Source organism: Macrobrachium nipponense, chromosome 36 (genome assembly GCF_015104395.2).
Source record: "Macrobrachium nipponense isolate FS-2020 chromosome 36, ASM1510439v2, whole genome shotgun sequence".
NCBI classification, from domain to species: domain Eukaryota; kingdom Metazoa; phylum Arthropoda; class Malacostraca; order Decapoda; family Palaemonidae; genus Macrobrachium; species Macrobrachium nipponense.
Window position 1 is genome coordinate 57997502 of NC_087220.1, and position 144179 is coordinate 58141680.

The 144179-nt window shown below is 40.2% G+C and overlaps 4 protein-coding genes and 1 long non-coding RNA gene across 13 annotated transcripts; 3 read left to right on the forward strand and 2 right to left on the reverse strand.

Annotated features, from left to right (window-relative positions):
• Window positions 1-3895: 3895 nt before the first annotated feature.
• On the reverse strand, window positions 3896-9026 carry LOC135203716 (uncharacterized). 3 transcript variants are annotated; one of them, XM_064233620.1, is made up of 3 exons: window positions 8865-9026; window positions 8222-8338; window positions 3896-5398 (listed from the first exon to the last, which is right to left on the reverse strand). In XM_064233620.1, exon 3 carries the CDS (start codon window positions 5378-5380, stop codon window positions 4199-4201), a length of 1182 nt encoding a protein of 393 aa, XP_064089690.1. In that variant the 5' UTR covers window positions 5381-5398; window positions 8222-8338; window positions 8865-9026; the 3' UTR covers window positions 3896-4198. The 3 variants fall into 3 exon arrangements, 2 of the variants coding, with proteins under 2 accessions (XP_064089690.1, XP_064089691.1); XR_010311998.1 differs by lacking the exon at window positions 3896-5398 and adding an exon at window positions 5560-5582; XM_064233621.1 differs by lacking the exon at window positions 8222-8338 and having other exon boundaries at window positions 8865-8996.
• A 1053-nt stretch (window positions 9027-10079) lies between these two features.
• Window positions 10080-17631, reverse strand: LOC135203718 (uncharacterized). Its single transcript, XM_064233622.1, has 4 exons — window positions 14384-17631; window positions 12918-13090; window positions 11637-11739; window positions 10080-10584 (listed from the first exon to the last, which is right to left on the reverse strand). The coding sequence occupies exons 1-4, from the start codon at window positions 16367-16369 to the stop codon at window positions 10456-10458; spliced, it is 2391 nt and encodes a 796-aa protein (XP_064089692.1). The 5' UTR covers window positions 16370-17631; the 3' UTR covers window positions 10080-10455.
• Window positions 17632-22075: 4444 nt separating this feature from the next.
• Window positions 22076-110282, forward strand: LOC135203719 (coronin-1A-like). Of its 7 annotated transcripts, none has more exons than XM_064233626.1 (15): window positions 22076-22204; window positions 54555-54755; window positions 55530-55796; window positions 69935-70099; window positions 82076-82300; window positions 82435-82521; window positions 82701-82823; window positions 83029-83146; window positions 83616-83740; window positions 84594-84662; window positions 85797-85865; window positions 91957-92061; window positions 92661-92834; window positions 103379-103437; window positions 107343-110282. In XM_064233626.1, exons 1-14 carry the CDS (start codon window positions 22166-22168, stop codon window positions 103424-103426), a joined length of 1815 nt encoding a protein of 604 aa, XP_064089696.1. In that variant the 5' UTR covers window positions 22076-22165; the 3' UTR covers window positions 103427-103437; window positions 107343-110282. The 7 variants fall into 7 exon arrangements, 6 of the variants coding, with proteins under 6 accessions (XP_064089696.1, XP_064089697.1, XP_064089693.1 ...); XM_064233627.1 differs by having other exon boundaries at window positions 103379-103415; XM_064233624.1 differs by lacking the exon at window positions 103379-103437 and adding an exon at window positions 42827-42889 and having other exon boundaries at window positions 22085-22204.
• Window positions 110283-119967: 9685 nt separating this feature from the next.
• Window positions 119968-123481, forward strand: LOC135203720 (skin secretory protein xP2-like). The gene is made up of 2 exons (XM_064233629.1): window positions 119968-120096; window positions 121752-123481. Exons 1-2 carry the CDS (start codon window positions 120079-120081, stop codon window positions 122841-122843), a joined length of 1110 nt encoding a protein of 369 aa, XP_064089699.1. The 5' UTR covers window positions 119968-120078; the 3' UTR covers window positions 122844-123481.
• Window positions 123482-139212: 15731 nt separating this feature from the next.
• Window positions 139213-142321, forward strand: LOC135203721 (uncharacterized). Its single transcript, XR_010312000.1, has 3 exons — window positions 139213-139366; window positions 140788-141021; window positions 141482-142321. It is a non-coding gene; the product is annotated as an uncharacterized LOC135203721 (long non-coding RNA).
• Window positions 142322-144179: the final 1858 nt, after the last annotated feature.

Consider the following 144179-nt stretch of genomic DNA (forward strand, 5'->3'; position numbering starts at 1 on the left):
TTATTGATCATATGGGTCCATTTAAAATAAAGAATGATCAAGGAAATACTGTCAAGGTATGGTTGTTATGTATTACGTGTCTGTGGTCTCGGGCTGTTAACTTGAAAATTTGTATGGATTTAACTTCAGAGGAATTTATTAGAGCATTACAACTTCATAAATATGAATTTGGCATTCCCTCCTTATGTCTGTCTGATTTGGGATCACAATTCGTTGCTGGTGCAAATCAGATCTCTAGTTTCCTCAGCGATTACGAGACAAATGCATATTTACAGGAACATGGAATTAAATCCTTTAAATTTGAGCAATATTACAAGGATGTAATCAACTCGGCTCGTTAGTAGAGTCTTGTGTGAAACTAACCAAGCGCTTATTATTTGGAGCAATACGCAATAATGTTCTTCCCCTTCGGGATTTTGATTTTATTGTTCACAAAACTATACATTTGGTGAACAGAAGGCCAATTTCATTTAAAGAGTCTCTTAGGGGATCTTCAGGAGAGAGCATTCCTGAAATCATTACCCCGATGTTGATTCATGGCAGAGAATTGGTTTCCATCAATATAATCCCTCAACTACAAGGCCCAGCAGATCCCGATCCGGAATTCAATGCAGATCAGATTCCTTCATTACTGAAACTACAAAATGTACGACATAATCTCATTAAAATATACAATGAAGAATTTATTGGGAATCTGATATATCAAGCCGTGAATAAAAAAGACCGATACAAGCCAAGCCCGTTCAACATAAAGAACTTAAAGTTGGAGATATAGTACTTTTAAAGGAACCCTTAGCTAAACCTGTAATTATCCAATGGGACGCATTGAGGAAATTGTAACAAATATAAACAATGAAGTTACGGCTGTGAAAGTCTTTAACGGGAAAACTGGAGAAATATTAAAACGGCATTCTAGTTCTATAATTCCTCTTTTGTCAGTCCCAGGCGATGATGAGAAGCAAGGTGTACCAGACACTAATAATGTTCATATTGTATCATCACGTCCTAAAAGAAAAGCAGCTATACAGGGTGCTGCCAAAATTCACCAAATTTTGGCTGAATCTGATTAGGGATTTTTCATTACTGTTAATATTGTTTTATTTGGATTCTTTTGGTTGGTTTTTATTTTTGCGTAATTTTCATGTAAATACATTTACATTATATACTTTTGATTTCATACTAAATCAAAATCTCTCCCCTGGAGTGTAGAAAAATATGTATTTAATTCCTTTAATTTTACTAGTTATAAAAAAAAATATGCATTATCACTACGGCATCAGTATTAAAGTACTTTACCTATGTAATTACTTAATTAGTCAATTTTAAAATTAACGTAATTTTTATAAATAGCTTTTCTCGTCTAATCCTTTTAAATGGTTATTGCCGTAAACAAACCACCAATTTTAATGCGGAAAATGTTTTCTTGGTTTACTGAGTGACGGAGAACCTTCAGTAGAAGTTCCAGTCATACTTACCGTGGATTAAACTTTGAAGTGATTTAGTGACCTATGGATCTTATCATTTACATCACGGTCATGTGTTACGCAAATATGGAATAATTCTATCAAGTTACCATTGACCCCGGACCTGCCAAAGGGGAACCCGCTTACCTATCTCCTAAATCACACTAAAACAAGGTGAGAGAAAAGCTATTTTTTCTTTGTTTTTTAAACTGTCCAGATCTTGACTTTTATTCCTGCAGCTTTAATCGATGCTTATGTGATAAGTGTGTTATTACCTATACTTACCCAATTTATACGTACCTTACCTTAAATATACGTGAATTACATACTTATTCATACTTCTAGTTACTTTGTTTGATTATATTTCATAAGTCAATTTACTATTTAATTGTATTGAATTCTGTTTGTTTTTACACTCATTTTGATGTTTTGTTTACTGGGATAGAAATATGCTTTACATTTTACTTGTTTACTTTTGGGCTGTTATTTCATTGGGGTAGTTGCGTCCGATTCTGTTCATACATGAAATCTTAAGATTTCCTCTTGTCCACTATTTCAGATGTGTTTGTATACTTTCGGATTCATTTCATTGGCCTCCGGATGATGCAGCCCAAGTACTCACTTTCGATCCTTATGGTTCACGTCAAGTGTTTGTTTTTCATTCAGAAGTTTATTTTTGTGGTTTGATTATATACATTACAATTAAATTCATTGTAACTTATACTTTATTATTGAATATATCCTATATTAATTTATAAATTTAATAAGTTACCTTATCATTAAAATCTGTATAAACTTCATTTTTATACAATTCCATTGAGGTGTGAGAGATGTGTATTTCTGGTGATAGAAGTTCAACACTCTCGACGTGGTTCAGAAGTCACGTGAAGCTGTTGGTCCCGTCGCTGAATAACCACTGGTTCCATGCAACATAAAAACACCTTACAAACAAACAAACAAACAAACAACAGCACATATGTCAAGCATCATTCAGACTCTGGTGGGCAGATAGTGCCACTCAAGCCACACAGGGATAATCCTATATCGATCACGTCCACCCGGGTAGCATCTTTCACAATCCCCATGGCCAAAAAATGGTCCGTCGGTATAGTGGTTAGCGTTGTGGTGTGCCACTCAGATGCCGCAGTTCCACGTCTTCCCCAAGGCAATGAAAAATCACTGGGTCTGTATCATGATCAGTTACTGCTGCAGTGTTGGGGGTCTTTAGCGGTGGGAGGTTGAAACCAACATTCTCTGGAGGCTTGAATTTCAAGTCAGTGGCCCCTTTGGTGTTGGGCTTGTTCCATGTGAATAGGTTTCACCTACTGAAATAATAACAATAGCAATAATAAACACATGACAGCAATTATCGCATCCACGTTAAAAACAGGCTGAAGACAAGTTTTCAACTGTAAGTGGAGAGAGCATCTCTAGCATTGAATGTCTGGTCATCGTACAAAGCACTCACTACGGCAAGTCGCTGCTGGCTTGCGTTCGACGTGCTCGCGATGACTGACGCATGTTGCCAAAGGGTGTTTGTGACTTTCTTTTTTACTGCAGTGTGGACGCATGATGGATAAAGCTACAGAAGCCCAATCAATCAACAACAAGGGGCTTTCTCAGCGGATTGCTCGTCAAGATATTTTCTAAGATCTCCAGTCTCCCCGACAACATCAATGATATGAGCACTAAAGGATATTGCTAATAGACTATTGAGCAATTCTGGAGTTACTGATTGAATAACAAGCTGTTTCATAATTTCCATTACTCAAAGATGTTGTCCTATATGTAATATTATTTCTATATTTATTCAGGTCGAGGAGGCCAAACTTATCGAGTTGGCAAAAGCTTCCTTCCTCTATATAACAATATACATACATACTACTGCAGAGTTTACTTTTCCATTTAAGATCATGAGAGAGTGGTGAGATCAAATACATTACTGTATAATTTAACAGCACACCCAAGTCATGGATTTGACCGTCAATCTTTCTTTGTTTGGTCAGCAGGGAATTGTTAAGACCAACAGTAGCTGTCTATCATTTACAGCGTATGTGAATCTGAGTGTAAACATGAGGATGACCTTTATAGGGTTCATCCACACTGCAGTGAAAATCTTCATAAACAACCATTGGCATCCTATAGAACACGTAACACCATCAGGTTGAAATACAAATCAATGACCAATCAATTGACTAACTGGTAATCCTAAGTTTCTGTCCATTCCTCGAGAAAGTCATCAGTGGGTTTAGCTTCTGAAGCCAAGATGTCTGGCCTTTACCACTCAGAAAAGACATATTTCATAAGACTGGGCAACAGACATTGACAACCTGCTCAGCATGATTTCTTCGGCCAACTAGGCGCTTCTTCTCTTCAAATAATCAGGCTATTTACTTGGAACGCGCATTCGGACAAGGAAGGGAAAGTGAAACTTCTCTGTTGTCTATAATTTATTTAACGCCAGAATTCATTACATCTTACTGCTAAAATATATTTGTAAAGGGAGAAATGACAGTTCTGAAGAGAGGTATATGAGATAAAAATTTTGAGCATGCATTATTACAAATACAGGTAAAACCCAAAGTCACTCTATAAGCAAAGCAGTTTAAGATACACCAGGTTAACAGTGTAATTCAACAAAATTAGTTACTCATTAGAAAAGGCAGCATAGAAAGGACAGGTGAGCTGTAAGTAAGCATAGTTTAATAACTCACAGAAGAATTCAAAATGACACCCTACTCGGAAATTTTCTTGACAACACCACCTTTATCCCTTATTGCAAGTACCTGTCTATGGGCGCGATCATTTACGGTGTTATCCCTGTTCAGAGGAACCTCAACCGCAAAAACTTGCCAGTGATGTGATCGGACAGAACATTCTTGACCTGGTTGAATGTTGCAATACTCATAAAGACTGTTGGGCTGAATCGTTTGGCTCTTCTTTCGAGGTGTACTGGTTTCTTCTAATGATTTCCTAAAGTCTCTCAAAACCTCTTCATCCATTTTCTTTATGAGATTCTTATAAAGGAGTAGATCTTCGTCTTCTTTAGCCTGGGCTCTCTTGGGGGACATCAGACGCATTTTAGTAGATGTTGATGGTATAATCCAGTGTAGTCTCTCATAGAATTCCTTATTGACCCACTTTATCAAAAGGTCACGAAGGCAGTTGCCACCAGTACAAACAACATCCTCTGTGTGAATGGGGTATGCATGGCCAATGTAAACATTATGGTGGTCTTTGTACAAAAGAGGAGAAAATGGATCAGATTTTTCAAGCAATAGATGGGAGTTCAACCGAAGGTTTTCCACCAAGCCGTTCCCCCCCACAACTACAAGGACCCCAGTCAAGACGTTATTCTTAGCGTGGTAAATGTATTGGCTACCTAATACTTGATTAACTTTGAAATTGTGTTTTGTCATACCTTTTATATTTTCATTATAGGCACCAAAGAAACCCTTGAGGTAATTGTCAACTTTTGCTATTTCAGAAGTGTCCATGACTTCAAATGTCTCTGCTCCTCCTTCAATGTGAAACTCCAAAGCTCCTATAATCTGGAACATGCAGATCCACTTGTCTGTTATTCTTTTCCTCACTTGAACCTCCTTCTTGTTTGACTGAGTTGTAGCCAACTTATCTTCCGAGCTAATAACACTCATTATGTGTTGCGCCATTATGCTAACATTTTCTGAATATACATCCTCAGTTGTTAAGTCTATTTCCATTGGCGTCGTATAACCCCCGTTAGCGTCCTCCTGGTTGCTGTTAATGTTATTGTTTCTGTGGAGAGCATCGTCTTCAAAGTCTGAGTCCGAGTTAGCTGCAGGAGTATCCTCCCTTTGGGCAGGGAGGCCATCGCCATTTTGTCGCTCGAGGTCATCACCGGAGACACGGCCTGTGTGATGTTGTTGCCGGTTCATCTCGTGGGTTGTCAGTTCCTGGAAAGAAAACGCTCTGTGACAAGTCATGCCTGGAAGGGCGCTGATCTGCAATTGAGCTTAATTTTGTGATATCCAAATTAACTCTTTCTGGTAAAAAAAAAATCGAGAAATAAAGAATCTAGTGCTGCTTTGCCCTACTCAACAACCCTGAGAGCTTCACCACATTACCTTCTCTGGGTGTCTGAAATTAAAATGATGGACTAGTTTAATATAACGTGACCACTGAGGCCCACTGCTAGACTCACAGGGGTCTGCCGAGGTGGTTTTTCCTTGAACGAGGTGAAGACTAGAGCAAGGTAAAGTCTAGGAAGGTTGACAGTTTCAGACCGTAGGAAACGGGCGAGAAGCAGAAGGCGGAAAGCAACGCAGTTGGGATCTAAACCAGGAGGAATCTTTTGTCACGATCCGCAGCATCCCACGCGTTGGGACAACGCAAGTGTCTCAGCTGCCTTCCGTTTTAGGTCTTTCAGTCCCTTGGAATGGGGTTCGTACATAATCCCCCCACCCCAAAAAAACAAACCGTGACCTGGTGCGATCTTGGGGAAGGTCTAATGGCGGGGTCTCCGTGGAAGCCCCAAAAACCCCCAGATTTCACGAGAAGTATACATTCGTTCTATACCACTGTGAATCTAGCAGTGTGCCTCAGTGGTCACATTAGGTTAAAACTACATCATTTGAATTTCAGACACCCAGAGAAACTTTTGTAAACAGATCAAACGGGCATAAGCTGCGGCCTCGCATAGATCAGTTCAGTTGAGCCGTTCATTGTCAGTTTGGATCGATTCCCATAATGAAAAAAACAGGTGCACTTCGACAACAATTCTGCATCTTCTTTTTAACAAGCTTGTAGTACTTGTGAAGATTCATAAGTCATTCAGGCAATGTTTGTATAGAAATGGCAAAAAGTGGTGAATCACTTCACGTGGAAATGCAAAACTCTTGGAAAACCAAGCATGCGCTGATATTGGATAGTGGGACCACCCCTCTTGTTTTCTGTTTGTTGAATTGAAGGTTTAACTGTATATATATATATATATATATATATATATATATATATATATATATATATATATGTGTGTGTGTGTGTGTGTGTGTGTGTGTGTGTGTGTGTGTGTGTGCAGTTCTAGAGGAACTTCTTCCTCAGAAGTTCACGGGAGAATGCAGTGCATAATAGGCCTATACTGTTCTCCGTGCATCCTAGTACATTTTGATCTATTCATTAATTTAGTATATTCTTTCCGTTCGTAAAAAGTGGGATCTCTCTTCTTTTATGTATTTCCCCTTTATCTCATACTTCTTAATGAGCGCCATATCCTCTGTCTCTCTCTCAACGGGAAACATCAGGCTGTAAACTCACTTGTTTGTGATCATGATTTTAATCGTCTGTGTATATGTGTCCTCGCTTGCGTGTAGGTGTAACAGTAGGTACTACACAGTATGTGTAATAGTACACGACACAGTAGGTGTCACCCGACGTCTACAATGACAGAATCCTCTGTTAGGAAACAATAAGAGTCTGTCTAGAAATAGCTAGGGAAAACTTAGTTAGGAAAACCACTGGTAGAATATATATAGTGAAAGTAGAGTGATGAAGGATCTACCAGAAGTGAAGGTAGAAAAAAAAAGGAGTAGATGTGTACAGCATAAGTCTGCACGAATAGCAGTTTCGTAAAACCAGACCAAACATTGGCACTTGTTGGTCAAAACAGTAAGGTGCTAACCTCACCAGAAAAGTTGATCTATGACCCCTTCAGTGGGTGGTTACCGTCGAAGGACGAAACCAATCAGATGAATCTAGAGGTGGCACCGGAAGTAATGAAAGCCATTCATGTAGAAGTAGGAGGTGTCCTAAAGGACATTCGGGGAGGAGTCAGAAGAAGTAGTTAGGTCGAAACTTCATTTGAAGTGCCAGACAAGTTTAGTTCAGAACTAGACCTCATACGGGGAGGCTACGTTCCTTCTCACTCTGTTCCAAGTGTAGTGTAAAGTGTGTAACTGTGCTAATTAATTATAAGTAAGTTTTAAAAAGGTGGTGTTTTACTTGCCCAGAATCCCGGGTCGTTTTCATTGATAAAACTAATGAATCAAACTCCTGAGAGACATAGCCAAAACTAAATAAATATAGTGCCTGTTCCTATGAGAAAAGAAACTCAACCGTAACAAGTGATAAATGAAGGTTAGCCCATATAACAGATAACCTTTCAAACATTACCCGTAACAAGAAGTGAACCAAGAAGAAGAAGAATAAGAACTCGTAAGTACGCCACGCAACATAACGAAGAGAAATAAAAATAAGGACTAACCACAAAAGTAAGTGGGCACAACCAACATAAGTGGTCATAACACCTCCCCCACTGCGACAACCCCCACCCCAACTAACGGCAAAGTTGATCAGTTGCCATTTGCTTGCTGACGCCAAAATTTATTCGTTAGGGCCGTTTGCCACGACACAAGCAAGGAGAGAGAGAGTTAGGAGAAGAACGGAGGTTATCTGAAGCGTATATCAGTATTACGTGGTTTCAAATTCGGTTTACGTTATCGGGTGAGTCTAGCACTAGATAAATCTCTCTCTCTCTCTCTCTCTCTTCTGGTTACACCCACTGTGTACTATTACACTTACACACAAGCGAGAACGCTCATGCAAACAAACAGCACTGAATTTCATAAAGCCAGTACATATAGTGCTTGCACAAGCAGTGAGTCTACAACTTGGCGTGTCCAAGTTTGAATCTTCTGAGAGACAGAGAGAGAAAGAGAAAAATTGAGCCCCTTATGAAATAAGTTACTTAAAACTTAAACCAAACTCTGAAAAGTACGTACCTTTCCCGACCGTTTCCAACACGTAACGGACACGTACGCCCAAAATATCCTTAAGGGTTCCAACTCTTCCTTTTCAAGGTCACCGAAGGCGGTTGGCTGATTCGTGTCAATGTCGCCCTAGAAAAAAAAATAATAAATACGTTAATTCAAATTGTATGCGTTTTCAACGTACTTTAACATCTTGCAACGCATCTGCAATGTCTATTTCGAGTATTTTAATCACTTGAATGTTAAATTTCGACTTAAAAACTATAAATAAGCTTGGAAAAATGGCAGGATTATCCGACTAGCACTCGTTTAAATGTCAGTCTAGGAAGGAAAAAAAATTATAATAAAACTGAATTAATTCCAATCATAACGCTTTTCACCTTACGTTTACATCATGCAACGTATCTGCAATGTCCATTACACTTATTTACATCACTTTCACTCAACCTTCTGCCATGACGACAATCGAAAACAGACTGAAGAATGGCGCCATTATCAAAATTGCACTGCAAGTCCACCATCTTGTCGTCATACTTTAACGGACGAATAAACGCTTACTTCGCCATTTATTCTCCATTTTAAATGCAATTTCCTACCGCCATTGTTTCTAGATGAATCTAAAATCTAAATAAACAGTTTAAAAGCCAAAACTCACCTCGAAAAGTGTGTTTTAATGGAGGAATTCGCCTGGTTCTCGCGTAGGCTGACTGGTAAGTAGTGTTGCTGGCAGCTGGGGAGGTGATGTTGTTGTTGTTGGAGATTAAGCCAGCCTTGTGCTGGCACGGGCTCTTGCTCCTAGGCTCCGGAGCGCTTTTATACGTACCCGGGATGCTGATACGTTTTGCCTCGGGTAAGTGCATGTGTACGTACTTGGTACGTACCGGTTTGTTTCAGCATGTACAAACACGCACACGCGCGCACTATTACGTACCGTATGTATGTATAATAAGCTGGATAATACATACACGAACATATGTTCCTATAGGCCTATGTTAATACTTTTATTCATTAATATCTGCACATGTATGAATACATACACAACATAAATACGCAAGTACACACACGTTCAAGCACTGAATATGTATACAAATCATCACATTACACGCATGCACACAAACACACGCGTAGTGTTTACATAGGCCTATACGCAGTCATATTGCACCACTTTTTGTAACAGTTTGCAAATGTATAAACACACACGTGCACTATATACATCTATGTGTGTAATCAATACACACATGTACACACGTTATATATATATATACATATATAATTATTATATATATATATATATATATATATATATATATATTATATATATATAGATATTATAATATAATATATATATACAATAATATATATATATATATATATAATATATATACATATATATATATATTATATATATATATATATATATTTCTAAACATACATACGATGATATATAGGTCTACTACATACATACATATATGTATATTTAGAAATACACTCATTATATTATCATAATAATAACAGGCCTACGTACATAAACATACACTCATTTTATATTATTATAATGATAATAGGCCTACGTACATAATGCATTATGCAATACTCGCAGTATATTTAAAATAAATTTGCAAATTTATCAAATATAATATTTCACACGAAGGAATTGAATCAGACTAAATTGTTTCTATAATATTATATATTAATTTATTGATGTAATGGCCACAATATATAAGTATTTACAAAGAATTAATGCCCTTGTATTATATATATATATATATATATATATATATTATATATATATATTGTATATTTACTGGAAAATGCTAAATCCTGTTGAACATTGTATAGTGAATATTGATAATCATGGTTTTAGTTAAAAAAAAAAATAGGCCTATCCAGAGTATTCTAGAGGTTTCTAGCGAACGCCATGAAACCAAACTCATCTAGATTGCCACCAGAGGGTTTCTAGAAAACGAAATAGACCTAGAAGTGTTCACATTTCTATAAAGGGTTTCTAGAAAACGAAGATTTAGACTAATCCAAAGTAATCTGGGAGTTTCTAGTAGTACCATTGGGTGTTCTAGACAACTCCACGGAACCAAACTTATCTAGATTGCCACCAGATGGTTTCTAGAAAAAGAAATAGACCTAGAACTATAGAAATGTCTCTCTAGGGGTATCTAGAAAACACGATGATTTACACAAAATCTGCCTTTCCAGAAGTGACAGTGAAAATATTCGTCTTCTACTTTTTCTCACAGTTCTTGATGTTCGTATAATAGGTCCATTGTTGGGTCGTAGTCTTCTTCTTCTTCCTCATCTTCTTCCTCTTCTTCTCCTTCTTCTCCATCGTCCTCAGGATTGCAATCGCCAGGGAAGAATTCCTGCGGAGGCAGAAAAGGTGTTTTGGTAATAGGCCTATAAGTAATACTAATCTCTTTTCATATGAAGTATCTGTTGTATTTATTTAGAGGAAAGGTGTTTTGGTAATAGGCCTACTATACTCATCTCTTTTTTTTTCTCTCTCTCTTTTAAATGAAGTATCTGTTATATATTTATTTATTTATTTATTTATTTTTGACAGTTTAGAACTCTGTAGGTTGTATGATGATCATTTCGAAAAAAAAAAAACTTTGCAAACATATGAAGTAATTTTTAGCTTTATAGGTAACTATCATATTTATAGTTAGAATCTATGCAAATCCTTAGAAATATTGTTATAAAGTACATTTCAGAACTCTATAGGTTTTATATTATTTAAGAAAAAACGCGTGAAAAATGTAAACTAATATATAGGCCTATTCAAGAAAGTTATTTATTATATATAAGAATTTTCAAAAAATTTAAAGATAGGCCTACCTCTGTCGATTACAAGTTAATCTATAATAAATATATAGGTCTATGCAAGTTCTGACTAAAAAAACTGTTTTTATCTATTGTCTGTAAGAATAAAGATGAAAAAATGAAAAATATAGGCCTACCAAAATACATAGGCCTATACAAGCTTGTTAACCTAGACCTAAGCTAGTTTTGGAGATATTTCCGACTAAAATAAAGGTAAATTATTTCCAATAAAGAACTTTATTTTTATGTATTATCTATAAGAACAGAGATAAAAAAAAATGCAAAAAATGGGCCTACCGGACAATCTTTTCAGTTGACATAGGCCTATACAAACTTATTAGCCTAGATCTAAGAGAGTTTGGAGATAGTTCAACTAAAAAAGCTTTATTTTTATGTATTATCTATACGAACAGAGATATAAAAAAAAACTATGTTAAAAATAGGCCTACCGGAGAATCCTTGCGGATGACATAGGCCTATAAAAACTTATTAGCCTAGATCTAAGGTAGTTTGGAGATAGTTCAACTAAAGAAAACTGCATATATATCTATCTATAAGAATAGAGGTAAAAAATTAACATATGTAGGCCTACCGCACATCCATCCTTTCTGTCGATACCACCAATACTGTGCAATGTGTGTAGGAGTAGGTTCGAATCCGGTGTTGCCAAGACGGGCTCCGCCGAAAAGGCCACGCTGAAAATGAAAGAAAAAAATAAAAATTATATTTTGCATTGACGATCTGGCGTCACACGGATGTGTCACGTGATGCAAATGGGGCTGCTCGTTGTTGTTATAGGCATTTAAAGAATTTAGCAGCCTCTTCCCGGCTGTTATGTGGTTTTTGAAAATAGGAGAACAAATATTTTCTGCATATCTTGATGATTCGCTTGGTAATCATTTTGTCTTTTAAGGTTTGCGGAATTTTGTATTGATTCGTAAGTAGGTTTTTTCCCTTTAGTATTTAGAGTTTGTATCGTATTTTGTTTTATTTATATCTGTATAGTATAAATATGTGTGTGGTGTGTATATGTATATATATATACATACATACATACTCATGCGTGTCTCTGCAGATATACATGGTTGCACACACACAAGTCATGCCCCATATATCTGTGATGAGGAAACCCTTTCGCGCTATGAGACTCTTTCAAGGCCATATGCTTCCGGCAGAATCGCTGTCTGGAAACTTCAAGCCTTTTGAAGGTCAGCTTAAAGCCAAACACGCACTTTGAAAACGCGAAGAGGCGTAGATATATATATATATATCTATATATATATATATATATATATATATATATATATATATATATATATGATATATATATATATATATATATATATATATATATATATATATATATATATATATATATATATATATATGTATGATATGTATGTATATATATATATATATATATATATATATATATATATATATATATATATATATATAGGCCTACACACAGAGCATTCCAAACTGGCTGAGACTTAGGCCTTCTCCACACCTTTCTTGCTCTTAGTTCCACCTTCAGCGCTGAACAGCCTCATACGAATGGAATATAGAGTTTAGTCTGAAGGCCAAGCGGTGGGACCTATGAGTGTCGTTCAGCGCTGGAAGGGAAATTTGAGAGCAGGTAGGTTTGAAATGTGTAATGGGAGGAAAACCTCAAAGCGCTATGAAACAATTGTTAGGAGATGGTGGATATAGCAAGATGGAGGAAAGATAATATGAATGGACGTACAGTAAAATGAATGAAAGGCATTAAGGCACTGAGGACCCCTAGCACTTGGCCCTTGGCCTAGAATTTTAATTCTCTTCAGACATAGCCCTATTCCAAACCGGCTCAGATTCCAGCTGACCCACTAACCTCGCTATCCTGGCCACAGTCGCTGGAACTCCCTCCTCGTCATACTGGGAATTGACCTGGCATAACCTCTGGGGCAGGCAGTATGGGTCGCGCGTTGTCTGGACAGCCTCCACGACCTCCAACAGCGGTTCAGCCACTCCATGCTCCAGCAAGTCGAAGAGGACGTTCCCAACCTGGTTTGAAAGAAAAAGAAAGTTAAACAGGTTTTATCTCGGCCACAACTAAAATGTGGACTAGTTTGCCCAGTGCCACTGTGGAACCTTCCTCTGATCTCCAGGTGTTTCCACAAGGAGCAAATTCATTCCTACTCTTAACCGCTGCTAATGTCTCCTGAATTTCAGACATATTAGTTTTATTTTTCTGTTCATTCAAGTTTATTCATAAATCACTTTTTCCTATAACTTTCTCCCTCTCTTTCTCTCTCTGCAGGCTGACTTCACTTCAGAGCCCCTTGGGTTCATGTAAGTCTGTTGACTCTGTCTGTGAAGGTTTCCAGGTGAAGATTTAAAGAAATAAAGGCAGCTATGCCTAAAAGAAAGGTAGCTAAGTCTTCAAATAATTTATCTTTCAGGCTAGTAATTTCTTTGTCTGTCTGTCTTTCAGTAAGCTGCTTATCAACCGCCTATCAGACAGAACATAACAGCTAAAATACCTCGTAGATGGACCCAGTCAACAACCATCTTCAATAAAACAAGCCAATCTTCCCTGCTAACATAAAAATTCACTTAAATCCTTCACTTCCTGGTTTAATTTTCTGCACACTTCAAGAAAATTGAATGAATCATGCTCTCAGGTAACAGATGTTTAGTTCTGGAAAGTTCAGCGCCCTCTGTCCAACTGTTGAGTCATGATCTCAGTATTGAAATATGTAATTTTTAAATGTCGGAGCAGAGATGCTCCTATTTGCGGAAGCCACAGCTCGTACGGACCGCTAAGTCAATATTGTTTTTCTCCCTCCGTCTCTGGAATCTGTTTAAATGGTCTTCTGTCTGGCTGTCTGGTAATTGCTCTGTCTGTCTGTCTGTCTATATTGTATTTATGCAGGAAAGTGAATGATCACAAATTGCAGTAATGAAGGGATGTGTACATCTAACATTGACGGTATATATTCTTATCAGAACTTTGTAATTATAATGCTATTGGTTTCACTACTACTTCTCCTGATATATATTAATAATAATAATGATCTACATCACACTATCATAATGTTATATAACTCAAATGTATTGATGATTTGGACTTCTGAACTCTGCCCAACCAACAGTGAGTGACCTTGGTAACACAATTAAATATTTTTGTTATTCTACAATCCAAACATTGTCATAAGAATCAAAACTTGCAGAGTAGCCCCATTTGTGATCCCTTGAACAAGCCACCAAGTGTCACTGGAGTTTGCAACAGAGCTTAGGAGTCTGATACGAGTAGCAATAAGGAACAAGTAGCAGAGAGAGACAGAGAAGACACACCTGGCCAGCATCAGTTGGAATACTCTGGAGGTAAGAAAGGACTATAGACTTCAAGCTCTTCAAGTATACTTTCAGCGGGACCAGCAGTGTCGTAGGGTTGAATGGAAGGTTCCAGCTTTTCCCCAGGAGTCCTAAGAGAGGGGCTAATCTCTCTGGGAAGTTGTCCAAGGTGACCCCGACCAGGCCGTAACTTGCGAAGAAGTTCTGTATGCGAGGCACGACGTTGTTGTACATCTTCTCTTGGCTCTCCTTCTCCGCCAGGAGCACTAAGACTTCTGCAGCGCTCGGTGCAACGTTCCTGATCAGCATCTGTCGGAGGTCCTTGTTCTTGAGGCTTTCAAGAAAATCACTCCAGTCTGCTTTCATGAAGGCCTGAGTGAAGGACGCAGCTAAAGTTTCCAAATTGATGCCCTTAGACTTCAGGACCTCACTATCAGCAAAGTACGACTTCAGAAGTGGCATTATTTGGTTGATGTCTCCCAGCGATGAAGAGATCCAGCTGCCCAACATGACCTTGCCGAGATCGAGAGCCTCCTTGATTTTTGCATTGCATTTCTTGTCCTTCTTCATTGAGAGCAGAATTGGCTCAACCAGGTTCAAGAAGGTCTTTGATTTTGTGATTCTCAACTGAATTTGTGGCACCTCCTCAGTTTCTTGTTCCTGCTTGGACAGTCTGGCTTTCTTGGCTGGCCCACTTTGCGCAGAACCTGCCCTCTTCTTGTTCATCTCTGATTTCAGACTGCTGGAAGCAATGTCCAAAATGGTGTCAAGATTCATGTTGTTTCCTAAGAGCTGTCCTGCGACATTCATCAGGGACCCAAAGTCGAAATCATTGGCCTCTTTCCCCTTCTTGCTACCAGATTTGGATTTACTTTTACCCTTTGTTTTGGAAGGCTTACCCATAAACATGGATGCCATGCTGAGGAGAGAGGACATATCCATTTGGTTCTTGCCACCACCAGTAGCCATCAGCGCTCCTAGACCTCCGAGGAGACCTCCTAACTGTTGCTGATTGAACCCTTCCTGGCCCCCTCCACCCATGACATTTGCTAGCATGTTTCCTAAGCCCCCTTTACCACCCTGCCCGGCAAGCATAGCAATCCAAGGGGAAGCCTGAGTTAAGATGTCGCTCTTGAAGAGTGGGGAGAGCACCTCCAGAACAGCATCCGCGTCCAAATCAATCTCGTTCTCTTTCAGCAGAGAGGCCACGAGGGGACGGAAAAGACGCAGCGTCTTGTCTGCTTTCCCCTTTTTACGGGCATCTCCAGCCTGGGACTTTTGTCCAGAACTCGCACCAGCGTTTTCTGACGGCCGGAGGGCGCTCGTCGTTGCATTGATCACCTGGTTCATCAGCGCTCCAAAGTCTGTGTTGGCAACGGCCGAAGCGAGGAGGTCCCTGACATTGTTGTCACCCTGACCCATCATTGAACTCATCACCGCCCTGATGTCTATCCCGTATCTGGACGCTGTCGGCTGGAGCATGTCGACCAGTTGACCCAGGGGCAGGGAGGCTAAGCTATTCCCCAGTTCGTCCTTCTTGAAGAGCTGCTCCCATGCCATGGGCAGCGTGCTGATGTCCACTCCCCTGAGGAAGTCCCTGTAGTCATCGAAGGACTCGAGCAGAGTGGGGGACAGCCTCCCCTGGAGTTGCGTCCAGAAATCGGTCAAAAGCTGACCTGGATTCTTCTCCTGCATGCCCAGAGTGACCCCTTTCACCAGAAGGGCGCCCAGTTCTTTGCCCTGCTTCGAGTTCAGCATGCCCAGCACGTGGGTCAGGCTGTGGACGCGGGAGGAGGAGTTCCCCACGATGTCCAGGAATTTGTTCTGGACTTGGAGGAACTGACGGAGATTGTCGCCCTTGTCTGAAGGGTCAGTCGGACTGTTGTGACCGACCTGCATTTGAGGCTGTGACGCCAAAACTGTCACCGAAGTCCAAAGCAACATTGTGCAGAGAAAAGGTAACAATCTGAGGTGCTGGGACAACATTTTGGGCGTCTTGACAAACTGTTAGGTCACACGGTGCTGAAATAACTTAATTAAATGTCTTTGTTTCCTAACTAATTTAACAGGTATTCACTTACGTTCTTATATCTTCAATTCACAATTATAGCACACTCGTTCACCTGTTACGTCAATGTCACCATCGCAAACGAGACGAGGCAGTTATTTACAGAATAATTAGAGAAATTACGAACTCAGTTCAAACCGGCATCGCACTAAAAACACCTCGAGAGAAACTGTTATATTGTACACCTTCCGAATGCTCTCTCTCTCTCACACGCACTGACGTGGACTTCTTCCAGTGGCCTCAAAGGTGTTCCAGCCAGCTGATTTCCTATACCTGCCACCCCAAGGGAGCCCGCCCCCCCGAAGGAGGTAGGACCCCTCCCAAGAGAAGGATACCCGTCCCAATCCTTCAGGAACCAACAGTATCCAACCAGAGGTACCGTTACAGCTGAGCAAAGCCAGACTCGCGTAACTTTAGGCAGAATTTTTTTTTTTTAAATGGCTGATTCCAGTAACAAAATGCTATGGAAGTTTGCGTTAACGTAACCCATTTAATAGATAAGAAGTTGACATTTCGACTGAAACGATAGAAAACGCGGTATGGACGCCGAATGACGAAGGATGACGTCATAAAGTCGTTGACCCGTGGATAGCGGGAGATGGTTGGCTGTGGGATCGTCTTGTGGGATGTTCCCGCCCTCCCCCAGGTAGGGGCGGGCCACTCAGCAAGCGTAACGAAATTAATTTCCTTAAATAAATACTGAAAAAACAGTTTTTCAATGATTTACGAATACAATATTTGAAAAATGTGTTCTACCTTTGAAAATGTCCAAGGAGTTTGAGAATAGACGGTGAAACCAGACGGAAGGACATAAAACAAACTCGTTACGCTCTCCGTCGTTAGCCAACCCGCGTCTTCTGGCGTAAACACAATGTACCGTTAGGCCGAGACACAGAAAGAGCGAAGAAAGACCAATAAAAACGGTGAGAAAAAGGAAATAAATCGAATGAATTAGGAATACAAAAAAGAAGACAAGACAATAACGTCGGTGTATGAGACCGAACAAGAGAATTACGTGTGATAACACAGTGAGTTATGTAAAGGAAATCCCCCACGATTTGATAAGCAAAGCACGAATGATGAATAATTATTATTCACGACTTGGTCTTGTTGTGTGAGGTGAATTATACGTAACAGCTCTCTCTCTCTCTCTCTCTCTCTCTCTCTCTCTCTCTCTCTCTCTCTCTCTCTCTCTCTCCTGTAGCACTATCTAGAAAAGAAATGCGACGTATTGATTTCACAATCGTTACTAATAAAGATGATATTCACGTCTTGCAAATAGAATATGCACAACAGTCAGAATTCTCTCTCTCTCTCTCTCTCTCTCTCTCTCTCTCTCTCTCTCTCTCTCTCTCTCTCTCTCTCTCTCGAGTTCAAGGTCAACTCGCTACCTCTAGGGGTTGGGTAGGTCTTGCTATATATTCTAGATAATAATCTATGAGAACTGCTTAACTTTATTTATTTATATATGTATCTCAACACTTTTACGAGTAATCAGTTATATCATCTTAATATGTGGTCTGAAGGTGAACGAAAAAACTGAAGTATTTAATAACAGTAAATACATGAATACTGATTTACGTAAGTGCAAAAACCTATTTGATAAGTAATCTATATGAATAATGACTTACGTAAGTGAAAAGTGTGTGTATATGAGAATAGTAAATATGTAGTTAACTTTTTGAGTAAGTGAAAAAAAGGTATTTGATAGTAGCAAATATTTATAAGCAATGATTTGCGTAAGTGAAAAAATGTATATGAGAATAGTTAATATATAATTAACGTTTTGAGTATGTGAAAAAAAGGGTATTTGATTACAGTAAATATATATAAGCAATGATTTGTGTAAGTGAAAAAAAAACATTTGATCACAGTATACATATCTAAAAATTGACACTTCCTCTGTCATAGCAGGCCCCTGGTGAAATCATGGACTAGAGAGAGACACAAACGGAAATGCAATAATTACTCTCATCTTTCCATTATACGTACCGCCAAAGATAATGCCGCCCTCGTCACCGCAACGGGATTGAATGGGCGGTATTTAAGAAGCCCTTCATACAAACAGGAGCCATTATAATCGCCTCCAACTGAGACTTTCTACTCTCAAGTGAAATATCCTTCTCCTGGATACGTCTTGTTTACGATTTAATCAGCTGATTTCATCAGTTGGTTTACGATAAAGACCTCTTAATTTGGAAATGATTTAAAAAGGCATCTTCAAAGTATACCAACGTCAAAACGGGGGATTTAATGCGTTAGATTACTGAATCTATTCTGTCAGCATTCTTAGACCTTCCTACCCCCCCCCCATTGCTTCTCACGTCAGATTAAAATGTCTTATCTTCAAGCAACATTCCTGCCCCTCCCTCCTACCCATTGCTGCTTTGAAGCGTCTACAACTACGATAAAATTGACAAAAGAATTAGGGCAGGCATTTGCAAATAATACACCCTAATTCGACGCGTCAGCTCGAATGTATTTCCCTCAGAAGACAATCTTTTAAGACCCACCCTCCCTCTTCACCTAAATTGCCGCCAATATGCAGAGGAATTTGATATAATCTACAACGAAACCAAGACCCAGTGTATGTCACTGCTCCCGAGATCGCTTAAGCATATTGCAGAACCTCAAATTTTCCTCGGAAACCATCGGCTGGAATTTGTGCACGAATTTCCGTATTTGGGTCACATTATCACCGACGACCTAAAAGATACGGCAGACATTGAACAGAGGCGTCGTAAACTATGTGCAACTGGCAACATGATTGCAAGGAGGTTTGCCTTCTGTCACCGAGACGTGAAACTGCTTCTATTCCGCTCGTACTGCTACAGTATCTATGGGTGTTCCCTCTGGACGAACTATACCCAAGAGACCTTGAGACGCATCACTGTTGTGCACAATGACATTCTGAGACGCCTCACAAACACTCCCCGCTACCACTCCGCCACACAGATGTTCATTGAAAACCACCTGGACAATTTAAAAATCATTGTTAGGCGAACAATGTCCAGTCTGGTAACCCGAGTGAGAAACAGCAGCAACTCGCTCATACAAAGCATCCTAAGGAGTGAAGCAAGAAGAAGATCTAAATTGTGGGAAAGATGGGAAAATGAGGCCTTTGTCCCCTAAAGGACTTAATCTCTGTATTGGCAAGATGTCATCTGCAGTTTTTGTCATTATTACATTTATAGCTGATATTTTAATTTTTCATTATTACTGTGATTCCTATCAAGTTAAAGTTTTATTTACATTTAATTTATGTATTAAGCCCTCTGGACCTGACTACTGTAACCACCTAAGGTCTCTAGTTGAAATTTGAGTTATATAATATGTGCACCAACTGTTATTACTCGCAATGCATTTTTTTTTCTCACCAATATTATTACTGTTATTACCAGTATGATGATTACTAGCTTTTATGCTACCTCAGCCATATTATGGATAAGTGCGATTATTCATTTTCTTTTTCTATTTTATCATATCTCATGTATCTAGATTGTGTATGTTACTGTCTGTATCTTGTATACTCAATGTATATGGCCCCGAGCTGAAATAAAAACATATTATTATTATTATTAATAATAACAGCATTAAAGCGAGCAATCTACCGTGGCCAAGGAGGTTGTCTCAAAGTGTCCCAGTCTAAAGGTGTTTTAAGTCGCGGCGGGCGCCGCCCTCGCCCGCCTAGCTATAGTGGCCCCTCCCTAAAAGTGTCAGGGGAGCCAGAGGAATGTTTCGATCTGACGGAGCTTTTATCTCTAAAAACCGTGGAACCTTTGTACCCCTTTTGGGGAGGATGGGTCCAGCTACAACTGCGCTACTTTAATTGCGCTAAGTCCGTCTGTCTGAGACTTTTCAGTTCAGTTCTGTGCTTTCGACACACACACACGCACAACAGATAATAATATTATATATATATATATATATATATATATATATATAATATAATATATAATAGATATTATATTAATAGATAATATTATATATATTACATATATATATGTGTGTGTGTGTATATATATATATTATATATATATATATATATATATATATATATATATATATATATATATATATATAATTCGCAGCCTTCATAGGTCGTTGCTTTAAAGCATTGTATACCTTTGACAAAGCTTCAAAGGTCTGTAAAGTTCCGCAAAGGGGGCGATGAACTTTTGCATGACTGTGGTGCATTCCCCCCCAAAAGTATTTTTTCGATAAATCTATATGCGTCAGACGCCGCATTCCTCCTCCTACTATGCTTCTTCTTCTTCTTCTTCTTTGCTTGAAAAGTCTAGACTCTAGACTCTGCTTTTTTTTTCTTCGCCACAATTTAAAGTAAATGATTTCCCAAGCTACTTTTTTATTTCAAAAATTATTTAACAACATTTTTAACGCCCATCTTTCCCTGGCTTTATTGATTTAGGCCTAAATACCGGTAGTTAATGACGGTATTCTATGCGGTCTGTCCCCGGTAAACTATATACTGTCATGACGGGTTGAGGGTATACGCCCTTCCATCGATCCCTCCCATAGAAAACGACGCCTGTATTTGTTTTTGTCGTTTTACAAAAAAAGGGAAACTCATTTTGCCTTTTTAAATTTACCATTTTTATCGAGCCTAGATTCGTTTCGCCTTTATTTCCCCTTTTACAAATTGCATTCTCGCTCCTCCCAATGATGCAAGATAGACCCACTTCTGCATTCAGTTATTAAAGGCAGAATTTTGACCTTAAAAGCTATAGATCTATTTTAAAAAAACTCTCCAACTAAAAGTATAGCAATCTATATACCCTATATACCCCTTGTTACGCCATGGAGATGTAAACCTGTAATTAAATAACCGTTGAAAGGTAGTACAAACGCCAGAGGCGAATCACTGCCCGCACCCCACCCCCACCCCCCACAGAATGTAAACACAACCTTTGGCCTCCACAATATCGTCAAATCTATGATAAGCATATCTTGAAAACTCAAGCAGATAAGGAGGGAGGAATGCAGTGGTCCCTTGTGGTGGGAGTGTGGAAGAGTTCGAGAGAGTAGGAGTAGGGAGGATGAGGAAGAAAAGAGAGAATAGAGAAGTACGGAAACCAAACCTTTTAGCCTCCATCATCACGAAATTTGAGGTAGATTTTATTTTTAAAAAAGCAAGCAAGAAGAAGGCAGTGGTCCCTTCAAGTAATAAGGACTGGGGAGACGAGTATGAGGGAGTAGAATGAAGGAGGAGGAGTGAGGATAATAAGGAGGAAGAAACAACAGAAAGGAATTGAGGAATTAATAAGGAAAGATCAAGAAGTATTCTTAAACCAAACCTCGAGTTATAAAAAAAAGGGCAAGCAGGCAAGAAAGCAGTACTACTCCTCACTAGTAGTAGCAGGAGTAGGGAGGAGTATTGAGGTAGGTAGGAGGAGGAGGAGTGAGAAGAAGAAGAAAGGAGGAAAGGAGGAAGGAATGAAAAGAGGGAATAAGGAGGTAGGGAAGAAAAGAAAGAGAGGGAATAAGCAAGCAGACAAGAAAGCGATACTTCCCCTCACTAGTAGTAGCAGGAGTAGGGAGGAGTATTATTAAAGCAGGAAGGAGGAGGAGTGAGAAGGAAGAAAAGAGAAAGAGAATAAGGCAGAAAGGAGGCGGGGGGGAAGGGGGAGGTAGAAGGAGTCACCTCTCGAGCAACGCTCCGACAGTCACACTCCTCCAGCCAGAAGGTAAACAAGATGGTGGACACCAGGGCCTGTCAAAAGCCTTCGACGCGGGTTCGTGCCTCCTTTTCCCACCTGTTCCGTTCGTTGATTCGTGCCCGAACGGGCACCCTCGTGTCTGTGGGATGTCTGTGCAGTGTGTGGCGTGTGTCTGTAACGGTTACATAAGTATTTAAAGGGGAATTTGGAAGGGGAGTCTAGTGGCTTGTCTGGTGGGGCGAAGGTGAAATCTCTCCTTATTTTAATGTTTCTTTTTATTATTTCTGCTGATTTTCGCCTCCGTTGCTGGCGTCGGGGGGACTGGAATCGATTCTTTGGAATTCATATTGATTCTCGGGAATTCGAGGCTACGTGCGACGACTTGGAATGGAATACTTTAGTAGTACTAGGAATGGGTTGGATTGGGAATTTGGTTTAAGGTCACCGTTCGTATTTGCCTTAAGAATGTATATTTTTTTTTACCTCGATGAGGCTTAAGCTTATTTTACCTCATTGAATCTTTGAGTAGCCTAATTTACCTCAGTGAGACAAAGTACCTAGGTAGTTCTAGGTATATTAAATTGTTGCTAGGTATATTACCTACTAGCTACCTCTAGCTACCTATGAGGCTGTAGCCTAAGAGGCTAGATGGTTTTACCTCTTATGAGGCAAAGGTTAATCACTGCATTTACCTCAATGAGCCATTGATTACTCGTTGATTTTACCTCGATGAGGCTAAGAATAGGCTAGTCAATGAGTTTACCTCAATGAGGCTTTTACCTCATTGAGGCTTTAATTGGCCCAATTTACCTCAGTGAGACCAAGAATACCTAATTGTTGCTCTTACTTATATGAGGCTTTAATAAGCTAGGTGAATTTACCTCTTATAAGGCTAAGGTTAATTATTGCTTTTACCTCTGTGAGGCTTTGATTACCTAATTGTCGGTTTTACCTCTCATTAGCCTATTGAGGCTAAAATTCAAAGGTATACTTTTTTCAGGCCACATTTAACTCGCCTGGCGAGTCTGATTTATTTGTCAGTTTCAGTTTATAGTTTTCCAAAATAATTGGTTCCTCGGTGTTGTACCTTTTATTGATATATAGTACCTGTATTCATGCCAATAGCCTAGTATTTTCATGAATGTATATTCTAAAGGATAAGTTAGGCTGTAGACTAAGTATATTCTATACCGGTACTAATGCTACAATTTCCATAAAGCCCTGTTAAGTATGTATGTACTATTGTACTTTAGCCCTCTGAATGCTTAGTCATTCTTTCTAATGTGCACAGACTTCTTGGCAGTGTTAACAAAGACTTTCTATTATCATTAGTAGCGCCTCAGTGGTGTGGTCAGTATGGTGTTGGCGTACCACCTCTGTGGCTGCGAGTTCAATTCTCAGGCATTCCATTGAGGTGTGAGAGTTGTGTATTTCTGGTGATAGAAGTTCACTCTCGACGTGGTTCGGAAGTCACGTAAAGCCGTTGGTCCACTGGTTCCATGCAACGTAAAAACACCATACAAACATATTATCTTTAGTAGTTTTATATTAACAAAACAGATAATGGTTGAGTTAGGTACAGTTGTCATTTCAATGATTAAATTTCAAGTGTTTTCAGATAATTTTATTTTGATATTTATAATGTGTAAAATCTAAGGGTAACTGTATGCTGCGTGCATTATTTCTTTATACGTATATACGTATACTACTGTATTAGTCTAATAAAAACATTACATACCTTTTAGCACGTTATAGTGGACATTCAAATTAAAAAGACCTCTGCACTGTCACATTTGCAGCTGAGAGGGTAGTTTTCTTAGAAATTTTACTGTATTTTACTTATATTTCCCTATCCCATGTAGCCAAATATGTTTGAGACATTTTTTGTATAGTATTTCCCTTTCACATTTAGCTAAATATGTTTGAGGCATGTTTTGTTCAATGAAAACTAAAATGTAGATACTTTATGGTATGAGCTAGGGTACTGTATCATATCCATTAGCTCCAGTACAGTATTGTATCCAGGGATTTGCATACTTTCCCCCCAGAGTAATATAACAAGTGAGAGGCCTGCTTTGATTGCTTAGAGAGAAACAGAGAAGTAAAAGTCACAATTCCATAAGGAAGATGTCTCGTTCTACTTCACATCCTTTGATACAGGGATAATCCTGTGAAGTCCATACCTATTCAGAAGGGGATTTAGCATTGGAGGTGGATGATTCAGCGTTTAAGGGAAGCCTGCGGCTGTCATGTGATGTTTATTGATGTCCTGTGGCTGCGATTCTCTTGTGTCAGTCGTGTTTGTGGACTTTCAGAAGCAGCGAGGAATTCAAGAGCACGGAACTTTGTCAGTGCTATTTTTAAATATTGGCCTAAGGTTTGGGCTGTTTTTTGGGGTAAAATTTGGAAACAAAAAAGTTCAGGTCGAGACTTTTGAAAACTTTAGAACCCAGTGTTTTGAGAAACGGTTATTGCAGAAGTATTTTTGTACATGAACTTTCCTGTCAGATATATACTTAGCTATACGTCTCTGACGTCACGACAGAATTCAAAACTCGCGGCACACGCGACAGGTAGGTCAGGTGATCTACCTTACCCGCCGCTGGGTGGCGGATGTAACAACCAATCTCCCTTTCCAGCCAGAATTTTTTTCTGTCGGCCGGTGACTACTACAACCTGTGGTTGTTACCGCCACCGAAGTCCTTTGACAGCTTTATTTCATTTCTCGTTGCCGTGGATTTATTTGGACTGACTTTCGGTGAAGTACCTGATCTTGTTGGCTTGGCATACGCATTTGTGGATTGTTTTTGGATATTGATTTGGATTTTTCTTTGATTTCGAGATGTCTGAGTTAGAGGTTAAGAAATCTTCTATGTTTAGAGTGTGCGCTATGGATGAATGCAAGGTGAGACTACCGAAAGCTACGGTTTAGAGGCCTCACACAGTTTGCTTTAAATGTAGAGGGAAAGAATGTTCTTTTGTTAACCCGGTGTAATGAGTGTGAGAAGTTGGATGAGGGTGAATGGAAGGACTCTTTGCTTTACCTACTTGAGGAAGTTTAGAGAAAGACAGGGTGAGAAAGGCTTCGTCTAGGAGTTCTAGTAAGTCTCGTATTAGCGAGGTAGAAGAAAATCCTGTTGTAGCATTAGAACCTTCTCCAGTTTCAGCTCCTGCGCCCTGCATCGAACTAAGGATACGAACTACGGAAGTGGCAACCATGAGAGCCACGATCCTTAGCATGGAAAAGAAGATTCATTCGTTGGCAAGGTAAGAGTAGTGAAGGTGAATTGTGCAGTGACCCCAGTGCAGTGGAGGGTGCGTCTGATCGGCTCCTTAATGCTTCCAGGCCTAGACCTCTTCCAGACTCCCAGTCCCAGTGGAGGAGGAAAGTCAAAAGCCGCAGGAAGGTTAGGGAGAACGGAACCCACCGATCAGGCGTCCCCTCGGTAGATCCTGATGCTCGTACCCAGGCTGCCCTTGTTCGCGCGAAGAAGGAGGTATTGCGCCAATGCTTCTCTTCGTCTTCCTCACCTTCGCCTAGAAGAGGATGGAGCGCCTCGGATTCTTCGCGACCGCTGAGAGAGCCCTGGAAGGCTCCTGGCTCTTTCCCTTCCAGCCCGGAAGTTTTTTCCAGAAAAAGACGCCCGGAAGTAGAGATCAAGGGAAACCCAGAGGGAGCAGGAGTTCTCGCCTCATAGTAGGCTTCGAGCCTCTTCTCCGGTGGAGGATTTTACAAGATCTCCAGCTCGAATTCTTGCTGGACTGCAAGCGCAGATTTCGGCTCTGGCGGGCTCCTTGGCAGGAGGAACGCGTCGGAAAGACGTCTCTCTCCCTGTCAAGAAGTCTAGGATTCCTTCGCCTGTGTTACCGTCTCAGTCAGAGTCGGTTCTCTCTCCTTTATCAGCGGATGGAAGGAGGCGCTCTTCCCTCGGCAGGCGCTTGTCGTCTTCCAGGCGTCAATCGCCCAAGAAGCTTTCTCCTGGTGACTACATCTCTTCCAGTAGGAAGGGAATCTTAGAGGCCTAGTAGGCGTTCGTCTAAAGACAGGCGTACAGCCTCGTCCTCTCGCTCTTTTACGAAGATCCTTCATTCTACCGGACAAGAGGAGCCTACTCTTTGATGGATTCGTCAAGAGACAGGATCTCGCCTTATGTTAGGTGGCGGGCCTTGAGCCTAGTAGGAGACGCTACTCCCCAAGTAGACGCTCTCCCGCTCCCACAAGCGTGGTGCGGAGGATAGGCGCTTTTCTCCTGATAGGCGCGGCTCTCCTTTTAGCCGCTCGTTCAGACAGGCGTGTAGAGCCTGAAAGATTTGTCTCTTCTGGGAGACTACCTTTTGAAGAGAGACACAAGTCGGGAACGAAGTTTGTGGAGCATGGTAGACGCCGGTCTCCTAGTAGGCGACCTTCTCCAGGGCTTCGCTCTCCTGTAAGTAGGCGCCAAGAGCCTAGTAGGCGTTCGCCTCATGGTAGGCGCAGCTCGCCTGGCAGCCGCTCTCCTTTGAACAGGCGCATGGATCCTGAAAAGCGCCTTGGAGCATAGTAGGCTCTCCTTTATCCTACAGGCGCTCCCCTTGGAAGCCCGGAATTCTAGGAGTAGGATTAAGGAGCAAAGAGCACGCACTCATCAGAGTAGGAAGGACTCATTCGAGAGGAGCTCTCCAGAAACTTTGGCTTCCCCTGATAGGCGCCAGTCTGCTACTAGACACTCTCTGGACAGGTCGCATTTCTTTAGAGAAGGCTAACTGCCCTCGTAAAGAAGCGGAGGGTTCTTCAGTGGATGAAGTTGAACCTTCAGAAGAGGATTTGGTGAAGGACTCGTCAGTTCGTCCTATAAGATCCTTACAGATCTACTTCTTCAAGAGTTTGGAGACTCCCTTACTCCCGTCGCTCCTCCGTCTCCTCTCTCTTTATTCTCTCCTTCGAGAAGACGAAAGTTTCCATCTTGTTGAGGAGGTGAAGCCAACCATCTCCAATGAAGAAGGCCTTTGCGAAGGTAGTTTGGTGATTGGCTGCTTTCTAAGGAAGAGAAAGGGAAAACTGTGTTTTCTCCCTCCTTCCAAGCTTACGGGCAGACTTGGATTTTGGTACGAGTCTGGAGAACCCCTAGGTTCTGGGTACTTCCTTCATCGGCGGATGCGACTTCTCTCTCTGGTAGATGCAGCACGACGCTCGGCTCTTTTGTCTGCTAAAACTACCTGGGCTATGAACGAGCTTGACCACCTGCTGAAGGGAATGTTTAGAGTCTTGGAAGTCTTCAACTTCCTTGACTGGTCTTTGGGGGTCTTGGCTAAGAAGACTCAGAACCCGGATGCTATTTCGCCGAAGATCTAAACAGTGTTCCTAACGTGCATTGACAAAGCAGTTAGAGATGGATCGAGCGAAATAGCCTCCCTATTTGGAGCAGGGATCCTTAAGAAGAGATCAGTCTTTCTGCTCTCCTTTTCTGACTAAGTCTGTTTCGCATGCCCAAAGAGCCTCTCTCCTGTATTCGCAGCTCTCGCCTCTGCTATTTCCGAAGAAGATAATCCAGGACATCTCAGGATCTATATCTGCGAAGGCGACTCAGGACATGCTCGCGCAGGTCGGCACGGAAGCCTAGGACCTCCTTCCAGACGAAGACGAAGAAGGAGACTCCAGCTAGACAGGAGCCCTTTCGAGGGGCCCCCCTTCTAGAGCCTCTACCTTGAGAGGTAATAGACCTTTCAAGAGAGGTAGATCCTTCTCACGCTCTGTCAGAGCTAAGAAGTAGGGAAAGTAGTCCTCCAAAACACCAGTAGGTGCCAGACTTCTAAGATTCTCGGAAGCCTGGGCAAAGAGAGGAAGCGGACAACTGGTCCCTCTCAATTATAAGGAAAGGATATCTGATTCCTTTTTACGGAAAGACCACCGTTGACAACGACTCCGAGGGAGTTGGTGGCCAGGTACAGGGATCCCATCATGAGCCTTGCGTTAACACAAGCAGTGGAACAAATGTTCGAGAAAGAGGCTATAGAGCTAGTGAGCGAGGGGGGGGCCCTTGCTCAGCGGGCTTTTACAACCGCCTTTTTTCTAGTTCCAAAAGCCTCATGGAGGATGGAGACCGGTTCTGGATGTAAGCGCCCTGAATATCTTTGTAGAAAAGAGGAAGTTCGCCATGGAGACGACATCCTCAGTGTTGGCGGCCCTTCGGCCAGGGGACTGGATGGTGTCCCCCTAGATCTTCAGGACGCTTACTTCCCATGTGCCTATCCATTCCTTCGTCAAGGAAATACCTCAGGTTCATGATGGGAGGAAGGATATTCCAGTTCAGGGCCTTGTTGCTTCGGCCTTTCAACAGCCCCTCAGGTCTTTACAGGCCTAATGAAAAATGTAGCAAGATGGCTACATTTGGAGGGAGTCAGAGTGTCCCTTTACTTGGACGACTGGCTGATCAGAGCCAAGTCTCAGGAAAGATGTTTGGAGGACCTACAAAAGACCCTTTTCATGGCAAGTTCTCTGGGACTTTTGGTGAACTTTTCAAAGTCTCAGTTGATCCCCAGTCAAGATCGTATCTATCTGGGGATTCGGATGGGCTTTCTTCTCTGGATTTTCGGGCTTTTCCGTCTCCAGAACGGATAGCCCGAGGGTCAGAGAAAGTCAAAGCCTTCCTAGAGAAAGAAGTATGCACAGCGAGGGAGTGGATGAGTTTGTTGGGGACACTCTCCTCGTTGGAGCAATTCCTTTCTCTAGGAAGGTTGCACCTCAGACCTCTCCAGTTCTTTCTTCATCGAAACTGGAGGTGTCGTTCACAAAACCTAGAGTTCTCCTTCGAGATCTCAAGGGAAATCAAGAAGGACCTCTCTTGGTGGGCCAACCCTCTCAGGTTTGCAGAAGGGATGTCCCTTCACATTCCGAACCCCAACCAAGTGTTGTATTCCGACGCCTCAGAAACAGGTTGGGGAGCGACGCTCGGCTCAAGAGAAGTGTCAGGCACCTGGAACAAGGAACAGGTGACCTGGCACATCAACAAGAAGGAGCTGATGGCGGTTTGGCTAGCTTTGAAAGCTTTCGAGCCCCACGTCCTAGCTTCAGCAGTACAGATCAACTCGGACAACACCACGGCCCTGGCTTACATCAGGAAGCAGGGGGGGACTCACTCTTTCTCCCTGTACGAGACAGCAAAAGAACTTCTGCTTTGGGCAGAGCAAAGGAAGATTTGTCTCCTTACCAGGTTCGTACAGGGAGAAAAGAACGTCAGAGCAGACCTCCTAAGCAGGAAAGATCAAGTCCTGCCTGCAGAGTGGACTCTTCACGAAGATGTTTGCCAGGACCTGTGGAAGCTTTGGGGCAAGCCTCATATAGACCTCTTCGCCACAGCCAAGAATGCGAGGATAGCCAACTACTGCTCTCCGATATCGGACCCGAGGGCAGTGTCGATAGACGCGTTCCTACTAGATTGGAAGGGTCTAGACATGTATGCTTTTCCTCCATTCAAGATACTGGGAGAGACTCTAAAGAAATTTGCAGAATCGGAGGCAGCAAGGATGACGCTGGTAGCCCCGTTCTGGTCCCAGCACAAGTATGGTTCACAGAGGGTACTGGTATGGTTAGTAGATCTTCCGAGAACATTACCACAGAGGATCGATCTGCTCAGACAACCCCACTTCGAGAGGTATCACAAAAACCTCCCCGCTCTAGATCTGACTGGCTTCAGACTGTCAAAAGTTTGGTCAGAACGAGGCTTTTCTGCAAGAGTTGCAACGGCTATCGCAGCAGCAAGAAGGCCTTCTACCCTTAGAGTCTACCAATCGAAGTGTATCGTCTTTCGGCGATGGTGTAGGAACCATCACTTTTCCTCTTCCAGTACCTCTGTGACCCAATAGCAGACTTCCTACTTTCCTTAGGGAAGAAAGTGGATTGGCGGTATCAACCATTAAAGGCTATCGTAGCATGCTATCTGCAGTGTTTAGGCACAGAAACTTAAACATTTCAGAAGATAAGGACCTTCATGATCTAATAAGATCGTTTGAAACATCCAAGAAGGTTTCTCCAGGGGTTCCGAGTTGGAATCTGGATGTAGTGCTACGCTACCTGAGGTCCAATAAGTTCGAACCGCCTCAGTCTGCATCGTTTAGAGACCTCACGAAGAAGACAATTTTCCTCATGGCATTGGCTTCCGCAAAGAGGGTTAGTGAACTCCATGCACTAGAAGGAAATGTGGGATTCAGAGGAGATGCAGCTATCTGTTCGTTCCTTCCTTCGTTCTTAGCCAAGAACGAGAAACCCCTCAAATCCTTGGCCTAGGAGCTTTGAAGTACAAGGATTGTCTGCATTAGTAGGCGAGGAAGCAGAGAGGTCGCTTTGCCCATAAGAAGTTTTGAAATTCTTCTTCAGAGAAAGAAAAAACTTAAGGGCAATGATGTCAACCTTTGGTGCTCTGTAAGAGATCCAAGGAGGACTCTTTCGAAGAATGCGCTTTCTTTCTTTATCAGAAGCCTGGTGAAAGAAGCGCATGCGATATGTGAGGAAAGTCAATTCAAAGTTCTTAAGGTCAAAGCTCATGAGGTAAGAGCTATTGCCACGTCATTGACTTTTAACAAAAACATATCCCTGAATAATATTATGAAGGCAACATTCTGGCGTTGCAACTCAGTCTTTGCAAACCACTATCTGAGAGACGTCAAAATTACGTATGAGAAGTGCTTCGGGATTAAGGCCCGTACGTATCGGCGGATTCGGTGCTGGGGGCAGGGAGCTGAGACATATCCTTAGTTAGTATATAGTTTTCCCCTTGTTAGGTTGTAAGTTTTTGGTTGTTTGAAAGAACATGCGGGTAGGCATGTTTTTCATTTCGTATCTTAACAATGATTAGATTGGTTAGGTGATCGGTTTATGTTTGAGCTCCTTGCAATGATAGTGGTTAGGTTCTGTCATATAAGTGGGCGTATCCCCGTTGACAGATCCTGCTCGGATTCTATCAAATCCCTTTGATAGACCCAAAGAGTCTGTCAGCTGTAGGTCACGCCCTCGCTGAAGCTCTTAAGGCAACGCAGACTCAGACAGTAACTACGAAGTCTTCTGCCTAAACAGGTAAGAACCAAGGTTGTATTTACATCCTACAACTAGTGTTGTTTTCCCCTTTTTTCCATATTTATATTGCTGTCTCTTTCCCTCCACCAAGGGTGTCAATCAGCTAAGTATATATCTGACAGGAAAGTTCATGTACAAAAATGTTATTGTTAGTATACAATAAGGTTTTGTACATACTTACCTGGCAGATATATACGATTGATGCCCGCCCAGCCTCCCCTCAGGAGACCGGTGGAAGGAAAATTCTGGCTGAAAGGGAGATTGGTTCTTACATCCGCCACCCAGCGGCGGGTAAGGTAGATCACCTGACCTACCTGTCGCGTGTGCCGCGAGTTTTGAATTCTGTCGTGACGTCAGAGACGTATAGCTAAGTATATATCTGCCAGGTAAGTATGTACAAAAACCTTATTGTATACTAACAATAACATTTTTTTAAAAGAGAATTAGTTCAGATATGTTTTGGGCAAGAATTTTTGAGGTATACATTATATGACATTAAAGTAGCCAAGGTTTTTCACTTCCAGTTTCATGTCAGATGGAATATTATGTTTTCAACGAGTTTTTGTTGTTCCGCACGTATATATACATGTTTAGTATTTGCATTTTCTTGAAATTTTTACAAATGTGAAAAGATATATGCAAATTAAATGACTGAAGAAACTGATAATTTTGAAATTAGTAACCTTTTGGTAAAAAAAATGAATGCCAAATTTTTAAAGCCAACTGATTATCTGAAAATATCTTTCATAAACACAGTAAACTATATAGGCAATTATGATTTAAAACTTGGATAATAGTTGATAATAGTTAAATAATGCTGGAAGCTGTTATGGCAATATCTAGTTGAGATGAAAACTATACCATATACCACACAACCAGTACTGTTTGTTAGAAATGCCAAATTAGTGTTGCTTATACTAAAATTCACAATAAAAAAAACTGTCTGCACGTTAGAAAGAAAGTTTCATATGTGTTTTTCTTTAGATTTATTTTTGTTTGCATGTGTATGTTACTGTTACTCTACGTTTTGTGTTCGTAGTGTTGCAAGTTCAGTAATATGTAGCACCAGTAAAAGATGTATTTTTCTGAAAGGTAGCTTTGAGCAAAACCTGATTTCGTGGTCGCATTGAGAGAGACAGTCACATCATACTTGTTATGCAACTTAAAGTGATGTAAAGATGACCAACATCAATTTATTCATGAAAGGAACACAGCACTTTCCGATATAGTAATACCTTGTAAGTCATCCAGTTATCAGCGATCCAGTTTGACAGCGATTGTCTATAAACAATAATAACTGGAATTTCAGGACGGATATACGCCAGTCTTTGCTTATCAGCGATATTATTGCCGATTTTCAGTTATCGTCACGATGACGGCCTTTAGGTGTGCTGAACTTGTCTGTGATAGAATAATGATACAAAATTGTTCTTGAGAGAGAAATATGTTCGTATCGAACCACTACGAATTTGCTGCAATGGTGCTCAGATGTAGATTGCTTTTACCTTTTTTTTTTTTTTTTTCTAAAGCTTTGCAAATACTAGTATACACAGTTGCATGCATGAAGATCATATGATTTCCCCTCTTTAGGACCATAGTGCCATCAGTGCACCTCTTGCAGTACACTGTAGAAATTACTTAAGATTTTTTGAAGCGTCCTTTTGGCTCCTAGCTTCAACCTGTTTCTTCTCCTTCTTTTTTTTTTTTTACTGTACCTCCATTCTTATTCTCTTTATTCCATCGATACTCTCCTTAAATTCTTTGCAGCGTTCTTTATGCCCATAACTGCAACCCCGTTCATTTCTTTTACTGTACGTACCTCCATTCATATTATCTTTATTCCATCTTACTTTCCTCAAACCTCTCCTGACAGTGGTATTGGTCCCGGCACTTGGCCTTTCACCTAAATCTTATACTATTCTATTCATATGATTTCCCCACCTGGAGACAAATGTACGGTTGCTCGTGAATCTTGAAGTCCATAGAATTTGATCATTCCATTATCGCTATGAAGAGGATTCAGGAGTGTAGCCCATCGATCTGGTAGCAGTCTTTAAGGTGTTACTCAAATAGAGGAACTGGCAACTGTTCATTCTGACCTGCATTAGTTGACGGTACTCTGTGACACAGGTCGCGAGTTACATCACTCGACATAATCTTGAAACACGAGCAAAGTCAGAGGAGGATTAGAATACGCGGTCGTGGAATATTCTACCTTTCGGCATACAGTAATAGGGTTAATTTGATACGTGTAAGGCTTCCCTAGCCCCTGGTAGAAAGTAACTAAGGTGGTGGAGTGTATGGGTGCTGAATGGAGGTTAGTACTTTATCAGAGGAATTAGGAAAGTGAGTGTCCCATAGCTGGTCTTCGATTAGTTGTAATCAAAGAAATTTGTAAGGTTTGAGCTGTGATTTTTGTAGTGTGATGTGCTTTTCGGAAATGAGGTTTGAGTTGTTGATTTTGATTTTGTGAGCAGATTGGAGGTGATCAGAATACAATGTTAGGCAAGTAGGAAAGTTTCAAACACATTTACTATTTTTATTCTGGAGGTGAACCCTATTCATACGGAACAGGCCTGCAGGGGCCACTGGCTTGAAAATCAAGCTTCCAAAGAATATGGTGTTCGTTTGATAGAAATTACAGGAAATGATAGGAAAACTGAAAACAAATTTGAATGAATTAGTGCCATATTTTAGTCATTTAATTATTAAACATATAGTTTAAATCCAGGAGGAACGAAGAGCCTTGTGTAAAAGTACTACGTTGATTCTATTCCGATTGGATGTATTAAGCTCTGATTTGTAAGTTCCCGTTAGGGTTTCGCCCATTTTTTTTCTCACCTTCTCCAAACAGTTGTTTTATAGTGCAACTGTGAGGTTTTCCTCCCGTGATGCCTTTAAAACCTGTTTACTTTCACTTTCCCTTTCAGCGCTGAATGACCTCATAGGCCCCAGCTCTTGGCCTTCAGCCTAAATTTTATAATCCGTCCCAGCGTGCAAATAGCGCTCTTTGTATAGTCCCACTGGGCCCCGTTTGGCCCGGATTGGACTTCCGCACCTCGGCTGCTAATTGCGGGGGTCCGAGGTTCGTATTCTCGGCCCGGCCAACGCGGACAACGAGAGAAACTTTATTTTCTGGTGGGATAGAAATAACCTTTCTCGATATTAATTGTTTGGTTCGGATTCCACAATAAGCTGTAGGTCCCGTTGATAGGTAATCAATTGATTCCTAGTCACGTAAAAATATCTAATCCTTCGGGCCAGCCCTAGGAGAGCTGTTAATCAGCTCAGTGGTCTGGTAAAACTAAGATAACTTTTGTAGGTTCTTAAGATTCTTGATTTTCTGAGCCACGGAAATCAGTGTGACTGTCTTCTTGCTTGATTATACTTGGCTTGCTTTTGTGCATTCTGCCACTGCTCCTCAGTTTTGGTGCCAAAACCTGAAGTTGTTTTAAAAGAACGATACAGGTTGCTACTTTTGGCTTCTTACCTACACGTCACCTGCACTGAGGTGCTAGTAGTACTAAACCCTGTGTTGTAAATGTGAAATAAATGGCCACATGATAGGTGGGTGTGTTTAATACTTGAATCCCCTACAGGCTGCTAGGACTAAAAACGGTGTTCCAAGGAGCTTCCGCCATGTCAGTGCTATAGTAGTAGATTCACATTGACCGTGCATGTGATGTCTTGGCCAGTCCCTTACGACACTCCGGATTGGCTTTTGACAAGCCAATCACGGCTGGAAACTCTGTCTCTGAGGGATACGTCTCTCAAAAGTATCCCTCGGAAGAGTTGGAACATGCATCCTGCCAATGTGAACTCTCTTGAGAAACTGGGAGTTTTCATACAATCAACTTACCTGTCAGATATATACATAGCTAAGACTCCGTCGTCCCGACAGAAATTCAAATTTCGCGCCACTCGCTACAGTTAGGTCATGTGATCTACCGGCCTGCCCTGGGCGGCAGGACTAGGAACCATCCCCGTTTTCTATCATATTTTCTCTGTCGCCGGTGGTATCAACATTGTTGCTATTACCTCCTGACTTAGATTCATATTTCATCCTTTGATCATCGTTTCTCGGCTTTTTGGTGACGTATCTGGATGTGTTTTGGCATTCCGTACTGTGGACTGTTTTTTGTGGAATAACTCTTTTTGGATTTTTCTCAGTATGTCTGATTCAAATGTGAGTGTGAGAATGTGTGTGAATGTAGGCTGCAGGGTGAGGATACCGAAAGCTTCGGTTGATCCTCACACTGTATGCCGTAAATGTAGGGGGTTTCAGTGTTCTGCTAATAATACTTGTAAGGAATGCGAGGGATTAAATGCAGAAGAGTGGAAGGACTTGACTTCTTATTTGAAGAAGTTAGAGAGGGATAGGGTTAGACGTCTGAAAGGTGTGAGTTCAAGGCCTATTGAGCCTTTCACGGATAATTTCTAATCCTACTGATGTAGATTCTCCCTATGTATCTCATTCTCAGAGTGCTCTTTCGGATTCGGCCTCGGAAATCGCCAATCTGAAAGCTACAATTAGAGACATGAAGTCCAAGATGGCTGACTTTCCAAAGGTAAGGCTAGTGGAAAGTGAGCATTACAGTGAAGTGAGTTCTCCATTGTTTTGTGGAGGGGGCGTTTGATCGTCCCTGCGACGCTCCCAGGCCTAGACCTCTTCCAAGCTCCCATGCCCAGAGGAGAAGGAAGTCCGAAAGCCTTAAGGAGGTCGTGGGGAATCCCCAACCGAGGTTCAGAACGTCCCTTCAGGCTAGCTCGGCTTAGTGGCAGGCGGGCTCAAGGGTGCTATAGAACAAAAAAGCGTACCTTCGTGGATGTTCTCGTCCTCTCCCTCTCCTCACCTAAACGAGGGTGGAAGGAGTCGAACTTGTCGAGACCGCTGAAGCGTCATATGAAAGAACTGAAATAGATTCTAGCCCAGAGCGCTTCTCAGATGACGCTCCTTCTTCTATTAAGAAAGCGAAGGTGGCGTCAGCGTCACCTGACGTGTACGCAGAAGTACCCTTTCCTTCTTCTCCCCCGAGTGATGACGAAAGGCGTCATGCAGTGGACGTGGGAGAAGCGTCAAGGAGGATAATTATGGCAGTTCAAGAGCAACTGTCCTCTCTAGTGGGAGTTTTAGCGCCTCGTCGGAAGGACGTGACGCTTCCAATTAAGAAGTCTCGTCCTCTCTCACCTGCTCAACGAGAAGCGTCATGCAGACGTGAAAGCGCTAAACGTCTTACAGAAGCTTTCGAGTTCGAGAACGAGAACGGTGGCTTACGAAAGTTTCGTAACGCCAGAGAGACGTAAGACGTCTTTTAGACGTGAAGCGTCATTTTAAATCGTTATTATAGACGTGACGCTCCGACCAATATTGTTTGACGTGCCAATGTAGTACGTCCTTTGGAGAGCGGAGCGCGTCTTCCAGTCGCGAAGCGTCATCAAGGACGTCAGCAGACAAGTGAGCGAGAGACGTCAGCCAGGACGCTTGGCGAACGGGAAGCGTCATACAAGCGGGAAGCGTCTTCTAATTTTTCAAGCAGGAAAGCCTGGAGCTTTGTGGACGCCTTTCCAAGGGACTATTGAAAGTGGGAAAGAGGAAAGATTTTCATTCCCTTAGCCCCTCTCCTATTAGGAGTTTGTCTCCTCCAGAAGAGGAACGTACGGAAAAGAGAGCGGAGACTCATGTAGATCCCGAGTTGGAAGAAAACTCGGATGATGATGAATATCAGGGAAGAGAAGGACTGTCGAACTATAAGGTTTTGACTACCTTGCTTCTTGAGGAGTATGGAGACGAGTTGACTCCTGCCGCTCCTCCTTCTCCGCGCGCTCTCTTTCCAGTGCTAAGACGAAGAAGCCTTCGTCTTTTCTCAAATGAAGCCCACCATTTCGATGAAGAGGGCCTTACAATCCTTAGACTCATGGGATGAAGTCTAAGAAAGACTTAGTGAGAACAGTCTTCTGCAGCCTCCAGCAAGATTAGCTGGGAAAAGAGGCATTTGGTATCAGACGGGAGAGAATATGGGTATTGCTCTCCCTTCTACATCCGAAGCAGATTTTTCGACCTTAGTTGACGCTTCACGTCGACAAGGTCTCAATTCGGCACGAATTACGTGGGGAATTTCTGAACTGGACCATCTCCTCAAGGGACTCTTTCATGTATTGGAAGTCTTCAACTTCTTAGATTGGTCCGCCCTTGGGGTGATGTCCAAGAAAGCCCATGATTCGGAAGGAATCGAACCTGAAGCCCTGTTATGCATATTGTCTTGTATTGACAAAGCGGTACAGGATGGATCTTTTGAATCTCCTCATTATTTGGAGCAGGTCTTCTAAGAAAAAAAGGACTGTATATGGCGCCTTCTTAACCAAGGCAATCTCACACGCTCAGAGGGCAGCTCTACTGTATTCGCCTCTATCTGACTTTGGTTCCCTTCTCAGTTAGTGAAGGACATTGCGCATTCTTTAACTGAGAAGGCGACTCAGGATCTTCTGACGCAGTCAGCAAGAAAGAAGAAACCTGTTTCTGCATCGGACAAGAAAGGACCTAGTACATCTGTTCAGCCCTTTCGAGGTGGTCCGACCTCCAGACCTCCCGCAAGAAGGAAGGCTCCGGAGAAGAGAGGTAGGCCTGCCTTTCGTCCCTTTAAAAAGGGAAAATGAAGATTCTCTCCTCCAAGCACCAGTAGTGCCAGGCTCCTGGGATTTGTGGAAGCCTGGACACTGATAAACGCAGACGCGTCTTCATTGGCTATCATAAGGAAGGGATATCGTATCCCTTTCCTGAACACTCCTCCCCTAACGTCAATACCAAGGGAACTATCAGCCAAGTACAAGATCCTGTGCTAGGGATACTCTTCGATCGATGGTGGAACAAATGTGGGACAAGAGAGCGATAGAACTAGTATTGGATCAAAACTCCCCGGGTTTTACAATCGCCTTTTTCTGGTTGCGAAGCCTCGGGAGGCTGGAGACCAGTACTGGACGTCAGCTCTCTGAACAAAATTTTTGTTCAGAAGGAGAAGTTCTCCATGGAGACTTCTGCTTCAGTCCTAGCGTCATTACGACAAGGAGATTGGATGGTGTCTCTAGATCTCCAGGACGCCTACTTTCACGTCCCGATCCACCCTTCATCGAAGAAGTACCTCCGTTTCATGACGGGGGGAAGGATTTTTCAGTTCAGAGCCTTGTGTTTCGGCCTGTCCACAGCTCCTCAGTCTTACAAGCCTGATGAAGAATGTGGCGAGGTTTCTTCACCTCAAAGGAGTAAATATCTCTCTGTATCTGGACGACTGGCTCATCAGGGCCAGATCAGAGAGACAGTGCTTGGAGGACCTAAAGTTAACGCTAGATTTGATCAAAGCGTTGGGATTGCTCGTGAACCTCGAGAAGTCTCAGCTGATCCCCAGACAAGGACCTAGTCTATCTGGGGATTCGGATGGATTCTCGGGGTTTTTCGAGTATTTCCTTCGCAAGAGAGAATCGCAAAAGGTTTGCGGATAGTCTCTCTCTCTTAGGGAAGGAACATACGTCGGCGATGGGAATGGTTGAGCCTTCTAGGGACCCTTTCCTCGCTAGAACAGTTCTTCCCACTAGGAAGACTGCATTTACGTCCGCCGTTCATTCAATTCTTCCTCAAGAAGTCTTGGAGCTGGAAAACCGGACAGCTTTCGGACTTTTTTCCCATTCCAGTGGAGATAAAATCGCGCCTGGAGGGTGGTTGCCCCCTCTGCAAGAGAACAAAGGGATCTCTCTAAAAACACAGAACCCAGACCTAGTGTTGTACTCCGACGCATCGGAGAAAGGTTGGGGAGCGACATTAGGCTCAGAAGAGGTGTCAGGCACCTGGGAACCAGCACAGGTGACTTGGCACATAAACTGCAAAGAGCTGTTCGCCGTGCATCTGGCTTTGAAGAGTCTAGAACCTCTGGTGTCGAACAAAGTAGTGCAAGTAAACGTGGACAACACCACCGCACTTGCCTACATTCGGAAACAGGGGGGGGACTCACTCCTCGTTCCTTTACGAACTGACGAGAGACCTTTTGCTTGGACGTCCCACAGGAACATCTCCCTGCTGACAAGGTTCGTACAGGGAGTAAAAGAATGTGAGGGCGGACAGACTCAGCAGGAGGAACCAGGTCCTTCATACAGAGTGGACCCTACACGAGGAAGTGTGTCTCGATCTCTGGTCTCTGTGGGGGACTCCTCATGTGGATCTCTTCGCAACATTCATTTCCAAAAGGCTGCCAGTCTTTTGCTCGGTCGTGGAAGATCCAAGAGCACTTATGGTAGACGCCTTCCTGCTAAATTGGTCTCGAGTAGACGTATATGCTTTCCCCCATTCAAAATCCTGGGATTAGTAATGAAAAAGTTTGTGGCGTCAAAGGAGACCGAGGATGACGTTAATAGCCCTCTTTTGGCCGGCCCAGGATTGGTTCACGGAGGTGGTAGAGTGGATCGTAGACTTTCCAAGATCCCTACCAAGAAGGACGGATCTTCTCAGACAACCACACTTCAAGAGGTACCATCAAAACCTCCCCGCTCTCGCTCTGACTGCCTTGCGGACTATCGAAAGACTTGTCAGAGCGAGAGGCTTTTCTCGCGAAGTGGCAGCGCGATCGCGAGAGCACGCAGAACCTCCACTACGAAAGTATACCAATCGAAGTGGGAGGTATTTAGAAGGTGGTGTAGATCCAAGAAGTTGTCCTCTCCACTACCTCTATAGCGGAAATTGCTGATTTCCTGCTATTCCTGAGAGAAAAATCTCATCTAGCCGTATCCACAATAAAGGGATACAAGAAGTATGCTCTCGGCTGTATCAGAATAGAGGATTGGATCTGGCAGATAATAAAGATCGCCACGATCTCATAAGGTCTTTTGAGACTTCAAAGTCTAAGGAACCAGTACCTCCGAACTGGAACCTAGACGTAGTCCTCAAGTTTCTGTCATCGGAAAGATTCGAACCTCCTCCTCTGGCATCGTTTAGAGACATCACCAGAAAATGCCTATTCCTATTATCTTTAGCTACGGCAAAGAGAATTAGTGAATTACATGCTCTGCAGGATAAAGTAGGATTCAAGGGAGACTCAGCTATTTGCTCGTTTAAGACCCTGTTTTTAGCGAAAAACGAGAATCCCACGAATCCCTGGCCTAAGTCATTCGAAGTCAAAGGCATGTCGAGTCTCGTAGGCAGAGAAGCAGAGAGGTCTCTATGCCCTGTTAGAGCTCTGAAGTTCTACCTTCAGAGAAAGCATCAGATGGGAGGCTCTAGACAAGGTCTTTGGTGCGCGGTAAAAGACCCCACAAGACTGATGTCCAAGAATGCGCTGGCATTCTTTGTAAGAAACGTCATTACAGACGCTCATAAGGTCTGTCCTGACGAACAGTTACAACTGTTGAGAGTAAAAGCTCATGAAGTGAGAGCTGTAGCGACGTCTCTCTCGTTTCATAAGAATATGTCGCTTAAAAACATCATAGATACGACATTTTGGAGATGCAACTCAGTATTGCATCTCATTACTTGAAAGACGTTCGTGTGACATATGAGAAGTGTTTTTCTCTAGGTCCTTTCGTATCGGCGGATACGATTCTGGGTACGGGAGCCGACACCAATCCTTAAATGTATATACTTTTCTTCTTTTGGATATGGTCTGGAGTCTCTTCGAACAATGGAGGACTTGGTTTAGCACGGGTCGGCCGTCTATGTTGTTCAGTAAGAGAATCTTGTCATATCCAATTAGATGAGTATAATTTTTTTTGAAAATTATGTATGTGTGCGTAGTGGTTTTGAGTTACGGTTGTTGTGACGAGTTCGGGGATAACTCGGAACAATCCTTAGTTCTAACATATGGTTAGGATCAGGTGGTCGGGATTGGTTGTGTGCTCCTTCATAAGGTGTATTGTCATATAAGTGGATCAGCACCCATTGACAAAGTCCTTTTAGGCTCTGCCGAGTAAGCGGATAAGACCCCATCGGCAGACCCACAAGAACTCTTGGCCATAGATCATATATCTCGCTAAAGTTCTTGAGGTGATGCAGACTACTGGGCAAACACCCAGAAGTTACCACCTATCAGGTAGAACCAAGGTTTTATTTATACCTACAACATATGTTGTTTACCTGTCTATTCCATATAGAAGCTGTCTCTTACCCTCCACCGAAGGGTGCCAATCAGCTATGTATATATCTGACAGGTAAGTTGATTGTATGAAAATGATATTGTTATGTTACAATAAAGTTTCATACATACTTACCTGGCAGATATATACAATTAAAGGCCCACCCAGCCTCCCCGCAGGAGACAGGTGGAAGAGAGAAAATATGATAGAAAACTGGATGGTTCCTAGTCCTGCCGCCCATAGGCGAGGCCGGTGAGATCACCTGACCTACCTAGTAGCGAGTGCGCGAAATTTGAATTTCTGTCGGGACGACGGAGTCTTAGCTATGTATATATCTGCCAGGTAAGTATGTATGAAACGTTTATTGTAACATAACAATATCATTTTTCAGCCCTGTGATTGGCTTATCAACAGCCAATCGGGAGCGTTGTAAGGGACAGGCCTAGATACCAGATGCATGGTTGATGTGAATCTACCATAACACCTCGAAGTAGATGACGCATAGATAACAAGCCAAACTAGCACCAGATACAGTGTCTTTTTAATATAAATTGCTTGACGGATACATTGAAATGTGTGTCGTTGAATTTCAACTTAGATTTCAGTTTACGTTGGAAGTGATGTCTGTGCGTCTAAATGTTTACACTTTCACGATTGTCAATGTATGCATAATGAGAGTTGAATGTTTATGTGGTCTGTGATATTGCAATGCTGCATGATGTATGTCTAAATTGTATTACAGAAGTGCCTAATTTTCATAAATTTTTAGCTATGGCTCTATAATTTAATTTAGCCATGTGTTCTTGTTTTCATTTCAATGCTCGTTCAGCGTTGATTTTTTCAAGTATCAAAGCCTACCCTTCGTGGGAGCCTATATATGTGAATATCTATAGAACAAGTGTTGTGGATTTCTAGATAACTAGGGTCACTTTCATCCTCGCATGTAGGACATAGTATGGAGGAAACAAGTGAATGTAGATGAAAAACAGAGTGTTACAAGTCTTAGGCTGTCAGTGATTCGCACAGGAGACTGCGATAGATTTTTAGAGCTTTGCATTTCAGTTGCACATGTGGCTTTCTGCTTACCAGTGTTTCGTTAAGCTTTATGATAGTGCTTTTTTACTTTTGTTACCTGTACCAGGCAAATAAAAGCGTTAAAATCTTGAGGATGTGCATTTGATAAAGATGACAGTGCTTAGCATGGTCTCGTAAATATATAAATGTCAGTTGCAGTCTGCGTAAAATAACTTTTGCTCCTCCCAGATTGTATGTCATCAGATTTGGTTTTGGATTTTATTGATTCATTTAGATGTTTTATTAACTTATCCATACTGAGGTTATAGACTATTTCTCAATATATTACTTTGTAGAGTTTAAAATGTAGGTTCTCATACTGTTGGAGTTGATTTTCTTAACTTAAACTGGCATAGATGTTGTCTGTAATTTAAGTGATGTCCTGATTAACCCTCACTCGTAAACTAGTGCATGTACGTAACTTGTTGATTGATGTGTTTCCTTATTTTGATTCTTTTTTGCAGTTCTGAGTGGTCCAATTTTGAAATACAGGTTCAATGCATATCCCAAAAATGCCAGCACATGCGGTATGTTGAATGGCTACAACGCAGGTTCATTAGTTTAGCCGGGAAAGGACAAATAAGCACTAGCCCCTTGTCGGCCACTTTGGTGTCGACAAGGCTCGTAGTCGAAGTGATAATCTTTTAGGAGAGAAGACTGTTAGCGTATACATTCAGTCGAGAAATCATGCACGCAGTGTATGTTAGCCGGCACGAGTATATCACCCAATTCCCTCTTCTCTTCTGTTTTCATTTGGTATGGTAGATTTTTATTATGTAAATTTGTCACTTATAGATTTTATTTTGTATAAAATTTTTTTACTTTTAATGCATGGCCTTATCATTTATTTATCCTTTCCCTGATTTTTTTTTTATTTTGCCTTAGTTACATTTTGATTTATTTTACTTACGTTAGTTTAGGTTGAAGTGATTGGACACTAGTTTTAAAGCTCAAATTAGAATTATCCTTGAATATATATATATATATATATATATATATATATATATATATATATATATATATATATATATATATATATATATATATATATATATATATTATTATATGTGTGTGTGTGTATATATATATATATATATATATATATATATATATATATATATATATATATATATATATATATATATATATATATATTAGTGCTTTGTTTCATTTAAGCTTAAGGGAAGAATAGCTTATAGATGCTTGGTGTTAGTTATAGGAAATATTGTAAGTACTTTTGACCAAGAAAAATTAACTCTAGGATGTGAATAAGAAAGTACACATATTACAAATTTGAGTTAAAGTATATTCTTTCTCAATATAACTGTAGTCCTCTGCTGTATTCCTTTTGATCCAATCTTTTCGTGACCGTAATTGTAAAACATTATTAATTTTGATTATTGAAGTGAAGGTACCCTAATCTAAATTTGGCCTAAGTTGATTCAGTTATTCAAGGTAATGTAGTGCATTTGAAGAATTAAGTTACATTCTTTGAACAGTGGTTGTATATACTAATTAACTCTAGGCATTTTTAACATTATATTGATAGGTTACTAATTTTTCTCATAGATTTAAGTTAATAACAATTTTAAGAATATGAATTATGTTGAGCTTTTTATCATTTATTTCATAAATACACAATAGGCACATATTCATTTTTAAGTTTATTTTTCAACATTTAATTTTTTCAATTTCATTTTGTAGACAGTACACTGAAACTTAGTCTTGATTTCTTGCTGTGCTTCCTACATATCTTTGAAGCTAAATTGTGTTGTCCTCATTTTCGTTAATCATTTTTGTCTCTTGTCAGTAAGCAAGTAAAAGTAAATTCTCCATCACTCTCGAGGTTCTTTGCCACCTCCCTTCGGCCCCGAGCTGCAACCCGATTCTTTCCTTTGACTGTATCTCTGTTCATATTCTCTTTCCTCCATCTTACGTTCCACCCTTTCCCAACAATTGTCTCAACATTGTTTTCAGCAATGAACAACCTCGTAGGTCCCAGCCCTTAGTCTTTGGCTTAAATCTTATATTCACATTTGTGTGAAAAAAAATTCTTGTTAATTTCTTGTTAAATTCTGTTAACTAGAGGCACTCTCCACTTATGAACGGCTGTTCGTGTCTTGACTTTTTCGTATGTCGAACTTGATATACTCAGAGTCAAAGTGTTGTACATTATCATTTATGTTTTTTCATACTAAAACACACTAGTATTGTACTGTATTTTACGGAGTAGTATTTTTGTACATGAACTTCCCTGACAGATATATACTTAGCTATAGTCTCTTGACGTTCCCGACAGAATTTCAAATCTCGCGGCACACGCGACAGGTAGGTCAGGTGGTCTACCTTACCCGCCGCTGGGTGGCGGATGTACGAACCACTCCCGTAAGCTTGTCAGATTTTTCTCTGTCGCGGGAACGATAACAACTGTTGTCGGTTCCTCTCGATAGTTTTTCGATTCTCGCTTGCCTGGAGTTAATTTGGACTTCTTTTGGTGACGTATTCGCTTTGTTTGGCTTGGCATACGCTGATTGTGGACCGGTTTGATTTTGAGTTTGATTTTCTTTAACGATGTCTGATCTAGAATCGGTAGTTAAAACTTCGGTTTTGTTTAGGGTTTGCGTGAATGAAGGATGTAAGGTGAGGTTGCCGAAAGCTTCGGTAGACCCCCACACGGTTTGCATGAAATGCAGGGGGAATGAATGTGCTTTTGCTAACCCTTGTAATGAATGTAAGGGATTGAATGAAGAAGAATATAAGGCTCTCTCTTCTTATGTTAGGAAGTTGGAACGTGATAGAGTGCGTAAGGCTTCCTCTAGAAGTTCTAGCAGATCTAGAATGAGTGAGTTGGATGTGGATCCTAATACTACTAACGTAGAATTAGAACCTTCTTCCCAAGTGGCAGCCCCGGCTCCCCGCACCGAAGCCGAAGATTCGCCTTCGGAGGCGGCAGCTCTGAAAGCCAAGAATCGTTCTATGGATCAGAAGATTCGTCAGTTGGAAGGTAAGGAGAGTGTTAGTGATCAGTGCAGTGTCCCCAGTGTTGTGGAGGGTGCGTCTGACCGGCTCCTTAGTGCCTCTAGGGCCTAGACCTCTTCCAGACTCCCAGTTCCAGTGGAGTAGGAAAGTCGAAAGCCGCAGGAGGGCTAGGGAGAGCCCCACCGGTCAGGCGTCCCCTCGGCAGATCCTGAAGTACGCTCCCAGGCTGCCTCGGATCGCTACAAGAAGGAGCTCCTACGCCAATGCTTCTCCTCTTCGTCGTCTCCCTCTCCCGAAGAGAGGTTGGAACTCCCCGGATGCGTCGCGCCCGTTGAAGAGGGCTTGGAAGGCTCCCTGCAGTCCTTTGGCTTCTAGTCCGGAGGTTTCCCGGAAGAATCGTCGGTGGAGGCGAAGAAACCCAAGAAATCTGTGATCGTTCTTCTTCTCGCGCTCGGCGCCTGCTTCCGAGGAAGAACAAGAAGATTCTCCTACGAGAGTACTCGCGGGACTTCAAGCTCAGATCACGGCGCTAGCAGACTCTCTAGCAGTTAGATCACGTAGGAAGAAGTACGTTTCTCTTCCGATCAAGAGATCTAGGCGCCGCTCTTCAGAGGATCGTTCTCCTTCATATGGGGAGGTTTTGTATGAAGGTGGGGGCTCGCGTGAGCGCTCCCATCGCTCGAGTGAGCGCCCTCGCTCGCGTGAGCGCCCTCGCTCGCCTGGCTCTCTTTCGATTTCAAGACGCCAAACATCGGTAGGACGCTCTATGGAGAAAGAAGTTTTTTCTCCAGATTGGATTCCCGCTTCCGGTAAGCGCACTGCACCTGCTCATCACGCGATTTCTTCAACTCCCTCGCGTGAAAACTTCTCCTCAGCAGCCTCAAGATTCTAGAAGGGCACCCTTATACTAGTTAGGGCGTTCTTCTTCCAGATGTCACTCTCCTCGAGTGTCGGATCGTGACTTCTCTCCTGACAGGCATCTAGAGTCTGGTAGGAGTGTGTGCATGATAGACGGCCTACTGTTAGCCGCTCCCCGCAAGGTAGGCGCCAAGAGCCTACTGCACATAGATCTCCTAGTAGGCGCTCGTCTCTTTTAAGGCGTCATACTCCTGATTATTCTCCTAGGGCAGACAACAAGAGTCTTTCAAGCGCCCTTCTCCGTGTAGGCGCTCTCCGCTTCTAGGCGCACTCTCCTGACGTTTGTCTCTGGTAGGCACCAGGAATCCCGGAAGCGCCTTCTCCAAGTAGGCGTTCTCGTTAGTTTTGAAGCGCCCATTCTCTTGAATGTTACCCTCGTTGTTAGACGTCAAGAGTCTCGCAAGCAGCCTTCTCCTAGTAGGCGCATTTCGCCTTCCAGTAGGACTTCCGTTGATCGTACGCAACTGGACAGGTATGGAGAGCCGCGCAAGCGCTCGCTCTCGATAGGCGCTCTTCTCCTGGCAGCCGCTCGCCTAGGATAGGCGCATAGAGTATAGTAGGCGCTCGCCTCCTCGTAAGCGCCCATCCTGTGGATGTTTCCGAGGATTCTCGGAGTAGGAGCCCTACCTCTCCTTCGGCTGAGATTCCGTATACCTCGAAGAGGGAGTCTCATCGTAGACTTCCCAGATCTTCTCATCGTTCTCCAGTGGATGTGAACTCTTCTAAGCAGAGACGAGGGCGTCCAACCTCTCGCTCAACTCCTGCTAGGATCCCTTCGTCACATAAGGATCTTCCGCGCTTCGCCTCGAGAAGACGTCCTAGAAGGTTCGGATGAGGAACCGAACACTTCTGCTGCTGTCTCTTCTTACAAGAAGCTTACAGAGCTACTTTTACAAGTTTTGGGGATTCCCTTACGCCTACGGCTCCTCCTTCTCCTCACTCACTTTTTTCAACGGCGAAGACAGCGAAGAGTTCTTCTTGTGTGAGGATGAAGCCAACTCTTTCTATGAAGAAGGCACTGAGGAGTTTTGGTTCCTGGATGGCTTCCAAAGAAGAAGCGGGGAAAACGATGTTCGCTTTTCCTCCTTTCGAAGTTATCAGGAACCGCGCTGGGTTTCTGGTAGCGAAACAGGAGAGCCCTTAGGATTGGGTCTACCGTCTTCGGCTGATTCGGATTTTTTCGGCACTGGTAGATTCGACAAGGAGAACTGCCCTTAACTCTGCTAAGACGACTTGGGCAATGAATGAATTGGATCATTTGCTCAAAGGTATGTTTAGAGTGCTAGAAGTATTTAACTTCCTTGATTGGTCGTTGGGAGTCTAGCCAAGAAAATTGAAGTGCCAGAGTCAATTTCGCCAGAAGATCTTATGTGTGTTTTGTCTTGTATGGACAAGTCGGTAAGAGACGGAGCGAGTGAAATCGCCTCCCTTTATGGGGCCGGGATCGTGTGAAGAGAGGTCGGTTTTTTATTGTTCCTTCTTAACGAAGTCGGTCTCCCATGCTCAGAGGTCTTCTTTGCTGTTTGCTCCTCTGTCTACTCAGTTGTTCCCGAAACATCGAGTGCAGGACATTTCGAGGTCACTTTCGGCCAAAGCCACCCAGGACCTTTTGGCACAGTCGGCAAGAAAACCTCGCCCTTCCTTCCCTACCAAGGCTAAGAAGGAAAAGGCAAGTGTTCGAGAACCCTTTCGAGGGGCATCTTCATCAAGAACCTCTACGTTTAGAGGTCGTAGACCTTCAAGAAGGGGTAAGACTTTCGCCAAGTCTGTTAAAGCCCCCAAATAACTTGCAAGTCCTTCAATCAACGGTGGGCGCCAGACTCTTAGAGTTTGCAGAAGTCTGGGCCAAAAAGGGGCGGATCCTTGGACCCTTTCTATTTTGAGGAGAGGTTACCTCATCCCTTTCGTCGAAAGACCTCCCTTGACGGCCATCCCAAGGGAACTGACGGCCAGGTACAGAGACCCATCATGAATCAAGCTCTCCATCTAGCAGTAGATCAGATGCTGGAGAAAGGGGCTATCGAACTAGTGACAGACCATCATTCATCGGGCTTCTACAAACCGCCTTTTCCTAGTTCCGAAGTCCTCAGGGGATGGAGACCGGTGTTGGATGTAAGCGCCCTGAACTTCTTCGTAGAAAAGAAGAAGTTCACGATGGAAACGCCTTCATCAGTGCTGGCAGCACTTCGTCCAGGGGACTGGATGGTTTTCCTTGGATTTACAGGACGCTTACTTCCACGTACCGATCCATCTTCCTCGAGGAAGTTTCTCAGATTCATGATGGGGGGGAAAATTTTTCAGTTCAGGGCTCTGTGTTTCGGCCTCTCGACGGCCCCTCAAGTGTTCACGGGATTTTGAGGAATGTGGCTCAATGGCTTCATTTGAAAGGGGTGAGGATATCCATGTACCTCGACGATTGGCTAATAAGGGCCAATTCAGAAGATCGTTGTTTGAAGGACTTACAAGTAACTTTAGAATTGACGAAGGCTTTGGGACTTCTCGTCAATTTCAAGAAGTCATCACTAATTCCCGAGCAAGAGTGTGTGTATCTCGGGATACAGATGAACTCTCTGAGTTTTCGGGCTTTTCCCTCGCAGGAAAGGATAGCCCGAGGATTCAGAGAGTAACAACCTTCTTAGGGAAAAGAAAAGTATGCCCACAGTGAGGAGTGGATGAGTCTGCTGGACGTCTCTCTCTGGAGCAATTCGTTTTCCCTAGGAAGGTTGCAACCTGAGACCCACTCCAATTCTTTCTTCATCGGAATTGGAGTCGTCGTTCTCAGATTTGACGTTCTCCCCTGTCGTTATCCCAGGACATCAAGAAACATCTCTTATGGTGGACAGATCCCAACCTCTTTGCGAAGGGACTGTCTCTTCAATCACAGACCCCAACCTGGTGTTGTTCTCCGACGCGTCGGACATGGGGGTGGGGGGGGGTGCAACTCTTGGGAACCAGCGAAGTGTCAGGTACCTGGGTGGGGGGGGACCAGGTAGCCTGGCACATCAACAGAAAGGAGTTGATGGCTGTGTGGTTGGCTCTGAAGGCTTTCGAGCCCAAAGTCAGAAGATCGTAGTGCAGGTCAACGCGGACAACACTACAGCTCTGGCATACATCAGGAAACAGGGGGGACGCATTCCTTCTCCCTGTACGAGACAGCAAGAGACCTTCTTCTGTGGGCAGAAGAAAGAGGAATCAAGCTTCTCACCAGGTTCGTGCAGGGAGAAAGGAATGTAAGAGCAGATCTCCTCAGCAGGAAAGATCAGGTCCTTCCCACAGAGTGGGACCCTTCATCTGGATGTATGCCAGAGCCTGTGGAAGTTATGGGGCAGGCCACACGGGGCAGGCCACACATAGACCTCTTTGCCACGTCAAAGAACAAGAGGCTGGATCCTTACTGCTCTCCGATATCAGATCCAGAGGCAGTAGCAATAGATGCTCTTCTCTAGACTGGAACGGACTCAACGTCTACGCTTTCCCCCTTCAAGATCCTGGGCTAACCATCAAGAAGTTCGTAGAGTCCGATTCAACGAGAATGACCTTAATCGCTCCCTTTTGGCCGGCCCAAGAATGGTTCACAGAGGTACTGGAATGGTTGGTGGACCTTCCAAGATCGCTCCCGCTAAGGAGCGATCTACTCAGACCAACCCCACTTCGGACAGGTTACCACAAAAATCTCCTCGCAGTCTCAGTCTTGGACTGGTTTCAGACTGTCCAAAGTTTGGTCAGAGCGAAAGGCTTTTCAGCAACAGCTGCTAAAGCAATCGCAAGAGCGAGGAGACCTTCCACCTTGCGTGTATACCAGTCAAAGTGGGATGTCTTCAGACGTTTGGTGCAAGAGGAAGAACATTTCCTCTTCCAGTACCTCTGTGACCCCAAATTGCGGATTTCCTTATTTTCCTCAAAGAAGAATGTCATCTGGTTGTGTCAACTATTAAGGGATACCGCAGTATGTTGGCGGCGGTATTTCGGCATAGAGGCTTAAATATATCCGATGATAAGGACCTGCATGATCTTATTAGATCATTTGAAACCATTAAGCGTCCTCATGTAGTACCGAACTGGAATCTAGACGTAGTCCTACAATTCCTTGGATCGTCTAGATTCGAACCTCCTGGCTTAGCCTCTTTCAAGGATTTGACGAAGAAGGCTATCTTCCTTTTGGCCCTAGCTACAGCTAAGAGAGTGAGTGAGCTCCAAGCTATTGAGGGCAATGTAGGGTTTAAGGAAGATTCTATGGTGTGTTCATTTCTTCCAAGTTTCCTGGCAAAGAATGAAAACCCATCACGCCCTTGGCCAGGAGCTTTGAAGTTCGTAGTTTTATCTTTTCTAGTAGGGGAAGAGCCTGAAAGAACTCTTTGCCCTATGAGAATTATGAAGTATTTTCCTTAAGAGGAAGGAACAACTTAAGGCTAATCAAGATGTGCTTTGGTGCTCCGTAAAGGACCCCACTCGGCCCATGTCGAAGAATGCTCTTTCCTTTTTTCTGAGAAGCCTTATTACAGAGGCACATGTTGCCTGTAAGGAAGATCATTTTAGACTACTGAAAGTGAAAGCTCACGAGGTGAGAGCCATCGCAACTTCGCTTGCATTCAGAAAAAATATGTCTGTGCGGAACTTGATGGAGGCGACTTTTTGGAGATGCCAATCGGTTTTCGCAAACCACTACCTACGTGATGTAAAAATCACATATGATAAATGCTTCGCCCTTGGGTCCTTTCGTATCGGCGGATTCGGTGCTGGGGCAGGGAGCTGAAACTTATCCTGTGTAAATTTTTTAAATGTTACCCTATATTTTATATTGTTGTTTTTGGTGTCTGAAAGAGGTTTGCAGGAGGCACCTCTTTTTGTCGTAATATTAACCCTTTGTATTTTGGTTAGGTGGTCTGGTGGGTTTTGGCTCCTTGCAGAGGTAGTGGTAAGGATCTGTTAGGTAAGCGGACAAGGTCCCTCTAAACAGCATCCGACTTGGATTCTACCACAATAGGGGATCACATATCCCCAGTGGTAGATCCGAGAGTCTTTCAGCATCAGGTCACGTCCTAGCTGTAGCTCTCCAGGCAATGCAGACTCAGAGATAGTATCTATGAAGTCTTCATCCTGAAAAGGTGAGAACCAAGGTTTTTATATCCTACAACATTAGTTGTTTCCCGTCTTACCTGTATTATTGAGCTGTCTCTTACCCTCCACCAAGGGTGCCAATCAGCTAAGTATATATCTGTCAGGGAAGTTCATGTACAAAAATGATATTGTTTAAACTACAATAAAGTTTTGTACATACTTACCTGGCAGATATATACGATTAATGGCCCACCCAGCCTCCCCTCAGGAGACAAGTGGAAGAGAAAAATCTGACAAGCTTACGGGAGTGGTTCGTACATCCGCCACCCAGCGGCGGGTAAGGTAGACCACCTGACCTACCTGTCGCGTGTGCCGCGAGATTTGAAATTCTGTCGGGAACGTCGGAGACTATAGCTAAGTATATATCTGCCAGGTAAGTATGTACAAAACTTTATTGTAGTTTAACAATATCATTTTATTAATACTAATGACATATAAAAACCTAAATGCATTAAGTACAGTAAGAGACCTATGATTATACAATAAAGTACAGTTTTAATTTACGATCACAGTCGTTTGTATCTCTGGAAGTTCGTAAATAGAGGAGTGTCTATTTTTTCCTCTTTTCACTTTGTCAGACGAATTAGTGTTTAAATTACCTTGAACAGCACTACATGTACGAGACCTGAATTCTTCAGTAGGTCACTTACAAAATATTCCACTTATGAATTCCATAAGACCAGCCTAATGCAAACATGGCAATTTCTAGAAAGTTTTTTCAGTACGAAAAACGTCACACCTGTATCCACAAAATTATGATGAACAGCAAAATTTATACATACAGTTTGGATTCATTGCTCTTCGTCCACAATGGTGCTTGTCTGTCCTGTGTTTCATACTTAGCTTGGTGGGGATGTGTGTGATTGTAAATAGTTGTGCTACTTGGCCTTGTTATTTACGCATCACCTACTCCGAGATGCTGGTTACTAAACACCGTACGGTCAATGTAAAGTAGACTGCTGCATAAAGGTATCAATTATCGATACAATTTGTTGACCACACAATACAGAAGTGGTTGTACATATATAATACTTTGATCCCCAAGGGTCTAGTACTAATCACGGCATCCCAAGGAGCTTCTGCCATATTTAGTACTAACACCTTGGAGTAGGTGACACGTAGATAACCCAAAGTAGCACCATAAATAGTCTAGTTTTAGGAATAGCTGAGAGTGTAAATATCAGTATATAATCTGGTTAGTTTAGCTGATGTGCATTTTACGAATTACTTAACCTTTCTTGCTTGGGGTTTTTCTTAGTGGTTTACAATTGTCTTGTAGTGTGAAGATGCTGTATGTATGTGTACTACACGTGTAAAAACATTTGATACAGAGACGAACTTACGGTTTGTTATAGAATACTACTTTACTGTATTCTTGCATAACTAGTACAAGTACATACACCTTGAATATAGGGAAGTTATAAATTGCAGGACATCAAACATGCTTTTATCTCAAATAAGATATCTAGCTGTTCTGAACTAAAGGTAATGAATGCACATCTAGATCTTCAATTTTACATGTGAAACAGTCTAGAACATGCTCATTTTTTTTCATACACTGTCATTTTTTTAACATTTCCTCCATTTCAGCAACTTGATATCATTCAAGAAACAGGTATAGATGCTTCCTTCCCACTAATTTGTGTATACATACCTCTTGACCTGAGTTTGACCATTTTAATTCTGTACAAAATGTGACCCGATTATAATCGTTTATATTGTGTGTGTGACACCATGCTTGAGTGCCAGTAATTCTTCTCCCTCCAGATACCTTGGCTAAAGTCATCTGATTTTTAAAATCAAATCCTTTTAGACAACACTAGCTCCTCTTCTCTCCATTTTCACTAGGCACGAAACTACTTGTTAGTAGTTCAGCATCTTGTGAGCCTTCTTGGTTCAGTGATTTAGGTTATGTAACCTTTATGTACTTGGTAGTATACGAGTGACTTGTTTAAAAGTTGCAGTGACAGCACCCTGCCTCTCTTACTTAAATAACTAACGAGACTTGTGACGTTTACTTGCATAAACAACTAGACTTGACACTAAACAATATTACGTATTTATGTTGTAGTAGTGGAATTATTCGGCAATGGGATGGCAATGGCTATATTATTCCACTTTTGTTGTGTTCATTACAGCAACAGACACATTGCAACCTATAAACTTGCTATTATTGACAAATGTATATGTATATATATTGTATGTATATACAAGGACACTTCAGGTTTACAAAATATTAACATTACCATTTTAACATTAATCTGTATGATCTAATCATGACACGACTACATACTCTTGCGCAAAGAACGTACTATTTGCAGGCATCATGGCCTGCATTAGTTTTGTAGAGAATGATTATAATCTTCAACTATATTTATGTAGAGTTCATGCTTGTTAGCTGAAGGATATCAAACTGAAGAAACTGGATTTTCATTCAAAGTACCATTTGCTATCAAGTTGACTTATATAAGAGATATGGTCACATTTACCACCCATTGTGGATTTGGAGTCCATGGCCACAGTGTTATTATATCAGTGTCTTGTTGTGCCAACACCTTTAGGAATGTCAGAGTATTACAATGACTCTGGCAGCATTCTTAAGATATTGGAAAGATTTGCTATTTATGGTGATTAAAAGTGTTCAAAATCTTTATAAACCTGGTGTTACTTGACTGCAGTATCTTGCAGGAAGGAAAGTAATTCACTTTAATATTATAATAAACTTTTTTTTTTTTTTTTTTACTTCAGGTTTATGTTGCATCAATATAAATTGAATTAGCAGAAAATTTGTATTTGTGGTCATTTATAATTTTTCACTGCCCTGACTTGAAACTAAAGGAATTAAATATTATTTTCTTCAAAGCCTGTCATTTCTTTATTTGTAAATATAAACTGTTCATATGATTATTTTTCTACTTATAGTTGGACATAGATGGAGACGGGTTAAGCTCAATAAAACTGACTGGATGACGTTTGCATGATTGATTTGCAAACATCTTTGCCCAGGGTTGTAAATAGAAGGGTTTTAGCAGATAGAGCTAACAGCATTCGTTTGCAATTGATCTTTAAAACATAGAATAGCTGCATATTCACACTAACATCGCATGTCGTTGTAAGTATGGCAAGCTTTCGGGCTTGGCTTTCCAGCGTTTAATCGCAAGTTCCGTGCCCCCGCAGCAAAATACCTTTCGAGGGATAAGGTCTTCCAAATTTCGACATGTGTTCGGCAAAGGGTCCAGGAAGGAGAATTGCTACGAGAATGTACTCATCACACAGAAGGCTCACGACACGGCCGCCTGCGCCGCCAACCCCAAGTTTGTCGCGATTGTCGTCGAGGTGGCCGGAGGGGGAGCGTTTATTGTTCTGCCCTTAGACAAGGTTCGTACCTGCCTGTACATCACTGATTTGCTTTTTTAGGTGTTTTCATTTTCTTTGGAAACCTGTTGAGGTCCTCAGTGGCCTCTTTTTGTTTAAGATTGTTTGTAAGTTGATTACTGTAGTACTCATCATGCCTATTCAAATACACTATATTATGAAGTCAATACAGTACAGTAAGTTTTTCATGCTAAAACACAGTTAACTCTACATACAGTACTGTATTTTATAGAATAGGCATGCAGAACAAAATTTGAATGAACGGGTGCAAAGGGGAGCACGCCGAACACAATTTTAATTTGCGACCATGTTTGTTTGTAAGTTGAATATATATCAGACTTGGAAAATCAATTGTGATTATGGGAATGGCTCAATTGATACAGCAGTCTCTCATGGGTACAGTGTAGGCATTACTTAAGGATCTTTGCAGTGTCCCTTCATCCCCATTTCATTCCTATTACTGCACCTCAATTCATATCTTTTTTCCCTCTTGTGATCTACCCTCTCCTAATAACTTCATAGTGCAGCTGCAAGGTTTTCTTCTTATTACACCTGTTAACCTTTATACTCTCAATTTTCCTTTCAGCACTGGATGACCTTGTTGGTCCCAGCATTGGCCTTTGGCCTAAATTTTATTCTATTCTACTCGAGCATTGCAATTAATGATGATAAATTTGTAGGACGTACACATATATAATAGTTTGGCAAAGTAGTAGTGGTGTTGAGTAATTGTCGGTGAATACGGCATTCTCATACTGGCCCTTTCAATGCCAACAGACGGGCCGTATAGATGTGGGCACCCCTAAGGTCACGGGGCATGCAGGACCAGTGCTGGACATAAAATGGTGCCCGTTCAACGATAATCTCATAGCTTCGGCTTCAGATGATTGTACAATCAAGTTGTGGCATATACCGGACGGAGGCTTAAAGTCAAGTATAACGGAACCTTTGGTCGACTTGCAAGGACACCAACGGAGAGTCTCCATTATAGAGTGGCATCCGACAGCTGAGAATGTGCTGTTCTCCGCGGGTTATGATTACCAGGTAACGTAGTAGGGATAGCATTACGAACGTGTGACTTATTTAGACATTGCTTTACTCTGCTGTTGAAGGGGAGATTATGTAAGATCATTCAGACTTCATAGTTTGTTCATGAAACTTACTTGGCAGATATATATATAGCTGTATTCTCCGAAGTCCGACAGAATTTCAAAACTCGCGGGGCACGCAGTGGGCGGCCAGGTGGTAGTACCCATTCCCGCCGCTGGGAGGCGGATATCAGGAACCATTCCCATTTTCTATTCATATTTTTTCTGTCGCGGTCGGTAAACACCTGTTTACAGACCTCCGCCCAGGATTTTTAGGATTTTTTGGATTTTGGCTCGTTATAAGTATCTGGATTGACTTTTGGTTTTGACTCTGGATTGTTGGATGGCATACGCGATAGTGACTGTTTTTGGATTTTGGATTGGCTTTCTAATGAACGTGATGTCGGGATCAAGTTCCGTTAGCTTCAGAGTGTGTGAGAAGTGATTGCAAGGTGAGGCTACCGAAATCATCGGTAGACCCCCACAGTATGTATGGGGTGTAGGGGGCATGTTTGTTTGCTGGTTGATCGTTGCATTGAATGCAAAAGTTTGACTGAGGATGAATGGAAGGTGTATGAATCCTATCGGCGTAAGTGGAGTGCGATAGGATCAGGAGGTCTTCCTCCAAGAGCGGTTCTACGAAAGGTAAGGGAAGTAACATTTCTCCTATTTTAACACCAGTAGAATTTGCTTCACTAATCCTGTGTTGTTGCCTGAGGGCCCTAGTTCTGTGTCTGGAGAAGGTAATGCCCTTTTCAAACATCTAACTCACCTGGTAGTTATATATATACTTACGTCCCTGACGTCACGGCAGAATTTCAAAACTCGCGGCAATCGCCGATTGGGTAGTCAGGTGCACCACCTGTGCGCCCTCTACCAGGTACGTAGCACCATACCAACATTCCTCAGATCTTCCCTGCCGCCGCTACGGTGACATCGTTGGAACTTCGCTCGTTATAGCCCGTGTCTTTTGCAGTATTATTTGGTGAAGTACACTTTGGCTTTGCTTTCGCTTGATTGGATTTTGATTCGTTTCGATATTGTTGGTTTGACCTTTGCTTGTTTTTGATCTCTCTTTTTGATTTCTCATCATGTCTGATTCTGCTTCAAGTTTGAGAATGTTTGTGTGAAAGGTTGCAAGACTAGACTTGCTAAATCCTCTTTAGATCCTCATTCTATTTGTAGTAAATGCAGAGGAAAAGTTTGTGAGATAGGTGATAGATGTGATGAATGTGTGGGCTTGCCTGAGACTGAATGGATTGAATATTACCGCTATGTGCGTAAATTAGAGAAGGATAGGAAAGGAGAGCGAAGAAGACCTTGTCTCGCTCCTCCATAGACAGTCAAGGAATAGATAGTTCTCTATCCCTCGATAATCCTATGATCCTCCCCTCCGTTGTACATTACCAAATCCAGTTTCCCCAGAAACAGGTAAAAGTCCATCATTACAGGACATGATGACGGGCCATTCAAGCCCTTGGGTCAACGGGTAGAATCCCTGGCACAAGACAGGGATAAATTATGGTCTAATATGAGAGATATTAAAGTGAATAGTGAAAATTAGTGCAAGTGCAGTGGAGGGTGCGGCCGCTCGGACTTGTCGTGCTCCTAGTCTAGACCTCTTCCAAGCTCACCAACCCCTGTGAAGAAGGAAAGTCGACCGACGAAGGGAGGCGAGAGGTTTTAGCTCCCGAGCGGTCGTCCCCTCGAGCGTACCTGTAGACGATCCCCAGGACGTCACCCTCGCTATAGGAAAGGCGAGGTTAAAGTGTTTTCTTCGTATTCTGACGACGCAGTACCCAGACGGGGCTGGCGTCAGACTTCTAAATCCAGGGACCCATTAAAAGGAAATCCCAGGACGGACCGAGCGTATTGATACTGGACGCCAGGACGATATACGTCAAGAGCGTCCAGGATGTAGTCATTGGAGCAGCCCGAGCGCTTCCCTTCAGGTTCCGATATTTTTGCTCTCCTACCAAATTAAGGGACGTCGCACAAGCGACCATGCGTCTTTGGTAGGAGGCAAGGAAATATTGGAAAGGGGAAACCTCGGTGCAAACTGCAACTCCGGATCGTTTCTCTTTCGATTCCGATGCTTGCTCTCCTGCCAAATCAAGACGCATGATGTCGCACAAGCGGCCGTCGTCTTTGGCAGGAAGTAAGGAAGGATCGGACGAAGGAGACTTTCGGTGCGTGCTACAACTCCTGTTCGCTTCCGTTTCGTCTCCGATGTTTGCTCTCCTACCAATATAAGACGTAAGATACCGCACAGGCGGCCGTCGTCTTTGGTAGGAGTAAAGGAAGCATCGGACGATTGGATGCCTTCAGTGCATGCTCCTGCTCCTCCTTCGGATTGGCGTTCTTCAGGCCTTTCATCTCAAGACGAACAGAATGAAGAGAGAGAGATTGACTTTGCAACTTCTCTAGTCCCTGTTTTTCCCAGCAGCAGAAGCTCCACAGTTTTCCGTACTGCAAGATTTTAAGCAGAAACTCCTCTCTTATGCAGTCATATCAACCTGCTACTCTTACTGTTAAACGCCAGGACGAAAAACAGGACGAAAAACGTCTTGAAACACAAGACGCCAGGATGAAAAACATCTTGAAGCAAGACAGCAGGACGATAAGCGTCTTGAAGCAAGACGCCAGGACGAAAGAAGTCTTGAAGGAAGACACCAGGACGAAAAACGTCTGGAAGCAAGACGCCAGGACGAAAAACGTCTTGAAGCAAGACGCCAGGACGAAAAACGTCTTGAAGCAAGACGCAAGGACGAAAAACGTCTTGAAGCAAGACGCCAGGACGAAAAAAACGTCTTGAAGCAAGACGCCAGGACGAAAATCGTCATGAGCAGGACGACAGGACACCAGGCATCAAGGTACTGGACGACAAGACTCCAGGCATCAAGAAACTGGACAGCAGGATGCACGAACGCAACATGACATCACTACATCAGTTGTGTCTCAATCAGAAGAAAGGAATGAAGACATCCCCCATTCTCCTTTGATCAGATGCAAGTCGTTTCCGAGGAAGAATATCAAACAGATCTACAACCTTCAGCAGATCTTAAAAGGCTTATGAAAGTTTTTGCGGAACTTTTTCCAGAAAGTTTTGTGCCAGCTGCCCCTCGTTCTCCACCTCAGAGTTCACTTTAGGGAGGCTTCTAAAGAATCCGACTTTACGAAGATGGTATTATCGCGCTCTTCGAAAAGAGCCTTGAAATTAATGAAGGAATGGATGGACTCTAAGAAAGACCAGGGAAAAACAGCTTTCTCATTTCCTCCGGCCAGATTAGCTTCCAGATCCAGCATCTGGTACGACACTGGAGAAGTCCTAGGTTTGGGAGTTCCAGCTTCTTCCCATGGGGACTTCTCTAGTCTTGTGGACTCTTCTCGTCGGACGGCCATGGGGAAGACGAAAGTGTTTTGGTCTTCCTCTGAAATGGACCACCTCCTCAAAGGGATTTTAGAGCCTTCGAAGTCTTTAACTTCCTAGACTGGACTCTGGGTTCGTTGGGAAAGAAAATTGAAAACTTTGAAGTCTACCAAAACGGAAGAACTCGTTCACCTTATGTCATGCATTGACAAAGCGCTTCGAGAGGGTCGAAACGAGCTAGCAGCCCTTTTCTCAGCTGGAATCTTGAAGAAAAGGGCCCAATTTTGTTCTTTTCTTTCGAGGAGTAACGCTCACTCAGAGAGCGGAACTGCTTTTCGCTCCCCTTTTCGACTCATCTTTTTCCGCAATAGTTTGGTTAAAAGAAAAAAGTATCCTCAGCCTCTGAACTCCAAAACAAAAAGGCGACACAAGAAATCTGATGATTAAAGCAGCAAGGAGAGTTGTTCCGTCAAGTTTTGCAGGACAGAAATTAAAGAAACCACTCCTCTACCACGTAGTTCTCGGCGGCCTTTCGAGGTAGATCCCTCAGGAGAGGGAATGCAAGACCTATTACAAAAACTCCAAGAAAAGAGGCTTCAGAGGAGGAAGTAATAAAGTCTGACAAGTTCTTCTTCAGACAGTGGTAGGAGCCAGACTCAAAAATTTCTGGTAAAAAAAACATGGAGAAAAAGGGAGCAGATCCTTGGTCTATTCAGCTTCTCAAAGAAGGATACAAGATCCCTTTCTGGAAAAAAACCCCCTTAGCAGAAAGACCGATCGATCTGTCAGCCAAGTACAGAGAGGAGTCCAAGACTCTAGCGATACAACAAGAGGTTTCTATGCTAATTCAGAAGGAAGCAATAGAAAGAGTTCAGAACCTGAATCTCCGGGGCCCCGGGGTTTTACAATCGATTATTCCTGGTCCCAAGAACTCGGGCGGATGGAGACCGATTTTGTTTTGGACGTGAGTTCCCTGAATTTTTTCGTGAAGAAAACAAAATTCACTATGGAGACAACGAAATCAGTTCTTGCTGCAGTCAGACGAGACGACTGGATGGTTTCGTTGGATCTCCAGGATGCTTATTTTCACGTCCCGATCCACCCAAACTCCAGAAAGTACCTAAGATTGTTTACAAGACAGAAACATTTCAATTCCGAGCTCTTTGTTTCGGTCTAAATACCGCACTCAAATTTTCACAAAACTTATGAGCAACGTAGCAGCAATGCTACACAAGAAAACGCATCAGAGCTCATTGTATCTGGACGATTGGCTCCTCAGAGCCCATTCCTACGCCGACTGTCTGGAGAATCTTCAGAAAACAATTCGATTATCAGAAGACCTAGGCCTTCTGATAAACCACCAGAAATCCCAACTGATCCCATCCCAGGAAATCTTGTACTTGGGGATGAGGATTCAGAGTCAGGTTTTTCGGGCTTTTCCGTCCACATTGAACGGAACAAGCTTTAGAGAAAATAAGAAACTTCCTAAAGAAACAGGAAGTGCTCTGCGAGGGAATGGATGAGGTCTGCTGGGACCTTTTCCTCGCTAGAACAGTTTGTCTCCTTGGGAAGACTGAACCTACGCCCTCTGCAGTTTCATCTAAATCAGCAATTGGACAAGAAGAAGACACTAGAGTCAATGTGTATTCCCGTTTCGAACGACATGAAACACTATCTACAGTGGTGGAACGATCCCGTCAAGCTCCAGGAAGGCCTCTCCCTAGAGCAGAGGAACCCAGACCTAGTGTTGTTTTCCGACGCCTCGGACTCGGCTGGGGAGCAACACTGGGGAAGTTAGAAGTCTCGGGCTTCTGGAACAAGGAGCAAGTAAAGTTCCACATCAATCTGAAAGAATTGACTGCAGTTTTCCTAGCTCTCAAGGAATTAGAGAGCTAGTCCGGAACAAAGTGGTACAGGTCAACTCCGACAACACAACGGCGTTGGCCTACATCAGCAAACAAGGCGGGACTCACTCAGTCTCTCTGTACAGAGCAGCAAGAGAACTGCTCCTCTGGACAAAAGGAAAAAACGTGATTCTGGTAACACGCTTCATTCAGGGAGAAAAGAATGTGAGAGCAGACATCCTGAGCAGAAAAACACATCAAGTCTTGACAACAGAATGGACTCTCCATCAGGAAGTTTGCAAGAGTCTATGGCGAATCTGGGGGCGCCCTTGCATAGAATCTCTTGCAACAGCGCAGACAAGACGGATGGAGACTTACTGTTCTCCAGTCCCAGACCCCGAAGCAATCCACATAGATGCGGTTTTTTTTTCCTTTCTGAATTGGGACACATCTAGACGTGTACGCCTTTCCCCATTCAAAGTGGTACACAGAGTGTTACAAAAGTTTGTGGCTCACGAAGGAACCAGGATGACTCTAGTGGCACCCTTCTGGCCGACAAGAGAATGGTTCACAGAGGTACTGGAATGGATGGTGGGACACCCCAAGAAGCCTTCCGTTATTAAGAGTAGATCTACTCAAACAGCCCCATTTGGAAAGGTATCACCAAAACCTCCAAGCTCTTCAGCTAACTGCCTTCAGACTATCGGACAAAAACTTCACAAGAGCTAGAGGATTTTCGAGGGAGGCAGCGAAGTGCACAATTGCAAGAGCAAGGAGGTCTTCAAACCATTAAGGTATACCAATCGAAGTGAGACTTTTTAGAGGATGGTGCAGGGACAACTCTATTTCCTCTTCCAGTACCTCTGTGACTCAGATACAGCATTTTCTGCTATACCTCAAGAAGAGACGTAACTTTTCTGCTTCTACTATCAAGGGTTATAGGAGCATGCTAGCAGCTGTCTTCAGGCATAGAAACCTTAATCTATCTGATAATAAGGATCTACAAGATCTTCTTAGATCCTTCGAGACAACTAAGGAAAGAATACAATCCTCAACATCTTGGAATTTTGGATGTAGTCCTCAAGTTTCTCATGAGTGACAGGTTCGAACCCTTACAGGAAAACATCCCTAAGGACCTCACCATGAAAACTCTCTTCCTGATTAGCCTAGCAACAGCAAAGAGGGTCAGCGAAATCCTGCCTTCAGCAAAACTGTAGGTTTCAGACAGGGCAAAGCCATCTGCTCGCTACAGTTGGGATTCCTAGCCAAAAACGAACGCCCCTCTCAACCCTGGCCCAAGTCATTCGAAAAATTCCGAACCCTCGGATCGGATTCACGGGTGAGGAACGTAGAGAGTTCTTTGTCCGATAAGGTCTCTGAGGCATTACTTGGAGAGAACGAGACAATTACGTGGCACTTCAGAAGGGCTTTGGTGTTCGGTCAAGAAACCCTCTCTGCAAATGTCGAAGAATGCGCTCTATATAAGGCAATTAATTAGGGAAGCGCATTCACATGTACTGAAGCAGATATGAAGCTACTTAAAGTTAAGACTCACGAGGTTAGAGCTGTAGCAACCTCGGTAGCATTTAAACAAAATAGATCTCTTCAGAATATCCTGGACGCAACATTCTGGAGGAGCAAGTCAGTTTTTTGCGTCGCACTATCTTACGCAAGTGCAAAACTTTGTATGAAGACTGCTACACACTGGGTCCGTTTGTAGCAGCTCTTTCAGTAGTGGGAAAAGGGTCTACCCCTTAAAAACCCATAATCCAATACTCTTTTTCTTCTCTTGGAACTATTGAAAAGTTATGGTTGTTTGTGGAGACTGGATGCAGTCTTCCACAAATCATTTGATCTTTAGTCAGGTGATCAACTTGTTCCTTAGTAGTGCCCGGAACAAGAGTATTGTAGGGAGTCTAGTCACATAGAGGTTTTGGTTTGACCGGTTGACAGTCTCCAAGAGGTCTTCAGCCCCCTGGGTGGATCGCTGGACCTCATAAGGAAAGCAGACACAATGAGACAGGATATCATTAAATCAGCTTCCTTAACAGGTACGAACCCGTAAGTTGTTTTTATTAACACTTATGTCAATTCCAACGATGATAGCTGTTTCTGACCCTCCACCAAAGGTGTTAATCAGCTATATTATAACTACCAGGTGAGTTAGATGTTTGAAAATGTTATTTTCATGATAAAATAAATTTTTTGAACATACTCACCTGGTAGTTATATATAATTAAATTCCCACCCTCCTCCCCTCTAGAAACTATGGGCATGGAAGATCTGAGGAATAGTTGGTATGGTGCTACGTACCTGGTAGAGGGCGCACAGGTGGTGCACCTGACTACCCAATCGGCGATTGCCGCGAGTTTTGAAATTCTGCCGTGACGTCAGGGACGTAAGCTATATATATAACTACCAGGTGAGTATGTTCAAAAATTTATTTTATCATGAAAATAACATTTCTCTGATTCTAGAGTCATTACGCACTCTAGAGTCCAAAGTGTTGGCCCTTGAAACGGTTCGAGTAAAGTGTGTGTTGATTGTGCCCCTAGTGTTGTGGAGGGGGCGTCAGATCGGCCCCATAATGCCTCTAGGTCTAGACCTCTGTCGGACTCCCAAGAATGAACTCAGGGAGTGGGCATGTCGAAATAACCGCAAGAAGGGAGGGGTTACGGGGGCTCCCCACCGATCTGGCGTCCCTTCGGCAGGACCTGTTGCTACTTCGGCAGGCTGCCAAGGAGCGTGCTCAGGCTCGCATCCTTAAGGACTGTTTTCGTCCTCGCCGAGGCACCCTCCCCGCGCAAGGGGTGGAGCGCTCGGAGTGACTCGCGTCCGTCCGTTAAAAGGACTTTTCCTAGGGAGGACGCTTTACGTCCCCTCTCTCCGCTCTCGTTGCAGTCTTCGCCTGCGTCGTATGACGCGTTTCCTCCACAGAAGAGAGGTAGGACGTCGTCCGAGGACGACGCTGAGAAGCGCTTCTCTCGCGCCTCGGAGAGGCAGGTTGCTGTACCTTTGAGAAGGAAGGAGGCGTCCCCCCGCCCCTCGTCTTCTCGCAGGCGCAGCCCTTCACCTCCTCTCGGTTCTTCACCAACGAAGAGTATTCTTGCGTCGCTTCAAGACCAATTGTCGGCCTTAATGGCTCGGAAGACTCGCCCAGCAGCAGTTGAGCCTAAACGAAGGAATAAAGTACGCCTAAGATTGCCTGTCAAGAGGACGAGGCAGTCTCCTTCTCCGTCTCCTCGTTCGTCTCTGTCTCCGCCCGCACGTCAGGACGCCTTTGAGGACGCTCGACAGGACGCCTTGGAGGACGCTTTTGAAGACGCTCGTCGGGATGTTTTGCTTGACGCTTTGCCTGTGGAGAAGGCTTTCGAGAGCGCTCAGAAGGACGCTTTGAAAGCGAAAGCTGGACGCTTGAGCGTTGAAACGTTAAGGACGCTCCTCGAGAGAGGACTAGAGTAACCTCTCTTGACACGCAGCGCGGTCAGACGCTCTTCGTGGTTTCGACCTCTAAAGTATCGACAGAAGGTCGGTCGCTTTGAAGAGGGCTGATATTAGTCATCCTCGAAAGCCTTTGTTGAAGGCTAGACCCGTTGGGCGCACGCCCTCTCCAGAGGTTCAATCTCCTTTGCCTCTTCGGGAGGAAGGAGAGCTTAGTAGTCCGGCGGACTCAGTGGAGGAAGAACAGCCGTCAGTTTCGTCGGTTTCCGACTACAAGGTGCTGGTTCGTCTTTTACGTTCTTTGTTTGGTGAGAAGTTCCAGCCTGCAGCTCCTAAAGTCTCCTCCCTCTCAGTTTTTCGTCTTCGAAGTCGGGCAAGGTTTCGGAAGTGGTGGAGATGAAGACTTCCTTGTCCACTAAGAGAGCATTCAAGAAATTGCAGGATTGGATGGAACGTCGGAAGGATCAGGGCAAGTCGACTTTCGCCCTTCCTCCTTCAAGACTCAGTGGGAAAGGCGGCATTTGGTATGAGACCAAAGCTGAAGTAGGGGTTAAGATCCCGTCTTCTTCCCAAGGGGACTTTGCTAGTCTGGTAGACGCCCAGAAGAGATCCCTTTTATCGTCCGCTAAGATTTCATGGACACCAACGGAGATCGACCATCACATGAAAGGTCTGTTAAAGACTCTGGAAGTCTTTAACTTCCTACTGGTGCCTAGGAGTCCTGGATCTTCAATCTAGGAGTCCTGATTCTTTGAGTCTGGGGGAGCTGTCCAATGTGTTGTCATGCATGGACAAGGCCGTCAGGGATGGTTCGGAAGAGTTAGTGTCTCATTTCGGCACTGCTTTCCTCAAGAAGAGAGCGCTTTTCTGCAATTTTACAGCGAGGTCTGTTTCTGCATCGCAGCAAAGCAGAGCTTCTCTTTGCACCTCTTTCGAGCCATCTCTTCCCCCAGGCTATGGTAAGGGACCTGGCAGTGAGCCTACAAGAGAAGGCTACCCAGGATCTCTTGGCCCAGTCTTCAAGACGTCCCGCAGTCCCTACCACGTCGTCGTCCTGGACGACCTCCTAGGAAGGTTAAACCCTTTCGTAGCGCTCCTCCCTTGAGAGCTGCTCCTCGAGGGAGAGGACTGCAAGAGGAAGAGGTTCCTTCAAACCTAAATCCTCTAAGTGAGAAGAAAGTCCTTCAGATGCCTGTCGGAGCCAGGCTAAAGTTCTTTGCGGGTGCGTGGAGAGAGAGAGAGATACAGATGCGTGGTCCCTCAAGATAGTGGAACAGGGGTACAAGATCCCTTTGTGGACCCTCCTCCTCTTTCTACGACTCCCAGAGATCTTTCCCCGTCGTATCAAGGGGAGAAACATCAGGTTCTTTTAGATCTTTTGGATCAATGATCATGAAAAGAGCGGTGGAGCAGGTCTTAGACCTGGGGTCACCAGGATACTACAACAGACTTTTCCTGGTACCAAAGCAGTCGTCGGGGGTGGCGTCCAGTCTTGGACGTAACGCAGCCTGAATTTTTTTTCGTAGAGAAAAGAAAAAATTCAAGATGGAAACACCTCAGTCGGTTCTAGGAGCCTTAAGATGGGCGACTGGATGGTGTCCTTGGACCTACAGGACGCATACTTTCACGTGCCCTATCCCAACCCTCTTTCAAGAAAAGTTTCTGGAGGTTTATGCTAACGGGGACCAAAGTTTGGCAATTCCGAGCTCTTTGGTTTAGGTTTAAGCACTGGGGGACTCCGATGGTATTTACCATGCTCATGAAAAACGTAGCGAGATGGTTACATTCTGCAGGAATAAGAGTGTCCCTGTATCTCGACGATTGGCTGATCAGAGCATCGTCAGAAGAAAGGTGTCTGAAGGACCTTCACTTCACTTTGGCCTTGGCGAAGTCCCTGGGACTTCTGGTCAACCTCGAAAGTCGCATCTGACCCCAACACAGTCCATCGTGTATCTGGGGATTCAGATGGATTCAGTGGCTTTTCGAGCGTTTCCGTCCCAGGAACGACAGCTGCAAGGCTTAGAGAGAGTTTCGGCCTTCCTGGGGAAGGAAGCTTGCTCGGCGAGGGAATGGATGAGTCTGCTGGGAACCATTTCCTCGCTGGAAAAGTTTGTTTCCCTGGGAAGACTACACCTCAGACCTCTCCAGTTTTTCTTAGCAGACGAATGGAGAGTCAGAGAGGATCTGAATGCGACCCTTTTCATCACCAAATCGGTGAAGAACCATCTAAGATGGTGGTTAGATCCTCGGAAGTTTCGAGAGGGGTTGTCCCTAAAGCTTCTGAGCCCAGACCTAGTGTTGTTTTCCGACGCCTCGGTGTCGGGATGGGGAGCAACACTGGGAGGGGAGGAAGTGTCAGGCACCTGGAGGGGGGAACAGGTGTCCTGGCACATCAGTGTAAAGGAACTAGCGGCGGTTTTTCTGGCGCTACAGTTCTTCCAACAAAAGGTTGCAGAGAAAAGTAGTCCAAGTCAACTCGGACACACACAGCCCTTGCGTACCTAAAGAAGCAGGGAGGTACACACTCCCGTCCTCTTTTTTATTTAGCGAGGGAGATTCTGCTGTGGGCAGATGCGAGACGGATAAGGATCCTGACGAGATTTATCGCAGGAGTCCAGAACGTCAGAGCAGACCTTCTCAGCCGACAAGAATCAGATCCTGCCGACGGAATGGACGTTGCACCAGGAGTCTGTCGAGAGCTCTGGAGACTGTGGGGTGTCCGTTAGTCGACCTATTTGCGACGTCGAGAACAAAGAGGTTGCCTCTTTATTGCTCCCCTGTGCTGGATCCGGGAGCAGTCGCGATAGACGCTCTGCTCTGGGACTGGACGAACCCTGGACTTGTATGCCTTCCCGCCATTCAAGATCTGGGGAAGTAGTAAGGAAGTTCGCGGCATCGGAGGGGACGAGGTTGACCCTGATCGCCCCAATGTGGCCCCCGCGAAAGAATGGTTATCACGGAGGTAATGTCATTCATCATAGACTTTCCGAGGACATTGCCCTGGAGGAAAGATCTACTCAGACAGCCCCACTTCGCCCCCCAAGATATCACCGAAACCTCTCCGCTCTGGGTCTGACTGCGTTCAGACTATCGAAAAGCTGGCCAGAGCGAGAGGTTTTTCTAAAGCAGCTGCAAAGGCGATCGCCAATGCTAGGAGAACGTCTTCGAGAGCTGTTTACCAGTCGAAGTGGGCTTCCTTCAGGGCATGGTGTAGAAAGGAGGGAATTTCCTCTTCCACTACCTCTGTGAGCCAGATAGCCGATTTCCTGCTATTTTAAGAAAAGAAAGTACAGAAGCTGGCTGTCCCGACCATCAAGGGATATAAGAGTATGCTGTCGGCAGTCTTCCGACACAGCAGGACTAGACCCTGTCTGATAACAGGGATCTTCACGATCCTCCTGAGATCATTTGAGACATCCAAGATACCTCAGGCGAGGCTTCCTTCTTGGCGAACTGGATTTAGTCCTTAGACTGTTAATGTCGAGTCCTTTCGAACCTCTACATGAAGCGTCTCTTAGGAACTTGACTAAGAAGGCTCTTTTCCTTACTGCAATGGCGACGGCGAGAGAGTTAGCAAAATTCAGGCCATTTGTAAGAGAGTGGGCTTCAAAGGGGACAATGCTGTCTGCTCTTTGAGTCCACTTTCTTAGCAAAGAATGAAAACCCGTCGAACCCTTGGCCAAGGAGCTTTGAAATCAAGGGTATGACAAGCCTTGTGGGGCCAAGAACCTGAGAGAGTCCTGTGCCCTGTCAGGGCTCTAAAGTTTTATGTCCACAAGACTAAAGAAGTACGAGGTCCCTCAGATAATCTCTGGTGTTCGGTTAAACGACCCGATATACCATTATCCAAGAACGCTTTGGCGTTCTTTCTGAGGGACGTCATTAAAGAGGCTCATTCGTCTTCCACACAGATCGATTGAGCCTCTTGCGAGTGAAAGCTCACGAGGTCAGAGCTGTCGCAACCTCGCTTGCCTTCCAAAGGAACATGTCGATCAAGGACATCCTTGACGCCACCTTTTCCTAGGAGCAAATTCAGTATTCGCTCACACTACTTGAGAGATGTGAGAACGATATACGAGGACTGTTGTTCTCTTGGGCCATACGTTTCTGCAGACACAGTCTTGGGGGCTGAAGGTAGCTCTCTCCCTATCCCTTAGTTAGTTTAGGTTTAGGTTAGTTAGGTTGTGTGTTTTTTGTGTGGTGAGGCTTTGGTGAAGACCTCCCATCTCTTAGCTTAGTGTTCAGGGGGTCTTGGATAGTTGGTCAGGTGGTGGTCAGTTGCTTCGTTGCCCTCATTTGTATGGCTCTATGCTCTTGTCACATTGAGGTCACGTCCCCGTTGACAGAGCATCCAGAGCGCACCAGCAACTACAGGTCTCCACCTGGCTGGCAACTCTGATTAAGCACAAGCAGGCTGAAGTGACAGTAATCACAGAGTCTACTTTGCTAAACAGGTGAGGAACCAAGGTGTATATCATCTACTATTTAAGTTTCCTACAAATCCTATTCTGTCTCTTCCCACCATCCGAAGGTGGGATTCAGCATATATATATCTGCCAAGTAAGTTTCATGAACAAAATGTTATTGTTATAATACAATTAAGTTTGTTCATACTTACCTGGCAGATATATATAATTAAGTGCCCACTCACCTCCCCTCAGGAGACAGTGGCACTGATAAAATATGAATAGAAAATGGGAATGGTTCCTGATATCCGCCTCCCAGCGGCGGGATTGGGTACTACCACCTGGCCGCCCACTGCGTGTGCCGCGAGTTTTGAAATTCTGTCGGACTTCGGAGAATACAGCTATATATATATCTGCCAGGTAAGTATGAACAAACTTAATTGTATTATAACAATAACATTTTTATGAGATGGCAAGAGTCGGTTGTAGAATGTTTTTTGAAACCCAGTAAGTGATTATCCTCATACATTGAGCATCTTGACAGCAAGTACTGTAAGTGATAGGATATTATCTGCATCTTGAGTAGATCTAGTTATGTACTAAGCTTAAAGCTTACCGTCTGAAATGGCAGTCAGTATAATTTGTCCCAAGAAATAGGAAAAGTTATATAGGATTTTTGCAATTTAAGAAAGTAATACTCTGGTGTTATGTTATTGTCATCTTTGTACTGTATAGTTGTTTTGTTTGTCAACTTTATCAGGAAAAGCTGATGGTCAGTTGTATCAAATGTTAATAAGGCCTTTAAATCATTTATAACTTAGACCCCTTGCATTGTGATGACTAGTTTATGACAGTGAAGCATCATCCTTTGAACCAGAAATACCTTGAAGTCCATTGCAAGATTTAACACAAGAAAGTAATTCGTAATATGTAATTGGGTGTAATTACTTATATGGCCAAATCAGATATGTTTTAAATTAGATCTCTTGACAAAGGATGTCGGTTGCAATCTTGAATCATCTTCTCTTTCCAGATCTTGATTTGGAACACTAGGCGAGGTGCCCTTATGCAGACGATCGACGTACACACCGATGTGATCTACAGCTTATCGCTAAACCGTGACGGGTCCAGAATAGCCACAACATCGCGAGACAAGAGGTTGAGGGTTATCGACCCCTTGGCTGGAAAAGTATTACAGGTAAAGGAGGCATGAACTCTTAGAAAACTTTTTTCAGCTAGAACATTTTTGTCGTCTAGTAGCATTCAGCGGAAGACTTTGTTCTCGAGTTAGAGCCCCCGTGGTGGAATTATACTGGCAGTGCACCTCTCACAGTGCACTTTAGGCATTACTTAAGGTTCTGTGCCACGTCCCTTCTACCCCTAGCTGCAACCCTGTTCCATCCTTTTACTCTACCTCCATCCATATTCTCTTTCTTCCATCTTACTTTTGTCCCTCTTAACAATTGTTTCATAGTGTAGCTGTGAGGTTTTCCTCCTGTTACACCTTTAAAAACCTTTTTGTTCATCTTGCTTGGTGAGACGTTCCTGCGCGAAGTCAGATTAATCAACAGATATCACAAGTTTAACATACGTCTAGAATTTGAGAAATATCTAGAAGTGTTCGTGAACTATCGGTGATAAGATTAGTGTGGAAATAGTAGGATAAAGCGTCTTCTAAGTTAGTTTATCAAGTGAAATACTGTAAATCAGAACAAGATGGCAGTAAGTTCCAACTGCGGGAAAAAATGGCGAGATTTAGCTTGCTTGGCAAATTCGCAATACGATGAGGTAGCAGGAAGGGAACTGGCATTTCTGATCTATGAGATCAGCAACAGTCCTAACCAAAAAGATACAAAAGCATTCATAGACATATTAGAAGGATACAATCCTTCAAACTGGAACAAATCAACTGAACATCATTGAAAACTCTTGAAAATAATTGAAGAAGTTCCAAATAAAATCCAAGTGGTCAAGAGACTCATAAAGAAAATATACATAAAACCAGCATATTCCGACACAAAGAAAATGGAATAAGGTTGAACCTTGTGAATATCCTAATTGATGCATTAGGAAAAAGAATGCCAAAGCATGTAAACTGTGTAAGGTGTGGTATAGCATAGTATCCACAAAACCTAATCAGAAAATGTGCTGCATGCAACATTCCGACCATCCACAGTGTGCTGAGGTAATGCAAGATATGAGAAAAGACACAAGAATTTTTTTGCTCAACATGTCTACCATGGATAGACAATGTTATTAAATCAAGATTGAATGTACAAATAGTTGAGGATGAAGAATAAGAAGAAGAAGAAGAGGAAGAAGAAGAAGAAGAAGAGGAAAAACGTAAGAGAAGTAAACAAAACTGAAATGACAGAAAAAGATAAGGAAAACAAAGAACAAGATAAAAGTATGGATGCAGAGATACTCATTGATACTACATATGAGGCTATAAAGCAGCATACCTACGAAGAAATAAATTACGATATGACAACACAAAAGAAAATGCCGAAGAGGCTCTACCCAGATCTACACAATGACGGGAAAGAGGAAAAAATATACAAAAAAGACAAAGTCTGCAACCTTTTGAAAAGAGGGAATTGCAGATTGGAGAAAAATGTTACTACAAACATCCTAAGGTATGTCACAACTATGAACAATATATTGGTAAATGTGCATTACCTAGATGACTATGAGGATGATTGCAGAGATCTACATCCAAAAATATGCAAAAACCTAAAAGAAGGAAAAGGATGTAAGTTCGACAAAAATGTAAATATATGCACCCTGTAGCCATGAAAAATAATCAAATAAATAACCAATCAAGTAATAAAATCCAAAATAAGAAAGAAACAAATAAAGAGAGGAATGAAGAATATCAGGTAAAAGAAAAAGCAAGCCATCAACGAGATATGCAGAGGTGTCAGCAAAAAATTTCAATGCATCAGCTCCAAGATTCTACTCAAGAGATAATAACTGTTTTTATTATGCAAGAGGATATTGCAAATATGGAGAAAATTGCAGATTCAGACACAAAATGAATAATTATGATGAAGGAAGAACAAATATTATGGAAAAGTTGGATTTTTTAATGTCAGAATTTCTGGAAATGAAAAAAGAACAACATACCAGAACAGGAAAGAGACATGGGAAAATCCTTATTATTACCAATATTAAATGAAGGAGAAAACACGCAAACCATCATAGTGATGAATGCACAGGGTTTAGTTACGAGTAACTCAAAAAGAAAAATAGAGTACTTAGAAGAACTAACCCCAAAGAAAATTGAAAAGAAATAGATATAATGAATATAAGTGAAACCTGGTATTCCCAAGAGACTGGGAATGATGATCAAATAAAAGGGTTCCAAACTTATAGATCAGATAGAAAAAATAGGAATCAAGGGGGAACCGCAATATATGGGAAAGACAAAAAACAAGGAAAAATATATGAGAAATATAGTAACTCAGAATGTGAACTAATAGCGGTAGAATTTGAATCTGAAAAATTAATGAACATAGTAATATATAGACCTCCTAATACTAAAGAGTTTGACTTAATAATAGAAAATGACTTAATAATAGAAAAATTGGATGATATATGTAGAAATCACAAGGACTGGACTATTCTCCTATCTGGAGACTCCAACTTTCCTTTCGTAGACTGGAAAGAACGAATAGGAGATTGTGGATGTACTTATACATATAAAAAAGAGAGTAATAGTAGTGCAGAAGATAAGAGGCAATTCGAAAAGCTATTAGATATGCTACTAGAATACAACATTCAACAAATAAATCACCTGCCAACAAGAAAGGAAAATACTTTAGACCTAGTATTTGTGAACGAGATGAATTAATGTTAAAGAAATAATAGTTTATAATGCGAGTATTTCAGACCATAATGTCATAGATTAACAGTCCATTCCAAAGCAAGTGAAAACAGAGATAAGCAAGAAATGAAAAAGTGGGAAGGATATGGAAAATACAACTTCTACAGTAAAAATTATAAAATGGGTCAGAAATAAATGAAGAATTAAACAAAGATTGGGATAACATTTTCGTAAGTGATGATATAAAGGTAAATATGGAGATATTATATAAAATATTAGAGAAAAATAGTGGATAAATATATACCGAAGAAGAAAAGTAAACATCAGTCATGCATACCAAGAGACAGAAGGATCTTGTTCCAGAAAATCAGAAAGTGGAAAAAAGGTCTTGCAAAAGAAAAAAATGCATGGAAAGTTATAGAACTAAAAAGTAAGATAGAGAAAATGCAGAACAAAAGATGTTATACCAATCAAAAGAAAATGAAAAACGGGACTTGGAAGAAAAAACCCTATTAAATATCAAGCAAAATCCCAAACTATTATACTCATATGCGAAGAAGATGAATAAAAGAAGAATAGAAATAGACCATCTAAGAATTGAAGGGAGATTAACGAATGAAAAAAAGGAAATTTGCAACATATTGGCAGAACGATATAAGAGAGAATTCACCCCTAGAATAGATAATGAAGATAATGATATAGAAGTAAGGGATGAAAACAGTGAATATTTAGCTGACATAGATATTAATGAAGCTGATATTGTGCAGGCTATTAATGAAATTAAAAATGGAGCTGCTGCAGGGCCTGATGGAGTGCCTGCTATTTTGTTAAAGAAAGTAGTTCATTCTATCGCAAAGCCACTTGCAATATTATTAAGACAAAGTGTAGATACAGGCAAGATTTATGATGAGCACAAATTAGCATATATTACCCCTACTTTCAAAAGGGATCAAGACTAGAGGCAAGTAATTATTATAGGCCTGTGAGTCTAACATCACATATTATGAAAGTGTATGAAAGGGTAATGAAGAAAAATATTATGAAACATTTAATAAAAAATAATTTGTTTAATAAAGGACAAACATAGTTCGTACCCGGAAAAAGTACACAACCCAACTGTTAGTCCACCGTGAGAACATATTAAAAAATATGAAAAGCGGAAATGAAACAGATGTGGTTTATCTAGACTTTGCAAAAGCTTTTGACAAAGTAGACCATAATATATTAGCGAAGAAAATTAGAATTTGAATCAATAAATTATGGAGACAGAGAAAGAAAGCTATATGCATATAGGGGACCTAATAATGAGACAGTCACAAATAAGGAAGCAGTTAAAGACCTTGGTGTGATGATGAATAGGAACATGTTATGCAATGATCAAATAGCAATTCTGTTGGCAAAATGTAAAGCAAAAATGGGAATGTTGTTACGGCACTTCAAAACAAGAAAAGCTGAACACATGATTATGCTTTATAAAACATATGTTCGTAGTCCACTTGAATATTGCAATATGATATGGTAACCCTACACTATCAAAAGGATATTGCACAAATAGAGAGTGTACAAAGGTCCTTTGACAGCTAGAATAGAAGAAGTTAAAGACCTTGACTACTGGGAAAGACTACAATCCTTAAAATTATGTAGTCTAGAAAGGAGAAGAGAACGCTACATGATAATTCAGGCATGGAAACAGATAGAAGGAATAGCAGAAAATATCATGGAACTAAAAATATCAGAAAGAGCAAGCAGAGGTAGATTAATAGTGCCCAAAACTATACCAGGAAAAATAAGGAAAGCACAGGACATTAATCCACTACGCACCAGCATCGTAATGCAGCGTCTATTCAATGCGTTGCCAGCTCATCTGAGGAATATATCAGGAGTGAGCGTAGATGTGTTTAAGAATAAGCTCGACAAATATCTAAACTGCATCCCAGACCATCCAAGATTGGAAGATGCAAAATATACCGGAAGATGTACTAGCAACTCTCTGGTAGACATTAGAGGTGCCTCACACTGAGGGACCTGGGGCAACCCAAACAAGATGTAAGGTCTGTAAGGTAAGGTCTTACCTGTCAGATATATATATAGCTGTATTCTCCGACGTCCGACAGAAGTTCAAAACTCCCGGCAAACGCAGTGGTCGGCCAGGTGGTTAGTACCCATTCCCGCCGCTGGGAGGCGGGTGTCAGGAACCATTCCCATTTTCTATTTAGATTTTTCTCTGTCACCGGTCGGTAAACAACTGTTTACAGACCTCTGCCTAGGATTTTGGATAAACTCTTTGTTCACTTGAGTATTTGATTGTCTCTTGGTTTTTGAAACTTGCTCGGTGGATTGGCATACGCGATTGTGGTTTTTCATTGGATTTGGTTTTGGATTTCTCTAATATGTCTGGATCTTCTGCAACTAGTTTTAGAGTGTGTACCGTGCTAGAGTGTAAGGTTAGGCTACCGAAAGCTTCGGTGGATCCTCATACAGTACGCACGAAATGTAGAGATCATATTTGTTTGATGAATGATAGGTGTAAAGAGTGTGAAAGGTTGACTGAAAATGAATGGAAGACTTATGATTCGTATGTTCGTAAGCTTGAAAGGGATAGAATCAGAAGATCTTCCTCCAGAAGTGCTTCTGTGAAAAGTAAGGGTAGTAATTCGCATTCTAACCTTCCTGTAGAGGTTGTTACATCTAACCCTGTGTAATTGCCTTCGGACAATGAAGTTATTGCTTCAGAAGGTATTGCCCTTTCTTCCATCATGGAGTCGATTCGTGCACTAGAATCGAAAGTGAGTGCATTGAAGACCACAGTGAAGTGTAGTGGAAACATTAGTGCCCCTAGTGTAGTGGAGGGGGCGTCAGATCGGTCCCATAGTGCCTCTAGGAATAGACCTCTGTCGGACTCCCAGGACTCAGGGAATGGACATGTCGAAAACCGAAGGAGGGCTACGGGAAATTCCCACCGGTCTGGCGTCCCTTCAGCAGATCCTGTGGACGCTTCCCAGGCTGCCGAAGCGTGTGATCGAGCACGGATATTGAAGGATTGCTTTTCGTCCTCTGAGGCGTCCTCTCCTTACCGGGGATGGAGCTCTCAGAAGGCCTCTCATGAGGAGAACGAGTTTGACACTAGGTGCCGCACAGGCGGCCAGCGTCTTTCTCGTCCTCTTAGGAGAGGTTTTAAGGAAGGGGACGCTTCACGTCCTACTTCTCGTCCTGTTCTTTCATCATCACCCGAACACTTCGAAGAATTGAGAACTATCATTGTCTTAGAGTTCAAAGGAAGAAGAGGGCTTCAATTCGCCCTTCTTCGCATATGATGAGTCCTTCTCCTGAACGTGGAACTTCACCATCTAATGAAACTCGTATGCAATTGCGTCAACGATTGTCGGCTTTCTTCGCAAGGGGAGAAGAGGAGCCCCAAAGACGTAGAAAGGATCTTTGGCTTCCTGTTAAAAGATCGAAACAACACTTGTCGGCTTCGCCTCGTTCCCTAGCCTCCCCTTCGTCGTCCTCTTCTGGATTCTTCAGACTCGACCGAGAACACGCAAGTGTTTCCAGAAGTGGGAATGCGGACAGAAGCGTTAGGTGTCGCACAGGCGGCCCTCGCTTTTGTCAGGAGGATGAGAACGATCAAGAGAAGCCTCGTACCGACGTTCGCCGGACTTCTGCATCAACTCGACGCCTCTATCATGAGAGAGCCTACCAACGCCAGAAGTATCAGGGCGTTCGAGAAGGCTCCAAAAGTCAAAGAGAGCAATGTTTAGATTATGTTTCGGATCTTACCCCTCAAGAAAGAGAAGTACTGTATAAATATCGACGGGAGGCTCGTGCTTTAGAATATGAGAACTCGCAACGCTTGAAAAGAGATTGTGAGACTCACCAGGACGCTCGAGAGGACGCCCCGATACAAGTTAAGCGTTCTAAGCGAAGTTTTAAAGACGCTCGATGTCCATTAGAGCATGTCCCGCTTCAGGACGCTTTTGAGGACGCTTCTTTGATGGATAAACGTCTTATAGACATTAGAGTCCAGCAGGATCGGAAGCTTTCATTGACAGACGCGCGACTTCCTGCGAGTCCTAAGTCTCGCTCCCTTAGCAAGGGCGCTCGCGATGACGATAGACGCCTGACTAATCGGGATTCTCAGAAAGATAAACGTACTCAACTGAGAGGAGATCGACAGGAATCCCGCAAAGAGGCTTTTGAAGAACCTTTGCCTCTAATGACTTCGAAAGACAAGGCTTTACAAGAGAGTCTTAAGTTTTCAAAAACAACAGCGGATCATTCGCGCATTGTCTCGTCTATTCCTTCAGCGGATAGAAGCTCCCCCTTACGAACAGAGCCTCAAAGGAGAAGCGCTTCCTGTTTAGCTAAAGAAACTTCGAACCGTCAAGATCAAGGAGAGTCTTCTAACGATACGCATCCTGCAGAAGAGGAAGTGCCTTCAGAAGCATCTACGGATTATAGCACGTTAACGCGCTTACTGAAGGAATTGTTTTTGGAAAAATTCCAAGCACCAGTTCCTCTCTCACCGCCATCGCAACTGTCCTCATCCAAGACGAGAAAAGCTCCGGGTTTTGTTAGGATGGCTTCTTCGCTTTCTACTAAAAGAGCGTTGAAGAGGATGAATGACTGGATGGAATCAAGGAAGACGAAAGGAAAGACGTCCTTTGCGCTTCCTCCAGCTAAGATAAACGGGAGAGCCGGTATATGGTATGAGACCGGAGAAGAAACAGGGTTGAGACTTCCTTCGTCTGTGCAAGGTGACTTCTCAAACCTGGTCGAAGCACTGAGGAGATCTTACCTGTCCTTGGCTAAGGTTTCATGGACTATGCCTGAAATAGATCACCATCTAAAAGGACTGTACAGGACATTGGAAGTATTTAACTTCCTAGACTGGTGCTTAGGAGCTTTAGGTCTGCAAGCTAAGAGCCCAGAATCATTGTCACTAGAAGAATTATCGAGCGTCCTGTCATGTATGGATAAAGCAGTAAGGGATGGCTCAGATGAGTTGGCTGCCCACTTTACTGCGGGAATATTAAAGAAACGAGCGCTTTTCTGCAGTTTTACTGCTAAATCAGTTTCTCCTACGCAGAAAGCGGAGTTATTATTCGCCCCCTTTTTTTCCCATCTTTTTCCTGAAAATATGGTAAAGGATTTATCTGTGAACCTGAAAGAGAAAGCGACACAGGATTTGTTGTCTCAATATCTAGACTTCCTGCGGCGCAATCCTCTTCTCGAGTAGCTCAAGTACCAAAGAAGAATTTTAAGCCCTTTCGTGGCAGAGCACCATCAAGAGCTTCTACACGAGGAAGGGGCTTTGCTAGAGGCAGAACCCCCGCAAAGCAGAGGGGAAAGAAGTGACAACCTTGCCCTTCAGGCACCGGTGGGAGGGAGACTTTCTCTCAAGATTATAGAGAAGGGATACAAATTCCCTTTCTCTCCATGCCTCCGTTGAGCATGAAGCCTATAGACCTGTCACCATCTTATCAGCCGCAGAAGCAACAGATTCTACTCGATTTATTAGATCAAATGATCGAGAAAAGAGCCGTAGAACGAGTGCTCTTGACAGATTCCCCAGGCTTCTACAACAGGTTATTCCTGGTTCCGAAGCAGTCTGGGGGATGGAGGCCTGTCCTAGATGTCAGCAGTCTGAACCTTTTTGTGAAGAAAGAAAGCTTCAAAATGGAAACATCGCAATCGGTCCTGGGGGCCTTGAGACCAGGGGATTGGATGGTGTCATTAGATCTCCAAGACGCTTACTTCCATGTCCCCATCCATCCCCAGTCCAGGAAGTTTCTCAGGTTCATTTTAAGAGGACAGGTCTTCCAGTTCAGAGCTGTATGCTTCGGACTGAGCACAGCTCCCATGATTTTCACTTTTCTCATGCGGAACGTGGCAAAGTGGCTTCACCTCTCGAAGATACGAGTCTCCCTTTACCTGGACGACTGGCTCATACGGTCGTCATCGAGAGCAAGGTGTCTGGAGGACCTTCAGACTACGTTACTGTTGGCGAAATCTTTAGGCCTCCTGATCAATTATGAAAAGTCCCATCTGACCCCAACACAGTCCATCATGTATCTGGGGATTCAGATGGATTCAGTGGCTTTTCGGGCTTTTCCATCGCTAGAACGTCAGCGGAAAGGCTTAGAAAAAGTGTCAGCCTTCTTGGAGAAGGAAACATGCTCGGCGAAGGAATGGATGAGTCTGCTGGGGACCATTTCTTCGCTGGAGAAGTTTGTTTCTCTAGGGAGACTACATCTCAGGCCCCTACAGTTTTTCCTAGCAGAAAATTGGCAGGATAGACAAAACCTAGAAGAGAATTTGAGAATATCCCCGTTGGTCAAGAAACACCTAGAGTGGTGGCTCGATCCCACCAAGATGTCGAAAGGAGTGTCCCTCTGTCTTCAGAGCCCCGACCTAGTGTTATTTACAGACGCGTCTATGACAGGCTGGGGAGCAACTCTAGGAAAGGAGGAAGTGTCAGGCCTCTGGAGAAAAGAAAAGAAGCCTTGGCACATCAACCTCAAGGAGTTGGAGGCAATTCGCTTAGCACTTCTAGCCTTTCAAGAACAAGTCATAGGCCGAGTTGTTCAGATCAACGCAGACAGCACCACGGCCCTTTCTTATATCAAGAAACAGGGGGGGACACACTCTCGTTCTCTCTACAAGATAGCGAGAGAAATCCTGTTATGGTCAGAAGAGAGGAACATAACTCTCCTGACAAGATTTGTTTCAGGAGTCCAGAACGTCAGAGTGGACGTTTTAAGCCGTCGAAATCAATTGATTTCAACAGAATGGACTCTGCACATAGAGGTCTGCCAACAGTTATGGAAACTATGGGGACGACCAATAGTGGACCTCTTCGTGACTTCGAAAACGAAGAGACTGCCCCTTTACTGTTCTCCGATCATCGACCCGGAAGCAGTAGCAGTAGACGCAATGCTTTGGGACTGGACGGGGATGGATGTATACGCCTTTCCCCCGTTCAAACTTCTGGGAGAAGTAACAAGGAAGTTAGCAGCGTCGGAAGGAACAAGGATGACACTGGTCGCACCATTCTGGCCAGCAAGCGATTGGTTCACAGAGGTCATGTCCCTACTAGTGGACTTTCCAAGAATCCTACCAGTAAGAGCCGATCTTCTCAAACAGCCCCACTTCGAGAGATATCACCAAAACCCGTTCGCTCTGAGTCTGACTGCATTCAGACTATCAAGAAACTGGCAAGAGCGAGAGGGTTTTCAGGGGCGGTGGCAAAAGCTATCGCCACCGCGAGAAGAGCTTCCTCTCAATCTGTCTACCAGTCTAAGTGGTCTGTTTTTAGAAGATGGTGTAGGAAAGAGGGCATTTCCTCCTCCAAGACCTCTGTGAGCCAAATCGCCGATTTCCTGTTCCATCTAAGGAATGTAGACAAGCTTGCAGTATCAACAATTAGAGGATACAAGAGTATGCTGTCAACAGTCTTCCGTCATAGAGGCCTAGATTTGACGAATGATAGGGATCTTCACGATCTTCTGAGATCCTTCGAAACATCAAAGGTTCCACAGGTTAAGACACCTTCGTGGAATTTGGACATAGTTCTAAAATTTTTAATGGCGAGCCCCTTTGAACCTTTGCATGAGGCTTCGCTGAAAGATTTAACGAAGAAGGCCCTCTTTCTAACCACCCTAGCCACTGCAAAGAGGGTGAGTGAGATTCAAGCAATTAGCAAAAATGTTGGATTTAGGGGACACAATGCAGTCTGTTCCTTGAGTCCTTCCTTTTTAGCTAAAAACGAAAATCCTTCCAATCCCTGGCCCAAGAACTTTGATATCAAGGGATTAGCAGGGATCGTTGGTCGGGAGCCAGAAAGAGTCCTGTGCCCTGTCAGAGCTCTAAAATTCTATCTGGATAGAACAAAACAAATTAGAGGTCAATCGGACAATCTTTGGTGTTCTGTGAAAAGACCTGATTTACCAATGTCTAAGAACGCCTTAGCGTTCTTCTTGAGAAGCACCATCAGGGAGGCCCATTCGTCCTGCCCAGATAGTGATCTGAAAATTCTGAAAGTCAATGCTCATGAAGTTAGAGCTGTCGCAACTTCGATGGCATTTCAGAAGAATATGGCGCTCAGCAACAGTGTGAGCACCACATTTTGGCGAAGATCCTCTGTGTTCGCTTTACACTACCTCAGGGATGTGAAAGTGACATATGAGAACTGCTTTTCGCTTGGACCATACATATCAGCAGATTCAATTTTGGGTACGGGAAGCGGCACGAATCCTATCCTTTAGAAAATGGATAGGTGTGCTTTTGTTTTATGGTTGTTGGTTTTTTTTTGGTTGTAGGGTCGACCGCTAGAGGCGGACTTCCCTTTATTTTAGCCTTAAAGTTTCGGGGACTAACTTTGCTAGGCTAGGTCAGGTGGTGGTTTTTCTTTGCTTCGCTGCCCTTAAAGTATGGTCAATATGGTCTAGACACATTGTGGTCACGCCCCCGTTGTCAGATCATCTAGATCTCACCAGCTATACAGGTCACGTCCTTGCTGGAGACTAGTAAAGCAAAAGCAGACTTGGGTGACAGTAATCACGAAGTCAGCTATGCTAACAGATAAGGAACCAAGATGTCTATCATCTGCATGTGAAATGTTTCCCAAAATCCTTTTATTCTGTCCCTCCCCACCTCCAATGGTGGGAATCAGGTAAGTATCATGAATAAAATGATATTGTTATGATACAATAAAGTTTGTTCATACTTACCTGGCAGATATATATAATCAAGTACCCGCCCATCCTCCCCTCGGGGACAGTGACATTAAAAAATCTGAATAGAAAATGGGAATGGTTCCTGACACCCGCCTCCCAGCAGCGGGAATGGGTACTAACCACCTGGCCGACCACTGCGTTTGCCGGGAGTTTTGAAATTCTGTCGGACTTCGGAGAATACAGCTATATATATATCTGCCAGGTAAGTATGAACAAACTTTATTGTATCATAACAATATCATTTTGTTCTCAGTTTTCCTCTCAGCACTGAATGACCGCATAGGTCCCAGTGCTTGGCCTTTGGCCAAAATTTTATATTCCTTTCCATTCCTGAGTGAGAGTTAAAAATGGAAGTCCAAAGGGAGTACTGTATGAAAAATACAAAGCACACTGTAAACTTAACCCCTGCACAAGGAAGCGGTTGTAAAAATTGTAGCTTTTAGCAGTAATATATCCAAATGAAAGGTGTTCACATAAGCTTGGATGAATTTTATCAATACTTTGTTAATGGCTGGACATTTGGAAGTTCGTTATTCAGACTTACATTTGTTTAAGTGCCTCTAGATCCTGTTGTTTTTTTACCTCTAATTATTGTTGTTTATTCTTGCAGGAGGAGATTTGTCATGAAGGCTCCAAAGCCTGTAAGGTTGTGTATTGTGGCGACACAGGGCGAGTGTTTACCGTAGGCTTCAGCCGCTTCAGCGACCGACAATATGCCGTTTGGGATGAAAAGAATCTGAACACACCACTCAGACAAGAAAATATTGACTCGTCGTCTGGCATCCTCACTCCGTACTATGACCACGACACGAAGATTGTCTTTGTTGCTGGAAAAGTATGCTGGCCCATGTGTTTGTTTAACTTTTTGTTGTCATACTCTAATATAGTATTTTTACTTTGATCGCTTTTGTGCCTGCTAAATGTCTGCAAGTATCTTGTACATCTCCATCAATTTAAATTGCTTTGCAGGGCGACGGTAACATACGGTACTACGAAATAACGGACAGTCCTCCGTACTGTCACTTTTTAAACCAGTACATATCAGGAGAACCTCAAGTAAGTGTGACCCCCTTTTACTTGTACTAATACAAGTTGTGCTTTGTTGATATTCACTATGAAATATTCAACAAATTCAGACACTAATGCAATGTTGATAGCTTTCTCATAAAACGTCAGACAGTGTCTTTCTACAACAGAGCCCTCAAATTTATGTTTGTGTTCTCCCTTTCTTCCAGAGAGGTTTAGGACTTATGCCTAAGAGAGGTTGTAAAGTCTCCCAGTGTGAGATATTCCGCTTTTATAAGCTCTATGCGACCAAGACCATATGTGAACCCATATCGATGATTGTTCCAAGAAAGGTAAGTTGTTGTTCTCTCTCTCATTCTTACCAAAATTGTGAAAGCGTCGGCAGTAATTTGTTGAGTACATGCAAGATTATATCATTTTCTCTCTCTATTGTTATTATAAGAATTGTGAAAGTTTCTACAGTAAATTGTTGTGTAAAGTCTAGTTTTTATAGGAGAACAATTTGACTGAATTGTAAAACCTGTAACTTATTTGCAGAGTGACCAGTTCCAACCAGATCTGTACCCTGACACAGCCTCTCCCACGCCTGCACTAACGGCGGAGGAGTGGTTTGCAGGCACCAACAAAGGGCCTGTTTTGATGTCGATGAAGACAGGTGAGATGTATGTCTGTTGAAAGCAGAATAAGATTTTGATTTTCCCCTGAAATAGTCCCTGTTCGTGGGTAGACATTGCTGTTGGTCAACGCGTGCAGTGCACTGTGGGCATTACTGAAGGTCCTTTGCAGCTTCCCCTCAGCCCCTAACTGCAACCCCTTTCGTTCCTGTTACTGTACCTCCATTCATATTCTTGCTCTTCCATTTTACTTGCCACCTTCACCTTACAATTGTTTCATGGTGCAATGCAACTGCCAGGTTTTCTCCTGTTACAGCTGTATATCTTTTTAGCTTCAATTGTCCTTTCAGCATTGAATGACCTCATAACTCCCAGTGCTTGGCCTTTGGCCTCAATTTGATGTTCCTTTCTATTCCATGATAAGAATTTATGATGAATTGTTTAGGTCGTGTGAATGTAGGAATTGCTGTGATGAAAAGGACTCAAGTTCACCAAACAATTTGTTCTCAGGGATGACCATCAAGACGCATCGGCCGCTTCCATTACGACCGACAGAGTCTTCGTCGGACAAGAATGCAGATAAGAAGTACGCCTTCCTGTCAATGGAAACAAGGGCTGATTACCGACCAATGGAAGTATGTTTTTATGATTCATTATTTGGTAAATCAGTAACTTGAGTACTTTACTGAAGTGAATATATTTTACGTGCATATTTCAGTGGATAACCTGTCTTTAAGTATAGAAAAAGTAAGAAGAATTATGTACAAGAAAAATGGTGCATTTAGTATGTGACAGTATTTGTGTGATCAATATTGTATTATCAGTGTCAGGGGAAGAATGTTTTGGAAGAGAAATGTACTGGTTGAGGTTTGGTTTCTAGGAACTTTTTACATTGTTGGTGTGAGACTTTTCCAGTTGAGCTTTTTGGATGTGAATAAGAATTGTCTTTTATGTTTTGGTTTTGAGGAGTAGGTTTTGAGTAAGATGTCCAAAACAGTATTTGCAATTTTTTGCATCTTCTTATTTTTGGGGAAGTAGATCCACAGAAAAAATGTTTAGATTGTAACTTTTTGCTGCAGATTCACAGAAAGTCACCGAAATGAGACATATTGTTTTACGTCTTATTTCAGTGATGCTTTATACAAACTTTCTGTGGTTTTTCAGTGAATTAATCGGCAGTTTTTATCGTATGGTTTTTTGCTTTAGTTAATTTTGTCACAGGGTGATTATCTGTGTTGATATTTGTGCATTGTAAATTTTGAATTGCCAGCATTGCATCCCCATGAATATTTTTCTTGACTGTTATAAGTTTATGTTCAAGGAATTTCAGGTGGGTTGGGTATCGCTATGATGGAGAGGAAGACTGCAACATTTATTTCTGTCTTATTTTAAAATTGTCGGATATCTGCAACAACGTTGGATCTACCCTTTCAGAGACCATTGTTTCTTCATTGCTTTGTATTTTTCTTTTTCCATTTGCATTTCCAGTCGAGATACGGTGCATCCATATACGCAACGTGGGGAAAGTCGTATGGGACAGGCGGTCCTTTCAAAGAGGTACAGTGATTATTCGATGCCAGAGTAGGCTCTTTTTACTCCCTAAGTATTAGACCCGAGCGAAGAATCGCAGTAGCGAAGTATCCGGCTAGTCTGCTTGTTGAGAACAGATCAGTATTGACCTTTGAAACAAACAAAAGAAAAAAAAAACAATTTGGGGAACAAATATATTCAGAAGCACTCACAGGTTTGGGGCGTTAGGCTCCCTCTTCAATGTAAAGACACTGAAAACTGTATGTGTTTTTCTATATATTTGTTCTCCCATTTGTGGGTTTTTTTTCTGGTCTGCTTGTACCACACATTTGCTCCTTTGGTTGGTCTCCACTGGCCCTTGGAAATGCCACTCCTCAAATCTCAACGAAGTTGAAGAGATTCACTAGTGATGAGGTCAGAAAGTTAACAGTGGATTTTTATCATTTGTGATAGGTGTCAAAGGGGAATATGCTTGGAAGTTATTACATTTGAATTTGGATTAAAAATTGATATGAGAAAGCCATGTAACTCAATTAATTTAAAAACTATTGGGTTATGGAACAGTAAGTTGACCCATGTCTGTTAGGAGATGATATAAGTTATATAAAAACTACATATAATTATTATGTGTTTTGTTGACTAGGACAGTCAGTACTTGTGTCTCTGCAAGATACTTAGTCAAAAACTCTTATTCACAGATCAGAATACTAGAGCATTGCAATGATCCAGCATTTAAAAGTATTCGTGTTGAAAGTAAGCTAGAGATCTCTAGCGCGCTAATGAGCTGCTTTGTGTGTGCGTTTGAAACTGGTTGGCTTGATTATTCATGAAAAAGGTTTTAGTAGGTTGTATTGGTTGTGAAGGGTTGTGGAAGAAATGTTTTTACAACTTTGGAATGGCAATAACGTATACAGTATTCTTTTCCTGTTGATACAATTTGTAATACAATATCATTATCATAGTCATCTTAATACAAAACTCTGCAAATGTTGTCAGAATCAGTAGGAGAGTACCTTGTATTTCCTTGTGTCTTTTAATTATCATATTTCAGAATTTGTCAGCTGCCGTATTATCTTAATGCAAGCATGTCGAATGTACCCTTTCACACCATTGTCACTTCATTCCTCTGTATTATTTTTCCTCTTTCCATTTGCACCCCAGTCGAGGTACGGTGCGTCATCGTACGCAACGTGGGGGCGATCTTACGGGATGGGCGGTCATTATAAAGAGGTACAGTGATGATGCCAGATTAGGCTCCTTACATTTCCTACACCATAGATGTGAGCCAAGAATCGCATTTGCGGATTATCTCCGACTAGTCTGCTTGTGCCGTACCACTTGCTTTTTGGTTGATCTCCGCTGGCCTTTGGAACATGCCACTCCTGAAATCTGTCCAGATCTGTTGATGGGTTCTGTTAATGCTTTACGGTCACATAGGCTAGTCACATTATTTTCATAGTTAAGAAGCTGTGACTCTCGTCAATTTACACGTTAGTGCTACGAAAAGATAGTGAGTGTTTGAATGAGAGAAGAGGTTTTGAAACAGAAATCAGAAATCACATCTGGTGGGTGATGAGTGATTGATATGATAAAGCTGATTAAGTCTCAAGTATTTTTAAATGTATTGGATCTTGGAAGAACAAGGTGGCTGGGTTCATGCCTGGTGTGAAAAATGATGAGTATACAATATCAGTGTGGTTTTTGTTTTGAATTGTTTTTCTGTTTTACATGAAACTTTTTGTTTTTTCAGCAAAATAGCATTTTACTGTATTTGTGATGTCGAAGTCTCTCATTTTATCAATATGTTTACCAGGGCTCTGCAAAATCATTCAACAACATTACTGTGGCACATCTAAAATGAAACATTATTTGATTAGACTGAACGATGCTGGAGGTTGGAAGTTGATGAGTTTTAAAAGGGACTAAGGAATAGTAGTTTTTGTTGATTTCATGAAGCAATTAATGGTAGCATTTTAATAGTTACTTTTGAGGCACTGAACCTCTGCATCCTTCTCATGCATTATTGTATGTATTCATAAAACTGAAAAGAAATATTGTCTCAGTGCGTGTAGGACAAATTGCTGATCATGATTTACCCTTCAATATGACGGTCCAGTATCTCTGGAGCTTTGGCTAGGCTTTCTAGTGTAGCTGAAATATCTTGGTATTGTAAAAGTTGCTTGTAGTTTTTCTTTGCTTTTGTTTGAACTTTACATTTTATGTTAATTACGTTTACGCTTTGCTGACCAGTCTAGGTGGCCAACTTTTCAACACACGAGTCTGTATGCAAATCAGTTCTTATCTTCCACAAATATATTGTATACAATGCCAGTTGCTTTTATCATGTCATCTTGATAATTATATCTTTCGCACAGCCAGTCCCCAATTATTAACTTTTTAGGCACCTGTTGAGTTGTTTCACTATCTTATGAACCTGGGGAAAGATTATCAGTTTGATATAGTTGTGAAATTGTCAAGAATTTTGCTCCAAATTTCCGTTGGTAAACTGTTTACAGATTTCTGTGTCAAAGGTAACATCAGTTTGAAATTTGTTTTAATGCATAGGCAAAGTTTAGAGAATTCTACTCTAATTAGTGCAGTAGGTGTAAAAAACCTTTTACTTGAGAATAAATTTTCATAGTACTCAGACTGAAGTCAAATTTAGTGCTGATATTGTAGTTTTTGGAAATTGTTTTACCATCAAAGATCATTACTCGGCAAAGCTCGTTGTAATCGAACAGTGGCTGAGAGTTCAACCGGAAAGTGTTTGGTACCTGAATTATAAATACTCCTTTATTTTTTCTCAGTTCCTTTCACTTATGTGTCCTTCCATCGTACTGGTTATGAAAAGGCCCCGCCTGTTTTCTCGTTAAAAGTGACTTGTTTTTGTCGTCTGCATCCAACAGTGAATGCTAAATGAGACGTCAGGAGAAAAAGTAATTTTTTCATTTTCTCCATGATTCTTATAAGTCAAGTCCCTCTTAACTTCCCAGCAGAGCTGCAATACTTAACTCTCCTTCGCCCCCCCCCCTATTTTAGTTTGGTGCAAAGCCTGCCTTGACATGAAAATTCCTGTGATTGTCCTCTACATATTTAGATTTAAACCCTAAATACTCTGCCTGAACTTCAGAGGGTATTCGTAGTTAGTCATCTCCGTTCCTTTTCTTCCTGCATTCCCTCACCACCCTCTTGCTCCCCTTATGGTCTTTTGGTACGATACATATTAGGTTTTCTAGAGACTTGAGTGTGTTCATGCATTTTTATATCCTCGGACAGGTGCGGCTGTTATGAAAATGTTCTTGTGGCTTTTTTTTAATACCTGTGTTTGGATATATTTTGTTGGTTATTGTGTTTCAAAATTGTTCATATTTAGTGGATGGTGAAATGCAATATATTCATTACATACAGAACTACTACTTCCGTAGAGTATCAGGGAAAAAAACTGTAGCTTCATGTTCAACCAAAGATGTCATTTGATCAGATTGCTTGGTGACAAGACCCCATGATTTTCTTTGTCACGTGTTTGCAACATAAACTGTTTTATGTTAACTCAGAGCAGCGGTGTGTATTGCATGCTTTGATCGATGTTAGAACTACCAGCTGAGCGTTAAATGGAAGTTTGTGTTTTGGGGATTCCTCTGTATTTCATCAATTATATGTCAAGTATTAAATTGATTTTGTGATGGAATTGTGGGTGAGTATAAGTTATACACTTAACAAGAACATATCCTTTATTCTTGTTAGTTTTGGGTTATAGTTGGGTGGTATTTTAAAATCTCAATAAAATTATTTGTGTGGCAGTTATTTTCTGCCAAGATTTTGTAGTCACATTACTTTGTGATACGTTTTAAAAGGTTTATAGATCTGCAATTAGAAAACTTTATATTTTCTGTAATAGGAAGGTTTCTTTCAACAGGCAGTGGTAAGATGAATTTAGCATTTGGAATGCATTTTGTCGGTTCCAGCATACAGCTGGCATATGTATTAATTTTTATATCAGGTTATGTATGTCAAAGGACAGTCCTTATTTGCACGCAATCTTTTCCAGGGTTCCCCAACGAATGTGTCATTCAGGCAGTGTTTTTCAGGTGATTAATGCTGAGAGAAAGCGAGCTGCGAGTGATCTTGGGATCTACAAGTCATAGTTTGGGAATACGTACAGTAATGTCTGTTTTTGAGTTAATGTCATCCAGGCAGCCACAGGTTAGGTGGAACTCTCCCTCTCGTTGTTAAGCAAGTTTAGCTTGTTCTCCCCTACAGCGTGCCGAGTTGCTGCTGGATGTCTTTACTTCCTCCACTAACATGCTGGCATTGTGTTTGAATTAACAAGCTGTGAGCCTAATGCAAGTAGGGGTATCCATGGAAGTGTTGTTTCTGCTGAAATCATATCAGTATATGCATTGTTATTCGTTACACACACAAGTATGTACTGTGATGCAAACATTCTTTTGCCGTTGTCTTTCAACAGTGTTGATTAAACTGCTCAAGAACTGACATCATGTGGGTGTTAATGTAGTCCTGTTGTTCTAGTAATAGTATGTATTTGTTGGCTAGGCACCTCTTTTGCCTTACATGAAGGAAGACAAAATCACCCGAGATTTTTTGGACTCTGCACCATTTGTTGAGATGGTAGTTCACATACATAAAAGATTCTCTCCCCACCTAGCTGTCCAGCTTCTTCAACTCTCTTGCTCTAGCTGAAATACTCGGTTAAGAAATAGTTTTCATATGAACCTGGAAATGAAAGGCCATAGTTTGTGATGACAGAAGGTGCTTACACTTAAACAATTAGCTTCATGTACGTATTGTAAACCCCACTGAAATCGCAGTTGGACATCAGGGCAAGGGCAAAGCAGTTGTTTGTTACATCAAGTTTGTTAAATGAATTTAGAATTGTAGCTTTTTAAGGAGTACTGTCTTGCATTATCAAAATAAACAACTCTTCCATGTTTCCTCGTTAAGATGGTCTCCGTAGCACCTTTTCAGATACAGACATGCATACTTTGCTTTTGATACACATTGACGTATGTGTCTGTTCAGAGTGTGAAGATACGCAGACAGTCTGATGTTGCTTGTATTCTGAGACACTGGTTGCCAGAAATTCAAGGAATGGAGCCAAGACGAACGATTATTTTACCTGCGGTGTGTGTGGGTTTAAATTTTTGCTGCTTGAGTTGTTGTAAGCGAGAGTATTTTGATTTTTTCAACCAAAATTCTGGGTAATATGTGTACATTGAAGCTCTAATGAAAATTACTTAGGAAATTTTAAAATTTATGTGTTCTCATAAATCAAGAATATTTATATGATCTCTTAAATGCCACGTGGTCTGAAAGTAAGCCAAGGCATTTGGTGCATCTGAACGCATCTGTCATTAAACAGCCACTGAGTTTTGTCATTTTTGTACAAACCTCAAAACAAAATTATGGTTATTTTTTTTTTCATCCTCTTACACTTACATCTTAATCTAGCCATTTCCTAGATTCAGTATTCAGTTATTAGATCATTATGAAGCTCTGATTTATGAAAAAGTAAATTATTCATCTAAGAACAAATCTCCTGGAACAGCCTTAGATGAAATAAGCATTTTAACATTAGTCTGTTAAAACAATAGTTACCGGTTTGGTTCTTGTTAAAATGCCATTGTGTTGGAAGTAAATTTTTACACTAGATAGCTAATTATATTTTAAAAGGATTTATATAAGAAAAACTAGTGGACAAAGACAGTAGGCCTAATTATGACAAAGGCATGTTTGCATACTGATTTGTGCAATTAGAAGCTAGCAGTAGTGTGATAAAACAATATACATACCTTTGTTTTGTGAGAACAGAACCCGAGTAGGTGTGACCCTTAATCATTCAGGAAAATGGTAGAGAGGAAGGCAGTGGCAGTTGATTAGAGAATTACAGCTTCAAGAAAACTTGGGACATACAAAACAGATTCAATGAGTCTTTTCATCCATCAGTACTAGGGATAAGGAGCTTGGTAGGTGCTTATTCATGCTTCTCACGTGCGTAGCTTTTTAAACTTGCTTTGATAATGAAGATCATTTTGTTGTATACTTTTTGCAGATGCAACAGAGTAACTTCAGAATCTATTTCATTGCTCAAGTCAGTGGCTTAGTCTTTTTTAGCTTTTCAAAGACGTATTTTTCAGATTATTGTGGATATTGCATAAAAAACTGTGTATTCTGTAATGATTAGTTAATCAAAGCTAGGCTTGGAGGAATTATTCTGGTCCTGATATAATGATGTCAAGGAAAAGGAATTTCTCTGTGCTGTAGTTGCAAGAAGCTTCTGAGCTAATTAATTAAATGTACTCATAATATTTTGGGAACCATGTTGGCTGAGAGGGTGTTCAGAGACCATTTTTGGATTGGAGTTTGGTCCAATGAAGGATAAAGATATTAGATTGAAAGATGTTTCAAATTCTTGTGCATGTTAGTCCACATTTTGAACATATCCATCTCATCCAAGGCTATGTGGTTTTACGGCAGGTGTGGCCGCTTGCTCTGAGGGCTCTTTGAAGTATTTCTGATTTTCGACTTTGAAGAAAAGAACTTTGTGCCTAGATATTGGTTGAGAAAGTTCCCACCAATTTAATTTTAATCATGTTTTACATTGATAGCTACATATACAGTTGTAGTTATGGCCTTCATCCTCCAATATTCCAAGTTTTAGCCATTACATTTTTGTGAGTTGTCATTCAATTTTTGTGTAATGGTCCCATGTTAGAGCTTTTTCTAATGCTTAGAATAACTTAATGTTTAGATTTTTTGGTGTGTAGTTAAGTGTCGCCTTTTGAAACCCATTCTTTAGGAAGGTTTATGTACCTACTTTTCAAAACCTTTTTGCATTAGACGTCAGGAATGGTTCATTTTCCCATACATATCCATTGGTTCCCCTGCATTACAGTGACCCTGCTTGTTGTGTTTTCAGAAGCAAGAATGTGTTGTTTATCATGGAGTAAAGGTAGCTCTTCACTGCATTTACCTTTAATTAGGATCCTTGTTTTTATTGTATTGAATTTTCTTGGACCATGACTGACTCTTCAATTGGTGGCCCAAGAAACTACTTGTATTCTAATTCTCCAAGAATTGATGCAGTCAGGTGTGACCTTCAGCAATGACAATTTGTAAGCCAGCTCTGTAATTTCATGAATGACGCTCCTCTACAGATTTCATTTGTGACTTTCGAGTCCGTGAAGTCCTTGTGAAACTATATATGGACAGTAGAGAAGTCCAAAAGTTCATTAACCTGTCATAGTGTGTTAATGGACATTGACTCAAGAATTCCGACAGCTCACTTGTCACATTGTTTCAGGTGAAGGCCCCAAGCAGTAGCGACAAAGACTTGAAGACCTCGACGAACTTGGACACCAAATTCCAAGCCCTTCAGAAGTTGTGGGGCTGTAATGTTAAGAATATGGTGAGCGAGTGTGAGTTTGTCTGTATTTTATGCTTGATGTCATTTTCTCTCATATATTAGTTTAATAATCATCTTCCCTCATAAAATTTTGAATATTGTCAATTCAAAATTGTTTGCATTAGTCATGATGGTTGTGTTATGTTACTCAGGAATGAATGCAGATCTTTAGCATTGAAGATGAATTTAAACGGGACATCTGGGTATCTTCTTGAGCAGAAGATTTAATATCCAATTGTTCTACATTTTTTATCAAGTGGTACTGATATCCCACATACAGTACATATATATTTTAATTTAGTATTTCATTTTGGTAAAGCTTTGAAATATTAGCTTTCTTTGCAGTTTGAGGTTTAAATAATATTCCTCCTGGACTGTGAGTTGGGTTGAATCTTTGAGAGGTTTGAGTAGCATCCTAAAATAATTTTGGTTACAGATAAGGGAACTTAGCAGATTTTTCACACAACTGTTCAATTTAATTCTAAATGTTGTGAATAACAATGAATATCTCATGGCAATGTATTGTACTTCGATCTTAACCTGTTGGTGATGCACCTCACCACCAGATTCTAATTCTGTACCCAATATTCGATGCTCCGCAGCCAGACAACAAGGAACAGTCGTCAACAAGTAGCTCTGGCTTTGAGTCTGAGAAAACCACAGCCAGAAACACCATCAACAAAATTAACATGTCTCCCAGCAAGCTGTCACACCTGAGTATGCAGGAGAAGGAAATAGAGATCCTGGAAAAACCTTCTCCTAAAACAGAGTCAGAGGTAAGGGAACGATGATTTAATTCTGTGCTGAACTGCTTCAGTTTTTTTTTGTTTTTTTAGTTACATATCAATCAATGTACAGTACTTGAGCCATTCAAGCTTACCCGTTGTTTGAGCCTCTGCTTTGTCGAGGGAGGAGTGGACGTTGGAATTTGTCTTGGACCTGTTGCGAGGGTTTCTCAATTTCTATTCTTTTGTGGCCTTTAGTAAGTCATTGCAAATCTGGCCAGGCTAGAAGTTTTCTGTGTCAGTTCTTTTCATTAAAGCTTAATTATGCTTTTAAAGAACAAGTTATGATTAACCAACTGCACTTTTATAAGGAATTACAAATTCTTCCCACCATCTTTTAGTGTCTTACATGTTGAAATAAATCAGAATATCTGTGGCAAGACCTCTTTGTTCTTTCCATGTACCACTGGACCTGATGCAAAACTTCTAGCCAAGCTTACAAGCTGGTGCAATTATGCTTTTTTCCATAACGAAGAGATCGATCAAAATTAGTGAAGTAGTGGACAGCTTCGCCGGAAGTACTGTAGATGCCTGTGGGCTCTTTGGCTATCCTCTCCAAAAATTGTCGCTGTGTTGTCCTCGTGGTGTCAAAGCACATGTATTTCCTGTAGCTTTTGTTAATTGAAAGAAAAATTGGATTAAATCATACATAAAACATACATGAAAAGTAGTGTTTAAAGATTCCTTGTGGATCACACAGTAATGTAGTCCCCGTGATAAAATAGTCAAGGTTTTGAAACATTTGCATTTATCTATTAATGATAGGTTTTGGTTTTGACAACTTCCTTCATAATTTTTGTTTCTTACAAATTTACGATGTAGGCTTGTGTACACAGTTTACGATGGATACAGTATCATCAATAATGCTGAGTTTGGCAACTGGTAGCCTTGACTCAAGATTCTTGCAGAATTACTGCTACAGCAGCTACCAGTTTTCTCTTAACGAACTAGAGCTATGAATTCTTTGGGCCAAGGCCTTTTGTGAGAGTCCAGAAATTTGACTGTGGCTTTATTTTAAACTACTTAATAGTGGAAATGATGAAGCAGTAGGCTAAGCGCAGAAAATAAGAAATAGACATAGTACAGTAATTTTACAAGTCACCATTGGTACTATGCTAAGTTTCCATGTGCTATGGTTAATGATGGTAGGATTTTTTTTAGCTTTGATGCGTATAATAGCAAAAAACAGATTAATTCTACAGTTGGTTACAGCAGTCATCAATACAAAATGTAAGAATGTATCATATGAATATGTATACAAAGTTTGCACAACAATGGGACAACCTCCGAATGGAAGCCAAGTCCATTGTCTCCAATGCTTAGTGCCCCTGACCAGGTCAGGGCATGGCGCCCTAAGTGAGGTTAGGTAGGTAAGTTCTTGTTAGGTCAGGACCTGGCATTCCAGGAAAGGTTTGGTTTGTTTATGTCTGCAGAACATGTCCCATCATTCGCCCCATATATACTAGTACAGTCATATCCCAAAGTGGATAAATTGTGATCTATTTTGACAGTGAATTTCATGTGCTTTGATATTGGTCCAGGGAACATTCTTTTGGTGAAGGGCTTCATTTTCGTCAGAAATAGTGGAATGAAAAGCTGATATAGTTGGTGTTGGGGTTTTAGTTGCTTTGGTCTCTTTTGAGTGTGGACTATGCAGTCGGTTATAAGTAATCTGGCCATATTGTTTGTCATCTTCTTGCAAGTGGTCCTGAATCTGCAGGATCCTGGTTGAGGATTTTCTGGTTTAGGAAGGGGCCATTTTGAATTTGGATAGATTATCCCAAAAATGTTTGCATTTAAAAATATAACCATTTTTTTGTTTTTCAAATGTAGTGGTCACTTTTGTGTGTACACTACCTGTATTATGCCTTTAGCATCGTTATTAGTTTACCTACTTGTTTGTAAATTCGCATGAGAATTTGCAAAGGAGAATTGTGTGAAAAAGGTGAATTATAGCATATTTATTGATTTTTACTTTGCAGTCTGATTTAACTTCTTACTACTACTTTTAGTTTTTGACATACTGTTGCCCAGTTATTATCAGTGATGTCTAATAATGACGCAAAAGTAACATTAAAGAAAGGAAGTTATATTTTGTGGCTGAGAACTAAGATTATTCTTGTTAAACCTGTGCTCTGGGTAAAACCATGAATTGTAGAAACTTGTCATATATAATTCATCAGCAGCCCAGCAAAAATCAGTGACATACATCAGTCAATTCCACTCGGTTTCTGATTTGTCATTTTGCAGCCCCAGATTTTCTCATCTCCGCAGAATAGTTTTTTAAACTTCATTTGAAAGAACTGTGATCAATAGCCTTTATGCATTGTGACAAAAGTCACAATTTCCTTAATAAAATATTTTCCATAAGTTTATAAATATTGTAGGAAAATGTGTCAGGCTCTTTTGTATCAAGTAAAGTCATTTGAAAGGATTTTTATTCATTCAGTTGTTTTAGTTCTGTAAAGTTGTAACTGATACCTGAAGGCCAGTGGGTTATAAGATCCTTCCATTGTATTATAAATGTCACAACACCATCAATCAATAAAAACTGAATATAAAAATAAGTACTATTGTTTCTAGATCAAGCATAAATATTCCATGTTCCTGAGTAAATTCTTAGTGTATTAGTCCTGTGGGACTGAAGTAATGTGACGTATGGGTCGAGCTGATGTACTTATTAACAGCCTCAGGAAAGTTTGCTCGTATACGTAGTTAAACAAACCAGCTGATCATGAAAAAAGATGGAAGGAGGAGGAGTTGCTTAAAGAATAAGGAGTTACATTTATTTTGTGATTCTAGCAATCAATAGTGCTTGGATAAAGATCAAGCTTCACATAATCATTAAAAGAATTATACATTTACCTGGTAACAGTACCTGATCTCTGAATTTGCCTTACGAAAATTAGTTTTGTTGTCCCTCAGTGCTCTAGTAAGCTGCATGCGCAGGCACGGAAGCACTTGCATGTTCTTTTACATATTTGTGAGTTATTTACTTTAATGTCTGTTCCTAAGATTCATAAAATTCTCTCTCACTCAAACTAGCATGTGGTGACAAGGGGATTTTGGAAATTTAAAAGAAAATTTAATCTGATAACACTGGACCTTTTGTTACCTTCATGATGTTTTTTTTCTATTATCCATTTTACAATATGTCCCTTCTTTTTACCCCAGTGCTTGCATCACCATACTGCATGCAAAAATGAATGAATATTGGATTTGCATTCTGTTGTGGATTAGACTGTTCTATGACTATTTACAGTCCTTGAAAGAGCCCTTGGAATTCCATCATCTTGGGCATGGAATGGTTATTCTTGATTACATTATTTTACCAAAGGCATAGAGTAGGCAGCTGATGAACAAGGAAGTCAACTGCTAACATTGATTTATATTGTGTAGGAAGACTTGTACTTAGCATGAGAGGTGTTGAACATCATCTTAGATCCTTTGTATTCCTTCAGACCTGTTCATCTAACCCCTATTTGTTTGTCCAGGTATCTTGAGACAGTCCCTTCATATTTGTATTATCCTCTCTCGCCTTTAAAGATTTCGGTCTGTTGAACATCCTTGCGCTCCAGAATGGAAGTAACTACAGTGTGCTGAGTTTCGTTGGTTTTGCATTCCAGGTAGTGATTTGTGACCTAATGAGTTGAGGCCACAATCTTGGCAGCCAGGAACATTATTTTTAATTTCTGTTGGGTGTATGGAAGTCATCATTTGCCTCTCTCTGATTTCATGCAAGATAGGTCAGTTGAACAGCTGAAAATGGCAGTACCCGTCTGTAAATGGTCTGTCTGATCAATCCTTTGTGCCATTCACTTGTCATTGCTTAAAAAGGGATGACCACTGTCAGTCTCCCTTGTGAGTAAACACTCGAATTGGGTATGCAAGTAACATATTGAAAGAGGCACTAAGCTCAGTTTTGCTCCTTTAGAGCTAAAAGGAAGAATCTGCAGAATCAGATTTTACGACAGCAGTAAATCTGAACCTCTGGCTTATGGCGCTTAGGTTGACATTAGAAACTCCCCGTCTTGTTTGTCATTTGTTTCTTGCCGAAATGGGATGGGTTTTGTAACAGCAATGGTGTAAGGTTATATCAAGGATCTGCAAGACCATAAATATATAAAGGTTTTGCTGAATGTAGAATTATGTACATATTACAGGTATAGGAATTGAAATACGACAGTTGTAATAATGATATTGTTTTACTGATTTACTAACAACAGTAAAATCAATAGCTAAGGATATTTTATAATTGTAGCTTAGTCTTTGTTTCTGTTTTCCTTATATAAGTCTGTCTTTTCTTATTTATCGAGTCCTGCATGATTTTGTTTACATGTTACGAATTCTTTTGATATCTGTTGCTTCTTTCACCTAACAATCTTCAATCTTTTTCCATTTTTGCATATGTTTTGGATCTTCAGAAAACTGTCTCTTTAGTTTTGTGTTCATGTGATTTTTCTTAATAGAATCCTCAGTTGTTCAATGCTTCTTTTATGATTGTCACTTCTTCCAGTCCGCAGACCTTTCTTCCTACTCTATTGTCGAACAGTCAGACTCCGTGAACCCGAAAGGAATCCAGGTTGAGAATACAGGCATGGCTGACAGAGCTACAGTTGAAGAAGATCCATGTCTGCACGTAGCTTAGATGCAGCTTATGAGATACTTGCATGTGTTATTGATACACATTTGCGTGGGAGAATCCGACAGAGAAAAGCTTTCGTTCCAAAGTAGTTGGAATATGACATGATGATTACTGCAATATTAGATTTTTTAGACAGCTCAGAAAACAGGGTTTCAGTAAAGAATGGCCGTTCTGTTTGCTTTGCGAAGTGCTTGTAATCACTGACAATTTGACTTAGGTGTGAGTGGAGGTGGTGGTATAAATCGTGTTTCTGTCTTATTTCAAGTGTTTCAAGTTCTGTGCTTTGCTGAGGGTCCTTTGCAATTACTGCATGATCTCAACATTTCCTGTCAGCTTTTCAAGACACTTCAATTTATGCATTTCAAAAAACCAGATTGCTTGAGTGATTTCAGCTTACTGCCACAAGCACCAGCCATTTTTTTTTTATAAACACTTAGCAAGTGTAATTCCTATTTTCTGCTAGAGTCCATTATTGTTAACCAAAATGACCTAGTCCTTTATTTAGATTAGCTTTGTGCAAAATTTTTATCACTTATCAACAACTAGTGGAGTCTTTTGTTCTGTTGAAGGCACATCATTAGGAATTGTCTTTTGTCAAAGCATTTATTGAACCTTGGTATCTTGAGAAAGTCAGTGCTTAATTGCCATCAAAAGATCAGTGGTGCTTTGGGTAAAGGCAATCACTGACAGTTGTTCATGTCAGCATCAGTGAAAATTTTGTTAGTAAAGTCCTTGATGCAGAATTTCAAAATATACTTCAAAGTATGAATATTGATCTGATTAGAAAAATACCAGTAAGTTACAGTATTATATTATCAGGAAACATTGTATTCTATTTTATTGATATTCTCTGTATATAGCAACTACTTGTATTTAGAGTCCCCTTCTCATATGTGATAAAGAATTGATTTGATTACATCCTGTATTTTGTAGTTACTTGGAATTTTTCCCTGTGGTAATAATATTGTCCAAGAAATGTTAATTTCAATTGATCTCTAGATGTTTCACATTGTCTTGAATTAACAATCTTTTGCTAACCCTTCTTCATGTATTGATTTTTTTTTTTTTTTTTTTTTTTTTTCCAGTGCCTTGAATGTCAAAATTAGTTTTGTAGCATGTCTTTTAATACCTTTGTCATCAAACAAAGCCTTATACTATTCACTGATGTCCTCCCTTTGTGTTTGTATATTAGAACAGTGAAATTGTTTCTGAAAATTGTGTATCTTGTCCTTAATGCATGTGCTCTTGCATTCATGAAAACCAGTTAACAAATTGTACCCGTTACCTCACTGATTGACCATTCATGAAACATGTAAAGAGACAGCTTTCCAGTATGTTATGGAAGTTGCTTGCCAATTCAGAGTTCACCAAAACTTTTCATGAGCTGAAGAGCAAAAGTTTGACATTTCAGTCTTAAAAGAACTCGGGAATGTGTTGTTTGTGGACTCTCCTACATGTGAAGCACAAATGCACAGCGTGATTTTTACAATCCGGAAAAAAGAGATGTTTCACCAAAGATAAACAAAATCAGGAAGGGAAGAAACTTAACCAATATACCTTAAAACGGATTGACACTTACCTATATGAGTATGTCGTTAATTGTTGCATTTTTTCTACCTTGCTTTTGAAGCTTCGACACTATACACAAATACGCAGAAAAATCAGAGGGACAGCATTGGAATGTAAAAAAAATATATGTATAATTATCAGATGCATCAGAGCTGTTATGCAGCTAGACATTAAACCCTCCCTTTCCTACCTTTGTGTTGTGCTGGTATTGTGAACAGGGATTTTGGTTCATTAAGCGACAAGTTGTGAATATTAGTTGCGAGTTAGGACTTATATTCTATTTTGTGCACATAAGAGTATTGGTAACCACTTCCAAATGAAAACCATAGTATTCTTTGGAAGTTTGAAATTCAAGTCAGTGGCCCAAGTAGGCTTGTGCTATATGAATAGGGGTTTATCATCTGAGCAATAAAAATAATTTAATGAAGAGTGGGTTGGTTATACTGTCAGGAACTCTTATTCTGTAACAACTTTTTTCCTCTCACTTCTGAAAGTACCATAGAAAGCAACTTCACCGGACAAGATGTACATTGTTTGTCTTCTCATTACACATTGTTTGAATATTGAACACATGCTTTCAATTCCAACATCTACGACGTTCCTCTGAAAAAAGTAGGAAAGTGTATACTTATATGTAATCTTTTTACTTATCAAAGCATTCCACCCTTTCCAGTAACCCAAAGCATTGCAATGACTGGTTTTCCGTAGCCTAAGCGGTAGGAAGCCTTTATTCTACAAGCAGGCTAACCCAGCATCTCTAGAAATGATACTGGCAGCCCACTTTAACTCCCCCAGTTATTAAAAGTTCATTCCATATTTTTTATTGGGGAGTTTTTATCATGTATTTCTTTTGACTGGGGCTTTTGTGGAAGATTATGAACAAGGAATGACCAGGAAAAAATGAATTTTGGAGTATTTCTTAAATATTTAGGTCAATTGAAGGTCAAATATGAAACATTCTATCTACATAATTCAAAATACTTTTGTATACAATGTCGTCCTGTTTTTGTAAAAAGTCAGTGACTTGTATCATATTCACAAATATTTCAGTGCTGACACATTTTAACACCTCTCTCCCCTCTGTAAATACATTACTATAGCCATTGAAATAAAATCCAGCCACATTTTAAAAGAGCTGTTTACTAACAAATATTTTATGATCGTATGTTTATGGTTATGGTTATTGAATTTAAGTTTTGTCGATACAAATTTCATTTTGAATATGGAGTAAATTACTTTTACATTTGATGTCAGGTTGAAATAATGTAGATATGCTATATAATTATTTATCATTCACATTCTCCGTAGTAACATTTTAATTGTCACCTTGCAACATTTCCAGAAGTAGTAGCCTGTACTGATATGAAAACATTGTCAACATGATACTATACCCAAATGCTTTGTTTCAGCAGTCATAGTTGTGTGTTAGCAAAGACATCATTGTTTGAAATGTGTCTGCATTTTCCAGTAGTTGCTTATAGTAGCTCAGTACTTGTCAGTACTTTTTTTGCTAGAGGTAACTAAAAGTGGAGAACTCTGTAATTGGGGGATATTTACCTTTATCCTCAGTGTTTTTATCCATTGTCCAATATTTCTGGTTTTGATTTTATGGTAATTTGGAAAAGCATAGTTTTCTTTTCATCCGTAGTTCTGTTGGTGTACAAGTTAGCAGTGCATTTGGATTCAATAGTTTTATTTGTGCATTTTTATTTGAGCCTAGTCATCTTTTGCTCCTAGTTTTTTCCCAAAAGCAAGGCACTTTATGGTATTTGATTAGAGCTTGTATTTCTCGGAAGAGTTCCCAAAGAACTAATTTATATGGCTTTAGATTCCACTCAGTATTTCTTGTATATTGTACATGATGTAGTTTAAAAGCTGTTATAATTCATGCATAATTGTAAGATTCCAGTGTAGTTAATGGCTCTTAAATTAACTTAGTGAAATTTGATGGGAAGAAAAGCAAATGATAGTCAATGCGTTTCTTAATACTGTACTACTCTCCTACCTCACAGCCACTGGTGCAGTGCATGGTGGGTAAGACAAGGAAGCAGCTCTGTCATTCCATTTGTTTGTGATCACAGCTCTTTTTATATTTACATATCTCCTTTTTGCTATTTGTCATTGAAGCAGACTAGCATCTTTTTTGACTAGCCATTGTTCTGCCTGTTTGCTTGCGACCGTATGTAAACAATCCTCTGGAATTTACATGCAAGGTTTGTTTCTGCTTGGGAAAGAGAGCTGATGAATCGCTCCCTTTTTTTTTCGCTGCTGCTGAAACAGTGGAACCCTGAAATCCACTGGTTATTTTCCCTTCCTCTTATTAATTGGACCTAGGAATCTTTGCATGAAGAATGGTGATGACACTTGTTAAGCTTTTCTCGACTAGAGGGACTCGTTCTCATTACTGTGATCGTTTACTAATTATCCGTGTGGGGAACCAGGCTTCTATAACGACCTTGGTGATTTATTACCCAAAAACATTTGCTGTTTTTGAACACGTGTACCATTCCTCGAGTCCTTTAAAAACAAATTGGCCCTGGGGGATAGACATGAATACATACATTGCTGGCGAGTATTTGAAGTAGTACATATTGTAACTGCCAAGTGTCATATTGATACTTTCAAAAAGTTGTAGTGTAAATTTAAGTGCTGCTGCTGTTGATGATTTTCTTGAATAAAGAGTAGTTTGTGGTTTAGGCATAATATTTTTTCTAGTAGGATAAACATTGTGAGCTAAAGTCATTGTAGTACTGATTTTAGCATTCCAGTGAATTTAGTTAATGTGGATGTTTAATGTTCTGAGTCATTGCAAAAACAGTACATACTGTATATCATGGTTGCATTATTGCTGCAGTAGATTTTTTGATGTGGCTGTACTCTGGTTTTAAATATTACGGTCGTGAGAATTTATCATTATTCCTATTGTTCGTACAACCAATATAACACCTGGCATTTGTCAAAATTTTGCTTGAGCATTTTTTTTGTGAGGTTTTCCTTCTCAATTTATCTATTAGCAAGGGCAAGGAAATTGTTTTAAAACCTTTCAGTTGGAAAATGCCATGAAGGTAGATGAGGAACTGGGCAAGTAAAGCTTTCTATATGTTTATTTTTTCTCATAAATCATCAAGACAGTCTGTTTTTGTTTGTAAGTCTCAAGTTCATTGGACCAAATACGTATATTGGAAATTTACTATTGGCAGTGGATTAGCTTTATAGTGGGTTGAGTTGATTTTGTTCGGCATCCATTTATGGGAATTGGTAGATAGTATATCTAATTTACTGTACCCATTTATACTATGAAATAAAATATTTAATACATATTTTCATTGAAGTTTGGGTGCAGTGCTCGATAATTAATGCTTTACGTTTGACATTTTGAAGTCAGCCTTTAGATTCTGACAATTAATGACTACTGATTAACTGTAATAACTAATATTTAAGTTATAATATGCATAAAGACTAAGTATTTAATTAATATGTAAAATTTAGATAAGACTTCACAAATTGTCCTTTCAAATGTTGGGTTGGTCAGCCTACCCCATAATTTACCCATTGTATTATGGCAGTTTCAGTCCTCTGGAATAGATGGTAGCAATTACTATAGTCATCTCTGGCAATCGAGATGTAATTGATTTTATGAGTTCTTTTTTAGCACATACTATATTCTTAGCCTTTGGGGTTTTTGCTGTTTTAATATGATCAGGAAGACGTGATTAAGGTAGCTTGGTTTTGCTCATCTAAGACAACGTCATCTTTAAATTTTAGGAACGAATAGCCAGTTTCAAATTCGCGGACATGCTTGTACATACTGTGTACTCTTAAACACCGAATAATGGTTTAGGCTAACATATATTTGCCAAATTGTAGCATTTGTGCAGTTTTGCTTTGTCTCTTGATGTGTAACTTTTGAAAAATTTAAAACTCATCACCCCTATAGATGAAATTTCCAGTTTAGTCGTGGGCAGTAATCCTTTGATAAACAAAAAACTTTTTGATTAGTGTGAAAATTTCATAAACTTACTCTTTTGATTTCCTTTACTTGAAGGTGAAATAGGACGAAAGTGACTGGGGTTGCACCATTTTTGGGCAATATTTTTTCAAAACTTGAAAATCATGTATAACATCACCTTCCTTGCCTTGCTAATGGCTTTCAGACCACATCAGAAGGAAGAATGCTCATGATGGAAATAGAGATATTTGTAAAACATTTAGCTTAATGAATTGTACATAATAATGATTTTAATTGTAAGTTCAAAGCCAACAAACACACCTCGACTATATCATGACTCAAATGAATTCTGTGTTGCTCTTTGAACGGCAGTCGAACCCACATGAATCCCAGGAATCAGCTACTGAAGGTGATGCTTAGGCTAAGATTGTGTAAGATTGTGGATGATCTGTTTTGTATCGCTGCATGGGCGCTTTTTTGTCTTGACGCTTTTTTTTTCAAGTCCTTATCTCGATCATTGTGCTTCGTTATGTGCGGATTAATCCGTTATCTACCGTCTTGTTTTTTCGCCATTTTTTTTTTTCTTTTATTTGTGTGTGGAATCTACTCGGTAACTTCGTTGTTTTTCGTAGCATCTGGCAGTGTTTAGATCATTAGCCTTTTTGTCTGGCAGACATACCAGCTGTATGTGAAGGTCTGTTAGCCTTTGGATTTTTCTGATTTATTTTCTTGGAATTATGTATAAAGACTGATCATACATGATCAGCTGTCCTTACTAAGTGCTCGGCATACTGTACTTATGCTTGTTTTTGTGTTGCATGCTTTCAGTGTCTTTCAAATGTAGTTTGATGGAAAAAAAATTTTTTTTACTACAGACATTTAACAATTAAAAATGTATTGTTTCATCATTATAAGTATTTTATATTTATATCCTGTTATTTGCACAATAGTGACTAGTCTTTGGATGTACAATTTACAACAGAACTTGCAACTTTTATGGGAGCTGAATGATTTTTAGGTATGGAAATTATATATAGTATGTTGTGAATCTTCTACACTATTTTTCTTCATGTGTTGGGTAATATATATCATATCTACTAGAGTCTGCACCTTTCACAACTTGTGCATTGCTTTGATATACAAACTGGTCAAAAAACTGCTAAAACAATAATGTTTCCTGCATTTAATAGTCACTATAGATGCACAGAGATATGAGACCCCCATAATTTCAGTAGGAATATATTATAAAAGTACTGTTTTAATTCAAAAAAACTTTTTTTTTTCATACTGTTTTCATTATTTAAAAAAAAACAAATCTTTGAATATCAGGCGGTTAATTATATGTTGCCTTGTATCCGCAGGCATGGAAATCCTTGTCACACCAAGTTATGTCTGTCAAAACTGAGAAGCCCCAACAATTTTAGGTTACTGGACACAAAAAATACTAAATTGAGTTATAACTTTAACTTCAGTATCCCAGAATTAATAACATAAAAAAAATTAACAAAAGCACTTGATAAATGAATACCGAGTGAAACCGAGAAGAGTGAATTTCCAAAAAGTAAGGAAGGCATAAAAATTTAAAGGTATATTTCACCTTAACCCAAGAGAAAAGGTGTTGTACACCAGTGTCCAATTTATTTTAATGGTATAATTTCATACAGAAGAATGCTAAAGACATGGAAATACAGATGATATGATTATTAAAGACCTGAATATGAACAGCAGAAGCCTCTCAATTGACTGAGACACGTTGGTTAGACTAGGGTGTCCTCATCCATGCAACTAATCAGGTGGTGATGAAACAATCCAAAAATTTTATTTAGGTATTAAATATCTATGAAACATGGCTACAGTAAGGCAAAATTCTGTAGCCTCATTCAAACTTGGAGCAAAATTTGTTAATATGACAACGAAAGACACTTAATAAGAGGCATTGTCCCCTTCAGCCCTTGTAGTTGTTAAAGTACTTTGACTAGTCTTTCTCTAGTTTTCATCCCTTGAGTAAGAACACGACCCTTGTGCAGTCACTGTGAAGTTAAAAACAATCGGAAAGTGGGTTTAGTTGTCTGGTTGAGGTACTTGAACATAAAATAAGAAATTGTCATTGTTTCAACCAACAGAAATTATAATTTTTTTTATTCAGTATTTGACTTAATGAATTTTGTATAAAAGAACAGTACTTCAGTTTAGGCATTTCTACTGGAGAAACAACAAAAGCTACAGCTGAGGAATATCTTTGGCTGAGAGGAAAGGTTGCAGAAAATCAGAGGAAGTTGGAAATTCACAATGAAAATGGATAATAAAATATAATGTATACAGTATTTACATTATCTGACCAACAAGAATAATTCATGGGTTATGAAAATCGAAAATATTAATAACTGCATGGTTAAAACACTAAATTTATACGTCGAACTCAGGATCTTTTATACAATAGCTTTTGGAACAAAAACTACTATCAGCTTTTAAAGCCGGTGGCAATACCGTTTAAACATTCGAGGGAAGAGACAACTGTTACCACTTCTTTCAACATCAGACGGATGCTTCCAAGTAAAGTGAAATGACAATTGAGGTACTGATGACTTTTCAAGTGCTGCCATTTTCCATGTACTATGTCACAAAAGATGGTTCATTACAAGTTGGTCTGAATGAAGAGGTAGATTACTCAAAGGAACTCAAGTCTGCAGTTTCCAGCCAGGATAAAAAAATAAAAAAAGATTATGGTGTCTGAGAGAAGCCAAGATTACTGCCAGTCTCATAAATTGATCATATTGCTATACCTAATTTCTCTCTTCTCTCTCTCTCTCTGTCTTTCTTTCTTCTGGGGCATGACCTACAATGCCATAATGTTCCATGTGACTTGCATTAGCAAATATTAATCCAATTTGCAGTTTGATTTTTTCTGCTTTAGGTTAAAATATGGTACAATTTTATTGTCTCTTTGGAGATACAATTTTATTCTCTCATTGGAAACTTCTGCGTTAGGTACAAAACATGAAAAGTTCTGGTGCATTTTCTGTCGTAGGGAAATGTTTTCTTCTACCTATTTAATATGGAGTGATCTTTTCTTCCTAAACTGTTAATCAGATTAAGTATTTACCTAACAAAGCTGACTAATTTTTCCTTCTTTCAAATCCCAGATTTTTTTTATGTTGTTTAGGATTTAATAAATGTGCAGTGGAAGCTTCCAAGAACTTCGTGCTTTTCATACACTACGTGTATTATGTACCTGCTTTACTTGGACCCTTTTGCAGTGCATATTTGTGTACTATGTTAACATCACCCACATTAATAATCAAGTTGACTGAATATACAGTGGGAAAAAAAAAAAGCTTACATCTGCATTTTGGACAGTTGCAAAAGTGTATTAAGTCTCCTTTTGATGAAATGATCACTGTATCCTTATAATGCACAGGGATGATAGTCTACAATCTCAAATTTTAGGGCTTCATAAGAAGGGGAAATAAATGAAGTGGGAAATAATTCAGAGAAAGGGCCAGGAATTTTCCATGAATTTCATTTGTTATAATTAAAAAGTAATCAGATTATGAATTTCAGATGTACTTAAGTGAAACATATAGTACCACGAGGAAATCCTAGATGCGAATAAGCTATCAGTAACTAGCGAGTGATCGTACCGTTTCTCGAGACATTAAATCCACTCGGTGTAACCTTTTAGCAACAGCTGTTCAAGGCTTCACTGTTTTGTTTTTTTAGTTTTGCAACAAATGGCTTTTATTTTTGTATTTTCCTGTAGTGCAGTAATTTTTTTTTTCTTGAGGACTGTAATCGATGTGCTGTGATTTTTGACGCTTAAGCTACATTGATTTTGAAGTAGTCTTTATTGGCACTGATTGTATATGGCAAAAAGTAGACTTTGTGAATGATCAGTTGGAGTTTCCGTTATGTTCCCATTTTTTACGTTAAGTTTACCATTTAGGTCACTTGACCCTGTGGAAAAGGGAGTTTACCTACAAATTATTTTTAAATGGCTAACTACTGTAGGATATGATAAATTTTGTCTATGAAATACAGGCAGGCATCTGTCAATTTGTTTTAGCCAACTAAACTTTAGTGCATTAATTTACCAGCAGCTTTTAGGACTGAACAGTATAATATATATTGCTTCTGCATAGTAGATCTATAGCACAAAAACAATCTATACATTCTTGGCAGCCACCTTGTATCCTGACTGACAACAAATCTGTGTATTTTTATTTCTCAAGAGGTCATTAGTCAATGGCTACTACAATACTTTCATAGGTATGCTGTGTTTACTATTTTATACAAATGTGATTTGGATCTACTCTTAATGTCCTCCCATTCTTTGCAGCTTCGTAGAGCGTACACAGCCCAATGCGAAGAGCTCAAACTGCTGAGAAGACAACTCATCATCAAAGACCGTCGCATTCACGAGCTCGAGAACCAACTCAAAGCGATGACCAAATAAGGGCAGAAGCGCATCAGGATTTAGCAAAAGGAGGCATAAGGCCATTTTTTTATACGCAAGGTCAACGAAACATACAAGCTAGCTCTGAATTTCTGAGCACTCACAGGTGCTACGATTCTTACAAAAATATAAAATAAAAAAACAAAACGTAATGCAGTACCTTTCAGAAGCAGAGGTTATATGGTTTTTTTTCTTTTTTTTTTCCAATCTTGAGGGCAGTGTGGTTTTAGAACACATTTACTCTTTGGAGCAAAACCAAAACATAATATAAAAAAACACTACCAAAATACCAAGAGGGAGGTTGAAGTAACAGACATATTACTCTACGCTTAAGCATTAATAGATTTCAGTGTTGCATACTGTAGGCAAGTTTTTTCAACGACTGTTTAAGGGATGCAAACAGTGATGGTACACACTTGGTTAGGATAGTTAGCCATCCAATAGCTTTTATATGAAAATAATTATGAAATACAAATAACAATGTTTCACATGTTCTTCCCATATCCCCAATGGATAATTGTATTTTTCTACCTGGGAAAGATGGCAAAGGACTGAAAGAATCTTCGTGGCCTTTCGCCCACCAACATAAACTAATGTAGGAATGTCAGCTTTAATATCTCCTGTCATAGATCAGCCTGCAACAGCTGTTTACAGGTAGTTGAAGATACTTTAGGTACAGATCCCCATTCAAACCACTTCTGTAAGAGCAAATCTTTGGAAAGCAAGACTTGGGAAATCTGTTTGCTGTTTAACTTTAGATTTCTGTAATTCCACATCCCCAAATAGACCAGCAGCTGTAAAGAATAAAGATAAAAATCCTGAATTAATGGGGTTTAATGACAAATTATTCCCCCCCCCATGATTCAATTATCATTTAGAGCACTCCTCAATAGCCTTCCTATTGCCTTTTAGGTTAGTCAACACCCAATGTGTGGTCATAACATACTTCAGTGTCTCCGTATTGTTCAAGGTCCCATTACGAAACAACCCATTCAATTTTGCAATAAGGTAAAATATCCATTAGCACCTACCTAGACTGACATTTCCTTCCAATCTAGATTTAGTTTTCCAAGTGTAACCTTTCCAAGCATGTGTTATTGTGACAAATAAGTACCCTAAACAACTCTGCAGCGTTGACACGCCTCAGATTTCATTTCCCAACCACGTTGCCCTCAAGCACGAACTCTAATTTTTGCTCGTAGTTCAAATAATTACAAACTTAGATGTTATATACAGTCATGGTACAATTGTTCCCACTATACATTCCAGTATTTTATGCCAGTAGTGATGGCAGTTGAAGTGCCCACTTTTAGCCTTTCTCTCTTCCTCTCTCTCTCTCATAGAGTGAAAACAAATACTTGAACTGGTACCTACCTTTTTGTCATCACCCTCTCACGTCAGCAGAGCGAATATCGAAGGCTGTCGTCGTTCCACAAAGCGCAATCTCAGCTTGGTTGGCCTTACCTTGATTGTGAAGTCCTCTTGTACGCTTAAGCTCAGGAGCGACCACTACCAAAGAAGTTTCCTTTGTATTTTTAAGTTATGGAAGGATTTTCTGTTTATTTTTTTTAAGTTCCTGGAAATGTTACAAAAAAAAAAAGGCATATCAGTTATGTTCATTCTTTGTCCCCAGATGTAAGATTTTATTTTTATATTTTTGTTCATTATCATAATCCTTTTCATGAGATACAAGAATACAGCCCCAAAATGGAATTTGTGTGGTTCAAAGGCCTTAACGGCTAATTTTTGGTCTTTCCAGCACCCCCCCCTTCACTGCCCGTTGGTGTGTATCCAGTTAATATTTTGTGTTCGTCGTCAGAAAGCCGTTCTCAAACTCAAAGTGTGATTTTATCTTGAGATATTTCAGCTCTTTTTAAGATTTATAAGAATACTAAAGAAGGAACTGTAGATTGCCCTTTATAATCCCAGTCCCTATCTCTTTTTCATCCCAGTTCTATCATATATACGCTAAGAGTACGTTGTATAATATGCAAATTGTGTTGTGATATGGTGACTACATTTCATTATTACTTCTGTAACCCAAGTGACACACATGCTTACAGGTTATATATATATATATAGCTATTGTTTAACCAGGGTTGACATCAATGTAGTGTTTGTTAGCAAAGACTATATATACTTTTAGTTTTCTTTCAAGTGAGCAATGGTTTATATCATGGTCTTTGGTAAAATGCTAGATTATTGCAAAAAAGGTTTTGAAAAAATTAAAAAAACAAATATCTACATAACTGCACAACTCATGGTGTCTAGATATTAGCTTGTCTACAGGGGTTGTCAAAGTAGCAATTATAAATATATACTATAGCATTTCGGCTGCAGTGCTTTATAAATACTTAGTCATGGGACTCGTTTGAAAAGCATATGTGTTAACTGTGACAAGTGTGGTGCCAAAACATAATGAAAAAAAAGACTCACGCTTGTTTTACTCAGCTTTTTTTCTCATCGCGTACTGTAACGTACACATACTCGCTACACAAGTTTACGAGATTCGTGAAACCTTTACTACAAATAACTGAAAGAGTAACAATATTAAGCACAAGTTCCTTTGGGAGATTTTTTGTTTTCATTGTCAATACTCGGTCAAAACATATCCTTTTCAGATTTTTTCGTGTTGTTGTGATCTCAACAAAGCTGCTACCGATTACACTTTTTTTTTCCTTTTTTTTTTTTCCTTTTTTTTTTTTGCCTTGATCATGTCAAGTCAGACATCAGAGACGCACTTTGTCGTCACAAATGTCGACAGAGATGTTCGCTGTAACAGAAACATGACGTAGGTAGCAATAATAAAGAAGTTTTAAATTCCTTTGGTGTTTTATTTCACAAGTCAATTTTCATCAGCTTGGAGATTTTGCTTGGAATACGACCAAATAAAAGGGTAGACCTGCACAGGAGATCTTCAAATGGGGAAGAATCTAAAAGTACCCAGAAATAACCAGCAGAAGACATTAAGAAAAAAAAAGGAAAAAAAAATAACTGCCAAATGTAATTTTGGAGATGAATGAATCGAAGTATTTTATGCATCGCTTATAAGAAAATTCATACAAGCCATTAATCATATTAATTCCAACTGGCAAAATACAATAGGTTTTTTTTTTTTCTTCTTCTTTTTAAGACCGCCTTTGATCATAAAATGTTAATGATACTGTACCATGGTCCATGGAATTAAATGTACCATTTTAATAGCCCTTGACCAAAAACAGACCTGACCTGTAAGTGTAGCAAGGTGCTGGAAGGGTGTAAGAAGCCAGATTTGGACCTTTAGACTCGTCCTCAACACCCAGATGCATAAAAAGCTGGGGGTTTTTTTTAGCATTTGAAACTTGAAAACCAAAATATTTTATCTGTTCCGAGGGAAAACTCCAACCTCCTGTCAATATGATACACAGCTCCCCTTTATGGAGTGAGATGTGGGTTGCTTAAAATACAAAAAAACTGATTGAGGGCACCTAAGTCACTAGGTTTATGTAAAAGACACTCATTGACAACAAAGTCAGGAATGCATAGGAAAAGAGCAGCTTTATGACAACATCTGACCATCATGGCTGTTGTGAATAAAAAAAACAAAGCACCTCAGTGGCGTGGTTGGTATAGTGTTGGCGTGCCACCTCTGTGGCCGCGAGTTCGATTCTCGAGCATTCTACTGAGGAGTGAGAGATGTGTATTTCTGGTGATAGAAGTTCATCACCCTCGACGTGGTTCGGAAGTCACGTAAACCCGTTGGTCCCGTTGCTGAATAACCCCACTGGTTCCTTGCAACGTAAAAACACCATACAAAACAAACAAAATAAGAAAACAGCCACTTTTGACCAGTTTTGTTTAAAACAAAAGTCACTTTTGACCAATTTTTTTCTTAATGGTCAACTTTTGGCCAATTTTGTTTAGCTAAATAAAAGGTCACTTGAGCAATTTTGTTTAACAAAACAGCCACTTTTGGCCAGTTTTTGTCTTAATAAAGGAAGATCCCAGAACAGTATCTGGACAAATAAGAGCCATTCTAACACTGAAAATTATAGAACTGGATAACAGACAATACAGAGACCAACCCTTAGGCCGAGTGGCGTGGTTGATTTGGTGTTTGCTTCTCACCTCGGTGGTCGCGGTTTCGATTCTTGGCAGAAGTTCACTCTCGACGTGGTTCGGAAGTCACGTAAAGCCGTTGGTTCCGTTGCTGAATAACCACTGGTTCCATGCAACGTAAAAACACCATGCAAACAACCAACCGTTAGGCCTATACAACTCCAGTATGGCCAAGGTACCTACGAGAAAACTTTTCATACGATACATAAAACAGATTAGTTTATAAAACTTACAAGTAAGGCAAGATCCAACGCCAAGCTTATCAAGGGCACATGCTAAAATTCAAGGTCAAAGAGTGTTGTTTCACCAACAAAAATTCAAATACGCTATATATATGTACTTACTCTGTTAGAAATAAATATTCTGTACTTTTTAACAAGCACATTATTTTTTTCATATATATCATATTCTCTTTTAAATATAAATAATTATATTCACCATTTTCTTTTTTAAATATAAATCGTTATATCCTATCTTCAAATTCCTGTATATTTAACTCGATGCGAAACACCTGCTTAGGCTTTTCGATAGACCTTTCCTAAACCCCCAACAAGAACAACAACAAAATACTTGGTTTGTAGGCTTACTCCCCGAGTAAGCGATAAGTGTTTCCTACTTAGCTCCATCGAGAACTACTGCGAACGGTGTGCGTGTCTTCCGAAATCTCTTCAATAGTGATGATTCTCTACACAACTAAGCAAATTAAGGCATTTGATAAATATCTTCATTGCGGATAATAAAGTAATTATTTCCCTTATTCCAATTAAATTAAAGGTAGTAGAACCTTTATACATTAGACACAGTCATTAATTACTACTTACAACTTAAAAGTAGAATACTTCACCAGTCTGTACGGTAGTTAATTACAACTTATTTGTAAGTAGAGGAACCTATAACAGTATGTACAGTAATTAATTGCGACTTAGTGAAAAGTAACAGAACCTTTAAACAGCATATAATGGTAATCAATTACGTAATTACAACTTTATCTGGAGTTGTAGAACCTTTAACCAGTCTATAAGGTAAATAATTACAACATGAAAGTAAAGTAGTGAAGCCTTTAAACAGCATATAAGGTAATGAATTACAACTTACTTAAAGGTAGTACAACCTTTAAACATTATATAGGGTAATCAATTACGTAATTACAACTTTATCAAGAGTAGCAGAACCTTTAACCAGCATATAAGGTAAATAATTAAAACCTGACAGAGAATGTATAGAAATGAAAAGTTAAATCAGGACGTACTGTGATTACGTACAATCAACTGATCCTAATTACACGTAATTAACCCACTGTAATCCCCCATAAGCCCATTTCTGGGTCCAAACAGTCATTGATTTAAGAACTATACTACATTGAGTGTTTACTCGTCCACACACGAGAACCTTAACACGATCAAACAATACACATAGTGTGACGTCACGGGATTCTCTGGGCCTATAACATCTATATAAATTCTATTTCATAGAATTATATAGTTCCCTCTTCTTTATTACGCGTCGAGGAGTTTTATACATGTCGGAAAGTAATAGTGGTATTAAGTTTTGGTAATGTTCACGTTCATTGCTGATGGCGATTTCAGAGACGTTGGGGGAGAAAAATGGCAATAGTTATAGCTCTTAGACTAAGAAATTATTTCATGCATGTTAACCTCCCAGACGGCTGTGTGACCCTGAAACCAAGGTCAATGTCATTAAAATTGTTGTTTAAATAATCCTAATGATTAACATGGCTATTACATCTCGTTTAAAAGAAAAAAAAAACGGTTTAAATAAGTTAAAGCAAACATTCAAAACTTTTAGTTCAAAAGAGCTGGGCGTAACATATCCAACCAGCTTTATAGCTAAATTAACATGTTATAAAGCCAGTTTAATAATCTAAACCAACAGCAGTAGCTCAGATTAAGCTTAAATAAGCTTAATTTAGGCTCAGCAAGCTTACATTCTGCTTATTTGAGGTACAAGGTACGACCGATATGTACGACTTGACCCAAGCCAGTCTGTCTCCCCCGGGAGTCGATACAAGATGGCGGATTCGTAAACAACTGGAAATGCTTCCTCAATAAAGTAAATTAATTAATTAATTTTGTCTTTGCCGTCCTTATAAAGTGACAGAGAGAGAGAGAGAGAGAGAGAGAGAGAGAGAGAGAGAGAGAGAGAGAGAGAGAGAGACTGTGAGCTCAACTCGATGTGAAAATCTTGTATACGTAAAAAGACTCATTGCACTAAAATGGTTAGAAAATATAAAATAGACAAAAGAAAATCAATGTGTTTGTGAGAGAGAGAGAGAGAGAGAGAGAGAGAGAGAGAGAGAGAGAGAGAGAGAATGGGTAACAATTCACGCGGATATTGTAGGTAAGATGCCCCTACACCTCACAAAATCTAATAAAATCACGAGAAAAAGATTTACAAATATAAAACAAATATAATAAACTTACACACAAAGTCATCCGTAAAAGTAATTATTGAGTGTGATCGATTGCTTTACCATAAAGAACTGCGGATAAGAGAGGCGTAAAGATTACTTAAGGGTTGCATACAGGACACAAGTAAACATTACTTACTGACAAGGTAGTTAATGTAACGACACTTTGAAAGGGTACCATTTGTATCCTCTGAATTATAAGATATGACTTAAATATACATAACATAACTATTATTAATGGGGTAATTACTCGTGCATAGGTGTTGTACCCAGAAAATTTAATATATTCTGATTTCTGAAACCGTACGGTATCATCCATGAGTTGTCAAAACTCAATACTAAAGTATCTGAAGACTAATTAATCATGCATCCTCAAAAAATTGTGTCCCAAAAACCTAATCAATTAATGACACATATTAAATGTGAACGTTATTTATACATTATTCTATTCCTAATTTAGAAAAATTAATCTTAACCCAAAATTTCAATTCTTCCCAGCTTGTTCCCATTTTTATATGGGGTCGCTGTTTCCATCTATTTCTATCCTGCGCTTCTGCCTCATCAATTCCCTTCTCACGTAAGTCTCCTCTCACACAGTCCTTCCATCTCTTTCTTGGTCTCCCTCTTCTTCTTCTTCCTTGCACCTCCACCCCCATAGTATGTTTCCTCCCAGCGTGGTCCTCATCTCTCTCAACAGGTGTCCATACCATCTCAGCCTCCCCTCCTGTACTTTCTTTGATACTTCCACCACCTTAGTCGACCCCCTTATGTAGTCATTTCTGATCCTCTCCTCTCTTGTCACCCCAGACATCCACCTAAGCATTCTCATTTCTGCCACATCCATCTTCTTCTGCTCTGTTTTTCTCATGCTTGCTGTTTCCGTACCATACAGCATTGCTGTTCTTACCACCGTCTTGTGAAATTTTCCTTTTAACCTAAGCGGCACTCTCTTGTCACAAAGAACTCCAGAGGCCGCTCTCCAGTTGTTCCAGCTGCCTGTACCCGATGTTTTATTTTTTTCTTCTTCCATACTTCCTCCAGCGTTAACAAAAGATCCCAAATACTTAAACTTATCAACTCTCCTTATTTGCTCTCCACCAAGCCGAATACTTTCTCTATCATCCCCCTCAGTGGTGGTACACATATATTCTGTCTTAGATCTACTTATTCTCATTCCTCTGTCCTCCAGTACTTGTCTCCATCTTTCCAATTTCACTTCCAGATCTTCCCTGCTCTCTGCACACAGAACAATATCATCCGCATACAATATGTTCCATGGTACTGTCTCCCTTACTGCCTCTATTATAACATCCATCACTATGTTAAAGATAAATGGGCTCAGAGCCGACCCCTGGTGTAATCCTACTCTCACCTCAAAACCTTCTGTCTCCCCAACACTGCTCCTCACTCTGGTAAATACATTCCGGTACATCTCTTGTATCAATCGCACATACTTCTCTGGCACCATCTCTCCTCAGACTCCTCCATACCTCTTGTCTTCGGGACTCGGTCATAAGCCTTTTCAAGGCCAATGAATACCATATGTAGGTCCCTTTGTCTTTCCCCGATTTCTCCATTAATTTGCCTCAGACAAGATATACCATCTGTTGTTCCCCTTCCCTTCATAAATCCCATTTGCTCTTTACCTATTTGTACTTCTTCTCTCAGTCTAGCATCTATCATCCTTTCCAGTATCTTCAAAGTGTGGGACATCAATTTAATGCCCCTATTATTACCACACTCTTGGACACCGCCTTTCCCTTTAAAAATTGGGATCAATATACTCCCACGCCCCTCATTTGGTATCTTTTCCTGTTCAAGGATCTTTATCATAAGATCGTACAGTATATCCACTCCTTCATCTCCTAATGCTTTCCATGCCTCCACCGGAATCATGTCTGGTCCGGTTGCCTTCCCATTCTTCATCTTCTTCAGTGCATTTAGTACCTCTTGCCTAGAAAACCTCATTACCATGCCAATGTTCACTTGCCCATCCTCTCTTATTAGTCTAATAATCTTGATCCTTTATTTGTTTGATATGTGTAATATCTTTGGTGCTCTTATTTCTAGCCTTTGATAGCTTGATCATCTTCTTTAATCCTTCCTTTGTCCCCAGCTCATTATACACATCATCATACGACTTTGCTTTAGCTTGGGCTACCACCTTTTTCACCACCTTGTTTTTCTCTCTGAACCTACCTCTGTCTTTCACTGACTGTGACTCTTCCCATCTTTTCTTTGCTTCCTTCTTATCTTTTACTACTTTCTCAATGTCTTCATCCCACCACCAACTCTCCTTTTCTTCCCAAATGATACCAGATGTCTCTCCTAGCAGCTCCTTTCCATGCCTTTTTATTACTGCTGCATTTCGTGCCCACCATTCTTGAACATCTTCAATCCCTATATCAACATCCTCCAAAACCCTCCTCTTAAACTCTCTCTTCTTATCCCCTTCCTTCTCTAATTTGTACCATTTAAATTTCCTTATCCCTTTAGCTTTGGTTTTTCTTTCCCTTTTCAACTTCAAATCCATACACAACCCAATTTTTTTTAACCTAAAATTTCAATTAATTTACCGAATAATAACGAATTTGAATAAGGAATATGCCAAGGATATATATATCTATATATATATATATATATATATATCATATATAATAATATATATATCCCCTTAAACTGACTCCTAACATTCAGCCCCCTAGAATTGAACCCCCCCGGTTGATGATGGTACGTGATGACCTTAGGAAAATGCCACGCCCTACCCAATACCTCCTCCTTCTCCTCCTCTAGTCTGTGTGCCCTCAGGGGGCCAACGCCCAAAGTCTCACCCTAAAAAAGTGGGGTCTTTGTATAAAAAAAAGGGACAGGACTTTTCCCTCAAATTGTTACGTAAGTCTCAGGAGTTCGAAGGTTACGTGTAGGTGTATAAATGTGTATGCGTGTGTGTGTGTAAAACTACGAAAACACACATACCCACACGTGTGTGTATGTACGTATATAATTGGACAAGAACGTAACCTTTCTCAACATGATCAATAAACATAAGTATAATGTGTATTTGTGTATGTATATATCTGTGTCAGTATACACTTGTAAAACATACATTCGTATTGAAATATGAGTAGGTGTATGCGTGTGTGTGTGTGTGGCTATGTAAGTGAACATTTGTGAAACACACACATAGACTCGTACACAAATACACACAAACGTGTATGTATGTATACGATATGTAGACATACGTAATTTTTCGAAGAATAATATTATAAACATATGAACAGGTGAGTATTTTAAACACATGCGTCATTCTCCTAACTAAGAATACTATTATAAACGTATAGGTGTGTATTTGTGCATGTATATTTGTAAAACACACTCATATACAAATACAAACATACGTGTATCTGTGTATACGTAGTATATATATGTACGTCAACCTTGATTTGCCTAAACAGGAAGAATAATATAAACATAAGCCTGAATAGGAACTGTTCGTGTGTGTGTGTGTGTATTTGTGTAAGTGTACACTTATAAAATATACACGTGTATATATATATATATATATATATATATATATATATATATATATATATATTATATATATAAACACTAAAACAAAACTGGTCTAGTTGGGGCCACATTCCACCATATTCGACTGACGAAAAAGGAGAGAGAGAGAGAGAGAGAGATGTGAGATGAGAAGAGAGAGAGAGAGACGAGAGAGAGAGGAGAAGGAGAGGAAAGAGAGAGAGAGAGGTGAGCTCAGTTGCTAAGCAATACAAGTGAACAAAAAAAACGGCCGAGACTTCAGTGACAACACCTCTCAGAGAGAGAGAGAGAGAGAGAGAGAGTCATTCCTCCTGAAAGCGGAAAGGGAAATCACCCTAACGGGTGAATTACCAACGAAATGAGTTGTTAAACCTGTTGCTTAAGAAGTCTGGGATACCAGCTGCATAATACTACACTTGAGCGTCTCGATTTGCGAACGGTAATAAATTTAGACCAAAATGGGTCCCTTTGGTTATACCCATGAGAGAAGGGAAGGATACCGGGGGGTTGGGGGGTAGGAGGTTCTTGTTACCCCGAACCCCACTATAGGTTCAATTTTGATTTTTTAAAAATATTTTGAATTTTTTTTAGCGTATAGAATTGACCTGTTTTTATTTTTTTAATTATTTGATTTAAGAAAGATATTTAAAACTATTTTGAAATAAAAATAATAAATTATAAAAAAAATATTTTTACGTTTTTTAGTGTACAAAATTGACCTATTTTTATTATTTTTTATTATTTGAATTGAAAAATATATTTAAAACTATTTTAAAACAAATTCATTTTAAATGTTTTTTATTGTTTTATTTAAATCAGATCAATTCAAAAATTAATTTTAAAATAAAGTTTTATTAAAAAATAACTTATTCAAATCAGGAAGATTTATGGACAAATGCATTTTTTAAAAACTTTCTTCTTCATTAAAATAACTTTTCACTCAAATTAGGTCGATTCTAAAGATAAAAATACATAAAAAAAATTTTTTTTATTAAAATCACTTCGTCAATTCATAAGTCACTGAACATAAATTCATATCAGGTCAATTCTCTATACAAAAAAAAATTCAAAATAATATTTTTTTTTATTAAAATAACTTTGACGATTGATAAGTCAGTCATAGAATATAAATATATTCAACATTTATAAATATTTTTCTTAATTCAAATACTTTTTTTTAATTCAAAATAGGTCATTTCTCTTTACAATAAATTTTTAAAAATAATTTTTTTAATTAAAATCACTTCGCTGATCCATAACTCAGTCACAAAACATAAATAAAATCTATAGACACATCACATTTTAAAATATTTTTATGAATTCAAATCACTTAAAATTCAATATAGTTCAATTCTATAGGCAAATACCTTTCCAAACAAGGTGTGATCTGACCTCCAGCTTACCTGGGGGCGCTTGCTAAAATCTACGTCAAATAGAGCGTTGTTTCACCCACGACAATTAAAATAAATACGCTCTATTTCATTGGAAATATTTGTTCTTTGCTGTTCAACAAAAGTCAGGACGATCGTACCAATAAAGGATATTCAATGATCCTATAACTAGAGGATGGCCCTACAAATAAATGAATCAGGACAATCAAATCCATATAGGAATCTGACCATCCTATCAATAAAAGTCAGGATGATCCTTTCAAAAAAAGGATTTCGACGATCCTATCAATAAAGAAATCAGGACGATCCTATAAATAATGGATATTCGACGATCCTATAAATAAAGGAATATGGCATTCCCGTCAATAAATGATACGTATATATACACACGATCCTACCCACAGAGGAAATGGGACGATCCTATTAAGAAAGGAGATTGGCGATCCTATCGAAAAAAGCTATGGCATGATCCTATTCATTATAGGGACACTGGGACGATCCTATCCATGAAATCAATTAGGACGATCCAGTCACGTTAGTGTTTTAGACGATCCTATGAATACAGAAATTGGCAGTTTTATATACATACACACACACACACACACACACATATATATATATATATATATATATATATATATAGAGTATATATATATATATATATATATAATTTCTACACACAAAATTATATAGAGTCCTTTAAATACCTAGATGTATATAATATATATATATATATATATATATATATATATATACATATATAAAATTCTACTACAAAATAATAATAATAATAATAATAATAATATAACCACAAAAAACTGACCTCAGACAATGATGTGCAGTTACAAGGCCAACTTCCTTACCCAACTACTACTACTACAAAGCATCAACAGAGGAAAGATACCCCTATATTTCCCCCTTCCAACTCCCTCCCTTCGTGCCCTCCCCCTCCCCCCACACTCCCCCACTACTAAAACGAGCAGTTACCAAGATACCCCAACTGGAACGGGGGGCGAGGACGGGCGTGGTCGAAGATGAGCAACTATATAAGGGTCACCCTCCCATCTGCCAGCCATCAGAAGTTCATCTTCACTCGACTGTTTGTGTGTGTTCCTTCGGTGTTTGTGCGCGTTTGTGTGTGTGTTTATCCGCCATGAAGCTGAAGATCGTCGTAAGTACAGGAAGGGTGATGTTTGTGTGTGTTTGTTTGGGCTGTTTGTTTAATTAAGACTGAAGGGGAACTGTTAAAAGTGTGTGTTTGTAACTCTGTTTGTTTCAATAAGATATTTTGGTGCATTGTCGTTTGTGATTTTTAGTTCACTTCTTTAGTGTTTAATTTTAAAAAAGACAAACAGACACACACACACACACACACACACACACACACACACATATATATATATATATACTATATATATATATATATATATATATATATATATATATGTGTGTGTGTGTGTGTGTGTATACATACATATACATATATATATATATATATATATATATATATATATATATATATATTCCATATTTCATTGAGGTTACTATGTCAAGAGTCTCTTCAATTTTGAATAATCAAAATTCAAATTCTTGGTGATTATATATATGTGTGTGTGTGTGTGTGTGTGTGTGTGTGTGTGTGTGTGTGTGTGTGTGTGTGTGTGTGTGTGTAGTATCTATATATATAATTCATTCCAAAAATCTGAATTTTGAGTATTCCAAACTTAAGAGACTCTTGAACTTGGTAACCACAATGAAATACGGAATCGAATCAAAGGATATAGATGAAGACCAAACTTAAAAATTAAATATTCAACATTGAAGTCCAAACCTTGGTCTCTTCAAGGGCACCGTACCAAAAAGGGTAACCTCAAGGCTGTGCCCTTGAAAACAAGGGTACTTCCCAAGGGCAAGGATGCCCATACAGAGAGAGAGAGAGAGAGAGAGAGAGAGAGATAGAGAGAGAGAGAGATAGAGAGAGAGAGAGAGAGAGAGAGTTACAAGGATTAGGATGTCTCAACGACTTGTTAGTCCATCCTAAGAGGAGACATCGTGTGCTCACTTATCTGTAGGAGCAGGTTGTACTGTGCATTCACAGTGTCCTCCTAATGATTTTGTCTAGCTTTCTTTGTTGCTGCTTACAACTTCTAGTGGCAGTTTATTCCACGTGTCACATATCTTGTATTTGAAGAAGTTCCCACAATGGGAAGTATTGTATCTCTTCAGCTCTAGTTTCCATCCATTATTTCTTGTCTGGTTTTCGTTTAAGGTAAGTAGGTTAGTGTCTACTTTTTTTGTGCCTTTCAGTATTTTAAATGTTTCTATTAGTTGTCTTCGCAATCGTCGTGTTTCTAAGCCATACATGTTCAGGCTCTCCAGTCGTCTTCGGTAACTTATTTGCCTAATGGATGGAATTAACTTTGTGGCTCTTGCTTGCAGTACTCCTTGTAATCTATTTATGTCTCTTCCTAGTGTTGGTGACCAAAACTGTACTGCATATTCAAGATGGGGTCTAAATATGGATGTGTAGAGCTGCAGCACCATTTCCATATTGCTGGATTTGAACTGCCTCTTCATGTATCCCGAGAGAGAGAGAGAGAGAGAGAGAGAGAGAGAGAGATAGTCCCATGCACAAGGTCTGGGCGAACATAGAGGGATTTGTTCCACGAGAGAGAGAGAGAGAGAGAGAGAGAGAGAGAGAGAAGAGAGAGAGGAAGCCATCCCACAAACAATAGTGGAAATTGTATTGTTATTATACCATAATAATCTTAATAATATTACTCCATTTATGGTTCACATATTCCTCGAGATTCCACCCCCTTCCAGGTGGTCCTCTTCGCCCTAGCGGCCTACTGCTACGCCGACGATGATGACGATGACCACGATGACAGCGACGAGGTCATGACAGTCTCTGAGGTCCGCATGACCCATCTCGTGCCAGGGGTCAGCTCCATCCCAATTCCCTCCCACGTCCCACTGGTAAAGACCCTGTCCGTCTCCCCCGCCATGAGAAGCGGGGCTTCCAGCCCAGCAGTCATGAAGATTCCCAAGCCAGGCGTCAGGTTCGACGTTCCAGTGGCCCACGCAGTCCCCCTTCCAGTCGAGAAGACCGTCCATTCACCAGCCACCTTCCAGGTTCCAGTTCCAGCCCCAGTTCCAGCTCCAGTTGCGGTTCCAGCAGCTCCCGCCGTCATGCCACAGACGACCCTCCAGGTCGAGGTTCCAGTCCCGACTCTGAGGACAGGAGCAGCTGCGGCGTCCGTCGTCCACGGCCACTCTTCCAGCCCCGCCGTCATGAAGATTCCAGAACCCGGCTTGAAATTCAGCGTTCCAGAGGCCCAGGGAGTTCCTCTCCCCATGCCAGCCGCTCCTGTTGTTCCAGCGCCTGCGCCAGTTACCACGAAGGCCGCCGTCGACATTCCAGCTGCCATGAGCTCTTCCCCCTTCCAGTCGAGTATCTTCCAGCACATGAACGCTCTCCCACTCCCTTACTACTCCAAAGCCATGTCTTTCGGCGTGCCCCTTCCAGGAGTAGCGTCTGGAACCGTGCCTGCTGCTACTGCTGCAGTTCCAGAACCCCTCAGGGTAGCAGAGGTCGCGCCCATCCAGTACGCCGCCGCCAGCGCCCCGGCGGTTAACCTGCCTTTCCAGACCCCCGCCGTAGCCGCGACGCCCTTCCTGGAAACACCCCGGGCGGTGACCTACTGGGGGAACGTCCTCAGCCCGAGCCAAATGACCAACTTCATCGACCTCAACACCGGAGGCTTCTCTTACGTGAACGTCCTGGGAGGCCACGCGGCGCCCCGAGACGCCATGCCCTTGGTTGTGGGCCACCCCTTCAAGGGCATCCACTCCCTGTTCCCATCGGCGGCTTACTCCAAGGACGGCTTGGCTGCTGCTGCTGTCATCGCCGTATAATTGGGGCGACTTCATACAAAAAAATGTCGATCTTAAACGGGTTTTTCTACTGATGGACGCTACGGTCGAAGGATGGACTCTTTTTCATTTTTTTTTAATCTACCCTGTAAGGGGAGGGGCGCGGGGGCAGCCCGAAATGTCAGCCAGGGGGATTCACCAGTGGAAGAGACACGGAAGAAATGAATTGCAGTGGCGAAATGGTTAGTGAAGCGACGGTGAAGAGGCGGAAGATCACAGATTGTAGACGAATCGAGGAGAGAAGAGACACGAAAAACGCCCAGGGAAGCACATCTGGACGAATATATTTGGGGTGGCCAAAGATGCAGAGGCACTGAAGGTGAACCTTTGAAAATATTGTGTCATAAAAATCCACAATTATATATTAGAGTATATTACTGGGTAAAATATTGCTGAGATAACTATAACACCTCTTTTAATGAGGAACAGGCACTGGAAATAGTATGTGAAATAAAACAAAAAATAACTGGAAATAAAAACAACAGACCTTTAGAATTTGTTACTGAATATATATTCTTGAAAATACTGATGTAACAAATATAGCTACCTCTTGTAATGACGAATATCCCCACAAACCCCAAACAAAAAACTGTGACTCAATAAACAAAATAATCACGTAAGTCTTTTTCAGATGCCACTACGAAACCTTAGTAAATATTAAATTTCCTAAATCCCTTCAATTTCCTCAAAATTTTAAAAATTGTCTCCTCAACGTCTGTCCTTGGTAAATGAACCTCAAAACATGCTGTAAATAATCCAATACTGAAATGACGCAAAAGGCTTTTATTTTCAATTGAAACCTGACATATAGCCTAATATATATATATATATATATATATATGTATATATATATATATATATATATGTGTGTGTGTGTGTGTGTGTGTGTGTGTGTGTAATGTGCAACAATCAATATGTTCCAAGTATGCTAAAACAACAACAACAACAATAATAATAATAATAACAATAATAACTTATGTCTCTTCAAACCTCAATCCGTTTTCTATAAAGACATTTCATGGGAGGCTCAACTAGGTGGTCTTTGGTCGTTTCTGATATGCGATGATTCAATTTGCGAAAAAATTTCAGAGAGAGAGAGAGAGAGAGAGAGAGAGAGAGAGAGAGAGAGAGAGAGAGAGAGAGAATTCAAAATAATAAAAATTGTGTTTCCCCAAAACTGTCTAATTATTCCTCATTCTAAGATTCAAAAATAAAAGCAATACTCTTTAAGTCAAACTTGTCAAATCATTTCTAATTTTAATAAGAATAGTCATAACAATTTTCAAAATATTTTCACACTCATTTCCGCACCCCCCCCACAAAAAAAAAATATCTGTCAAGTATTTCCAGTCAATTGTGACAGAAAAATAAGAAAGTTTACGAACTTGTCCAGGACTGAATTCCAGGACTGAATTCTAGTCTTGTGACACAAATAAGATTGATCAAAGATTGGGGAAATATATTCTGCCCACCTGGAAATGTAATATCAATTTGTCTGAATATTTTCATGTTGAACTATATAATAAGATTCAGGTCTCTCTCTCGCTCTCTCTCTCTCTCCTCTCTCTCTGTACATATCATATATATATATATATAGTATATAATATATATATTATATAATGTATATATATATAATTATATATATATATATATATATATTATATACACACACATAAACAGGGTGTCCATAAAGTCCCAGAACCATTACAAGCAATAAATACTTGTTATGGACACCCTGTATACATATTACATAGAATACTTATAAGTACATTATACATATTCTTGTGTATAATATACGTTAATATACGTACATGTATGCGTAACAAACACCCTTCAAATGTACAGCTAGTTAAACCTACAAAAAGCAGAAAAATACCCCTAAACACCTAAACAGTCTACCATGTCGCAAAAACATTTTGCAAAAAGATGCAAATGCCCATAATCTCTTCGGGCGAAGAATATGGTAACGTCCATCACTACAGAGTCGAAAACCCAACGGAGAAGTAATACCAGATGACTCTTAAGGCCTATAACTCTAACGGCACAAAGACGACCAACAGTTCAATGTCACACCAATAAAAACCAGATCCTCAATTTGACACATCCGGGGCAAGGTAAGGCGAAGCTACTATGGTCATGATGATTGAAAATCCCATCCAAACGAATAGGAATTTCGTCCTTAGAGCCACAAGGTGATTAATGGCATCTGTTCAAGAATGTTAGGGTGTGGCGTCCCACAAGGTGTATGCATGGTTTCGATTTAGTTTTTATTTTTGTTTTTTATTTTATTTCTTTTTTATTTACGTGCGTAATACCTGTCCCTATTTCCTTCAGCCAACCATCAGGATTACTTCAAGGTTTGGGATTTTACCCTAGAACAGAGAGAGAGAGAGAGAGAGAGAGAGAGAGAGAGAGAGAGAGAGAGTCCATTCAGGAGTAAAGGCTACTGCTTTCCCTCTCTGGTCATTCATTCAGCATGGCTCTCTCTCTCTCTTCTCTCTCTCTCTCTCTCTCTCTCTCTCTCTTCATAAACCTACAATTTCCATTCATTCTTATAAAATAGTTTACAATTTTCATCCAATCTTATCCTCTCTCTCTCTCTCTCTCTCTCTCTCTCTCTCTCTCTCTCTCTCTCTCTCTCTCCCATAAACCTACAATTTCCATTCATTCTTATAAAATAGTTTACAATTTTTCATTTTTCCAATCCTTAATCCTCTCTCTCTTCTATTTCCTCTCTCTCTCTCTCTCTCTCTCTCTCTCTCTCTCCAATGGGCAGAGGTAAATAGGATGGTATTTAACTCTGATAAATTTGAACCAATAAATTATGGAGACAGAGAAGGAAAGCTATATGCATATAGGTGACATAATAACGAAACAATCACAAATAAGGAAGCAGTTAAAGACCTTGGTGTGATGTTGATTAAGAACATGTTATGCAATTATCAAATAGCAATACTATTGGCAAAATGCAAAGCAAAAATGGGAATGTTGTTACGGCACTTCAAAACAAGAAAAGCCGAACACATGATTATGCTTTGTAAAACGTATATACGAAGTCCACTTGAATATTGCAATATGATATTGTACCCACACTACCAAAAGGATATTGCACAAATAGAGTGTTCATAGGTCCTTTGCAGATAGGAGAGGTTAAGGATCTTGACTACTGGGAAAGACTACAAACCTTAAAATTATATAGTCTAGAAAGGAGATGAGAACGCTACATGATAATACAGGCATGGAAACTGATAGAAGGAATAGCCGAAAACAGCATGGAGCTAAAAATATCAGAAAGAGCAAGCAGAGGTAGATTAATAGTGCCCAAAACTATACCAGGAAAACTAAGGAAAGCACACAGGACATTAATCCACTACGCACCAGCATCGACAATGCAGCGTCTATTCAATGCGTTGCCAGCTCATCTGAGGAATATATCAAGAGTGAGCGTAGATGTGATTAAGAATAAGCTCGACAAATATCTAAGCTATATCCCAGACCATCCAAGATTGGAAGATGCAAAATATACCGGAAGATGCATTAGAAATTCTCTGGTAGACATTAGAGGTGCCTCACACTGAGGGACCTTGGGCAACCCGAACATGATGTAAGGTCTGTAAGGTAAGGTCTCTCTCACTCTCTCTCTCTCTCTCTCTTTGAAGAAAGATAAGAAGAGGAGGAGAGGCACTGGGCAGGAAGGGAGGTCCCACCCATCCCTTCCTGTCCTTAGTCTCTCTCTCTCTCCTTCTCCTCTCTCTTCTCTTTCTCTCTCTCTCCTCTCTCTTTCTTCCTCTCCTTTTTGAAAAACTTAATTTCACAATTATGGTCTCTCTCTCTCTCTCTCTCTCTCTATCTCTCTCTCTCAATCTCGGTCTCTCTTCTCGTCTCTCTCTCTTCTCTAAAAACAATTCTTATGGTCTCTCTCTCTCTCTCTCTCTCTCTTTTCATGGTCAATTAGAAAACAAATTACCTTGGTTCCTCTCTCTCTCTCTCTCTCTCTCATTTTCATGTTAATAGCCTTGTTATTAAAATATTTTATTATTATTATTATTATTATTATTATTATTATTATTATTATTATTCTACGCAAGCAAATTGCCTTCCTAAAAAGTGGAACGGTGGTAAAAAAAAAAAAGGTGAACACATGAGAATATAAGTTAAAATAGACACCAAAAGGAGGAACGCCACACGTGCTAATAAAAATGCTTGCAAGCAATGCAGACAGTTGTGAGACGAACGTCTCTTAAGGCCTAATATCAGTTTTGTATATGTGTTATATAAAAGAGGACTTTTATATAACATATACATACATAAACACGCATTAAATGACAGTCATTGTTTACAGTAAGCGCCTCATAAACAGACCAATTAAAAATACTTCATTGTCCCCCAGTGATGGATCTGCTGATATGTAACTGACGCTTGTTTTGAACGGGGGCGGGGGCGGGGGAATAGTTCGCAAAAGCTGTAACACCAACAAAAGTGCGCTTTCAGTCAGCGCAGGTTTTTTCTTTTAAATGAATAAAAACAAGTGAAATGTAACTTTGGTTCTAACAAGCTCCCCGCTGTCATTTTCTGTAAAACAAACAAAACAAAGCAAAAATAAAATAAAATAAATAAAAAGTTTTCGCTGTTGAAAATATTTTTTTTTCACAAAAGCATGACTTCAAAAACAGGCCATCCCTCCTATCTGTAAGACCCTTCCCACTACCATCCCACCCCTCTACCAACCTAACTCGACTAGAGTAATGGATTTTGACAGGCAAACCCTGAGAGGAGTTCCTGGCATAATAGAGGTCAGATAAATATGCAAAGTTCTGCTGTTACCTAATAATGGAACTGTGGAACAAGTCAGTCTCTCTGTGCAATTGGAACATAAAAAAAAAAAGTTCAGCGCTCATCTTGTGTTTTTTACTAATTTATCTATATTTTATCTGTTCACTTAATTATCTACTCATTCGTCTTCGTTGTTCCAAATAAATATGGGTTTAGCTTCTGAATAATAATAATAATAAGACTGAACCCAAAATTCAACAGTAGCTGAAAGGTATATATACACAAAAATAAGCCCAAATAATTATGGGTTTACAATAATAATAATAATAATAATAATAATAATAATAATAATAATAATAATAATAATAATAATAATAATAATAATAGATACCTAATCCAGACAGTAAGGATTGTATCGGGGGATATCAGGATGGAGTTTGGAATAGAAAAATGTGCCTTAGTCAACATACAAAAGGGCAAAGTAACAAGGACTGAGGGGATAAAGCTACCAGATGGGAACATCATCAAACACATAGATGAGACGGGATACAAATACCTGGGAATAATGGAAGGAAGGGATATAAAACACCAAGAGATGAAGGACACGATCAGAAAAGAACATATGCAGAGACTCAAGGCGATACTCAAGTCAAAACTCAACGCCAGAAATATGATAAAAGCCATAAACACATGGGCAGTGACAGTATTCAGATACAGCGCAGGAATAGTGGAATGGACGAAGGCAGAACTCCGCAGCATAGACCAGAAAAACTAGGAAAACCATAATGACAAAACAATACACAAAGCACTACACCCAAGAGCAATTACGGACAGACTATACATAACACGAAAGGAAGGAGGGAGAGGACTACTAAGTATAGAGGACTGCGTCAACATCGAAAACAGAGCACTGGGGCAATATCTGAAAACCAGTGAAGACGAGTGGCTAAAGAGTGCATGGGAAGAAGGACTGATAAAAGTAGACGAAGACCCACAAATATACAGAATACAGAACAGGAGAATGAAAAACAGAACAGAGGACTGGCACAACAAACCAATGCACGGACAATACATGAGAGACTAAAGAACTAGCCAGCGATGACACATGGCAATGGCTACAGAGGGGAGAGCTCAAGAAGGAAACTGAAGGAATGATAACAGCGGCACAAGATCAGGCCCTAAGAACCAGATATGTACAAAGAACGATAGATGGAAGTAACATCTCTCCCATATGTGGGAAGTGCAATACGAAAAATGAAACCATAAACCACATAGCAAGCGAATGTCCGGCACTTGCACAGAACCAGCACAAAAAGAGGCATGATTCAGTAGCAAAAGCCCTCCACTGGAGCCTGTGCAAGAAAAACCAGCTACCTTGCAGTAATAATGGTACTAGCACCAACCTGAAGGAGTGATAGAAAACGATCAGGCCAAGATCCTATGGGACTATTTGTATCAAGAACAAGATAGGGTGATACGTGCAAATAGATCAGACGTGACGTTGATTGACAAAATCAAGAAGAAAGTATCACTCATTGATGTCGCAATACCATGGGACACCAGAGTTAAAGAGAAAGAAAGGGAAAAAGTGGATAAGTATCAAGACCTGACAATAGAAATAAGAAGGATATGGGATATGCCAGTGGAAATTATACCCATAATCATAGGAGCACTAGGCACGATCCCAAGATCCCTAAAAAGGAATCTAGAAAAACTAGAGGCTGAAGTAGCTCCAGGACTCATGCAGAAGAGTGCGATCATAGAAACGGTGAACATAGTAAGGAAAGTGATGGACTCCAAAGGAGGCAGGATGCAACCCGGAACCCCACACTATAAATACCACCCAGTCGAATTGGAGGACTGTGATATTTAAAATATAATAATAATAATAATAATAATAATAATAATAATAATAATAATAATAATAATAATAATAATAATAAGACTGAACCCAACATTCAACAGTAGCTGAAAGGTATATATACACAAAAATAATATATATATATATATATATATATATATATATATATTATATATATATATATATATATATATATATATATACATTCAAATGTCACTGGGACAACATTCACTGACCACACAAGCAGTCTATATATATATATATATATAGTATATATACATTCAAATGTCACTGGGACAACATTCACTGACCCATAAGCAGTCTAAATTATATATAGGTGTTATAACTATTAACTAGTGTTTCAAGGTCAAAAAAGCCATCTGGCCCAGCTACCCAGCATACACTTCACCTGCCCAGGCCTGAAGAGGAAGTGCACAGAGACCCATATGCTTACAAAGCATCAACATTCCCCGCAGAGCAAAACAGCTCTGGCCATCTTCAGTGAGAGAGCATCGTGGGAGATATTGTACCATCTTGCAGAGCATCTCCACCATTTCAGAGACATGCTCTGCTAAGCATGGTTAAATGTGCGTGACGGAGATATGAGAGAGAGAGAGAGAGAGAGAGAGAAGAGAGATAGAGAGAGAGAGAGAGAGAGAGAGAGAGAGTCTCTCTCTCTCTCTCTCTCTCTCTGTGGCAGATCGATCCACATAGGTACAACTGACCTTTTGAGAGGAGCCCGATCGTCTCTTGTTAAGCCTTCCTTGTCTGAACACCTGTCGACAGGTAATTCGTTCAATCTCACTCTCGCCTCGTTCACAAACACGAACAAAAAACACTGATTTCAGGGAGAAAATATATCAGTCAGATCACAAACATAATTGTAGGCCATAAACAAACTAGGGTTTACAAACAGCAGCTATGTCACAGATGGAGTATTTTAAGCACATCAAAAACAAACAGAATTGTAGCCCACTAACAAACCAGGGTTCACAAACAGTATCTATGTCACAGATTAAGTAGTTTAACCAGATCACAAACGAACAGAATTATAGGCCACAAACAAACCAGGGTTCACAAACAGCATCTATGTCACAGAGGATGTATTCTAACCAGATAAAAAACAAACAGAATTACAGGCCATAAACAAACAAGGGTTCACAAGCAGCATCTATGTCACAGATTAAGTATTTTAACCAGATCACAAACGAGCAAATTTAACAGCCACAAACAAACCACGGTTCACAAACAGCATCTGTCACAAGAGCAAATATATTACTCAACTCACAAACAAGCAGAATTATGGGTCACAAACAAACCACGGTTCACAAACAGCACCTACTTAATCTGATCACAAACAAACAAATTCAGCAGTCACCAACAAACCATGGTTCACTAACAGTTATTCACGTCACAGAGAAAATATGTTAATCAGGCCACAAACAAACCAAATTATGCACCACAAACAAACCAGGGCTCACAGCATAAAATATATTAGTCAGATCACAAACAAACCAAATTATACAAACGCAAACAACCATGGATCTCACGCGCATCTATTTCCACAGAGGAAATAAATATGAATCAGATCACGAACAAACGAATGTAACGTCCTACACCACAAACAAACCAGGGCTCACAGCATAAAATATATTAGTCAGATCACAAACAAACCAAATTATACACAGCAAGCGAACCATGGCTCACAGCATCTATTCCACGGAGGAAATAATACGGATCAGATCACTAACAAACGAATTTAACGGCCACAAACAAACAAGGGGTCACAGGGAACCGGAAATCAGGATCTTGTCTTCTGAATTCACCCTGGTTTGAGGGTCCTTCCAGACTCACTTCCGGCTGTGGTAGTACTTCTAAGTTCCAGAACATTCTGGAAAATGATTTCCAGACGATACAGGAAGCAGTCTGGCCCTCTTGGGGAGAGAGAGAGAGAGAGAGAGAGAGAGAGAGAGACTAACACCCCATCTTCTACTGATCAGCCACAGGCACATCGCCAAATCTGATCAAAACTTCATATCATCACAATCATTCAGCCCACATCATTATCTTCATGCCACATCATCACAAACAGGGTTCCCGCATCATCACATTAAGTTGCCAGGACATCATCACATCCTCACCACTTCACGATGCCAGAACATCACCACCACATCATCATGATGCCAGAACATCATCATCACCACATCCTCATCAGAAGCAGCTCCCCAGAGCCTCACAAGTAGTATTCTTCAACGCCTCTCTGACATTTACCCTCAAGGACACCAATTTCAGCCAGCCTGCGTCTTCGGTGACGCACTGCGCGCGCGTGGGCGCGTGGACAAAATCGTCCTATAACGGACAACTTTTTAGTATATGTATTTTACTTTTTTGTATTTTATTCAAGATTAACAGTTTTTTTATTATTATTATTCGGTATATATATCGTCATAAGAAATATATCTTTTATTCAGTATTTTAAGTGATTTTTAGGTTTACCGTTAAAGGAGAGATGTTGCTTCTATTTGCTATTTTTTTTTTTTTCATATCTTGAATAATATATTTTATTAGATTTTTTTTATTTTTTCTGTCCCTCCGCACTTTTTTCCCGTATTTTGCAAATAAATATTATTACTGACAATTTCAAAAATACAAAATCCTTTCATGCCAATTATTACTAACTAGGATACAAACATTATATATATTATATATATATAATATAATATGTGTATATATATATATATATATCGAGCTACAATGTCCTTTAATATCTAATTCGCTTTTAAATCCAGTGACGTTCCTGGATTTGAAATGGCTCCATGGGTTCGCGCCCGGGTCCCGGCCAGTCCTAGTTATCGAGAAAAAAATTCCCCTTCGGTTCAGCATATATGAAAATATATTAATTCTGAGGTAGAGCGAATTAGATATTAAAGGACATTGTAGCTCGATATATGTATATGAATCACGGAAATGTGAGATGACTTTTATATATATATATATATATATATATATACTATTATATATATATATATATATATATACATATATATATATATATATATACATATATATACATATATATATACATATATATATAATATATATATATATATATATATATATATATTAAACTGGAGTCCCACAGGGTATGGTCCTATAACCACTATAGTTTCTAGTCATAACTTTAATTCTCTCTCTCTCTCTCTCTCTCTCTCTCTCTCTCTCTCTCTCTCTCTCTCTCATTGGGTTCCTATAAAATGTCCGTTCCACGGCCTCTAAACAGAATATAACCTTTTTTTTCTTTTTTGCGATGGTAATATATTAAATAACTTTAAACAATAACTGGTCTCTTTTACCAATATTTCTACCGTTACAAATAACGGTTTTGATATAACATGTAATAATGCAATTCCGTTATTTGAAAATAAGTTACCATTTTTTTCATATAAAATTAGTTATTAATTTTTCTTTTTCAATTGGCTCTCATTTTCATCTTTTGATCTTTCAGGTATCTGCAGAGAGAGAGAGAGAGAGAGAGAGAGAGAGAGAGAGAGAGAGAGAGAGAGAGAGAGAGAAAATATACTAAAGGCCGTACAAACCTCTCGCAAAGTTGGTGAAATTTTTTTTATGCATATAATAAAATTAGTTCCAACACGAGCATCTCTCTCTCTCTCTCTCTCTCTCTCTCTCTCTGGGGAGGCTTGCAGCATCGCCAAATAACATCACGTCTAGCCCGCGAAGCTGTCCTCAAGATATTTCACACGAGAATTAATCGTCCGAAAATTCAGGCGCGCATTAAGTCAAAAAATATTGTGACTATAACAATTGTGAAGGGTTGTAAGTAGTCATTTATACACAGTTGTGGTTGCAGATTATAGATGGATACATTTTTTTTTATATATTACAGGTAAAGGAACAAGTTTGGATCTGGAATTAAATCAGTGGAAACTCGAAATACGTGACCGACCCAATGACTGACGTAAAGGTCACGTGACAATCTCATACGCGTATCGAACCAACGCCATCTTGAATTCAAGATGGCGTCGATCGAACGCGTACTTCAACCACCTATATCGTGGCTTAACCTACGGTTAAAACTGACCTTAAAAAATAACAGCAACTGCACACACCGTCCCCCTCCCCTCCCCATGACATACCTTTCGACCTTTGTGGACCGTATACTGCCGAGTTAAGGTCACCAAATCTCTAGCCATCTGTTCGACAGGAAATTGGATCTGGGGAGGATTTAGGAGGAAAAAATGACTACTGTTAGAATTACCACACTTTCTCCTGACCTGACCTTGGTCAAGGACGCTAAGTACAAGAGAGAGAGAGAGAAAGGTGAGGCAGATTAGATAAAGGGGACAGTATAGAGGAACTGCGGTGATTATTTCACTCTCTCTCTCTCTCTCTCTCTCTCATTATTACCTGTCCCAATTACCCCCACCCCTCTCTCTCTCTCTCATTATTTCCTTTCCTAATTCCCTTTCTCTCACATTATATTTTTGTCTCTCATTATTTCCTGTCCCAATTCCCCACCCCCCTCTCTCTCTCTCTTTCTCTCTCTGTCTCATTATTTCTTTTCCCAGTTTATCTCTCTCTCTCTCTCTCTCTCTCTCTCTCTCTCTCTCTCTCTCTCTCTCTCTCCGTACTTATACATATAAAAAAGAGAGTAATAGTAGTGCAGAAGATAAGAGGCAATTTGAAAAGCTATTAGATATGCTACTAGAATACAACATTCAACAAATAAATCACCTGCCAACAAGAAAGGAAAATACTTTAGACCTAGTATTTGTGAACGAGATGAATTATGTTAAAGACATAATAGTTTATAATGCGAGTATTTCAGATCATAATGTCATAGAATTAACAGTTCATTCCAAAGCAAGTGAAAATAGAGATAAGCAAGAAATGAAAAAGTGGGAAGGATATGGAAAATACAACTTCTACAGTAAAAATATAAAATGGTCAGAAATTAATGAAGAATTAAACAAAGATTGGGATAACATTTTCGTAAGTGATGACATAAGGGTAAATACGGAGATATTATATAAAATATTGGAGAAAATAGTGGATAAATATATACCGAAGAAGAAAAGTAAACATCATTCATGCATACCAAGAGACAGAAGGATCTTGTTCCAGAAAATCAAAAAGTGGAAAAAAGGTCTTGCAAAAGAAAAAAAATGCATGGAAAGTTATAGAACTAAAAAGTAAGATAGAAAATGCAGAACAAAAGATTATACAATCAAAAGAAAATGAAAAACGGGACTTGGAAGAAAAAACCCTATTAAATATCAAGCAAAACCCCAAACTATTATACTCATATGCGAAGAAGATGAATAAAAGAAGAATAGAAATAGGCCCTCTGAGAATTGAAGGGAGATTAACGAATGAAAAAAAGGAATTTGCAACATACTGGCAGAACGATATAAGAGAGAATTCACCCCTATAAATAGATAGAATGAAGATAATGAAGATAATGATATAGAAGTAAGGGACGAAAATAGTGAATATTTAGCTGACATAGAAATTAATGAAGCTGATATTGTGCAGGCAATTAATGAAATTAAAATGGAGCTGCTGCAGGGCCGGATGGAGTCCCTGCTATTTTGTTAAAGAAAGTAGTTCATTCTATCGCAAAGCCACTTGCAATATTATTAAGACAAAGTGTAGATACAGGCAAGATTTATGATAGCACAAATTAGCATATATCACCCCTACTTTCAAAAGTGGATCAAAGACTAGAGGCAAGTAATTATAGGCCTGTTGAGTCTAACATCACATATTATGAAAAGTGTATGAAAGGGTAATGAAGAAAATATTATGAAACATTTAATAAAAAAATAATTTGTTTAATATAGGACAACACGGTTTCGTACCCGGAAAAGTACACAAACCCAACTGTTAGTCCACCGTGAGAACATATTCAAAAATATGAAAAGCGGAAATGAAACAGATGTGGTTTATCTAGACTTTGCAAAAGCTTTTGACAAAGTAGACCATAATTATTAGCAAAGAAAATTAGAAAACACAATATCGTAGATAAAGTAGGAAGATGGTTAAAAGAATTTTTACACAACAGAAAAACAGATAGTTATTGCAAACGATGAGAAATCGGATGAAACCAAGGTAATATCCGGTGTGCCACAAGGTACGGTGCTAGCTGCAATATTGTTTTGTTATTATGATTGAAGACATAGACAGTAATGTTAAGGATTCGGTAGTGAGTAGTTTCGCTGATGACACAAGAATAAGTAGAGAAATTACTTGTGATGAAGATAGGAACGCTCTACAAAGAGACCTTAACAAAGGATATGATTGGGCAGAGGTAAATAGGATGGTATTTAACTCTGATAAATTTGAATCAATAAATTATGGAGACAGAGAAGGAAAGCTATATGCATATAGGGGACCTAATAATGAGACAATCACAAATAAGGAAGCAGTTAAAGACCTTGGTGTGATGATGAATAGGAACATGTTATGCAATGATCAAATAGCCATTCTGTTGGCAAAATGTAAAGCAAAAATGGGAATGTTGTTACGGCACTTCAAAACAAGAAAAGCTGAACACATGATTATGCTTTATAAAACATATGTTCGTAGTCCACTTGAATATTGCAATATGATATGGTACCCACACTATCAAAAGGATATTGCACAAATAGAGAGTGTACAAAGGTCCTTTACAGCTAGAATAGAAGAAGTTAAGGACCTAGCCTACTGGGAAAGAAGACAATCCTTAAAATTATATAGTCTAAGAAAGGAGAAGAAGAACGCTACATGATAATTCAGGCATGGAAACAGATAGAAGGAATAACAGAAAATATCATGGAACTAAAAATATCAGAAAGAGCAAGCAGAGGTAGATTAATAGTGCCCAAAACTATACCAGGAAAAATAAGGAAAGCACACAGAACATTAATCCACTACGCACCAGCATCGATAATGCAGCGTCTATTCAATGCGTTGCCAGCTCATCTGAGGAATATATCAGGAGTGAGCGTAGATGTGTTTAAGAATAAGCTCGACAAATATCTAAACTGCATCCCAGACCATCCAAGATTGGAAGATGCAAAATATACCGGAAGATGTACTAGCAACTCTCTGGTAGACATTAGAGGCGCCTCACACTGAGGGACCTGGGGCAACCCGAACGAACTGTAAGGTCTGTAAGGTAAGGTCCGTGCTGGTCAGTCCCGTAAGCAATTCATTCATGAACAAATCAACATTCAATTTTAAAAGTTATTCAAATTCTGGTTTTTGTCAACATTCCAAACATTGCAATTACCAAAAGTTAGTTACGACTAAAAAAATGATATATATATATATATATACATATATATATTGCAAGAACTGAACCTAACTTAATGAAGCATTAAGGCCATACGCAATCTAGCACAATGGGCGCGCGTGCGCGCCTCATAGCAAGCTACTACATACGACACCAAATACGAAATTACACACTTCAAACTTCCTAGGTACAACCATTTTTTCTGTCCTCAATACCTTTCGAGTCTGGGCTACTTACGGAAGGGGTGGAGGGTAGGGAGAAGAGGGAGAGGGGGGGAGAGGAACCCCCCTGAGGGGCATCATCAATGTCTGAAGGTCTCTTGGGCCCTTCGACGGAAAGGTCAGGGGTCGGATTTGGCGAAAATGCTCCTTGCTATCACTTGTTGGGTGATCGAGAGATGGTTATCGATTTTTTACGATTTTTTTTTTCATTTCCGTCCGTCTTCCAGCGCACGTACGATGTACATCGTGTTTCGCGTTATGTAAGGGAGTGTACGTGCGTGTACATGTACTGTACAGGTTTACGGACGTTGCAAAATGGTTGTACGTAACAGGAAATTCAAAGGTATTTGTCTGACACACACACAAAAAAAGTCTAGCTGGCTTATAATCTCAAGGACTTACAAATAATCTTAAACAATTATATCTGCCATTAAGATAATATCAACATTACCTTAAAATAATATCAACATTACCTTAAAATTCACATCTGTGACCCTTGACCAAAGCTACCATCTTGAACTTTGACCTTAGCCGTTCTCTATTCTATAAAACAAGTACTTCCATACATGACCCCGATATAATTTCCTGACCTTTGACCTCGTGTTACTGATCTGAGCCTGTTATCTGACCCTGAAATAATTAATTTTGAGGCTGTTACTCTTACTGTATCAAAGATAACCTAAACTGACCTCTCACATTCAAATGATGACCTTATCTTTGATATTTAAATTATTATTGTCTTTTAAACTGAATTTTCAGACATTCGTCCTGAAATATATTACTCAAAACTCTATTCAATAAATATTACAATCTCAAAAATAGAGGTCACCATAGGTCATCCTCCACTGTTGGCTAATATAACAGAGCATAACTACTGAAGGTTGTCCTCAAACTACTGTCTTCAGGAGTAAAAACAGTAGTCCACTTACAAAATAAAGTAATTGCAAAATTAAGTACACTAATCCTCGATGTAAGTCGAGTAACAACGTTTCAAGAACGACCACTGGACACTTAGAAGTGTCCAGGAATAACAGAGGACACACTCCAACATCAGGTACTAGCAATGTCAAGTCGCCCTCCAAACGAGACTACATCTGAGTGCGGCTTAACTTTGTGAGTGTTGACAGAAATAATCCTCTACACAGAGTGATAAGGACAGAAATAATTCTCTACACAGAGTGATAAGGACAGAAATAATCCTCTACACAGAGTGATAAGGACAGAAATAATTCTCTACACAGAGTGATAAGGACAGAAATAATCCTCTACACAGAGTGATAAGGACAGAAATAATTCTCTACACAGAGTGATAAGGACAGAAATAATTCTCTACACAGAGTGATAAGGACAGAAATAATCCTCTACACAGAGTGATAAGGACAGAAATAATTCTCTACACAGAGTGATAAGGACAGAAATAATTCTCTACACAGAGTGATAAGGACAGAAATAATTCTCTACACAGAGTGATAACGACAAAGTAATTCTCTACAGTCAGAGATTAACAGAGAGTAACAGGAATTATTCTCTACACTAAGAGATTAACAGAAATAATTCTCTACACAGACAGAGAGGTAATGACAGAATAATTCTCTACACAGACAGACAGGTAATAAACAGAAATAATACTCAACACAGACAAAGATGTCTGTTGACAGAAATAATTATGTAAATTATCTACACAAACAGACAGATAATGACAGCAATCATTCTGTACACAGACAAGAGATGAATAACACAAATATTTCCCTGCATAAACAGAGACACAAATGGGTACAAACTGAACTGAATGGGCTGTGTACGTATGAGACGTGCCAATATGGAGGCTCATGCTAATTCTAAATGTCAATTTGAATCCGCTTAAACCAATAAAGTTATAACTATGGATTGTATTACACACTACTTAGGACGAGATCCAGGAGCGCCAGTCACTGAGTAACGGTGCTCAGAAATTCAGAAATCTAATCAATTCATTCTGGTCAAAATGTCCGTTTCAGTCACCCCTTTTTTCTGTCCTCCTCCTCCTCCTCCTCTTCTTCTCAAATTCACAAGAATCCTTGACAATACCTTTCCCCTTACGAGTCTCACACTACAGTTCCGCTACAATCACAAAGCCTCCTCCAGACACCGAAAAAGTTTATTAAAAACAAAATAAAGCCAGGGCGTGTCCCCATTGGCTAACGGTTCCCCCTGTCATCCTTCAGCTGGCTTCTCCATTGGCCCAAGGGTGTGTGTGTGTGTGTGTGTGTGACGTCACGGCGTCCGACGCCTATATAAGAGGTGAAGAAGAGGCTTTGGACATCAGTTCCTCGAAGGTTCTCGTCCGAAGAGCATCATCATCATCATGAAGGTTATGGTGAGTTGTACTAGAAACCCCATGTTTTTCAAGCACTTCTTGGAAATGGGGCCGTTTGAAGATCTTGAATGCTTTCGTGAGGAGATTTCTTGTCTGTGGCTTGGGTATGGAAAATCTGTTCAACATTTTAACTTGAGAATCGGAAGTCTGTTCAACATTTCAACTTGAGAATAGGAACACTGTTCAACATTTTAACTTGAGAATAGAATCTTTGTTCAACATTTCAACTTGACAATAGAATCTTTGTTCAACATTTCAACTTGACAAGGGAATCTTTGTTCAACATTTCAACTTGACAATAGAATCTTTGTTCAACATTTCAACTTGACAATGGAATCTTTGTTCAACATTTCAACTTGACAATGGAATCTTTGTTCAACATTTCAACTTGACAAGGGAATCTTTGTTCAACATTTCAACTTGACAAGGGAATCTTTGTTCAACATTTCAACTTGACAATGGAAACTCGTTCAACATTTCAACCTGAGAATAAACATTTCAACTTGGGTATGGAATCTTTGTTCAATCTGCCAACAGCCCAACACTCTCAGCAGATCACAAATGACAAGAATTGGTCACAATTTCAAGTCTCACTTTTATACCAAAGTAGACCAACGTTCTGTTCACGTCCTCATCATTTCTGCCAGTCTAACTCTTTCTCAGCTTATCAGACATGAGAGAAACTCTTAACATTCTTATGTCTAGATCACTTTTACACCACAGTAAATCTTCCATGTGTCAAACTCGACCTTTCCATTTACAATTTACAAAGTTCGTCTCTTTATCTTCCAAACGTAGACCAATTTCGAGATGGTTAAATAAACCTCTAGACTTTTTGGCTTCATAACAGGTAGATAACTTGCTGGTCGTCTTGGATTCAAACTTCTAATGTTATTCCTAAATGTTTCTGGATCGATCTATTCTCATTTTATTTATCTTATTCCAATCTCTGCCACAAGTTTCTAAGTGCTAGTTTTTTCCTGGATAACCACTCGAGATCACCCTTACAAATACCAACCAGAGTCAAAGTTTCTAAGCTCTAATTGCAACATTAATTTGATCTGCATTGCATTCAATCGTCCTAATTCTGATAAGGGGGAAGTGCCTGAATTTTGGATATTCAGGGCTCCAAACTAAGGGTCTATACTGGTAATCGTGGTCTATGAAACGTGTTATTTTTTTATTATTAAAATATTACCCGACTAGCAGTTTTGTAACAGGGAGAATAGGTTCAATCATTAAATAATAAATATAAGTGGGACAATACTTTTTTAAAAGTTGCAAATTTTTAAAAACTTTTAGTCACCTCAGAGAACATTTTATTGTCTTGCTAAAGCTCCTGTATATACGCCATTTTTACATCACCACCTCTCAAAAACAGCCTAAATTCTCACGCCCACTTTCCGTTGCGCCTCCTGCAGGTAGTCTTGTGCGCTGTGGTGGCTGCAGTCTCAGCCATGCCCTCCGTAGGCCTGGTAGGTCCCTCTGGAGTGATAGGGCCATCTGGCATCGTAGGACCCTCCGGCCCTGTCCAGTTCAGCCAGCCAGCCTGGGCATTCTTGGGACACCACGCCCACGCCCACGTCGCCGCCCTCAACAGAAACCGACACCCACCCACCGTCCCAGTCCACCACCACAACCCAGCTGTTTTCCAGGTAATTCGAAAAAAAAGGGGGAATTGCCAATGGTTTGTTTACGTTTGATGGGTGACTGAAGTAATCTGTCCTCTAAGGGTATTTGGTCTTATACAAACTACCGTTTTATTGTTATTTTTGTGTTTGTGTTATTATTTGTTACATAAACGTCATTGCGGCTGTTATAGAATAACCCTTAACTCTATTCATGCCATTTACGACGGTAAATCACAATAATGTTGTAAAATTGAATGGAATTTGCAGTTTAAATATCTTTGAACGCATTTAAAGTTTAAACCATCAAAGAAAACGGCCATTCAGACCATATTTCACGGGTAACGGAACTAAATACTCCATTTTTTGCTTAGAAGGCATTTAACGAGTTTAAGTCATCAAAGAAAACGGCCGTTAAGATAATTTTTCAGGGGTAACTCAACTAAATATTCCATTGTACTAACTTTCCTACTATCTTCCTTTCCAGGCTGCCCCCGTAGTCCCAACCACCTACGGCGTGGACGCCGCCGGTTGCGTCGTAGGACCCTCTGGCAAAGTCTGCCCAACTGGCAACATCCAGTTCACTTAAAATGGACGACGTCTCCACTCGATAATAATTAAAAATCTATTCTAGTTTCATAGTTTTCTCCCCAAGATGATGAAACGAAAACAAAAAATTATGTCCATCTTTTTCCTTGGTTTATAACGACGTCCACGGGATGGTTCTCAGCAGCATTACAGAGAATATACGTCAATATTCGAGATGCTTAAGACGATAAATGTATATCAAACATAATCAAACGTTTAAAATCGATAATACTCGTGGAATCTGAAGACGAAAATTTTGTTTATTAATGTACGTAAATGTAATTTAAATCTGTATTATTCGTGATACTGAAAACGAAAGTTGTATTTTAAACACACGCAAATATTCAAATCGATAATATTCGACATCTTGAAGAGATATGACAGCAGAAATTGTATAAATATACTTCCAAACTCTTCCTGAAAATCAACTCGAACTGGGACAGTGATACCTTCTTGCCAAAACCAACCCTTTATGGAATTTTAGGACTTCTTAACTGACATCAAGGATATAACCCAGGGGGGAATGTTATGCCTAACATTAACGAGGTTCTGAGACAACGAGACATTCAAACATCCCCCTCTTGGTTTTGCCTGCGAGAAGTCCCGATAGCCAAAATTAAGGGTCCTAATTTGATTACATCAAAAGGATGAATTCATATGATGATGGATGTATCATACAGCTGAGTGCCTATATGTACATGTGATAGTATTTTGTAATAAAAAAATATATGAAGCATTATTTTTATTTTTTGTGTTAATCCTCTATGTTATGAGGCTATGAATGATTATACATAATATATATATATATATATATATATATATATATATATATATATATATATAGATATATTTACATATTTTACATATTTATATACATACATATACACACACACAAGTATATATTAGATAATATATGGATGCATCTATGTATTCCTAACTTCTAATTTACTCTATGTGTCTGCAACATCAGCACTGCAACGCCAGCTGAAAAAATGAACTAAACAATATTGCAACACATCTCCACTACAATAACTAGGACAACCACTCCTAATAATCTGGAATCTGAGCTACATCCAATAAAATAGATCTCACATCTACCTGACAACACCAACAAAACTGGATTCCTGAATTAGTCTGTCATATAACCACTGGACAGGGGAGGAAGGTCACCCTCTCAAAAACTGGTCACAGTTAGGGACATGTCCCAAGGGAGGGTAGGCATATAAAAGATCCGTTGCCAAAAAATGGCACAAAGTATGAACCTCATTTACAAGGATGGCCTTTTAAAAGTGGCACAAATTCATGAATAACAATGCTTGCGAGGTTGTCTTCCTAGAATTTGATGGCGCAATCTCTCTCTCTCTCTCTCTCTCTCTCTCTCTCTCTCTCTCTCTCTCTCTCTCTCTCTCTCTCTCTCTCTAGTGTCCAGGAAATACCACTTAAAGTCACCTCTTTAGATACTAGGATATGGTTTTTCCAGTGTAGTCTTCCACTTAAGAATGTACAAATCTGACAACACGTAGGCCTAACATGAATACATACTCACTATCCAATCTCACTTACAATGTAAAATAGCCAAACGTAAAGAAAATTAAAGATTATGTCAATGGCAGCTTTCACTTACATAACATTCCTATTGAGAGAATGTGGGGGGAGGTACATTGCTATACAAAAGTGCTCACCCTGAACATGGTACGTATCTGTTTATGGTGATGACAAATACAATACTTCAGATGGTATTAGTTTGTAAGTGTAGCTACTAGATGTGTATATACATGTGAATGTGCAAAAAGACTGAGTTTAAAAAGAGAAAAAAGAAGTTAAGTAATGCTGCTTTTCCAACAATCAATATTAACTTGGGAAAACGGGAATATTACAGGCATATGATGTACTTTTTGCAGATGCAAATTCATGCAATACCAACACCATGCAAAATAACACGTATACGTATATTCACTCATATACTTTATACCTTATTTGTCAACACACTTTTAAGCTGAGCTGAGCTGCTATAAACTTATAACAGGTGGATGTTGAGGGCTTATATGGCAGTGATCTGATTTAATCTATAGTGATATAATAACCAAAAGTAATGATTTACTTTATGAACAAGGAAACACAAAATATGTAAGTCAATTTCAATGAATCAGAATGCTGAATTGCATTTACTTACTACCAATAAACAATATAATGTATACAGGTTACTATCAATATACAATATACTGTAACAGCTTGTGCTGCCATTAAAGTTACTCCAAAGACAATTGAAGAGTTTCTTGACAAGAAGTTTTAGCCCAAACATGATCCAAACACCAGAACTGACATTAATACAATACAAAGATTTGATTAAGCAACAGTGGCTTGGTAAAAATATAATGATTAAGAATCAACCGAAGAGTGAAAATGTTCCAAAGCTGACAATGTTGGATGTAATTCTAGAATGATTAGGCCTATGTAGGAACACCTACAAAATGGACAAAATTCAAAGCAAAATACATTCCTGATATTCTAAATTCATCTTATAACCTAAATATTTTAAGCATATTCTGAATATCCTAAATATATTCTAACATAGTAAAGTTATAGTCCAGTACTGC

Bases quoted from the DNA above. Each gene is read 5' to 3' on its own strand.
- LOC135203718 (XM_064233622.1), bottom strand. From the start codon at position 16,369: ATGTTGTCCCAGCACCTCAGATTGTTACCTTTTCTCTGCACAATGTTG. The intron at 13,091-14,383 runs GTGTGTCTTCTC...CTTTCAAACCAG, and splicing joins TTCCAACTGATGCTGGCCAG to GTTGGGAACGTCCTCTTCGA. The intron at 10,585-11,636 runs GTAGGCCTACAT...CTGCCTCCGCAG, and splicing joins ACAGAAAGGATGGATGTGCG to GAATTCTTCCCTGGCGATTG.
- LOC135203716 (XM_064233620.1), bottom strand. From the start codon at position 5,380: ATGAACCGGCAACAACATCACACAGGCCGTGTCTCCGGTGATGACCTC.
- LOC135203719 (XM_064233623.1), top strand. From the start codon at position 22,166: ATGGTGGACACCAGGGCCTGTCAAAAGCCTTCGACGCGG. The intron at 55,797-69,934 runs GTAACGTAGTAG...TTCTCTTTCCAG, and splicing joins CCGCGGGTTATGATTACCAG to ATCTTGATTTGGAACACTAG. The intron at 82,824-83,028 runs GTAAGTTGTTGT...ACTTATTTGCAG, and splicing joins CGATGATTGTTCCAAGAAAG to AGTGACCAGTTCCAACCAGA.